This window comes from Natrix helvetica (assembly GCF_964273705.1).
Source record: "Natrix helvetica genome assembly, chromosome: 4".
NCBI lineage: Eukaryota > Metazoa > Chordata > Lepidosauria > Squamata > Natricidae > Natrix > Natrix helvetica.
In genome coordinates, this window is record NC_138550.1 from 141,353,112 (window position 1) to 141,497,290 (window position 144,179).

At 39.6% G+C, this 144,179-nt stretch overlaps 5 protein-coding genes across 9 annotated transcripts in view; 3 read left to right on the forward strand and 2 right to left on the reverse strand.

Moving 5' to 3' along the window:
* The first annotated feature begins 20,895 nt into the window (after nucleotides 1–20,895).
* Nucleotides 20,896–60,492, forward strand: NECAB1 (N-terminal EF-hand calcium binding protein 1). Of its 2 annotated transcripts, XM_081951176.1 has the most exons (13): nucleotides 20,896–21,111; nucleotides 23,512–23,536; nucleotides 27,419–27,527; nucleotides 32,986–33,011; nucleotides 34,029–34,126; nucleotides 46,367–46,503; nucleotides 48,537–48,649; nucleotides 49,685–49,761; nucleotides 51,056–51,109; nucleotides 52,426–52,538; nucleotides 57,010–57,084; nucleotides 57,724–57,815; nucleotides 60,370–60,492. In XM_081951176.1, exons 1-13 carry the CDS (start codon nucleotides 21,001–21,003, stop codon nucleotides 60,393–60,395), a joined length of 1,056 nt encoding a protein of 351 aa, XP_081807302.1. In that variant the 5' UTR covers nucleotides 20,896–21,000; the 3' UTR covers nucleotides 60,396–60,492. The 2 variants fall into 2 exon arrangements, with proteins under 2 accessions (XP_081807302.1, XP_081807303.1); XM_081951177.1 differs by lacking the exon at nucleotides 57,010–57,084.
* A 68-nt stretch (nucleotides 60,493–60,560) lies between these two features.
* LOC309391098 (uncharacterized protein C8orf88) lies at nucleotides 60,561–69,830 on the reverse strand. Of its 3 annotated transcripts, none has more exons than XM_081951181.1 (6): nucleotides 69,149–69,274; nucleotides 68,685–68,777; nucleotides 68,478–68,569; nucleotides 65,494–65,578; nucleotides 64,877–64,983; nucleotides 60,561–62,900 (listed from the first exon to the last, which is right to left on the reverse strand). In XM_081951181.1, the coding sequence occupies exons 2-6, from the start codon at nucleotides 68,749–68,751 to the stop codon at nucleotides 62,853–62,855; spliced, it is 399 nt and encodes a 132-aa protein (XP_081807307.1). In that variant the 5' UTR covers nucleotides 68,752–68,777; nucleotides 69,149–69,274; the 3' UTR covers nucleotides 60,561–62,852. The 3 variants fall into 3 exon arrangements, with proteins under 3 accessions (XP_081807307.1, XP_081807306.1, XP_081807305.1); XM_081951180.1 differs by lacking the exon at nucleotides 69,149–69,274 and adding an exon at nucleotides 69,676–69,830 and having other exon boundaries at nucleotides 60,562–62,900; XM_081951179.1 differs by lacking the exon at nucleotides 69,149–69,274 and adding an exon at nucleotides 69,382–69,621 and having other exon boundaries at nucleotides 60,564–62,900.
* A 9,373-nt stretch (nucleotides 69,831–79,203) lies between these two features.
* On the reverse strand, nucleotides 79,204–106,926 carry PIP4P2 (phosphatidylinositol-4,5-bisphosphate 4-phosphatase 2). 2 transcript variants are annotated; one of them, XM_081950835.1, is made up of 7 exons: nucleotides 106,767–106,926; nucleotides 95,033–95,178; nucleotides 91,470–91,576; nucleotides 87,146–87,269; nucleotides 85,628–85,680; nucleotides 84,406–84,496; nucleotides 79,204–80,723 (listed from the first exon to the last, which is right to left on the reverse strand). In XM_081950835.1, exons 1-7 carry the CDS (start codon nucleotides 106,870–106,872, stop codon nucleotides 80,580–80,582), a joined length of 771 nt encoding a protein of 256 aa, XP_081806961.1. In that variant the 5' UTR covers nucleotides 106,873–106,926; the 3' UTR covers nucleotides 79,204–80,579. The 2 variants fall into 2 exon arrangements, with proteins under 2 accessions (XP_081806961.1, XP_081806960.1); XM_081950834.1 differs by having other exon boundaries at nucleotides 95,033–95,181.
* A 12,998-nt stretch (nucleotides 106,927–119,924) lies between these two features.
* OTUD6B (OTU deubiquitinase 6B) lies at nucleotides 119,925–131,444 on the forward strand. Its single transcript, XM_081953071.1, has 7 exons — nucleotides 119,925–120,112; nucleotides 123,364–123,518; nucleotides 125,334–125,426; nucleotides 127,566–127,878; nucleotides 128,876–128,937; nucleotides 130,209–130,315; nucleotides 131,117–131,444. The coding sequence occupies exons 1-7, from the start codon at nucleotides 119,989–119,991 to the stop codon at nucleotides 131,199–131,201; spliced, it is 939 nt and encodes a 312-aa protein (XP_081809197.1). The 5' UTR covers nucleotides 119,925–119,988; the 3' UTR covers nucleotides 131,202–131,444.
* Nucleotides 131,445–135,501: 4,057 nt separating this feature from the next.
* The window catches only part of LRRC69 (leucine rich repeat containing 69), a gene marked incomplete at both ends in the record, with an annotated part of 19,571 nt that continues 10,893 nt past the window's right edge, over nucleotides 135,502–144,179 (forward strand). The window contains 4 exons of the mRNA XM_081953226.1: nucleotides 135,502–135,684; nucleotides 138,623–138,749; nucleotides 139,692–139,764; nucleotides 141,977–142,172. Of these exons, the coding sequence (XP_081809352.1) occupies nucleotides 135,502–135,684; nucleotides 138,623–138,749; nucleotides 139,692–139,764; nucleotides 141,977–142,172 (579 nt within the window). The remainder of the gene's footprint in view (nucleotides 135,685–138,622; nucleotides 138,750–139,691; nucleotides 139,765–141,976; nucleotides 142,173–144,179) is intronic.

A 144,179-nucleotide genomic window follows, 5' to 3' on the forward strand; every position in this document is an offset into this window, starting at 1 on the left:
TTATGGTTTTGCAAATATGGGAAAAAAACCACAGGTGATACAACTACAAAACTACATGTGCTTCATTGATTTTGAAAAAGCATTTGATAAAATAAGACACAGCAAACTATTACAAATCCTGAAACAAGTGGGACTAGATGACAAAGACATCCAAAACATAAAGAATCTATATTGGCACCAGGTAGCAAATATGAGACTAGGCCAAAAATACTCAGATGATGCAGAAATATGAAGAGAGGTCAGATAACGCTGTATTCTGTCTCCACTGTTGTTTAATATCTGAGTAAATTTTCAACGAAGCACTGGAAAACATTGATGCTGGCCTCAAAGTAAACGGTGTTCAGATCAACAATTTAAATTATGCTGATGATACAGTTCTGCTTGCCAGTAAGACCTTTAGCTCCTCATCAACAGAGTCTCAGAAATATCTGAAAAATACAGCTTGAAGCTTAACACCTCAAAAACCAAGATCATGGTTGTCAGCAAACAACCCATAAATTTACCACTGATAAATTCGGAAGGAATACCACTAGAAAAGAATCACATATGTCGGTTTTAATTTACATGAAAGCTGGGACATGATCAGTGAAGTAAAGACAAGGATAGAGAAAGCTCGAACAGCATTCTTCAAAATGAAAAAAGTCTTCTGCAGCCACGACATAAGCCTAAGACTGAAAATCAGATGTTAAATCTTTTCTATCCTGCTCTATGGAGTACAGAGTTGGTCTCTGACAGAAAACCACTTGAAGAAACTAGAAGCATTTGAAATGTGGATTTACAGACGGCTGTTACATATAAGCTGGGTTGACAAAATTACAAATGAGAACGAGATAAGCCACCTGGGAAAGCAAAGGGAAATCATCAAAGCCATTAAAAAGCAAAAGTTAGACTATTTTGGACATGTGATGTGACACCCAGAAAAATATGGCATACTACATGTAATCCTCCAGGGAAAAATGAAGGCAAATGAGATCCAGGCAGAAGAACATCATGGCTTCAATATCTAAGGGACTGGTTTGGACAAAACTCAGCAGCACTTTTTCATGTGGTGTTGATAAAAATAGGATTGCCAACATGATTGCCAGCATCTGATGGTGGATATGGCACAAGAAGAAGATAGCTACAAAAAGGATGTTCAGTTGTATGACGAATAGCAATAGCACTTAGACTTACATACTGCTTCACAGTGCTTGACAGCCCTCTTTAAGCAGTTTACAGAGTCAGCATATTGCTAGGTCCTCATTTTACCGACCTTGGAAAGATGGAAGGCTGAGTCAACCTTGAGCCTAGTGAGATTCGAATTGCCATATTGAAGGCAGCGGGCAGTCAGCAGAAGTAGCCTGCAGTACTGCACTCTAACCACTGTGCCACCTCGGCTCTATTAAAATACTGTTTTTTTCCTGAAATTTATATTGCTGCCCACTTTAAAAACAAACCTATATTTCTTTTTCACTTTGTATTATTTTAAAATTGTGTACTCCTGCTTCTGAAAAAAATATGCATGAATGGTCATTTTATGCCATCTGCTAATGCAGTTAAGCACTCCAGAATTAGTAACATAGTGAATCTGAAGTAAAGGAAGGCTACAAAACCCTAGATTTTCCTCATTGATTTCTATGGGATCTGACCAATCAAATTCTCTGCAGGATAGCAATCATAACAAGTAAAGATATTATTTAATTGCAGTATAAAGAAGTTCTATGATGTCTGCTGAAGTTTAAGTTCTACTTAGCCCAAGTCCACATGGCTTCTTTGTTCAAATGTGATGGTGGCCCACAGACCATTACTGCAGGACCTGTTCTCAAGCTATTGTCCCATCTCATCATCTTCTTGATTTTAATGAAAATTCCCATTAAATATCTGTAAGACATTTAACTGCTTTTTAAGCAACTGAGTGTTTCCTGTTTGGGAACATCTAAAATGAGCTTCTCTTTGCTCTTAATTACCTCTAAGGAATGGAAGAGGAGTAATTTCCAAGCATTTAGTTCAGAGAATTGAATGGATTAGGAAAAGAAGCTTAAGTTAAAATAACAATAACAATGGCAAAAGGAATGATGGCTTAGAAAATCAAATGTCATGGTGGAAATCAATTAGCAGAAGAAAACTCCTCCAAATATAAACAAAACAGGAAGTGAAGAAGCCAAATAGTTGTCCAGTGTGGAATTATAATAAAGAGCGAGCAAGTATTAGCAAAATTACACAGAAGATGAATATAGTCTGCAGATAAACAGGATTTTGAAGAGTTGCTTCAGAAAGGACTCTAGTTTTTTAATTAGGTGGTTAACAGCAATAAAAGGGCATGAAGGGTACTCATACTTGTAGAGGGAGAAGTCTGCCAAATGTTTATAGAAGAGGAAAACAAATCCCAGAATTCAGAGGTAAAGCAAATGCTGTATGTGTTACATCTTTGATTCCTGAAGCATCCTTCCCTCCCCCAATACAGGTAGTCCTCGGGTTATGACCACAATTAAGCCCAAAATTGATATTGCTAAGTGAAACATTTCTTAAGTGAGTTTGCCCCATTTTACAACTTTCCTTGCCACAATTGTTAGGTGAATCATTGCATTTGTTAAATTAGTAACATGGTTGTTAAGTGAACCTGGATTGCCCATTGAGTTTGCTTGTCAGAAGGTCACAAAAGCTGATCACGTGACCCCAGGACCCTGCAACCGTCATAAATATGAACCACTTGCCAAGCATCTGAATTTTGATCATGTGCGCATGGGGATGCTGCAACAGTCGTAAGTGTGAAAAATGGTCATAAGTAGCATATTAAATGTTGTATTTCTTTACAAAACTATTTTAAATATATGTTATTATTTGAAATCAAAGCCGAACCATGGCTGAACATAAATTCCCCTTTATATTCAATTTTGGATAATTCCATAACATCATATTGCTACAGCTTTCAAGGCTGGGGAAAAAATCAATGTTTATTTCTCCATTATCTTAATACTTGCCAAGATTTCAGACGGCCATGTACTTACTCTTTAATTGGGCCCAGAGGAGACTAATATTCAGAAAAGTTTCCATTCCACAGAAAACCTGTGCTGAAATAAAAGGCCAATTGTAAAGCTGAAAGTCTGATAAACTTACACCACCTTCCTCATAAAGCAACTTCAATTTGGCCAAATAGATTTGAGGGGCTCTATCTGGCTATACAAATGTTCTCAATAATACTGTTACCTATCTGTATAAAATATCTATCTCAGTGGCAATCTTAACTACCTACTGTTTCTATCTACTAAAATTGCAACTCTACATTTGGATATCTTTAATTCAACATACTGTCGTATATTTCAGAAAAAAATATAATTGCAAGTATTTTATAGAGTCTGTACCCAATGTAAAACTTAAATTTTGTCTATAATCTACCCAGTAATTGTGAATGTTCACATGAAGCATGTGGGACAATATTTTGTTTAATCGCAACACTCCAGTGATGCAAAATATGAGCACTATGAATATAGAACATAGAATATGTTCTATTGGAAGTGACCTCAGAGGTCTTCTAGTCCAACCCCCTGCTCAAGCAGGAGACCTTACATCATTTCAGACAAATGGTTGTCCAGTCTCTTTTTGAAAGCACCCACAACTTCTGAAGGCAGGCTATTCCATTGGTTAATTGCTCTCACAGTTAGGAAATTTCTCCCGAGTTCTAACTTGCTTCTCTCCTTGGTTAGTTTCCAACTTGTTGTGAAGGATATTTGGTATTTTATTTTCTTGACTGGAATGATAATCAATATTATTATGGTTTTGATTTATTTTTATGACCCTACTAATAATATTTTGTAATGTTTCATAAATGTTTCTCTTAATTACATTCTGCAATAATCTAGTGGTAATCCATGATTCTTAGAAAGAAATACCTTTAAAAAGAAACCCTCTTATAATAATTGAAAGCACCCTATGCTTATATTTCTGAATTTAATCTAATGGTTATATAAAGATTTTTAAACCCAAAATATGGAAATTATATATTATATTTCCTATGTACCTCAAAACTGTTGTAGACAATATTATTATTATTATTATTAGCCTGTTTTTGTGGTTCAAATTCTAGATTCCTCAGCTGATCCATATGTCACCCTAGGTTTGTATGTAACTTTGGAGGAGGGGTTTTCATAACTTTGAACAGCTGCTGTGACCAGTCATAACCCAAGGACTTCCTGTACAGTATCAATCTAGTGAGATACTACCCAACTGGATTAGAACAGGCTCCTACTGTATGCTGGGAAATTTGAAGGCAAAGGATATATTCTGATTTATTTAATCATATGCTAATAGTCCTCTATGGTTCCATAATTTCAGAATAGAGGTGCTGGCATTGCAATATATGTCTCTTTGACGACAGAAAAATGGCACACAAATAAAAAGATTAACAGAAGAGACTACAATCTGCTTTATTACCATGCTTTTTTTTTTACCTTTTGACCTTCCAATATGTATTTTCCAGCTACTTTTGGAGAAAGTCTATATTGGAATTCCCAACGCAAGCTCTATGGCAGAGTGAAAGCAGTGTTATGCTATAAATCAGGACCACGGACCTGCCTCTGGCCTGTTAGGAACCGGGCGTACAGCTGGAAGTGAGCAGCAGGTGAGCGACTGAAGCTTCATTTGTATTTGCAGCTGCTCCCCTGTGCTAGCATCATCACCTCAGCTCATCAGGGATTAGATTCTCATAGGAGCATGAACCTAATGTGCACACAAGGGATCTAGGTTGCATGCTCCTCCTCCCCTTCCATTTTTCCATGGAAAAAATGCCTTCAATGACACAGGTCCCTGGTGCCAAAAAAGTTGGGGACCATCAGTGTAAGCCTGCCCCTTTGAATACGATGTGATAAGGCATATTTAATCTCTCTTAATTTTTGATTCTTTTGTATTATATTGTTCTCTAAGATACCCAGATTTGCTGTAACAGTGGGTTGGGCAGTGTATCGATTTCATAAATAAATAAATACAAGGATTAAATATATTATTTATTTAATAAACAAATGAAAAATAGAGAAAAAGGTAGTGGTTAGATCACAATGCTGTGATACTGCTTATGCCATTCTGATTGCCCTTTTCTCCCTTTGCAGGTGTCACAGCCATAAAATTTCACAGCATCCAAATGGATCAATATCTTTTTTTAATTTTTTTAATATATATTTTTATTGTTTTTACATTTAAAACAATGCAATGCTGCGGAGTCAGGGTGATCATATATTCACATTATGTACAGCTAGTTTCAACCATTAACAGTTATTCTACTTAATACATTGTCTGTCCTTCTGTTCGATCACAATATATACATTTGTTCCAGTCTTGTCATCTTAACTTATACCAGTCATAAAATCTGTTCCATACCTCAAAATATTCTGATTCCCCTTTATTTTTAAGTTCCAAAGTGAGCCTATTTGCTTCTGCACAGGCCAACACTTTTCTGATTATATCTAGCTCTGATGGTGTATTTTCTTTTTTCCAATACTGTGCATAGGTTATGCGCGCTGCAGTCAGTATATGTATAATTAGATGTCGCTGCAAGGGTCGCGACACACTTGAGTCTGGATTCGCCTGTCTGGGCCTTCAGGGTTCTCCCTTGGGTGGGAGAACGAGCCCCGGTCCTCACCGGGAATTTGGAGGGTCCACACGTGGACGAAGGCCGCAAATTAAGACACCACACAAAGAGTTAGCTCGAGGTAGGCAAGCACAGAGTGCCTGGAGGATGTATGGCTACATTCCTCTTGACATGTTCTGCACAGACCCTTTTATTAAGCAGTTTCTTTAAGGTGGGGGAGTGGACACATACAAAGAAGTACATTCAGCAATTTTCCACAAGAAAACAATTAATAGGTATGTAGCAGTTAAGGGGTTTTCAAAAACATCCCTAATAATGCATCGTATACACAGTTAGATATTTGCAGTTAACCAACAACCTATACAAACGCTATGCTAAGCTAGATAAACGGTTAGTTAAATATTGTGGTCAGCAAACATCCTATACAAGCACTATGTATATTAAAGGTCACATTCTTATGCAGGCACTATGTTAAAGGTCACATTCTTATGGCCTACTTTCGTTTCAGCTTCAACAAGGCCTGAACCAAACTACTGTCATGCATTCACATCTCCTCTGTTTTTGTTTTAAAAGGAGGTCAATATCCCTCCAAGGCTATGCGTTCCTCTAACAGCCCACCCTCCGGCAGGCAGCGAGAAGAACCATTCACCTTATCCGGGAATTGAAGCTCACTTTCTGTATCGGAGTCTGAATCCGAAAATGTTAACAATGGTTGTTTGCAGGTGTCATACGAGGAGGGTAACAAGTGTTGCAGTAGGTTTAAATCTTTGCGAGTAGCATCAACTTCTTTATCTATGTCACCCAGGCGATTACGTAAAAACCTGAGCAGTTTTCCCATAACACAAGGACCAATGATACAAGCAATCAAAATCAAAATCAAAGGACCTATAAGGGCTGAAAGCAAAGTTGTAAGCCATGGAGAAAAGTTAAACATTCCTTGATACCATGTGTGAAACTTGGAGCGTTCTGACTCTCTATCTTTCAATCGGGTATTTAATTCTGCCATAGAATCAAGCACAATGCCTGAACTGTCAGTATAAAAACAGCATTCTTCTTTTAAAGCTACACATAAGCCGCCCTGTTTCAAAAATAACAAATCCAATCCTCTTCTATTCTGTAAAACAACTTCAGATAGTGAAGTAAGAGAATTCTGGAGAGCAACCATAGATTGTTCAGGTACGGCAGAACCTATGGCCTCATAAAATGGTGGTTGGAAAAAAAAAAAAGAAAGGCACATCCAACACTCCGGATCAGCATTAGGAAAGGCATGACTGTTATTAAGAGCAAAATAGGAGGAAGAAATAAGAGACAATAAGGCTTATTACTTAAAAATATACAGTTAACTACTTTAACACATGTTACATTTTTAGGAACTGCTACTATCAATATATACAAAGCAATTGCATCAGAGGGAGGATCATAAGCAATTAATCCTCAATGAAAGATAGTCTTATAATTCGAACCAATGAAGTGTTGAATTACTGCAGGCAAAATTCAAACAGGATCCAAGCATATAAAAAGCAAATGTTTCATGTACAGTTCAAGTCAGTGTGTGTAATGTTAGTTGCACCCATAGATTTTTATTGCAGTCACTGTTCAAATGAGTTTTTTGGTGAGATGACAAAACAAGTAAACATAAACAAATGATGACTAATGATGACTAAAAACTTGGCAAAAATGGCAGCACATAAGTTGTCGTGTCGTTGTTTCAGCACTGCTTTGGTGGTTTTTGGTTTTTCATATCACTGGACAGCTGTTTTGGCAAGATCGTATTGGCCACTGTGCTGTCTGTAAAGTCATCTTGGTCATCTCTGGAACTGGATTTGGGAACTGGTACGACAATATTCTTGTCTAGACAAACATCACGTACTAGAATCCATAAAAATCTGTAAAAACAAGCACAGCATATCCTCGTCCCCCTTGCGGGGGAGGCAAACAAACTTTTTAAATCTATTGTGTTACCTATGCCAAATTAGCCAAATTGGGGTACACCAAATTACTAGGTACCCAAAATCCCTCCTTTTTTATATGTGTGAAAAAACAGTCCCTGAAGGACCAATTAACACGTTCCACAATGGCTTAACCTGTGGAATTATAAGGAAAAACCCCAAAAATTAAAACTGGTGCAATTAGTACAAAATTACAAAAAGGCCAATGAAAAATAGGCCAGGCCATTGTCAGTTTTTTAAAAAAAAGTTTGCCCAAGGCAATAAAGGCTGGAAAAAAAAATAAAAAAATGTGGCCAAAAATTAAAAATAGATAATACAATAATAATACAATAGTAGAGTTGGAAAAAACCTTGGAGGTCTTCTAGTCCAACCCCCTAACTAACTAAATAAATATATTTCTAAGGAGCCAAAAAAAAGAAAACATAGGTGACATCCATTTGCCATAGTGATTAGAGGCCAAATCATAAAAATTAACTTCTTTGTCCCCAGAGGGGGATGCCCCAAAACACTGGGAACAAAATAAAACAATTTGCTTGGCCTGGTTGAGTGGCATATGGCAAAATTGTGCCAGTCCCCAGGCATTTTGATGAGAAAAAAAATAATCAAAAATAAATCTAAAGAAAAAAAAAAACATAGTTTCTAAAAAATTAAAAATAAATTGACACACATAATAAAAGTCAGAAATATAGTTAAAAAGCTTATTAAAAAAAGATGTGAAAAAATAAAATAGCAAAAAACAATTTGTAGTGTTACAAAAACAACAATATTGCAAGGTAGGAAACTTTCATAAGAGTCCTTATAAACAATTTCATCTTCCATCCAAAAAAAAAAACAGTCTTATGAAAGCAAAGAATTGAGAACAATAGGCAAGCAGAAAAGTCATACAGACCACATAGCCAATTAAAAGACACTGAAAAAAAAATTATTTTGAAAATAAAATAAAAAAATCAAATTTTGGAATAGAAAAAATAATGTTAATAAAATCAGTCCAATTTCTACAAAAAACCCAAGGTTATTAATTTAACTGCCTAAAAAATGGCAAAACATTTTAAAACGGAGTCTGTTGTCTTTAAAAAAAAAAAACATCAAAAGAATTAGCTGACAAGTTACGCAAACCACAAATGGAATGCTCAAAATCTCATTAATCTTTTGAACTGTGGCAAGGGCACAAAAAAAAGAAAAAATAAATCACATAAAAAACTTTAGATAGCGGCAGACAAAAACGGACAAATCCAAACAAAGATTCCCCAATAGCTGCCATAAATTAATTAGCAAAATAACTCCTTTCAAACAAAAAAGGTTGGAACAAAAAAGACTATAACATTTTATGCAGTCATGCTTTATTAAAACTATCTACAATTCATACAATACAATACAATACAATACAATATCAGAGTTGGAAGGGACCCTAGAGGTCCTTCAATCCAACCCCCTGTCTAGGCAGGAAACCTATACCATCTCAAACAAATAACCATTCAACATCCTCTCAAAGACCTCCAGTGTTGGGCCATTCACAACCCCTGGAGGCAAGCCGTTCCATTGACCAACTGCTCTTAGAGGCATTCACAGGTATCACTGGGGCGTTTCATACACACACTCATGGTAAAAATGAGCAAACACTCATTCTCCCCGCTCCTCCTGCTTCCCTCCAAAGAATGACCCAGAAGGAAGAGTGGGTGGGGGGAGAGGGAAATTCACACAGGCAATCACGTGGACCTCTGGAGCCATTCACTTATCACTCCCTGGGGCATGGGGGACACATATTCACATTCATACTGCAATCAAACCTTCATGCTTGCTCATGCCAAACAATTTGGAAATGATAACACACATGCATACACACACATACCATTCTTTATATAAAAGGGAATCAAACTACATTCATACCAACTTTTACCATCAACCTACTCACATTTGCACTACAATCATTAATTTCACATATAAAAATCCCATTTCATTCTTTCTTCATGCAAGGCAGTTATTACAATTACTTCAGGGAGCTGTACATAAGCCAATGAGCTCCATTTTCTATTATTAAAGGATCTCAACTTCCCTCCATGTCTGGAGATGATCACACACTAGATTGTTAATGCCTGTCTCTGCCCTGGGGTGTTCGTTTCTTAATTTGGATCTGCCAGCGGACGCTGGCTAAGTTTTAAAGATCCAAATTCTATCTTGATATCCCAGCACGCGCTGGCATTTTTAAATATCAAGATGTATAAAAACAATGTACAGAGATGTTTGTCCACACATTGTTTGCATTCAGCCAGGGTTCTAGGTTGGCTCATGCTGGCATATTTTTAAAGATCCAAGATGTATGGAGACTTTCATTAACACATCATTTGCATCTGGGTGGGGCCCTTGATTCATCTGATGGTGGCCAAAAAATCAGCAAATTTGTTGACAAAATCTAAATCAAAACTGCCTTCTGGAGGCCAGGTTTTTACTTTAGGACTAATAGAGTAGGTTGGTCAGAAAAATGTGCAGAGGGTTTTTACTCAGGTTGAAGGCAAACCTTTAGTAGGAACTTCCTTCATTTCATACATACATACAAGGCAACAAAGGCAGAAAAGGAGCCAGCCCGTGGATCTACGTCAGGAAAGTCAGTAGGAGTTTCAGTAGGAAAAGAAGCAAAAGTCTCCGCCGGGGGAGCGGAGGAAGCGACTGAGACTTTGGGGGCCTCATAAGGAGGTGGTGAAACCTTCGGGGTTTCGTCTGAAGGAGAAGGATTAGGAACAAAAGAAACGGAAGAATCGTCTGAAGGAGAATTAGGATAGAGAGTAAGCGATAGATTTTCGAGAAAGCGGATAGACAGTGATGCTGTTAATCTTTTGGAGAGAATTAGTACGCTTCACGAGAGCGAAAAGTTCCTCTCGGTGATGAGCAGAAACTTTTGAGCCCGAGGATCCCATGACTTACGTGTGCACAGTGGCGCGTCCGGCCGGGTAAGTTCACAGGAGTGAAGGAGAGCACACCGCTAGACAACAATCGTGCCCATGAAGACGCCAAGACAGGACTGGACGAGCCCCCAGATGTCGCTGCAAGGGTCGCGACACACTTGAGTCCGGATTCGCCTGTCTGGGCCTTCAGGGTTCTCCCTTGGGTGGGAGAACGAGCCCCGGTCCTCACCGGGAATTTGGAGGGTCCACACGTGGACGAAGGCCGCAAATTAAGACACCACACAAAGAGTTAGCTCGAGGTAGGCAAGCACAGAGTGCCTGGAGGATGTATGGCTACATTCCTCTTGACATGTTCTGCACAGACCCTTTTATTAAGCAGTTTCTTTAAGGTGGGAGAGTGGACACATACAAAGAAGTACATTCAGCAATTTTCCACAAGAAAACAATTAATAGGTATGTAGCAGTTAAGGGGTTTTCAAAAACATCCCTAATAATGCATCGTATACACAGTTAGATATTTGCAGTTAACCAACAACCTATACAAATGCTATGCTAAGCTAGATAAACGGTTAGTTAAATATTGTGGTCAGCAAACATCCTATACAAGCACTATGTATATTAAAGGTCACATTCTTATGCAGGCACTATGTTAAAGGTCACATTCTTATGGCCTACTTTCGTTTCAGCTTCAACAAGGCCTGAACCAAACTACTGTCATGCATTCACAATTAGATAGAGTGTATCTTTTTTAAACCCCTCCGGTATTATGCCTAGGAGAAAAGTTTCTGGTTTAAACATAATTTGTTCTCTCACCATTTGTTTTAACCATGATTGAATCATTTTCCAATATTTTTTTGCTTCATTGCACGTCCACCACATATGGTAGAAAGTGCCTGATGTTTTTTTACACTTCCAACAATTTGGGGCCAAATGGATCAATATCTTGCTGTCATAGTTGGCCTATGTCAGGACTGTCAAACTCCCGATGACACGGTATCGTCAAGTGACTTATCACAACTTTTTCCCCTTTTGCTAAAACAGAGGTGGGTGTAGCCAGCAGGCGGTGCATCTGGCCCTGGCCTATGTGAACAAAAGGAATTCTGTGCGAAAGAGAGATTGTGGGAAGCTGAGAAAGGAAGGAAAACAGGGGTGAAATGCTACCTGTTCAGACCGGTTCTCCCAAACCAGTAGTAAAAAATGCCACTGGTTCAGCCGAACCGGCAGTTTAAAAAATGCTACCGGTTCAGGGGCGAGCCGGTATTTCCGATAATCAGCTGTAACGCACAATTTATATATCTAAATCATGTGGCATAGTGGATTCCGCCCCTGCTGTTCTACTTACCTTTGCAGGTGCACTTCGTAGCAGGCTCCGCCCCCCCCAGACATCATCACATCAATTTTTGATGCTCTGCACATGTGCAGAAGAGCCTGCGCATGCGAGGAGGTGGCGCATGTGATCTAAGCATTTGCAAACCGGTAGCAAAGGTAAGTAGATTTCACCCCTGAAAGAAAGTGATAGCAAGTGGATTCATAGATGATCTTATAAAGGACAATTCAGCCCGTGAGGGAACAATCTGGAGAAAAGAATCTTGAAGTATTCAGTGAGCCTCTGCCTTAAAACTGTAAATGAGCCTGGGAATTTCTTGTTACAGTTGCCAAGATTCTGAATTTATTCCAGTTGGATTAAAGAGATCTAATTGAAATATGGAGTTGTTGCTTCATTGGGCTTGATTACTATGAGATGGCCTTAATTTTCTTGCATCTTTTATCTCATCTGTCAATCACTATTTGACACATTTTACCATTATATTTTAATTGCTTTGAAATCTAGTTAAAAGCAGTTAAGTAGATAATAATTAATTACAGTAGACGCTACCAAGCAACAGAATTTTATAATCTCCCACTAGGATCTAAAAGACTTAATGACCTTTTGGGAAAAAACATTATTAACTACTTTGAAAATTAACGAGGCTTTTAAAACAATGAATTGATTAAATATTTTATTTTGTTCATGTTTTATAGAGCCAAGGTGGCGCAGTGGTTAGAGTACAGTACTGCAGGCTACTGCTACTGACCAATAGCTGCAGTTCGGCAGTTCAAATCTCACCGGCTCAAGGTTGACTCAGCCTATCATCCTTCCGAGGTGGGTAAAATGAGGACCCAGATTGTTGAGCCAATATGCTGACTCTGTAAACTGCTTAGAAAAGGCTGTAAAAAGCACTATGAAGCTGTAGATAAGTCTAAGTGCTATTGCTATTGCTACTCAGATGAATTGATGCAAAAGTAGATTGATCTAGCATTTTGAACATTATAACTAAGAAAATGTCAGACTATTAGCATAGATAACATAGGCATGACAGTATGGGTTAGTCATGTTGCAATAAATTGCTCTCAAAATTTAGTTTATTATGTTATTGTATTGTATTGTATCTTTTAGGATGCTACAAGTAGTTTAGTGGAATGGTAAATTCACATGTAAAATTTGTTATTTCAAAACAATTCAAATAGTTCTCTCTTTAGACCAGGAGAGGGCATGTTTGTTGAAGAAATTATGAATTAAAGAACATTCTGTGAACTGAGACAGAAAGAGTGGAAATAATAATAATAAATAATTAATAATTTAAATTTATTAGCCGCTCCCTTTCCGAATAGGACTCGGGGCGGCGTACAATGGAGTAAAAAACATATAACATTTACATAAATCCATGACATACATAAGTACATAGACACACATGTTCGGAGGAGGTTAACAGATACAATACATAGACAATTAAAAACCATTAAAATACCCTAATTATAAAACCCCATGTACAATCCAAATTCAAAATGTTAAAAAACAGACAGTCAGGAGGGATACGAGAAAATTACGGTTGAGCCAGGCCAGATAGTTGGAAGAGGTGGGTCTTCAGTTGTACACGGAAGGAGCGGAGATCGGAAGTAATCCTGATGTCCCGGGGGAGGTCATTCCACAGGGCTGGGCCCATCACAGAGAAGGCTCTGCTCCTGGGTGTCGCCCCCCGACACTGTTTGGCGGTCGGCACCCGGAGAAGTCCCTCTCTGTGAGAGCGGATTGGTCGTAGGGATGTGTGGGGCAGGATGCGATCCTGCATGTAACTAGGCCCTGTGCCATGAAGCGCTTTAAAGATCATAATCAAGACCTTGAAACGCACTCGGTAGACCACAGGAAGCCAGTGCAGCTCGCGCAGGAGAGGTGTTACAGGGGAGAATCTAGTCCTCCCCATGATCACCCGCTCGGCCGCGTTCTGGACCAACTGTAGTCTCCGAGTGCATCTCAAAGGAAGCCCCATGTAGAGAGCATTGCAGTAGTCCAGGCGAGACGTCACCAGCGCATGGGTGACTGTGCGTAGGGCATCCCGGTCCAATAAGGGGCGCAATTGGCGCATCAGGCGAACCTGATGGAACGCCCCCCTTGCCACGGCTGTTACATGGTCATCCATGGACAGCCGGGCATCCAGGAGGACGCCCAAATTGCGCACCTGTTCCATAGGGGCTAATTGCACGCCCCCAATGGCCAGAGATGGAAACACCTGGTTGAACCGGGGCGCCGGAAGCCACAGCCACTCCGTCTTGGAAGGGTTGAGTTTCAGTCGGTTGCCATCCATCCAGATCCGTACGGCCTCCAAACACCGGGACATCACTTCGATGGCCTCATTGGGGTGGTTTGGGGTGGAGATGTATAGCTGAGTGTCATCAGCATACAGATGATATCCCACCCCAAAACCACGGATGATCTCGCCCAGCGGTTTCATGTATGTGTTGAACAGGAGAGGCGAGAGTACCGAACCCTGTGGCACTCCACATGTGAGAGGCCTCCGGGTCGATCTCTGCTCCCCTGCCAACACACGTTGCGTCCGGTCAGTGAGGTAGGAGCCAAACCACCGTAAAACGGTGCCCCTGACTCCCAGCCCCTCCAGCCGGTGCAACAGGATACCATGGTCGATGGTATCGAAAGCCGCCGAGAGGTCTAATAGGACCAGGATAGAGGAACAACCCCTATCTCTGGCCCGCCAGAGATCGTCCACCAATGCGACCAAGGCCGTCTCCGTGCTGTGCCCGGGTCGGAAGCCGGACTGGCGTGGGTCTAGATAATCATTTTCCTCCAGGTGGCGTGGGAACTGCTGTACCACCACACTCTCTACAACCTTCGCTAAAAAAGGAAGGTTGGAGACTGGACGGTAATTGACTAGGTCCGTCGGGTCCAGGGAAGACTTCTTGAGCAGGGGTCTCACCACCGCCTCTTTCAAGGCGGCTGGTAGAGACCCCTCACCCAACGAAGTGTTCACTAGGACCAGGAGCCAGTCACGTGTAACCTCCCAGGATGCCAGTACAAGCCAGGAGGGACACGGGTCCAATAAACATGTGGTGGGTCGCAGACGTCCACGCAACCTGTCCAAATCCTCGATGGCAACCGAATCAAACTCCTCCCAAAGCGGACCCTCAAGACTCGCCACGGGCGTCTCTACTGAACTACTGAAGGGGGTCCATCCCGTCCGGATTTGAGCGACTTTGTCATGTAGATATTTCCCAAACTCCTCTGCTCTACCCTGTAAAGGGGCTTCCCGCGGCCTCTCAAACAAGAGGGAGCGAGTCACCCGAAACAAGGCGGCAGGGCGGTTATCTGCAGACGCAATAAGGGCGGCGCAATGTTGACGTTTGGCCGCTCTTAATGCCACAAGGTACGTCCTCAAGTAGGCTCGTGCCTGTGCTCGGTCAGATTCGGAACGAGAGGATCTCCAACGACTCTCCAGGCGTCTCCTTTGGCGTTTCATCACCCTTAGCTCCTCGGTAAACCAGGGGGCCAGGGTGGTTCGTCGCCGCAGGAGAGGCCGCAAAGGCGCCACCCGGTCCAGGGCCCCGGTAGTCGCACTATTCCATGCGTCTACCAGGTCCTCCACTCGGGGGCGGGTCAAAACCACAGGAGGTGGCCCAAGCTCCGTCTGGAACCTATCTGGATCCAACAGGCGCTTGGGGCGGAACCATCTAATACCTTCCGGTTCCGCCTCCTCGCGGTGTGGGGTAGCACCAGGGAAGTCCAGCCGGAGAAGATAGTGATCCGACCATGACAGGGGAGTAATGGCTAAGTCCCCTATTCCCTGATCACTCATCCACCGGCCTGAGACAAAAACAAGGTCCAGCGTGTGACCTCCCTCGTGAGTAGGGCCCTGAATTAACTGGGTCAGGTCCATGGCTGTCATGGAAGCCATGAACTCCCGAACCCCCTCAGACGCTTCTCCCATCGACGGCAGATTGAAATCCCCCATCACTATAAGATTGGGGGTCTCAATCGCCACCGATGAGATCAGCTCAAGGAGTTCAGGCAGGGCCGCTGACGTATAGCGAGGAGCCAGGTATACTATCAGCAGGCCCAACTGCAAGGGCTTCTACAGAACAGGACATTAGAAATTCTCTGAAATATAAAATGTGTTTTTATTTATTCTGTCATTCAATTAATTCATTGGTTTCATTGTTATTGTTAACTGCATTTTAATCTTTAGATTTTACTGTTTAATTGCATAATTAACTGCATCTATAGAAAGGCACCAGCTTTAAAGAAAAGAAAAACCCCCAGTAACGCCCAAGGATGAAGCTGTCTTCTGCTAGGGGATTTCTACCACCACCTGGCTGTCCTGTCAAGCCAAAATAGTTGGGCAGGAAGGAATGCAGCAATAGGAAATGCCTTCATTGGTATTTGATATCAAGGATCGATAAATAACAAGGGTAAAATCAAAAAGACTGATGAATTTTCCTTAGATGAGCTTTGGCTTGTCATCAGGAAGAGAATAAGACAGCTAGTAATTTATTTGTTTACTTACTTACTTATTCTGCCTTTAATGTTTTGTTAATACAGACTTTGGAGGTCAGATTTGCCACAAAGCTACCTGACTATCAGTGATTGATCATTTCATTTTGTGCTCCTAAAGAATAAAAGAATCTGCATAAAACCAAAGTATAATTAGCTGCCAACTAATAAGAAATTTTAAACTTCTTTATCCAGAGCTAAGCTCACCCAGTTATATCAAGCTCATTTCTAAATTAATTTGTTTAAAATTATAATGCAAGTCCCAGTAATAGAACTATGCTTTATTTTTTATGAATTATGTCTAACTTTCCATCAAACATAGTACTGATATATAAATACTATGTGTTATGTACTATGTATGTATGTGTGTGTGTGTGTGTGTGTGTGTGTATATGTATATGTATATGTATATGTATATGTATATATATATATGTATATACATATATATATACACATATATATTCATACATACATAGTGCATATATATATATATATATATATATATATATATATATATATATATATATATATATAACATCTATACATCTATACATACATCTATACATACATACATACATACATACATACATACATACATACATACATACATATATATATATATATATATATATATATATATATATATATATAACATCTATAAAAATAATAAATGAATTCAATCTATATAAACAAAATATTATGAACTAAATATAATAAAGTATAAAATCCGGAACTCAGCAATATATTTTTTGTTTTTGCTTTGTATTAGCTTCAAATCCATCAAATAAATGCATGACAAAAAAATAAGTAAGGAAATAAATTAATAAAATAGTGTCCTTCTAATTCATATATATTCTTTTGTCTGTTTTAAACTTACAACAATGACAGCCATTAATCAAGGTACAAACAAAAGCAGTGAAGACTATAAAGAACTCACAATCTTGCATAAACTTTTGACCAGAACTTAATAAAGGCTTTGTTTTACAATGGAAATTGGATTCTTTTTTTTTTTACAGAGCTGTTATTATTTTTAACAGTATCTTACAAAATACTCATTTGGATACTGTTTTGGTTGAGAAGCTGTGCAATTTGCAGTGAATCTTAGGAAACATGTATGATGCAACAAACAATGTGGATCTGAAAATCAAATGTATTGATGATTATGACTGGCACCAATAGAGTAACAACTGAAAATTATATATGAACATCTATCTGAGGAATCATTTTTGTGACTCTGTGTGACACCCTTATGTCACAGTTATGTCACAGAGGAACAGGAGTGATGTGACATCAAGAAGTTTTGTGTCATTCACAGGTCTTGGCAGGGTTTTTCAACAGTAGTCTAGAAATGTCCAGAGTGTTTTCTGAGCACACACAGGAGCTATGCAAATGCTTATTTTGGTTTCCAAACAAGGTCTTACAGCAGTATACAACAACCACAAAAAATGCAGCCATTTCCCTTTGCTTTTAGAAGTGGGGTTTGAAGGTTATTTAATGAAGCAGCTTTGAAGGCTGCTGTGCTCAAAGCAACATGAAAGCAAAGCACTCCCTCCAAGTTTTGCACAACCACATTAAGTGTAGAATGTTGTCAACAAAACTTTGTTTTGAAACCTACTGAGAAGACTCCAGCAGAAGTCTCCTCCTGCTGAAGGGCATATTCTCTGTGTATGTGTGTGTCTCAGCTAGAGTGGAATGATGCAAATTATATCTCACTCAATTAGATCTGAAGAAATCAGCAGGTGGAGTATTTCACAGCATGGAGATAAACATTGCCCGGTTGTAATGCCTACACAGACAGCTACCACAGAAGATATTAGCTGCTCAGCCAATTAGAAAGTTGGCAAGCCTTTTGCATGGGCACCACACACACACACACAGACCAATACAACTGCTTGTAGAGCAATGTGTTGACTTAATCAAAACAATCCTGATAATTGTATGAATTGGCACACAATTAACAGGGCTGAAGGATGTCTTAGGAACAGGCCTTGAATTCAGAATGAGGTTGAAATCATCCCAAAAGGTCTAGCAAACAACCTGTTTCTTTCTGAGTCAGTGAGCAATCAAAAACCTCTTAGTATATGAGAAAGAATATATGAATCTGAACAAAATACTGCATTTTACCTGTGGATTTTACCTTCCACAGTAAGATTTTCTTTTCTACAAAATTGGCAGTCTTTAAGAGCAGAGTTGGAAATTGAAGGTGGCTGTGAGGAGGGAATCCATCTACAAATTATCTCTAGTAGAAAAGTCAGAGCTTAAAAAAAAATAAGACCACACCTGAATATTGCATCCAGTTTTGGTCACCCCATTATTTTAAAAAAGATGCTGGGAGTTTGGAAACAATGCAGAGAAGGCAACAAAGATGATTAGGAGCTTGGAAGCTAAAACATACAAAGAATGGACTAGGGGTGACTAGGGATGATAGCAGTGTTCCAATATTTGAGGGACTGCCACATTATGCTACAAAGAAGAGGGGATAAAGCTATTTTCCAAAGCACCAGAAGGCAAGACAAGAAAAATGGATGGAAACTAATCAAGGAAAGAAGCAACCTAGAACTAAGGAGAAATTTCCTAATAGTGAGGATAATTAACCAGTGGAATGATTTGCCTTCAGAAGTAGTGGATGCTCCATCATTGGACATTTTAAAGAAGAGACTGGACAGCCACTTCTCTGAAATGGTATAGAGCAGGGGTGTCCAAACTTGGGAACTTTAAGACTTGTGGACTTCAACTCCCAGAATTCCCCAGCCAGCCATGGGGAGTTGAAGTCCACAAGTCTTAAAGTTCCCAAGTTTGGACACCCCTGGTATAGAGTTTCCTGCTTGGGCATGGGATTGGATTAGAAAACCTTCAAGTCCTTTCCAATTCTGCTAAAGTACCTTGTTTTATTTTCTGAAAAGAACATTATAATATAGAAATATGCTAATAAAGAGCAGCCAAAGGGCCTTAGAATAAATAAAAATTACTAAGAAAGCATTCAAATTTCTCAAACTGTCCTCCAAGTGAGTGCTGGTTTGAAGGAATAAATAACAGAAGTTGTTGAGGGAAATGAGGAAAATGTGCTATTGTCAGAAACTAGTTGAATTCCCTGAATCACTTTTATTTGAAAGTAAAAACAGCACAGATGCAAAGGAAATAGAATTGATAGTTTTTCTGTGTGACTTCCATGCATGGAAGTTTTCTTGTTATTCTTCATCCACAGATGAAAATAGACAAGAAAAAAAAACTTGAATTTTTACAATATGGACAAATATTAGAATTGCAAATATATTTCAAATCAGCTGAGAGTGTACTTTGACAAGAAGCATTCTTTTAAAAGATCCCCACAAATCATCTTGAAGATCTACGAGTATGCCACCAACTTTCCCACAATCTCCTTACCATGATTCACATAAGCAGGTTGGCTTAATCAATCCAGTTTGACATGCACTGAGCCATAAACTGTATCGACTCAATTTGCATAAAATGCCAAACCAACACATAGGTTGCTGCTTTGTGCCATCTGTGAACCAAGCCAGTATTCCTTGTAAAACACAATTTGTAGTTTATATGTTTGAGTGGTTACATCAGTGCAGTTCGCTGAAAAAAAGAGTACAAAATAGGAGTTCAAAAACAATACTGGCTATTTTTTCAGTCTTTTATTTATTCAGAACAAATGTTTCCAACTTGACATCCTTCGGAGTGCAAATTTCTGAAGAAATTCTATTTCATTGGATTCTAAGACAAATGGAGAGCACCTCAACTTCCATGTTCAAAAGCAGAAAACATTGGAATGCCACTGGTGAAGAAAGTCCATTGACCATGGCCCTCTTCTAGGCCAGCGGTCCCCAACTTTTTGGGCACCAGGGGCCAGTTCTGTGGAGAGAGGTTTTTTTGTGGATTGCAGAGACAGTGGGTTTGCATGCTGTCTGCATCCCCTGGATGGGGCTTCCCTTGTTTTGTGTGGCTCAGTTTCTGGCATGACATGGCCAGTGGCCTGTCCATGGACTGGGGTTGGTGACCCCTGTTCTAGGCTGTCTAGAGCAGTGGTTCCCAACCTTTTTTTTTGGCTATGCCCCACCTAAGTATCTCTAAAATCCTGGCCCCAGCCCCCACCCCATGACATATAATTTTTATTTTACTCCAAGAGTGAACTCTACTCATGCGGAGGAAGCCTAAAAGGCCATTAACTTGGTTAAACAAGGTTCAAATTGCCCCCATTAAAAATCAAATCCCCCAGCCTGTGGGGCCTAGGCCCCACATTGGGAACAACGAGTCTAGAGATTTCTGAGAGGACTGTTTCATCTGACCTAGCAAGGAACTTTTTATACTTGTGGAAATTAACCATTTAGTATATGGGCAACAAATCGTTATAGTTTTCTCTGCCATATAGGGATGTTTCATTTATTTATTTTTAAATTTATTTTCTTGTTAATGCTAGTGTTCACATCTGTGCTAATAAGGGTTCCCTTGATGGATGCCCAAGGGATAAAAGTACTGCATGGCGCCAGTCTGCGTATGCTCTTCACTTCGGTTTCACCCAGTTGCAACGCCGCGCTCGGCGGCGAGCGGAGCAGAAAGGCCAGGTGAGGGCAGCGTCGAGGCTGGCGGCAACCGAGGGCTGAGCGCGCCTTCCCCTTCTTCGTTCGGACGCTGCGGCTGCTCCTGGTCGCCTTGCGAATCGAGAGCCCGGGAGGTTCGTTGGTAGCGGGAGGAACAGCCGCCAGCAGCTGCCGTCCTCCCTCCTCACATCCCGGCATAGCCCCAAAGGAAGGTCCGGAGCGAAGCATGGATGGCGTTGAGAGCCCGGACGCAGCTCCTGCCTCCTCCTCCTCCTCTTCCCCCGAGGAGCCCCGCTCTGCCCTGACCATGACCAAGGGGCTCTCCATCTTCCTGGATGTAAGCACGGCGGGTCCCTCGCCTCCCTTTCTCTGGCTTTGATCTGCTGGGTCCTTGGGCGTCACAGAAGTTCGACCCTTTTCTCTTGTGAACGGGATGGAGGTTGGCGGATGGGGAGTGGGGGGATGGGGGAGAGCATTCCTTCCTTTCTTCTTTTAAATTATTGCAAACGTGTAACAGGTTGAGCTTTTGCTCCTCTCTTTGTGCGGAAGCCTCAACCTGTTGAACGTTTGCCCACCCCCAAATCGGTGTGTAGCAACAGTTCCTTGATTTTAAGGAGATTATCCTATCAAATGATGCTAATACCAAGATCCTGGTTATTTGATACGGGCCCTATTAGAGTCCTCTAAATTAGATTCCTCTGGCTGAATGATAAAACAGCCTGAGGCACAAATCACAGGTGCTGGATGGTGGGTTGAAAATATATTAAGTTGATTTGCACTCTTCTCTGTAAGAAAAACAGATTTAGATTAACATTTTTTCCATGCGGTTTTATTAGAAGTTTAGAAGCACAACCAAGAAAAGGGAATGCATTTTCGGTACTAAAATGACAGTTGACTAGTTCTTCTATTCAGATTTTTTTTTAATGCCAGTTTTTTTAAAAATAATGTATTTAAAATTTGGTGTTTACAAAATTAGTCACAATGATTCTGTCTGACAGGGGTTTATTCAATTTGCTCTAATAACAGGTATATTTCCAAAGCAAAAGAGTTGGTTGTTCAGGTTGGGAAATTAAGAAAAGCTGTTGTGAATTTCAGTAATGCTAGATTACCTGATGCTTCCTTAGGATGGTCTCAAATGATAAAGATACATCTTTGGTACAACTTAGAAGAGCAGTGCATGATTGGTGGGTGTGGGCATTATGTACCCACCTTATTTTGTGTGCTAAACAATAATTAGGAAAAGTGGTTCTAGTCTTGGTTTGGGGCAGGAGAGGTGTGGTTTTTAAAATCAGCTGAGCCATAGAGTGATTTTAATTCCTTTACTATATCTGATTAATACATTTAATTAAATTTGTGTGATGAAAAATAAAAGGAGGGTATTCATGTACAATACTTGGAACTTATGGAGCAAAAGCAGAATATAATTGTCATAAATGATAGAACAGCAATTCGTTAGGACAATTTGTTTTGATTTAAAAATAAATCAAAGAAAAAATGCTAACCTTTCAATCTAATTAGTGAGTTATTAACTGTTGGATCTAATAGCTCCTATGGAAAACAGAAGACTATGCAGTATACATAGAATTTAGTATTTAAATAGATTGTTTTATTTCAATATATAGGTGATTTTTCAACTCCCAATGACTGTATACATACAAATATTAACACATCAGTAAAAACCACAAGAAGAGTATTGTTTAAAGCAGTTTTGTTATAATGTTATTATAAAAAGACAAAAGATAATCCTGGCACAGAAGTAGCAACAGAGTATATTTAAAAACCTCATGTATCAAATTAAACATTTTAATATTTATTTAAGAATTTCAATATGTATTTTCTCCTTCCAAATCGAAATGCTTTTAGATGAGAAGCTCATGATAGGGTTGGATTTGGAAGGTAGTGTAAAATCATTTGTTGACAAATATTGTCCAAATATGTTAAATCTTAAGCACTATTTTAATGTCTTCTATTAAATACTATTCTTTGTTAAATGCTACTATATATCAGTGGCCTTAATATTCTGAAATCACATATTAAAATATGTGATAACATGTGAAATGTGAATATCTGGTTAAAATCCATCAATTATATTCATTGTCACAGGTGATCCCAGTCCTCATATAGATAAATCCTCAAATACTGAATAGCTATACATTTTGACAATATTTCATGTAAACGGATCACCAGTGTATGGGGCTTTTACCTACCAGAAATCCATCCATGTGATTAAATGATGCAATTACAAATGTCTATTCCAGTTCGTTGCTGAGATGCTCAGTGGATCAACATTTCCAATGCCAGTCTTCTATTATAAAATATTCCCAGAATACCACAAAAAAGTAGAACATTGAATTAGAACACCTAATCAGTGATTACTTCCCTGTAATGTGTCTTCAGCGAGTCTGATACATCATCCCACAATTGATTAGAAAACCTGACAGAAGTGAACTGTTTTACCTGGCACCAAATACAAGTGCAATCTGGCATCTAATCAATTGCAAATGTTCACCACCTATTGGTCCAAAGAAAATACTAACACTAAATGCACCTTTCTTCAAAAGTATAGTCTGTACTGTCTATTGTAGTACTGTGCTATCTGTACCGGGATCATAATTAATAAGCCTTTTTAAAAAATCCTTTAAAACATTGCTAAGTTTACTAAGCTATTAATATGTCCTTGTAAGCATTACAGTATTTCTTTGTTGATGCTGATATATATTGGTGTATTCCCTCTTAGATTCTGAGAAGAGCAGATAAAAATGGTAAGTACAATCATTTGCTTTTCTTTCCCAGAACATAAGTAAAACAGTGAGGGATTTGGAGGAACATTTCATTCAATTGCTTTGTGTTTCCCTAGGGGAGACAGTGGCTGGTTGGTGAACCTGTCACTTCAAAATTACCCCGTTGAGGAGTTTGATCCATCATCACTGGCAACTTTAAGATGTGTGGACTTTGACTCCCATGCTCCCTGGGAAATACTGGGAGCTGAAATCCACCTGTTTAAAGTTGCAAGGTTGAGAAACTAGATGGCACTGGTCTAGATGGCACTGATTATGGGAATCCACAGGGGACTGTGGGCAAGGGATGCTATGCTTGCTATCATACAAATGATACAAGTTACATAATTCAGGTGTGCAATCATGTCATGCTGCATGCAACATCATTATAGCCTATGCTGGCATCTATGGTGCCATATCTATGGAGATCATCTGACTTGTTGGGATATTTGGTTGAATAGGGATTATAAATCTATCCAAAGCTCTTTACATATACAAGCTTGTTTACACATTATGTAAACAAGCTTTATTTGGCTCAATCTTTATTTGCTGAATAAATAACAATGCTGAGTCCAGACATCATGACAAGTTATAAAACATGTTTTATAGTCTGCATTTAAATCCTTGGCTTAAAAATATTGTTGCGTATCATTCTGGCAGTAATGTGCACTACTAGGTCACGGACCATAAATGGTCCAGTCATGGGCTGGACAGAGGAGTCATTCCCTTTGACACACTAGTGTTTCTTGGAGTCTTACACACAACATTTATACTTAGGCAGGACCCTCCCTAGGGATTTACATATCTTGTAGAGGTATTTAATCATTGTTGTGCCACTTAAACAGTAATGAGAGGTTTTATGTCACCACAGTGATGGCCAGAAGGGAAACAGGTTTAATATGAAAATGGGAAAAGCCCCGACTGTAATTTTCCCCCTCAGATATACTGGTAAGTATTACAAATTCCCCCGTGATGCCAGGAAAAGATACAGCTGCTCTGAAAAATTCCAGTCAGATGCTACGTGCTTTGAAGCCCCTTTTTCAAACTATTTCCAGTGTCTTCCCACTTCATTGCAACATATGAGCAAAGCTTTTGCCTTATAAAAGGCCCCACCAGAGAATATTTCATAGCTGGAGACGCAAATCGTGGAGCAACAGCTGTGCAGAGCTTCCAGCAGTGCTCTGAAAATACAAGGCACTAAAAATCCAATAATTAAGAACTGATGAAAAGCCGAGGAGGGATGGTTTAGAATACCTGATGTTAGTATCATTCATAATATGCCAGGAAGAACAGCTGTGAACCAAATAAACTAACAACAACAACAATAACAACAACAAAACAAAAGCCACATCTGAGGCAGAATGGATGAAACCCTAAATAAAAATAATATGAGATTCCTGTTCTTGAACAGATTTTTAGCTGTAGCAAAACAATTGGGACAACATAAACTGACCTGCTGTTTTAAATGTAGAATTGGCCCAGTTTCACAAAGATCTGTCCAAGGAGCTGATGGGAAGGATCTCATCTACATGACAAAAGCCAATTCTACTTTTTCACCCAAAGAGAAAAAATATACAACATATTCATCCTTTATTTCAAATTACTAGCATTGTGCTCTTTCTCTAATGTTTGCAATTTTCCCCCTTACATGGAATTGCATTCAGGGTATATTAAACTGCATTTAGATTTTACTGCTTTTGTTAAGTAAAAAATGGTAGTTTAATCCTAGGCCTTTTTCCAATTATTCTTTTTTACTATAATTCTTTTTTACCAATTATCATTTTACCACAAAAACAGCTGCAATGTTATTTGAAAACGGTTTCAAAACCAGTTACAAATTTGTTCAAGGAAATATTTCTTCATTTAAATCATAGACTTTACTATTGATTATCTGGTTGAAACGTCAGATGTTTAAAGTAAAATTAACAGCACAATTCTATACAGTCTGTTGAAAGTTATAGCCACCTGGATTCAGTAGAACATATTTCCAGATCAATGAGTAAAGGATTCTACTATATGCAGGCTTATTGGCAGAACGTATCCAGTCAAAATCTACAAGATAAGGCTACAATGTCATGATCCGTGTCCTTCCACTTCGGCACTCATGTGCAACATCAGGAAATGTATGAAAGGACTTTGGATTGTGAAAGTATGCCCCATCATTTTGTAAATTTTAATACTTATGCACACTGACATTATTTGACTGTAGCCATTTTTTGCACTCTGTATTCCCTCCAAATGTCTGGACTTGAATTATCTACAACAAGCTGGCTGGGAGATACATAACCAGTATGAAGGAGCAGAATACTACCTGGGCTTCAATTGGGCATTAATTTTGTATTAGCTTAATTCACAATTATGCTTTACAGCAACAGACTTATTAGATATTAAAAGCCTTTCTGATACAATGTACCTAAATGACATAAGATTCTACAGATAACCTTGTCTAGTGACCAAATTGGGACCAGCAACCTAGCCATTAAGAGGTTCATAAAGAACTGGTGATTGTGCTTAATATTTTTATTTCAGGTTTCCTTTGCTTTACAGACCTGTGAGGATCATAAATGCAAGGATTGGTATTTGTAAAAATATACATTTTTAAAAATAAAAATAATAAATAAAATTGCTTTTTTTTATCACCACCATAACTGTGGATGTAAATGAGTCAATCACTAGAAGAGGACTGCCTGTGTAAACATCAGTATAAAGAATTCTTCTTCCCTTTCAGAAATCTTCTTACTCTAGCTATACTTAACATTATACAGCTAAGATCCAGTTGCTGGATGACAGCCTGATGAAAAAGCTGAGAGAATCATTGATGCATAATTATCAGTTAAAACAAATATCATGTTGCTTGCTCAGAACAGGTTTCTATGGCTACTTGAGGAGATGCTAATGAAACACTTTAGAAAACAGATAGCTTAGACTACGAAAGCAGGTAAAAAGCACTGTTGCAAAGGAAATGGATGTACTATTGAGCTATCTTTCAGCGTACCTGAAGTAAATGCCATTTCAGAAAATACCTCTGTTCATGAATCATGTACAGCAAAGCCTGAATTTTTAGTCTTCACTGAAATTGGACTTTCCTTTCACTGTGGCACTCATTCAAGAATAAATGGGTCAAACATTTCTTAGTAGACAAATATTCAGCACTGATAGCTTCTGATGATGGAACAACTATTCACAATATAAGTGGAATTTATTCGTGTGTAATAGGGCTAGCAGATTGAGCCCTACTACACAGGAATCAAACTGTGGGTGCTCCGTCACTGGAGGTTTTCCAAAAGAGACTATGATTTGCCTGAATGGTCTAGTACCCTGCCTGAGCAGGAGTTTGGATTAGAAGACCTCCATTGTTAATGTAATGTTTCTGGGAGTTGTAATCTCAATAGGTTGGTAAGACACTATATGAAGATGTTGGATTTTGGATCATCTCATTGCACTCTTGAGCTAATTTGACCACTAAGAGAAATGGTTAAAAAAAATCCCTGCATAAAGGACAGGCTATCCTTATGGCTATTTCCCATGTGATCTACAGTAATATTTGTAATAATCAGGGATGGTGATCCCAAGGACAATGGGACGTGTGCTCCTGTAAAAAAAAAAAACTTCACCTCTACAGGACTGGTGAAAAGTCTGTAAGAACATGACAACCAAATTTTGCTGCACTACAAAAATGACCATCTGCAGTCATAAGAAACACATTTTTCTAATATAATAATGTACCTTATATCTGTGTATGAGGGAGGGGGGTTATTTTAACCAGAAATGTATAAACGCCTGTGGTGCTTCCTTTTAAAAAGTCATGACCTTCAAATTATTTAGAGTAAAATGTGTCTGGGTAAGGAAATCCTTCTCTGATTTCAGATGATGGCAAATTGTCCTTTGATGAATTTAAGGCTTATTTTGCGGATGGAATCCTGAGCATTGAGGAGCTTCACCAACTGTTTCAAAAGATTGACATACACAATACAGAGTAGGTAGCATTGCTTTTAAAATAATCAATTCGGAATCACAGGGGCGGGACTATTTTCTGGTATGGATTTGTCAGGTAAACTTGCTGCTTTATAAATAATGTATGAAATGTATGAATAGCCTTATCCATAATCTATAAACCTTAAATATTTCTAAGGATGCAGGCTACAGTAGTGAGTTGGGTGGAGTGGGGAAGTGATCCATACTCTTTGGGTAATAGTGGATTGTTTTATGCATATAAATGTTGAGAGAGTGCCTTTTTATTTTCATTTGTTATAATGCCATTCTGCCATTTTGAACTTTAGTTTGTTTGCATAGGGATGTGTCAGTGATTTATACCATTATTGGACCAATAGTAAAAAAAAAAAGATCCTGAAGATGAAACTCAAATACTTTGGCCACCAAATGAGAAGGAACTCCTCACTGGAAAAGAGCCTAATGCTGGGAAAGATAGAGGGCAAAAGAAGAATGGGATGACAGAGAATGAGGTGGCTGGATGGAATCATTGAAGCAGTAGGCATGAGCTTAAATGAACTTCAGATGATGGTAGAGGACAGGAATGCCTGGAGGAGCATTGTCCATGGGGTCGGACACAACTTCACAAATAACAACAACAAGTAAAAAAATGTTTTAAAAATACTATTGTGCAAAGGAAAAATAAATCTCTTCCAAAACTGCCTATGGAGATTCTCAATCATCCAGGTTATGGCTATCCTGAATGTGTTTTCAAAAGACAACTAGTTTCCATGTTTTTTTTTCCCTTGAAAACATTTTGCTTCTTATCTAAGGAGAACTAAAGAAGCTTCTTGGATGAGAAATGAAACGTTTTCAAGGAAAAAAATACAACTCCAGTTGCCTTTTGAAAAGCACCTTTGGGATCCTTCCAAAATTGTAAAGCTGCTCCCATATAAACATCTCTGACACTATTAATTCAAAAGATGAAGGAATAGCCCCACAAATTGTATTGGATTCCAAGAAGAATGTTATGCATACATAGACATGCTTTCCTTGTGTCTGTGTATTTAAATATAATTTAGAGATGCCCCTAAACAAAAACCTCTGCGCCTATTTGTATTGCATTCCATACAGGAGTCCTAATGCCTACAACTCTCATTTTATGCTATTGGATGGGAAACAATCATAGCCTTTTGTTGTCCTGCAGTTATATTAACAGTTGAGATGATGTTCTGGATTTGGATTTATCTTACAAATCTAACTAATACACCAGCCAAATAAGCATGTCTTCCAAGTTACCAGATTTTTGTAGGCCAGATCTGAAAGCCTTAAAGTTAAACTGTTTTTGTATTTGGACTTAACAGGTAGTTATACTATGAATATCTCGCTGGTGGCATTATTTCTCCTTCGGTGTTTACATTTGGTGCAGCTGCTATAAGCTCACAAGTCTCGTCAGATAGTAATAAAAAGCCATGGCAACCCATTTAAGGTCAAAGTCCAGGGGAGAACTCTGTCAATCATAAGTCTAACGTGATAATTGCATGTTTAACATTTAATATTTTCAAAAATGCAAATCAGAAAACTCATGTTGGATCCCTTTTTTGCTAGAACTGATCTCAACATCAGTCTCTTTGACAATCTGAAATTACGATTATAGACATGAAGCTCAGCTGGTATCTGCCATTACCTTCCCCATTTGTAGCAATTAATATATTAATAGCAGCTGTGCCTTCAAGCCTCTTTGCCATCGATTGTGGGCAGGCCCTGTGTCTCTTTCATACCAAACCAGGCTCGATTGCTTTGGGGGTAAAAGTGCTTGCTACCGTCCACTTTCTTGTGGTCCATTCCAGGAATCCTGAGCTTGCAAAGGCACAATTTGAGCAAGCTAAAGCAATGTTCTTCTTTTACCAGAAGGTTGAAAGTATTAATACCACTTTATAATATTGTAATATTGTATAATATTGGAACATTATATTCAGTTTTGGTGGCCACAATATAAAAAAGATCTTGAGACTCTACAAAGAATGCAGAGAAGAGCAACAAAGACGATTAGGGAACTGGACACTAAAACATATGAAGAACGGTTGCAGATTGGGTATGCGACTGAAGTGACATGATAGTGGTGTTTCAATATTTGAGGGGCTGCCACAAGGAAGAGGGGTTAATCTCCAAAGCATCTGCAAGCCGGACAAGAACCAATGGATGGAAGCTAATCAAAGAAAGAACCAACATAGAACTATGGAGAAATTTCATGACAATTAGAACAATTAATCAGTGGGATGAATTGCCTCCAGAAATTGTGGGTGCTCCAACACCAGAGATTTCTAAGAAGAGATTGAACAACCATCTGCCTGAAATGATACAGGGTTTCCTTCAAGGGCAGAAGATTAGAAGACCTCCCACGTCCTTCCCAACTCAGTTATTCTGTTATTTGTTAACACGAGGCAGATCCAGAAGAAGATGGAGAGAAATGTTCAATGCTCACTGCTGAAAGTTGCATAATGTTCTCCCTTTCCTACCAATAAATTTTGCTAAAAGTATTCTGAGGTAGAAAGAAGCACTTTCTGTTTTAAGCAACTGTCCAAAAAACTGATTTTGCCCTAGGCAAAAGGGAAATAGTTTCGTCAAGTGGCTAATCCTATGTTTTTCTTTTATCTATCAAAGGGAAGGTGGGTTTGGCCAACTGTCAAAACTTTGTTTTTCCTTTGCACAGACTTGTTGAATGTGCTTGTAAATATGAGAAGGCTGTTGTTGTTTTAATCATTCAATCATGTCCGATTCTTGGCAACTTTATAGGCGAGTGCTCTCCATGCTATTGAAGAATGAGAAGGCTTTTGTAGCATATTTTTGAAATTCCTCATTCATTCAAGAACATTGCACATGAGTAGCAATGTTGTTAGGATTATAGCATCATAATTGTAGACTGCATTTATTAGTTAGTTTGTTTGTTTTTCATTTTTCTAAATACCTCTCTCTCAAAGAGGGGTTTTAGTACCCATGCACATACATTGGGAAATTTCTAGAAGGCAGCCATGTACATAAGTTCTAGGCATGGAAAGTTCTCTTCAGTTGGCATGGCTACTTTATTGAGGTTTTCATGGTACCGTTGTATCGATATTCTAAATGTGTCATTTAGCAACTTTTTCAAGCATGTTAATCTGCCTTTAATCATGCAATGTCCATAGAATGTCTAATTTAGATTTTTATGAATTTGTATTACATGAATTTTTCTAAAGCAGAGCACATTATAATTAAAATTATGATTCGTCACACAGTCAGCCAGATGTTCAGACTGGAATGTTTGACACACTTATTATTAGTTTCAAGTGTCTTTCAAAATATGCATCTTTCCCTTTTGCAAATGGAGCCATTGAGAGAAAAAAATGTTTAGAAAGCAATTATTGTAATTATTAATTGGTAATCCTGCTTCTAGTTTCTCTATTCTGTCCCTTGAATGATAAAAAGGGGGCACAGGATCTGCCTCGAAGCCCCTTCAATGTCTGTGGTTTCAGTTTCCAAAATGCGATCGCCTTTCAGAAAATGAGATCAACTGCAGTGTGATGAGGGGTCCCCAACCTCTGGGCCACAGCCCACTAGTGGGCCATGAGGTGGTTGTAAGTGGGTGAGGAAATAGCAGTATCCCCACTTGCGTGAGCAGCAGGCAAACATATGCACATGCACTCCATTTGTGTGAGCATTGGGCACATATAGACACCGCTTGTGAAAATAGAGCTGCAGGAAATCATCCACTCTCTCCCCCATTCCAGTCCGCAAAGCCAGAAAGGTTGAAGAACTCTGTGATAGATACATCATTAGAACAGGAGCACAAGGGCCATGCTTCTCTGTCCCAGAGCCTGTTCTCTGGGACATCTTTCCCTCAGATGGCCTCCACCCTGTTAGCCTTTAGGAAGGCTTTAAAACCTGGTTCTTTTCCCAGGTGTGGGAGCAAGATATTAAGCAAGCTTGGCATATATAATTTGAGCAAGAAATTGTTTTTAGTGGGTTCTGGCCCATTTTACATGGTTCTCATGGTTTTGTTGTTACTATGGTTTTTGTTATTCAAGTCTGTTTTAGGGTGTTTTTTTTAGGTCTTGTTAGCTACCCAGAGTAAGAATAAAATAGGCTGCTGTATAAATTGTTTAAATAAATAAGCTGAAGGACAGGTTGCTTCCTGAATTTGCTTCTTTTTGGTCCTCCTTTCTGTCTGCAAATATGCATAGGTTTTTTTTATTTCTTTAACAATAATTTATTGAAAGTTTTTAAAAAGAAAATAATACAATATAATACAATCTAAAAAAGAAAAGAAAGAGTGAATAGGTGTAAGAAAAAGGAAAAAAGGAAGAAAAAAAGGAAAAAAATATTTAAAGAAATAACTTCCAATCTTCATTACAAAAAATACAAACAAACGTAGCAATTCCTCACCCCCTTATAAAGTTACATGAAAATATCTCTTCTTCCGATAATCCATCCCTTATCCATACACAAATCTATAAATCATTAACATTTCAGCCCTGGTGTCAGCAAAAGTCCATGAAGTGTTCCCAGATATTATACAAACATGTCTATTTTAAACTTGGTCAAACAAACCAACTTTGCACTTTTCTTTTGCTTCTAGACATATTAATCATTTCATTCAGATATTGTCATAGGATTTGATGCCTCTTCAGATTTCCTTATCCCATTGCAGAAGCTGCTTCATTAACAAACCTCTTTTGTAAATCCTGTAAAGAGTCATTGTCCAGGACATCTTGGTCCGTAAAGGGGGTGTGCATAAGCGCATCAGAGTGCCTACCGTCCCTGTCCTACTGTCCCCATTTATTTGTATTCATTTATTTCATTCATATCCATGTTTATATTTATACCTGCTATCTTGTACATATTTGACAAACTAATAAATACAAATACAAATTGCCATTTGTATTTTCATTTTAATTGTTATATCTGCTTATTATCCATATTTTTCATTTTCCAGTAGGTCAACAATTTCTTTATATTCTAAATTTTCTACATCAGATAAGGTTTATTCCAGCTCTCTATTCTGTAGGTCCTGTAAAAAAAAGACAGGTATTCTCTTTCAAATTTGCCATTTTGGTAGAGAAAAAATAAGTCTTTGAAGTACTCTTCATGCTGCAAGGCACAAAATTGAATTTATAGGTGCATCTTTTATTTGAGAAAGTTTCTTGTTATTCTCTTGCTACACCATTTTCAACTATTTCATTTTGCATTCGATGGTAAAGCATATTTCAACCTTGCTATTCAAGCTTGGGAAATTTGTTTGAGATGCAATTGAGCTGCATATTTAGTTTGAAATAAATAAATTGTATGCAAACTTTAATCCATGCAAATCAACATAATAGAAATTAAAAACTGGTCAAGCACATTTGATAATTACCTACAAACTCACACTTAAATTATTAGTTGGTGTACAAACCTAATTAAAAGAAATTGATTGCAGAATTCACAAAATAGCAATGCATTTTTTATATTATATCTTTTTCTTGCAGCAACTTGGAAACTGAAGAATTATTTGGTAAGTAATTCTTTTTTAATTAAAATAAAAGAATCAAATTCATTGCTTCCAGAAGGAGAGAGAAAACTAGTGAGTCTGAACAAGGACAGTTGAGTTTGTTTTATTGTTAATGCCTAAGAAGTAATTTGATTAAAAGCAAATTACTTCTTAGGTCATAAATGCAATGAGAATGTTGAAACATGGTAAGACTATAGGAGTAGATGTGTGCATAGTGATTTTATTTTAGCGGGTCTTCAGATCAATTTTTTGCTCTTTAGCAACTCTTTGAGCAACATACGACTGTGAGAAAGTTTATTGTGCAGTTCTTCATTAAGAGAAAACATATGATAAAGTGACTGGAATATTATGAAGTTGGGTGCAATAAAGATGAACTACAATGAAAGTAAAGCTTGCAGGAGAATAAATAGAATATTTCACAATGGCTCAATATTGAGTAAGGAGTTTAGTGTATGATGTTGCCTTAGCTTTTTAATGCATTAGTGGATAAATTTTCCTGGGGATGCATGTGATGACTTTAGAATTATGTTGCTTGGGGACAGGAATATGCCTGTATTTCTTTACATAGCATTGTTATATTAAATGTGTTGCTCATTGTGTTTTAATATAAAGATCTTTTTGGAAAGATATTTCAGCCTGATTTCCCTAACTAACCTTTATTATAACTTCTGAAGCAAGCATATAAACCCTCCATATACTTTGCATTTTCTTTCTTTGCTTGTTCCTTCTCTTCTTCCTTCTTTCTTTTGCTATTGTAAAATAAAACCAGAACAAAGAACATTCAGAAGGATTTACCACTTTTACCCAGCCTTAATAAACTACTATCCTAAAGGACCCAGCTTATACTTGCCTGCCTGCCTGCCTGCCTGCCTGCCTGCCTGCCTGCCTGCCTGTCTCCCTCCCTCCCTCCCTCCCTCCCTCCCTCCCTCCCTCCTTTCTTCTCTCTCTCCCTCCCTCCTCCTCTCCATTTTGGTTTTTCAGACTTTCCACTTTTTCATTCTATATTTCTATTTATTGTAGAATATTTTTCCCAGCATCTGGGAGCTTATGAAAGTGTCCTATCTGCTTTGGAAGATCTCAATGTAGCCATACTGAAGGCAATGGATACTACAAAGAAAGTAGGCTTCCTTGTGTTATTTTTGTATGATGTAATGGGGGCTTTTGTTGCATAAGTATATATGGATTTGCTCTGTGAGAAAAGAATTGCTATATTTGCTTAGATGAAGGACAAAGTAATCATCAATCCCAGTTCCATCAGCTCTTTCCAGCTTGTTTGAAATATTTCTTGGTACCGGGCATAGACGGGGCATCTTGGAGCTTATGAAAGTGTCCTACACATACACCCATCCTCTGCACTACATATTATACCAGTGTATTTCTCCACCACCACCAGTTTCTTCTTAACTGTAGCCACTGGTGCATAGAAACTCAAAATACTAAATAATGTTGAGATTAATATGTAAAGTGACACATTTTATTGCCTTGAATAAAATGAATTCACATTTTTGATCACTTCAAATACTAAACTCTAATTTGAATGGGACGCTCAGTACAGATGGAAAATGTTTGTCTATTCTACATGAACACTGCATACAGTCCTAGCCCTCACCAGTGTATCAAATTATCAGATAAGAATGTAAGGTGGTTCAACAATAGTAGAAGGGCGTACTAGATTTTCAAGTTTCATCTGACATGATATGGGGGAGGAACATGGAAGTTATTATTTATGAAATAAGATGAAATATGCTGCTTTCTGTATAACAACTTTAGGAAGTTATCCAACATCCCACTTATTTCTTTACTTTAATGAAAGAATACATGGTTTTCATGAAAAATGTCTCAGGCTCAGTTTCTAGTATACTCAAAGCAAAACTGAAGCAACAATTGTAGAGTCACAGCTAATCAATAAGTCTATAATGAGCTATATTGGGGTGGCCAATCTTTTTTAGCAAATGTAACATTTGTCTCCTTTGCTCATGTAATCACAGCTTCTTGCAAGGCCAGATAGAAGAAACACTTATCCAGACACTCTTATCTGAGACTGAACTCATTAATTCACATCTGTGCCTTGAAAGAAAGACCATGCTGTGCTGGGCTGTGTACAGTCAGATCAGGAAAAAATATCAATTCTCTTAGATGGGAATCTGAAGTCTATAAAACAATTTCATCCAACCTGGCATCGAGAGATGTTGGAGTATAATCCCAATGTGAAGGGGGCTCAATTAAGTCATGGAACAAAACTTTCGCTTTAATATCCACAGTAATTAGGTAGAGCAGGAGCAGAGACGAAAAGAGTCTAAAGCTGATCAATCTCATTATTTCAACAGGTTAATTATTTATTGATTAGATAATTGATTAGGTTCCTTCATGATCCCAAGTTACTACATATTTTGTATATGAACAATTGATCAGATTAAGAAACTGGGTTGTTAAATTAATTTTTCAGCACAAAAGAGGATAGAAATGAGCCAACCTAATTTAAAAACCCACAGAGCCATGACTAACATGACCGGACAATGAAAGAGTTGAACCTGGCTGACCAACCGCGCTCAACATGTAGTCCTCAATGGAACTGCATCTACATGGAGGGACGTATGTGGTACCCCAAGGCTCTGTTTTAGGCCCAGCACTCTTCAACATCTTCATCAATGATTTAGTCGAGGGGATAGATGGGGAAGTCATCAAATTTGCATACAACACCAAGCTTGCAGGAATAGCCAATACTCTGGAAGATAGGCTTAAGATACAGAAGGATCTTGACAGACTTCAACATTGGGTGCTATCTAATAAAATGTAATTTAATGGTGAAAAAAGTAAGATTCTACATTTAGGCAAGAAACAAAATGCACAGGTACAGTATAGTGGTACCTTGTCCAATAGTAGTAATTGTGAGGTATCTTGGAGTCCTAGTGGGCAACCATTTAAATATGAGTCAGCTGTGTGCAGCTGCCAAAAAAGCCAACACAGTTCTAGGCTACATAAACAGAGGGATAGAATCAAGATCACGTGAAGTGTTAATACCACTTTATAATGCCTTGGTAAGGCCACACTTGGACCAGTTTTGGTCGCCATAATGTAAAAAAGATGTGGAGACTCTAGAAAGAGTGCAGAGAAGAGCAACAAAGATGATTAGGGGACTGGAGACTAAAGCATATGAAGAACAGTTGCAGGAACTAGGTATGCAGTCGGGAACGGCAAAGGGAGATGGCTGCAGCGTCGGAGGTGTGGAAAGAGCTGCAGCCAGGGACTCCTCTATGATATTTGGCCGTAGCCTGGCTGCTCCCATGCTCCCGGAATCTGGAGAATGTTCCTATAATTTTTGAGAGCTTTACCCAAATTGCAATGATCACTGAGGCGCCGGATGGGGGACCAAGATGAATGTGTTGGGGAACCAGAAGTGAGGAGAAGAACTAAAACAACGGCTGGGGATGGCCTAGAACTTTAGAGGCCACTGGAGGCCCGTTTCAGGGCTATGGATGGGCCTGACTGACTGCCTTGATTAAAAACAGCTGGGCCCAGAATGCCCCACCCACCCACTAAGGATCCCACATCTGTAATTATATCTATCCTCAACCACCTTAGACTGTCTCCCATTTTTATGACATCTCTGCCTTCCTCCACTATTTGGGAATATTTGAACATTTCCCCCCGCCTTCTTTCCAAGTACTATCTGGATACTAAAGCCTCCAGCTCCCCCATTAAGACCTTAGCCCTCCGGCTATTGACTTTTACCACCAGCACCCTTACCCAATTGGGCTTTAATATTCTATCAATTTATTCAAGGTTAGACCTGCTCCGCCTGCGGGAGGCCCCTCTCTCGCAGGTATGGCCCTTGGCTCTTACAAGGGCCTGCCTTGATGACGGGTTTGTGAACCCCGAGAGGTGGAAGAAACGGAAGCTGAGGGGATTTTTAGTCAAATGTTTTACATTGTTTTTAGGGGGCTCCAGGGAGGGGGGGTGGGTTAACCAGGCCGGGAGGGAAGCCAGCGCCAGTCGAACAGGTGAGTCCAGGAGGGAAGTGAGCGGGGTGGGGGGGGAGAGGGAACAAATTATTCCGGTAGAGGGTTGTTTTATTACATCGGTCGCGGGGAGGGGGGGATGCGAGGACAAGAGAAGATCACAAGGTCGGTTGGGAGACCGTGGCTGTTGGCTACGCCCGGTCGTTTGTACCAACCCCCGCAGCCTAGGTGGTCAGGAACTACAGAGCCAGGGCCTGCGGCTGATGCTTTACAATGCAAGGTCCGTAACCAACAAGGCCCCCCTCATTAGCGAGTTGATCTCGGAGGGGGAGCTGGACCTTGCAGGGATAACGGAGACCTGGTTGGGCCACGAGGGTGGTTTACCCCTCGTGGAAATGTGCCCACCGGGTTTCCGTGCATTCCATCAGCCTCGGGCCCTGGGTAAGGGTGGTGGGGTGGCGGTAGTTATATGGGATGGTCTGGAACCGAGAGAGTTCACTGTTCCTCAGATACCCGGTTGTAAATCCCTAGGTGTGAAATGGGGACCAGGGAGGCAGTTGGGCCTGCTGATTGTATACTTGGCTCCTTGCTATACATCAGCGCCCCTGCCCGAGCTCCTCAAGCTGATCTCAGAGACGGCGGTTGAGATCCCCAGGCTCTTGGTCATGGGGGACTTCAACCTGCCGTCGACGGGAGCAACATCTGAGGTGGCTCGGGAGTTCATGGCTTCCATGACAGCCATGGGCCTGACCCAATTAATTCAGGGCCCCACACACGAGGGCGGTCACACACTGGACCTTATTTTTGTATCTGAACAGTGGACGAGTGATCTGGGAATAGGGGACTTAGTCATTACTCCCCTGTCATGGTCAGATCACTCATGTCTCCGGCTCGACTTCCCTGCCGCTACCCCCCACCGCGAGGAGGCGGAGCCAGCCTGTCCAAGGTGGTACCGCCCCAAGCACCTGATGGAACCGGATAGGTTCCAGACGGAACTTGGGCCACTACCTGTAGCCCTGACCCACGCTCGGTCGGAGGACCTAGTGGCCGTCTGGAATACGGCGGTGGCTGGGGCCTTGGATCGGGTTGTGCCTTTGCGACCTCTCCTGCGGCAGCGATCCACCCGAGCTCCTTGGTATACCGAGGAGCTAAGGGTGATGAAGCGCCATAGGAGACGTCTAGAGAGCAGGTGGAGATCCTCACGCTCCGAGTCTGATCGAACACAGGTAAGAGCCTATTTACGGACCTACCTTGTGGCATTGAGAGCGGTCAAACGTAGACATTGTGCCGCTCTTATTGCATCCGCGGATAACCGCCCTGCTGCCCTGTTTAGGGTGACCCGCTCTCTCCTGTCACAGGGGACGCGGGGGGCACCCTTGCAGGGTAGAGCAGAGGAGTTTGGGGAATATCTGCAGGACAAAGTCGCTCAGATCCGGAGCGGATGGGCTCCCTCCAGTGGGCCGGACGAGCCGTCAACAGTGAGTCTTGTGAGACCATTCTGGGAGGAGTTTGACTCTATTGCCCCCGAGGATTTGGACAGGTTGCGTGGACGGCTGCAACCCACCACATGTTCAATGGACCCGTGTCCCTCCTGGCTGGTACTGGCATCCTGGGAGGTGACACGAGGCTGGCTTCTGGGCCTGGTGAACGCCTCATAGGGTGAGGGCTTCCTACCAACTGCCTTGAAAGAGGCGGTGGTGAGGCCCTTGCTCAAGAGGCCTTCACTGGACCCAATGGAGCTGGCTAATTATCGTCCAGTCTCCAACCTTCGCTTTTTAGCGAAGGTTGTTGAGAATGTGGTGGCACAGCAATTTCCACGACACCTTGACGAATCCGAATATCTAGACCCACGCCAGTCCGGCTTCCGACCCGGGCACAGCACAGAGACAGCCTTGGTCGCGCTGGTTGATGATCTCTGGAGGGCCAGAGATAGAGGTTGTTCCTCTATCCTGGTCCTATTAGACCTCTCAGCGGCTTTTGATACCATCGACCATGGTATCCTATTGCGCCGGCTGGAGGGGATGGGAGTCGGGGGCACCGTTTTACGGTGGTTCGGCTCCTACCTCTCCGACCGGTCGCAATGTGTGTTGACAGGGGGGCAGAGGTCGACCCTGAGGTCACTCACTTGTGGGGTGCCACAGGGGTCGGTCCTCTCGCCCCTCCTGTTCAACACATATGTGAAGCCGCTGGGGGAGATCATCCGTGGTTTTGGGGTTGAATACCATCTGTACGCTGATGATACTCAGCTGTACGTTTCAACCCCAAATCACCCCAGCGAGGCTGTCGAAGTGATGTCCCGGTGTTTGGAAGCCGTCGGGGTCTGGATGGGGGACAACAGACTCAAACTCAACTTGTCCAAGACTGAGTGGCTGTGGCTACCGGCACCTCGGTTCAGTCAGCTGACTCCAACGCTGGCCATAGGGGGCGAACAACTGCCCCCTGTGGAACGGGCGCGCAATTTGGGCGTCCTCCTAGATGCCCGGCTGTCAATGGACGACCATGTGGCAGCCGTGGCTAGGGGGGCGTTCCACCAGGTTTGCCTGGTGCGCCAATTGCGCCCCCTTCTGGACCGGGATGCCCTACGCACGGTCACTCATGCACTGGTGACGTCTCGCCTGGACTACTGTAATGCTCTCTACATGGGGCTTCCCTTGGGATGCGCACGAAGACTGCAGCTAGTCCAGAACGCAGCCGCGCGGGCAGTCATGGGGAGTACTAGGTACTCCCACGTAACACCGCTCCTGCACGAGCTGCACTGGCTACCTGTGGTCTTTCGGGTGCGTTTCAAGGTTTTGACCACCATCTTTAAAGAGCTCCATGGCATAGGGCCTAGTTACCTGCGGGATCGCATCCTCCCACATACATCCCTGCGGCCAATTCGCTCTCACAGGGAGGGGCTTCTCCTGGTGCCGTCCACTAGGCAATGCCAACGGGCGACACCAAGGAGTAGGGCCTTCTCTGTGATGGGCCCAACCCTCTGGAATGACCTCCCCCCCGACATTAGAACCACCACTGACTTCCGCTCCTTCCGGCAGAAACTGAAGACACACCTATTCCGACTGGCTGGCCTGGCATAATTCTTAACGTTTACCTCCTGGCATATATATTTCCTACTGGTTTTTTAGGGGATTTAATTTTATAGGACACGGGTTTTAAATTTTGTATATTTTAAATTATTTATTTGGCAATTACAGTTCTGTCTATTTTATCCTCCTCTTATTTATTTATGTATTTATCCATCTAATAATTCTAATTGTTATTATGTATGATGTTTTTGATATGGACTGTACACCACCCCGAGTCCCTTTTGGGAGAGGGGGCGGTCTAGAAGTGCTAATTAAATTTTAAAAAAATTAAATTAAATGTCTAGTTCAATGAAAAGAAGTACCAGGGGTGACATGATAGCAGTGTTCCAATATCTCAGGGACTGCCACAAAGAAGAGGGAGTCAAGCTATTCTCCAAAGCACCTGAGGGCAGGACAAGAAGCAATGGGTGTAAACTATTCAAGGAGAGAAGAACCTAGAACTAAGGAGAAATTTCCTGACAGAACAATTAATCAGTGGAACAACTTGCCTCCAGAAGTTGTGAATGTTCCAACACTGGAAGTTTTAAAGAAGATATTGGATAACCATTTGTCTGAATGATGTAGGGTTTCCTGCCTAGGCAGGGGGTTGGACTAGAAGACCTCCAAGTTCCCTTCCAACTGTTATTCTGTTATATTCTGAACCTGCCTTACACTGGCCTGGATCACTGGGTCTAGGCTACTAGACACACTTGCTAAACTGTAACAGGGGAAATCATTTTGGCTAGTGTTTTTGTTTGAATCTAGAAACTGGGACTTCCTCAGCAAACTACATTTAAGTAGGTAAATTTTGGTTCGCTGAGAGTTATGCAGTATCAAACTAGGTATGTAGCTAAGTAACTCTATCAATTTTTCCAAATAAACCCTTATAATCTCTTGCTTCAAAGTATATCACAGCATCTTACCTCGAATTGGCTGAGTAACCATACTTCTTTACTCATCAACTAACCTTACAGAAAAAAATATATTTTTGGAGTCTAGCTTGATTTTAGCAATGAAGACTGCTAGCTCAAAGCTTTATTTTTTTTAATTTAAAAGTAAAAAGATTAAGAGATGATACTACTGAACTAACACAAAAAGAACACAATGGTTAACCTTAACCCTTTTAAAAATTTTGTCCAGTGTTTTTTAAACCTGACAACTTAAGATGGGTGGACCTCAACTCCCAAACTTTCTCAGCCAGCAATTTCTCAGCCATATTAACAGTGCCATGTTTGAAAGACATAGTATCCATGGAAATAAGGTATCCTTGAATCAAATTCCCTTTCTGATTTAATTATTTGGAAATTTTCTTTTTTTCTGAAAATAATCAGAGGCTGGAAGAGATTGTGACAGGATTTACTGTCCTCTTTCCAAGTATACTTTATTTCTCCTTTTCATCTGGAGTTCCACCTTCAGGCTCCCAAAACTACAGCAGCCATTTTGGAAGGAGAGGGTCTATATGACAGAAGAGGTAGAGCCAGAATATCTGCAGTTCGCTGGCCTGCAATTGACAGGTTGGACCAATGTGTTCATATGTTACTTCCCAGCACTTTTAAACCAATTAGTGTTTGGCATGATAAGTCAGTGGTTCCGAAGTAGAACAGTACAATATGGATATAGAATGCCTTCCTGAATATGAAAAATCTGCATTAGGAATTTTTGTTTCATTTTTTATTATTCTTTCAAAACAAAGACCTTGAAGATTTTGAAGTTTTCTGTTTTTCTTCAAATCCCTTCAAATGTTTTGTTTAAATAGAACATTTCAAAGTTGCCTCATATATGACTGAGTTTCATTAGCAACTTATGGATATCTAAAACTCTTACCAAGACAAGTTGAATTGTATTCTATTTTCTTCAGATGCTCTTTCTCGCAAGAACCCCGACATGAAAGATCCACAGACTTTTCAGTCTCATCTCCTTGGCACATTCAGCATTTGTTTTCATCTTGTCATTTTTTTGTGGCTAAAGTGTTGTTTTCACTTTCAAAGGAAGGAATCAGATAGCTAAAGATACCTGGCAAAATCATGTTTGACTAATGCTTTGCTATTGTGTTACGAAGCCAGCATGCAAGGGAAAGGAGACAAAGGCCCGTGAAAGTCTTTATACATGTAATGGAGTGTCTGAAGAAAGATAGATATTGGGAATAAGTGTATCATATAAATCTCATTACTTCTATCCTGGAGGGGAATTGCTATGAGTCACTTCTGTTGCAAAGTAGAACTGTGATTATATTAACAAAAGGTCTAAGACTTTTTCTGCATCTCTGTCAACTTAAAATTTGCCTGATCAAAGAAGAAGTGAGAAGATTTTACCACAGCAGCATCTTAAAATTGGAATGCTTTTTCCTTCAAAATAATTGAGGCATCTCATTATTTCTCTCCCTTTTGTTGTTTTGGTTATTTTATCTATTATCCCTTATAAACCTGCCAACAACATAAAGTTGTTTTCTCTATCTGGCAAAGTTCTTACATTGCCAATTGCAGTTCTATTTACTGAACTGGCTTTTTGTTATAATAAATACAGGAAAAATAAAGAGCAAAGAATGTGGTCTTCATATATTAGGAATTAACTGGGAAGCACTATCTTTTGCAGGTGTAGGCCAGAGCAAATGTCCCCAATATGCAGTTCCCCCTAATATGTCCAATTTATAAGGAATGCAGTATACCATTTTAGATAAAATGGAATGATGAACAGCATTGACACAGGATATTACACTACCTGAAATGGAGTCCCTTTCATCTTTGGATAGGACCAATGGTTTCAATCATCTTGCTACAATATTGAGACATGAATCCAGACCAACAGTATTCATATCCATTAGATGACAATGAAAGAAAGAAACTTGTATATTATATTAAATGTCATTTTAAAGGTCCTTTGCAGTACTACCATACTTAATTTTCTAAAATATGTGTTTTATAACCATGTTGTTGAAAGAGGCTATTTATAACAAGTTTCTTGTCTGAATAACAACAGCAAAAACCAAGATGCTTGGTATTTATTATTTGAATAAGGATGATGATACGTATATTAAAAGTGTATGCCAGCTCAATTCCAAGCAGCTCTATATTATTATTAAAGTGATGTATACTTAGTTCAAGGCAGATAACATTAACCAAAAGACAGGTCTACCAAGAAGAAATTAATTTAATGTCTATTTCAAGATATCCCACTCATCAATAGCCTCAAAATGTTCTACAGAGCATTTAGGATTTGAATAGCTTTCTAAAGACTAGGAAGTTTGGATGTTTTGGAAGACAAGATGTTTCAAAGTACAAGGGTAGCAAAAAGAAGATATATGATAGCCCCCCCCCCCCCCCCGCTCCCATCACTTCATTAGAAATGGATAATGTCCACAGGTTTTCTCTTAAAGATGCAAGAAGCTGACTAAACAGAGGATAAGAACTTTAAGGTCCCAGGTTCAGAAACTGTTAGAAAACAGAAATACCCGTCAAGTTCTGGGAAGGCAGAAGAGACTCATCCCTCACTCGCTGGAGTATAACAAGAAAGGGAAAAGAAGCACAATCAAATTTGCAAGATTCTGTAATTATACCCTACAAACACCTAAAAACTATTATCGTTATTAATTATTAAACACTTAAATCATAAAAGACTATAAAAACAAAGCAAGAACAAAGAATTACCAAACAAAGGAATAATAATGGAACCATCAAATTGTGACTAGGATAACCTTCGCACAGCTTTGGTTTGTGCACCAGCTGCAGTCTTTCCTGGATTTTTTGTTCTTTGAAGAAGAAAAAAATGAAAACAATTTCTTTCTAATAGAATCAGCATGATTAAAAACAATTTTGTACAGTAATTCCCAAAGCAAAATTCTTGGCCCAGGAGACAAATTGTGATGTTGGCAGATTTTGAAAGATCCTCTGATCATCTGTAAGTAAGGTATGTAAATACACCTTTTATATTATTGGACTTTATACAGGAAAGGTAGATCTCCTAATAATTCATCTATCTTTCTTCATTCATTTGCCACAAAAATATAATTATTCAGGTACAATTAGTTCAAATAGTTGTAGTCCACTGAAAAAAAAGTCTTATTGTCTGTTTCTGTTCTCCTTTATGGCTCTAGCCTCATGCCTAGAGAATGAAGGCCACTAGCAATTATATTATGTTTTCCAGGAAAATCATCCTTAATCTAATTAGAGGCAGCCTTGTCAAATAATGTAGAGGAAGACATAAATTAGCTTTACTTGTACAAATGAGTTCTGACACTTTCAAATATCAGCCACAAATGTTTTCATGCAGAGTTGCTATCAGGTTAAAAAGCGGGAGTGACATATAATTTCTCAGAATTTTTCTTCCCAATTAATGGTAGAAATAACAGCTACTGTGGCTGGTAGTATTACAGGCTTGATTAATGTTCATGAATGCTAAATAAATATTTTGAAAAATATAATGCCTTCTGCTATCCATTAATGTGGACAATTTCTAAGATGAGTGACAACTGGGCTTTCAATAACTGCTTTTACCACAAATAGAAAAGAAATGATATACAATACTTCTGGTCTATTTTTTTTTTTAAAAAAATATGTAATAACAAAAATGTTATACTCTTCTTTTCTTTCCGTATGAAACTTATATTTGATCCCTACTCACTGAACTGTATTATTGTATTGCTGATTCTGTAATTATACAACACATACTGAAACAAGCTGATATAAAAACCATTTGAAATAATAAAGAATATATTCAGATCATTGATTTAACAAATTTTTCTCCCATCTACAATCATGCCAGCATCATTTGCTCCATCCTCATAGCCGGTCCTTAGTCTGACTTGGCAGGTGTTACTATCTTAATAGTTCACAGTAGGGAAAATTAGGATGCAACTATTAATGATGTTTCTGCCAGTGAGACACCCATAAATCATTCTCCTTAATGTAGGCTGGGGATGGGTGTGGAAATAGTGGCAGGCTTCATCTGCAGCATGGGATCTTTCCATTTTTGTTTTACTGGAATGCTTAGTTCATCATGTGTGCGGTACATGTGTGGTACAAGATCTTCAGATGATCTATGTGCTGGGTAGGCAGTTGGATTGTTAGATCAAGGGTAGAGTGGTAAAGGCCTGCACTCTCCTGCTCCACAAAATGGCCTCCTTTCTAGGACATTTGTTTCTTCATGTGTTGGCCAACTGGCTTAAAAAAACAAAAATGCCATGGTTGATGGGTAAATTGCAGGGCAGAGGGAGCAGCAGTATGTAACCTATTAAAAGCAGCCAATAGGCTCCGGAAAGATCCCAACCCTGCTAACATCCTCCCCAAGGTCACAACTAAAAATACTGCACATAATATTTGCAGCAAGTCTTATATTGGAGAAGATGGCAAACTTCACTAATTTACCTAATCAGAAACTTCACAAATTGGGCAGAGCCACTTATCATTTGGATGGGTGGAAGGGGGGAAGGCTGAGCATCTTCAAGGGGAAGATAAGGGAACAGATGCTTTTCTCAAGAATCATTCATTGAAAATTCAGGTGAGGTTTTATAGTAGTAGACCTTTTAATCAATGTGCCAGAATCATTTTCAGTTTTAAATGAGGTATAGATTATTATTATTTTTTAAAGAAAATAGGATTAGCAATTACAAATCTGTATTTTACTGATTTTTAAATTGGCAGTTTGCTCATTTTTTACTATAAGTCTTCTAAAAGTCATTGGAATATAAGTATGTCCTAATGTTAATTTGCCCTTAACATTTTTTCAAGTTTCCTTGTGATGCTAAATATGTTATTTGATTGAGAAGAGATTTAACAGGGTGAAAATATAAATAACTAAAAAGTTTATCTTCCAATAATCTTAAAATAAAGCAATTCTTGAATACAAGATACAAGAATGCAAAGTAACACAGTCCAGCACCTATGTTTTTACTTATTGACTTGTTTTAATCATAGTTGAATGAGTCAAAGTATCTGCATTCATACTGTTGCTGTTTACCATGATTTGTTGAACAAACCTCAAGCATATGAGTTGGATAATATCCTAAAACATGGTTTATAATGTACAATGGGGGAATTCGGACAACACAATAAGCAAAATAAAACTAACTATATTATGATTTAACCTTCTTTTAATCTCCAAGGTCACACGGCTGACTCCCGATGATCAGTTTGCAACATTTGTTTTGAAAGAATGTAGATATGGTTTACCATTGTTAACTCCCCCCGCCCCCAATTTTCCATTTGGAATAACATTTGGAACATAACAAATCTGATTTTAGAATTATGACTGTAAGGAACTATTATTTGGGAGAATGTGCTTGTAGCTGACAAATGTTAAGCTTTTTCTTTTTACTAGCAGTTTTCCCTATTTGCTTTAGAATTATCAAGAGGCTTCTACGTTGGAACAATTTGCGACTCGCTTCTTGTTAAAAGAAACCCTGAATCAACTACAGTCTCTACATAATTCCCTGGAATGTGCCATGGAAACCACGGAAGAACAAACCCAACAACAGCAGTAGGATTCTTACTATTGTGTCTCAGTGGCAGCATGGTGGAAATTATTATAGGAAAGCTGCTATGGACCAATGTCTTGCTCAATTAATTTAGAAAATGACACTTTACTAGTACTTCTACAAAATAAAACCTGTCCTGAGATTTGTAGTTAGATTGCTTGAAAGTACCTGAGGCCCACAATTTATTCCCTAACTATTCCTTCTATTTCAAGACTCTTTCTTTTCAATGAATCCATATCCAGGTAGTGATTTCAAGGGAGCTCTTGTGTTGATGAGCTGTTCTTTTTTCTGGTTCCATTGTCTTTGAACTAAAAGTGAACTATTTTGGAGCTTTCTGTCTCATTGCCTGGTCCCAAAGTGATCCTTCATGATTCTCATTCTCACTAGAGGACTTTAGGCAGGCATTCTCAACCTTCCTCCCAGTGCTATTGTTACAGGAACATATAAAAGGAAAGAATCCTATCTTGACCTCCTTGCTCAAGATTAGATAAAAATAAAGATATAAATATAACTATATTGGGGTCTGTTACTTTTTATATAATCATGTTGTCTCAATACAGAAATAATGTTATCTAGTTCTGTATTCTTGTTGCTGGTTTTGTTTTCAACTTGCCTGGTTTTTATTTTGATACCCAGTGCATTTAGGATCAATTTTGTGACAGACATAAACAATAATGAGAAAGTTTAACAAGGTTTGTCTATGTAAAGCAGGGGTGGCGAACAAGTTCGACAAAAAGAGCCAAAATTTTAAACTGTGAGAATCAGAGAGCCACACCACGCAGTGACCTGCCAAAACAGACCCGGAAGCAATGTTCCCTCTATTTTTTTTTCCGATGTGAGCAGAAAAGTATAGTGTTTGAGCGGCACATTTTCATGCCTGAGCACCCGAATTTTTTTCACAGATGTCACCTAAGACAACAACGAAATCAGTATTATTTGAAACTCAAAGTTATGTTTCTTCAAGGTACCCGCTTAATTCAAAGTGTTATATAATATCAGTATCACTTAACAATGCTCCTGCTTAGCAACCAAAATGTTGGCTCAGAAACTCTGGCATTTGAAGCACGCAACTCTTAAAGCTGTCAAGTTACAAGACCCTTGCACCCCTAACCCTTTAGGGAAAAAAAACCCCAGGGGTCTTCAAACCTGACAGCTTTAACACTTGTGGACTTCAACTCCCAGAATTCCTCCTCCAGTCATGTTGCAGCGACGTCATCTGCGTGGATCTGCTCCATCTTTGCTTTCTTCATTGTGGGCAGGGCTTCTGCTGAAGATGCCGACGAGTACGAGTTGCCACCAGAATAACTGCTGCTACCTCCTCCTCCTCCTCCTCCTCCAACAGAATCACCAGATTTGCTCCTGAGCTCAGCGCTGGGTTACCTCTGCCCCCTCCCCCTCCTCCGTGCTTTTGAGGAGCCATGAGGCTTTTTTCCCCCTGCTCCCCCCCCCGCCTTCCTACTGGCTCCTGCAGCCTCATGGCTCCTCAAAAGCACGGCGGAGGAGGAGGAGGGGGCAGGGGTAACCCAGCGCTGACTGAGCTCAGCTGCTCCGAGTGGAGGGGAGGCACCGCTGCCACGCGCGGAGATTCCGGCTGGAGCTTTGGCGGCTTCATCTCAGCCACAGCGCCGGGCAGCAAATCCGGCAGTGCTGCCTGTTAGAGGAGGATGAGGAGGAGGTGGCAGCAGTTCTTCCGGTGGCGGTGGGGGCTTTGGGGCTTCACAACTAGCCTCAGTCGCCCCGTGCTCCTCAAAGCAAGTCTGGGGAAGTCCTTTGCAGGCGGCCCGTTCTAGCTGCCTGCAAAGGACCTCCCCAGCTTCCGAAAGGGAGCGCACGATCCGAGCCACAGTATACTAAATAATGATAAGAGGCAAAGAGCCTCATTTATTTTGGCCGGGAGCCGCATGCGGCTCGCGAGCCGCGTGTTCGCCACCCCTGATGTAAAGGGTTCTATGTAAAGGGTTTAATCTATGCAAATAGATTAAAAATACAAATAATTTAAATACTGAACAGCTTTATGTATTTTTTTTCCCTAAAGGAAAGTCCCAAAGAAGCCAGAGGTGCTAAAAATACAACACCCAGGAAGACGTTCAGGTCGAAGGCTCCAGAGAAATAATAGTTTTTCTCCAGTTAGTCCTCTTTTGAACCCAGGTAATATTGTTTAACATTTACCATTGTTTATTCATGCAAGTAAGACATCATATAAAATTAATGAAGAAATAAATTTCATTTTTTTTAAATGGATAAAATCAATCATTTCTTATATTCTGATCATTTTTAATATTTATATTGTTTGTGTACAGTACTGGCTTTACATCCGCCAGATACCTGCAACAAACGTTAAACATCTTGCAGGGTTTAAAATATTTCAATATATTTGAATTATAATATTGTTAGATATGCATCTTAATATATTCAGAAACAAATATATTGTATGCAAAATAATTTGAAGTAGCCACTTATATTCATCCTGATAACCCACTGTGATGAAAAGGCCATTTCCACCTTTGTGGTCTGTTTTTACTATAGTTGGATGTGGAGAACATATAAAGTATCTCCCCATTTCTGAACAATTGGCAAGGTGATGCAAGCCTCTTGTTGACTTTCTGAAGGAATTTTCTCTCTTCTTACTAATACTCACTTTAGCAGACACCTAGCCTTGGCTGCTTTCAAAAATTAAACAAAATTGACCCTGGGTAGAATTTAGATGAGAAACTATTTTTGAGTTTTAAACTGCTGTGAAGTCTTTTTAAATAAGAAGTGGCTTATGTGTGTGCATAAATAATAAATTCCAAGATTACTGGTGTCAAAGGGGAGTTTAAAAAACAGAATAAAACAGCAGACCACGAAATGGCTGCCCAATTTTTTTTTAGAGGGCTAGAATTAAACTTGCAGTCATATTTATCTTTATTAATATTTATTCGGGGAGGTGCAGCAAATTTGATGCAGTGCAAGCAATCTATGAAGAATGAGGTCAACATTTGCTTAAAGAAAGCAGCAGTAGAAAGATTTAAATCAAGACAGAATCAACATGGGATTTATACTTTACATGCACCACTTGTCCAGTGAAACAAAAACTCTCTTCCCTCGCCAAGAAACAATACATAGATATCATAAACGTTTGTCTTATTAAGCAAGTACAATCTTCAATCATGTTTTCAATTCAGGTATGTATGTTTTACAAAGGTTTGCACAAGAAGGACAATCAGTGGATGTCTCAAATAAACAGACTTCAGAAGCTGATTGATAAGCTAGAACAGAAGGTATGCATGGCTACTTCACTACATCCCTCTTTGCTACTGGAAGCTTCTGTAAGAAATGGGATTCGTTCAGTATTTAAGGTTTCTTTTTTAAGAATCGCTAAAGTTAATTTTGTTCTAGAAAGAGGACACATTGATTCCACTAATTGTTTTGTATATTTTCACTAAACCAAAAAGCAGCACAGTAATAGGGCATGTCCATTACCTCCAGCACTTAAGGAGTCTGTTCATCCACTTACTGATAGGGCAACTTTCCAACAACAGAATATAACAGAATCAAATTTTGTGTGGTGAGAGAAGCTGACAAAAGAAAGACCCAGTTTGACTATGATGTGCATAAGAACAGGGGTTCTGACTTAATTTTTTAAAAAAGGAAGAAGTGAAGTTTTATAAGTTCAAGAAAAGCCACAACTGTTATCAGGAAAAAAATTACAAATATAACTATCCTTTGCCATTGAGCAGGTACACAACAAAAACTAGCATATTACAAAAAGTACACAGTGAATTCACAGAGCAAATTAAGACATACTCTTGCTCTCTTAATATCTTTATTGCTTTTCATCATAGAGTAGGTAAAGTTTTATTGATAATTAAACAACATGCATAAAGGAAGTTCCAGGAGACATGATGTATTGCTTTTGAGAGAAAAGATCCATCTTGATTGTCCAGGATATACTTATTTTTAATCTGCATTTTTAAAAAGTGATATTTTACAAGTAGATTATCTTCTAATCTACCACCCATTGCAAATCCTATTTTACTGTAGATTTGACCAGCTGAAATTATTAATGTATCACCATCTGCCAACATGTTTCATCTACTATCTGCTGATTGCTTTATCATTGCAGCAACCATAGTTCTTAATGTTTGCCATGTGGACCATGTTCAACCAATTCCAGACAAAACTAGTTTTTAATTCTGAAACAGAGGAAATACACTGAGCATAAAAATGGGCTTTTATGGTCAGCCATAGATCAGAAGAGGGCTTTAGATGGCAGGATATGATGCTCTCTTGGCATAGTCGTGTGTTGAAATGATCTGATGGTAGAAATATTTGTAACTATTCTAGCAACCTTCATAGATGTATTTTTCCTAAAACGAATCAATGCTAGACTGTTTCCCCAAGAAGAGGAAATAATTTATTCAATACCCTTAAATTCCACTCCATTTTTATATATTTTCTATCAAAATAGATTAGGAATCACAGTATTAGTGATTTTTTAAATTATTATTGAAGAGTGTTAAAGCACTAGATAAACCTTAACTCTTTTGTATTGCCCTTTTATTGGTTGACAAGGACCTAAAACTCGAGCCACTAGAAGAGGAGGTTTCAGAAGATAATACTAAATCTGTAAGTAATATTTCCCAACTCCACTCCATGGAATCCATATGAATGGAAAAGCAGAAGAAAGAGTTCTAAATCTGTTCTGGGACTTGCTAAGGCTGGCGTCTTCTGTTCAATCCACAATCTTTTGTGGCACTTGTTTCTAATAAGGCTTTCTAGAAACATGATCCAAGAATCACACAAGTTTATTTATTTACATGTTGCTCTACTCCTGCACTCAAACATGAAAAACTTTGGTTTTGCTTTATCATTTGACCTTTGGAGCTGGGTTCAGACTTAGTCATTCATTGGCTGATCCATTTTAAAACCAACGAAAGGATTGAATATTTCCTATGATAGCTATTTACTTTGTCACTTTGTGTGCATTCTAGCTTAATAAACTGCTTTAAAACCCAGCCAAACATATATCAGAAGTAAACTTTAGAAGCATTTTTACATGTTGAATGCATAAAGCAATATAGCATGTGAAAAAGAAACCCAGAATTGTTAATATAAAAAAAATATTTAGGGGGGGAAAGGGCTATTGAGTGGAACCAGAATAATGTGGCTGTTCTGACCTAGGCTTCCTGATACAATAAAAACCACATGCTTAGTCCCGAAAACCCTCTTTTTATTTCAAAGGCTGTGAATTATGTTTATTCACAGCCTGTAATGAATCCCAAATAGTTGTAAAGAGTCCTACAGTAGGCTGCCAAAGTCTTTTGGGATAAGACTGATAAGCACCCACCTTTATCTTCCTCGAAATGCTGCCAAAGACTTAATTGGTAATTAGCTAGGCAAGGCCACACAGAGCAAAGAGTCAAAACGGAGCTTCAGAACATAAACTGACCAGCATGAACCAAGTTGCTTCCTGCAAAGGCTCACATGCCTTTGCTCCTCCTTTATGTCCTGTGGGAGGGGCAAATCACCTCCAAGCTTTACTTCCAAGTCGTCTCTTCTGTCTTAACTGTTCTTGCCTTCTGGCAGCTCTACGCATGCGCGCACTGGGAACGGGGAGTCTGTTCTTCTGTCTTGCTCTTGGTCTGGAGGTTCCAGAGGCAGCACATAACTCCCAGATGGCCCTGGCCCCTCTCTGCCTTCAAAGCAGAGCCCTCGTCTGAGCCTTACCCAGACTCCAGGACCGACTCATGTTCCTCCCCAACCTCCTCACTATCTGACTCTGCTGCCAGCTTCATAGGCCGGCAGTGGACCACAACAGTGGCTGGAGTTGCATGGAAGAACTGGAAAAACAATCTCAGAATAAACTTTAAAAATAAAAAAAAGATAATTTGATGACAGTATAGTTAATGTCAATTAATCGGATTGCACTACTGTTTTGCCAGCAAATAATGATTGTTCAGCGTAAGATGTCAGTAATCACAGAAGAACTAGAGCCGTTCCGCTTTGCTCTAAAGCAGTACGTAGATATGGCCTCTTCTCAGGATGGATGTCTGCAGTGAGTATATCATTCTCAAGGGATGGAAGAATGCATGTCATTATATTATAGAGAGACTGCACTTTGGGAGACACTGGAAATCATTATTAAAGAACATTTATAAACATCCTAGGCTGACTAATTCAGCAAATGCAGTATCACCATTATATTGTTCTCTTGGAATTATAAATGTCACAGTGGGCCATAGTAAATGTCAGGCCATAGTAACCTAGGACAGCAGCCATTAATAAGATAGAAGAGGCAATCTTTATTTTCCTGGAATAAATCTGGTTGAATAGAGCGGCCTTATTCTTCAGAAGATGTGTCAGCTACCACACTTTCACTAGAAACTATTATCCAAGGGAGAAAATAATTAACATCAATAATCTGATGAGGATACAGAAAAGTAAAAGAATTTCCATTTAATCTTATGTATTACTTTCCATGTATATGGTGCCATCTGCTGGCAATTCTAAAATTTGACATTCTCCTGTATGCTGCTTGGAGAGTCCAAGCATGGTTAACACAGCCTATCTGCCCTAGGACTGAGTAGATTTTTCTTTGCTCATGCCTCCTTTGCTTCCCTGAGGTCAGTTTAAAAACGCAGTCTACACGATAGGACTAGTTTTGGGGAGCTCTTCAGTCCTTTGACAGATAGATTGGACTCTCCAGGCAAATTATAGTAGATTTTAGAATTCGGATTTTTCTTCTATTTTTTTTCTAGTGTAGAGTTTTGGTGTAGAGATATGTACTGTTACAAAGAATTCTTATTTTTCGGATTGCTGAGGTGACTGTCGGGTTCTGACCTGCTGCTGGCCACACGCAGCAGTTGGGGTCGCAGAGACCACTTGTCCGGCGGCTGCTGGCGAGTGCGGGGATGGCAGCGGCGTTTCTGCGCGTCTCCGGCCGCTTGTCAGAGTTAGGGGCTTCAGAGAGTCCCGGTTTCCACAGCGGCGTTTCTGAAAGCTCGGCTAGCGCAGTGGCCACTTTGGAAGCGACATTTTCGCACACTTTCTAAGGGCCACTAATTCAGGCACCGGCAGGCATCGGAGAACTCTTTATAGATAGCGTGAAGCCGCGGCGGCCATTTTTGGCATCCAGATCAAAAGTTAGTCGCCAGAGCCATTGAGGATATCTACACCACGTGCTTAACCACCTCAGTGCAGATCACCGCTGGGGATTGCTTGGTCCTGTCCGGGGCGCCGGCAGGGCCTCCCTCCCCCTCCAGAAGAATTCCTGTCTCAGAAAGGCGGCATCGGAGTGCCCTGGTAATCCAACCAGCCTCCAGCTATTAAGCAGATCTGCAGACACTTCGGAGTCTACTGGCCAGCATCTGGTGCCGTTCCTTGCTGCAGCTTCACCCTCCACGCTGACAATCAACCGATCTCCATCATCAGAATGGCAGATAAAGATTTGGAGCCGTGAAAGGAGCTGGCAGGGCCCTCTGCGAAGCGCAGCAGGCCAGATCCCCCATACCAAGGAAGGAAGGGGAGTAAGGGCACTGGGGGCAAATCATCCCATAGTTCCTCTGGGAGCAAGGGTTCCAAAAGGCAGGGTGACAAGAGGCAGGAGGCCCCAAGGGAGAGATCTGGTAGGCCCCAGGCCCCAATTCTCCCTCAAGTTTGTGAGGCTGCTTCGGCCTCTCATCCACCCAGAACTGAGAGAGGGGATTCTCCCTCTAATCAAGGGGATCAGTCACCATCCCTAAGTGGTAGGGATTCTCAGTTTGGGTCCCCTGCAGCCTCCCTGGGATTCCCGGATTTCCCCAGCTCTTCTATAAGGGAGGAGTTGGAGCCTTTTCATGGTTGTTTTCATGTAGAGGACTCCTCAGCCCCAGTTAGAAGGGAACGAGGCCTGACTTCCTCCAGGTCCAGACCCGCAGAAGACAAAGGCCCTGCTCTCTCAGCACAGATGCGGGAAGTTATATCCCAGGCTATTTCTCAGGGCGTGGTTGAAGCTTTCTGCCAAAAGGAGGCCAGGGGTGGCAGGGGCCTTAAGAAGGGCCACCACCACAGTGAGAGCAGGAGCCGCAACCCCAAGTCTTTGGATACCTCTGTCACAACAGAGGTTTCTGTCTGGGAAGAGGAGGCTGCGGACAAGTTTGAATTATCGGAGGATGAGGATATGCCTCCCAATAAACCTGCCAGTTGGCCCCCATGTCTCCTGTATGCCTTCCTGCCCCTGCCACTCATCCCGCAGATAATCAACAAGCTCCTGGAGGAGGAGGCGGAACTCATACTGGTAGCTCCGCATTGGCCCAGGAGGTCCTGGTACGCAGATCTGGTCGATCTGTTCATAAGGAAGCCATGGAAAATTCCTCAGGAGCAGATCTCCCTCAGCCAGGGGGCCATCAGTCATCCAGAGCCCCAGTGGCTCCAACTAGCCGTATGGCACTTGACAGGGAGCTCCTGAGGAAACAAAACCTATCAGACAAGGTTATCCAAACCATTCAAGCATCCAGAAGACCATCTACAACACACATCTACGATGCAACCTGGACCACGTTCTCCACTTGGTGCAAGCGCCATGACATTGTAGATGTTGCAGCTTCCATACCTCAACTTCTGGACTTCCTTCTGGAGGGGTTGGACAAAGGCTTGGCTCCCAACACCCTCCGTCGCCAGGTTGCGGCCTTGTCAACTATTCTGGCTAGAGACTCTCATCAGTCCTTGAGCCAACACCCTCAGATCAAAAGTTTCTTGAAGGGAGCGACTAATCTTCGACCTCAGGCGATACACAGGTACCCGTCCTAGAACTTACCGTATCTTCTGCGAGCCCTAACCACCGCACCATTTGAACCGTTGAGAACTGCCAGTCTTCGCCACTTGACTCTTAAGACTGCCTTCTTAGTAGCAATTACTTCTGCTAGGAGGGTGTCGGAGATTGCGGCGTTCTCTGTCAGGGAGAAACTGAGTATCGTCCATCATGATCGGGTCACCCTGCATCTCAATCCTTCCTTCCTACCAAAGGTGAACTCTCACTTTGACAGATCTCAGGAGGTGATCCTCCCGAACTTTTGTGCCAGGCCTAAGCACCCCAAGGAACGCGCCTGGCACAAGCTGGACGTTCGATGAGCGGTCTGCGTATATATGAAAAGGACTAGACTTCAGACATTCAGAGTCATTTTTTGTGTCGTTTCAACCTGGGTCGTTGGGTAGTAAGGTCTCGTCTTCAACCATTGGACGTTGGCTGCGGGCCTGCATCAAAATGGTTTATGAACATCAGGGGAGGACCATGCCGGGTCGTGTGATGGCATACTCCACAAGGAGTGCCGCCACTACAGCGGCCTGGGCGACCCAAGCATCGATCATTGACATTTGCAGAGCTGCGACGTGGGCGTCCCCCACAGCTTTCATCAGAAATTATAAAATTGACACCTTTGCCTCAGCCGAAGCCTCCTTTGGAAGACGTGTTTTGCAGCAAGTTGCCTCGGCTCTGGAGAATCTGGACATGACTTCAGCCCTCCCTGGGAGAAAATAGCTTGGGTATGTCCCATGCTTGGACTCTCCAAGCAGAGCACAGGAGAATGACCGTTGGCTTACCTGAACGGTTGTTCTCTGAGCGCTGTGGGAGAGTCGAAACCCACCCAGGGTTTCTTGAAAGGTCCAGGGTTCTGCATTATGATTGATACCTGAAAGGCGTCCTGCAGCGGACAAGACTTCGTTTTTAAACTGACCTCAGGGAGGCAAAGGAGGCATGAGCAAAGAAAAATCTACTCAGTCCTAGGGCAGATAGGCTGTGTTAACCCATGCTTGGACTCTCCCGCAGCGCCCAGAGAACGACCGTTCAGGTAAGCCAAGGGTCTTGTTGTAATTAAATAGCTGAACATAAGACATGACTATTTCCATTTCATTCAGCCGAGGGCTAAATATCCAAGGAAATAGGTTTTCCTACAAATCTTACCAATTGAATAAGGAATCATGTCCTCCCAGAGATACATCTTGTGCAGTTTCTAGGTATCAGATTATGAATTCCCATTAATAAGATTTTGGCAGGTTAGATTCAATGCTTTTTCTTTTTCCAAAAACTAACAGTCTTTCACTTTTTAAAAGTGTCAATGGAAATAATTATGCATGTTTACATATTTCCTCATTGAAAAGTTTAACTTTGAATGTCAAGCTTTTATTACGTTATATACAAACCACATGACTGTTATGCTATGGCCAAGAAATTTCATTTATTTGTTTTGCTAAAATATACTCTGCTCAGCTTTTGGTTCAACATCCCTCTGAATACTATGCCATTTATTGCAAATATATGTTGGCTTTCAATCAGTTTTATATGAGGTTGTAGTGCTGGGAATGATTTATTTAAAATATCAATCTCATGGTAATAAAAATGGTGAGCTTTAACTTAGTTTAATATTACAGAAACTCGGCATTGTCACTAGGCCTATACCAATCCAAAGATGAAAAACAGACATACTTTTTTTGTAAATAAACATCAATATGGGCTGTTTTCTATCCAAATAAATTTTGTGCTTATATTTTAGTGTTTCTGTCCAGAAACTTTCAGGCAAATCCTGTTTCATTGTTTATGAATTTTGGAAAAATAATGCCTGGAACAGGTAAGTAGGTTTCTAAAACAGTTATTTATCAGCATCATCATGCTTAGGCAACATAAGCAGTACACTACATGTCAGTCTTCTGCATTAATTGGTTTAATCAGCAGCCAACATTGTTACTTTTATACCTTTCTGAAAAATATCAACTTCCTATTTCAGCAGTATTAACCTTAATATATAAAAAGTTTTTTGTGGCAGGAAAGCAATGTAAAACAATGTGATAAAAGCATCAGTTGATTCTAATAGATTTAGGGATGAAAATACTGATTCATCAAAATTCAGAAAATATTTTAATATGGCAATATTTTTACATGTGAAAACTCGTCTGGTATTCCAGAGCAAATACCTCAGAAGTCCATGGTGGCTCTATTTGTTTTTAGATCAAAAGCTCTGCGATAAAACAATTCATAATTGCACCCAGCCCCATTGACACTTTAATCACAGATCATGTTTCTGAATGAGTTCTGCCTGGTTATGAGCCTGTGCACATCTGAAGTATTCATTTGTGAATTGGAACAGCTAGGTTTAAATTGGGCTATTTTTAATATTCATGATTAATTTAATCATTGTAATTCTATAAAATGTAAACCAAAGAGTTTTAAGTATGGTTTTGGGTAAAATAAATATTATTTATTTCTCCAGCCATCTCCAGATGAATTATAGCAAGTCATTCCAAAGAAGTAATGTAGATTGTCTGGAGACTCCAGAACACATCACAACTATGCTTGTTCCTGGTAATGGTTTTTACTTTGAGTTTGTTATTTCTGTGTGTTCTTCTTTCCAATTGTTATTTAGTTCTACTCTAAGAAACAGTAACAAATAAATATCCATTTGGAAAATTTTATAAGAGTATAAATCTCATTGAATGCATGGGACTTGCTTCACAGAATGTCATTAGATTTGTCAATTCCAAAGTTAGTCATAACTTTATTTTGCTTTGCTTTGGTTTTGCAAACAGTAAACAAGACATAGTAGTCTAGCTTAGCTGCACACATAATGCCAAGTTGTAAATGTTGAAAAAAATGGCTGAAATTACCTACAGATAGTCCTGAACTAACAACAATTCATTCAGCAGTCATTCAAAGTTATGACAGCAATGAAAACAATAGTAACTAGTCCCTGAACTTGCAGCTACTGCAGCTTTCCTGCAGTGGTGTGATAAAAATTTGGGTCTGCCCAGATTTAGCTATAGGGACTCCCCCCCCCCCCCACACACACACACACTTATAGTCCCATTTCTGCTCTTTTGGGTGCCCTGCACTACATAACCTTGCCCCCTGCTGCCGCCACCTCCCTCAGCTGATGTTTGCTATTTTCTTCTGAATCCCCGGGCCAAGATTCAAGTATTGGATGAGGGTGTAGCCATGGGATGTACAGTGAGCACAGCAAAACCGCAAAGCCTTGTCTTCCCTAGGTGGTGGCTAGGCCTGGCTGCAAAGGAAGCAGTGAGACAGCGCAGTGCTCTCCATTACCAGGCAAGGCAAGAGAGCCAGAATCAGTTCCACAGCAAAAATGGAACCTGTGGGAGGTACTGTTCAAGGTGGTGGCAGAACTGGAGGATGCAGAAAACACAGGTGGTCCAGAGGTTCAATGCACACTCTGCAGCTGTTGTTGGCAGCACCTTCTGTAAAGCTCACCCCTGGAAGCACCTGCTGTAAAGGAAATACTCTTTGCAGGAGGCCCTTCCAGGGAGTTTTGCAAGTTCAGCTATACCCAGTGCCTAAATCCTCAGTCACCAGCAAGAGGAAAAAGATGGCAAAGGTCAGCTAGGGTAGCAAGTCCCAAGTCAGCAAGGGTCATGAAGATAGACTAAAGCTTTGTGGGCTGTAACAGCTTTGTGGAAGCCCCTTTCTGCTGCACTGGGCCAGGTTGCAGCTGGACTTCACAATGTAGGTCAGGGGCTTTTTGCAGCCCCAGAACCATGGAGTGCCAGGAAGTCGCTGAGCTGCAGCATATTCTTTTTCTAGCCTCCTTTTCTAGTTCACTGCATTCCCTTCAACTCATGCATGGCCAACATTTCCAGGCATCCATCTCCCAACAGCACTCTCATGCTCTGCACCTGGGATTCCTGCCTTTCTTCTTAATAACCCATGTATTTTGGGGCTACAATGGAAATGGGGAATACCAGATTGCAGTTGCTAAGTGATAGTCACATGACATCTCGCTTTATGTCTGCACAGCTTAACGGTGGAAATTCTAGTGCCAATAGTGGTCCTAAAAGGATTACATGTATGAGTTTTAGAACAAAAATATTAAGATTTCGTGGATTGCATAAACTTAGTTGATGCCAATCTCTATTTGACTTCCGAGATTTGTTCTGTACTATTGAATTATTGCTCTGATTCTATAAATCTCAAAGTTAGAACGGGCCACTGAGTCCAACCATCTTCATTTAGTAAAAATAATTCAAAAGCATTTATTGATAGGGAATAGAGTTGAACGAAATTGTAATTCATATGTGCTGATTCATTTAAGTTTTATTTGCTACATGGGTGCCTCCAGATCTACCGGTAATATAAGGGATTGATCATTTTCATGGGACAGATAGTGCTGATCCAGAAAAAACCAAAAGGTTTAAGAAATTCTTCTGTATCCAAACAAAATTTAAGATCTAGAAATATCCTCCTTCATTACTATCTCTTTCACCAGAAGTGGCAAAGTTAATCTATAAGGGTTCTTTCAGATATGGTACCTTTCTAATGAAATTAATCTAATTCCCAAATTAAAAATCGTTTAAATGTCAAGTACACATTTTATCTATACAGCATTTTACCAAACTGTTGAGTTAAATGATGAATTTTAATTAGCTCCTTCCCCGTATCAAATCATAATTTCAAAAAAAAAAATAAGGCTAAAACCATCTATATATCTATCCATCTATATATATAAACTTTTATGCAGATGACAAGTAATTTTACTCTAAAGCTATGCTGTTACTATAATCAGTCAGATAAAAAGACTGCCAAATCCCAACAATTTTTAATTGTCTTAGTCAAATTGGGATATGAATATTACACCGTTTAAAATATTTTAATCTTGTAGGAATTTTGCAAGGTTGATGTTTATTTGTTTATCTATTACATTTATATGCTGCCCATATCACTCTACAAAGCTACTCCACAAAGATTATTTATGTATGTCAGTATATTTTAATCTGTTCTGGTATAACAACTAAATAAAATGAAATATCTATTTACATATTGCAAAATTATTTTACAACTAAGCAGTCCTTTGAAATGTTGATGGAAATTACTGACATGATTTAAATCATTAATATTTCCTTTTCAGCTTCTTGGTGCATCCTGAACAACTAGAAGTACATACTTCTTAAAAGTAGGCGCTACATTAAACTGCACCTAGAGAACAATCATAGTCTCTGAAGTTACCAAATCATGACTATTCCTTCACGGATAATTCTTCCTTTTAAAACAAATTCACGTTGTAAAATTTATTGTGATTAATATTGTATGAAATGATACAAATTCATTTTAATTTCATGGTTATTTTTTAAATAAGGTATTGTGTTCCCTGTGTTTATTATGCGCATTTGTGTTTTGTAAAGTTCCCTGAAAATTTATTTCTACCATCGTTTGAAATTGTTCTGTCTATTAAATTAGTGTACAGTGATGTTAGTCAGAAAAAGACTTGTGACGAAACTAACATGTTTTACTGTTTTATATTTATAGAAATAGAAAAAGTTTCATTATATGATGTTTATAAATAAATCTGTAAGGAATAGCTATGTTAACATCAGACAGAATATGAATACAAATCTTTGTGTGGAGATGATGCCATGTTTTGGGCTGAAAACTTGAATAATTAGCAATGAACATTAAACTACAGAAATCATGGACCTGAAAAGTAATCTATTAAAAACTAAGATAGCTATGTTTCATAAAATGGATCTAAAGTCAGAATCTCAAAAGGAGACAGAAAGACACTGTATGGACGTTGCATAAAACAAGAACAGTTTGCAAAGACAAGCATGGAAACATATTGATATTGATGTCAACTAGAATTGGCAGTTTCTTTTTCTTATCACATGCCTTTAATTTCTTTGTCTTATTGTGTTTTTTTAGGCTTATTGTGTTTACTCAATTTTTACACTTTATTTTGAAAGTCTGATAAATATAGATGTATGTAAACTTTCAAATGCTGCTCTATGTGAAAGTATCTTTAGTTGCTCTATACAAGCAACTAAAAAAAAATCTTCACAAAAGCAAATACCATTCCACATTTACATTCATAACACAGATAACACAAGAAAAACATTACAATTGTAACATATTTGCAGAATTTGGAAAAGTTTGAAAGGAACAAAATACCACAGTAGTTGATTAGCGATATTAGATTAGGATGACCATTGTACTAGAGGACTAGATGTATCTTTGAATCCAAAATCTTAACTATTTAGATGCTATCATGTGGAAAAGAAAGTGAAACCCAATTTGATTTAGTAGTTCTAAAGCTTAAGCATCAGCTAGAAACGAGAAAACTGAGTTCTAATCCCGTCTCAATATAAAAGCTGTCTGGGTGACTTTGACCCAGTTATTCTCTCTCAGCCCATGACATCAGGCTCTGATGGCAAATCAATTGATCAATTCCTATCACAAAACAAATGGATCAATACTTAGTTGATCTGAAAAAAAAATGATTCTGCAGTTGTGGGAAAATGCTAGGGAAAAATATGGAAAAGAATGTACAGCAAAATCTGGGAAAGAGGGGAGGGGGAAATGACAGATGTAGAGATCAAATTATTAACACTTAACCAATACTTATATGTACAATATTTTTAAAAAACTTTCAAAAATGACATAGCATCTAAATCCTAAGAATTGAAAGTTTTAAACATTTAACAAAAAGACAAAAAGCAATAGCACTTAAACTTATAGACTGCTTCATAGTGCTTTACAGCCCACTCTAAATGGTTTACAGAATAAGCACAATTGCACCCCACCAATCTGGGTCCTCAGTTTACTGACTTCAAAAGAATGGAAGGTTGAGTCAACCTTGAGCCGCTCAGGATTAAACTCCTGGAATGAGCAGTGAGTTAGCCTGCAGTACTGCATTCTAACCACTGCCTCATCATGGCATTTGTAATAGCCCCATACAAGCATTGCTTGTATACAGCTAATTAAATCGGGACTAAGGATATGGGGCAATCTATATCTTTGATGGTCATGTTTTGCTATTTACTACTTAAATGTTTGGCATGAAAATCATCAAAGATTCCAGTGCTCATACCACTTTTTGTACATATTGACGTTAAAAGGTTCTACAATCTAGCAAGAAGATTGGTGCATGGAAGCAGAAGTTATGTGTGTGTCCATGTTCCCCAACTCAGTTTAGTTTATGATATGAGTTGGCATCTAGTCAAAATGCAAACAGCCACAAGATATGAGCAGTTTATAGCAGTGAGAGATATGGCATATTCCCAATATTTGGAATTTTGTTAGAATAAAAGGTGAGGAATGAGACTTGTTAGGATCTGCAACTTATTTTCATATGTAGCATTCCCAAAACTTGACAAGTGATAATGATCCTGCTTCACTTCAGCAGTTGTTTCCTTTATCTATCACTACAAAAATCTTAATATACTAGTTCAGAATCAGACAACAGTTTAAGTTGATTCACATACATTTTTGCTTGAATATAGCTTTACTGATGATTACACCAACTGTAAAAGATACATCTGAATTCAGTCTATTGATATTACAGATCACTTTTCCTTAATTTTTTTTAAATGGTGAAAAGAGACGCATTCTTTATCTTCAGAAAGATCTATCATTGCTTGTAGCGGGTAATAAACAATAATTTTTCTACAAAACAAAAGGCCCACACATTTGGTTAATAGAAAACATTACATATTTAAATAAGTTTTGAAACATGTTAGCATTTATTAGATTGAGACACAACTCAAGACAAAACTGCAAACTAAGAAACTCAATCCTCTGACATAATTAGAAGAGCTATGAAAAATATATAAACAATGAATTAAAGTATACTAGCAATATTTATGGGTAAAATAATGTGACAGGATATCCAGAAGAATACTATTCCATACTGGCAACTCTCTCAGCTTTAACCTCCCCTCCACAAAGTGCTTTTTATATCCAATGCAGTTAATGTTATTTCAGACATTCTCTTCTCAATTCTCAAAATATGCTAATATACTGATGCAGGCTCTCACAGCCAGTGTCAATCTAATAGTGATGACCTTCCAGAGTAATAGGTTAAGGTCTAATTAGGAGATCTGAGAAATGTGCTACAAAGCAGATCGCTGTCATCTCAGAAAATGCCAGCCACAACTGCTGATGAAATGTCAGGATACCAGATACTGTAATTAGATGACACCTATTAGCCCAGAAGCTCATCACTGGAAAGATATAGAGGCAATCTGCAACTTATGATCATTTGTTTAGTGACCATTTGAAGTTACAATGGTGCTAAAGGAATGGCTATGACCAGTCCTCAGAGTTCTGGCCACCCCAGCACCCTTACTGTCATGTGAGCATGAGCTAGGCATTTGGTTCACATTTATAACTGGTTGCAGCACCTGCCAATCACGTGATCACAATTTGCTACATTCTTTTGCTAGCATCCCCAAAAAGTCAATGGGGAAGGTCACAAGTCACTGTGGTAAGTCTCTCCCCCCACGCACTCTCCTCCAGCCCCATGCCCTCAATGCTATGCTGGCCACTTGTGCACCATCCCTCACCTGTACCCTTGTGTACCCTCTCTGACCCTCCCTCCCAAGCATCTTTCTGACCCTTGCTGCACCCCTGCACTCTCTCTATCTCTTAAAACTGCATCTCTTAGCAATAGGAATTTCAGACTCTATTGCTGTCATAAATCAAGATTACCTGTATTAGTAAAGTTCGGACAGGCATTTATAATCATATGTAGTTTTTGTATTTATAACCACTGTGTGAATGATTGCAGAGTTATGGAATTACAAGCAGTAACTTAATCTAAGTTCATATAACAAAAATATATGAAAAAATGTTCTTTAATTTACAGAAATCCATGTATAAATATGACAGGAAAAAATTACAGCTGCATTATTTATTTTGCAAATTGGAAACACAGCATCACTTTCCCCACTGTTAAAGAAGCATGCTTTTTACAAAGCTTGAGCAACTGCTACTGAAACTTTTCCTTGTCTGTCTCCCCACCAATATACATGCACAGGTACTATATACAGTTCTACTTTCACTATAAAACCCATCCCCAATATTTCAGTGGGAAAAAGTTTGGAAGGACCTAATGTCTCGAGTTTCATTTTGGTATATACTTTTGTTCAACATCACTTTAAATTTATAATAGGTTGGAAAATCATGAACATCTATTCATTACTTTATGTATTAATTCTAAAGCCTTCAGACATCCATGGCCTCATTCCATTCATTTCAATCATTTCCAGTTTATTTTTATATCTAAAGGATAATAGTTTTTTAATACCATGAAATATACAAAATGCACTTTGCTTAGATTTTGTATGCAGGTAATTCTGGGTTATGGAGAATATTTGCATAATATATACAGACCTTCCCATTTATTCATAAAATAATATAGTAAGTAGCAGCAATTACCATTTGTGAAAGAAATGTGGTTCTTCCCTAAACTACTAGAGATATCTAATCTGGTAAGAAATTACCTGTATCATCATTTTGTCATCATTGTGACTAAGAACGGATATCTATGCTGCAACTTCACTATACAATAAAACTGTACTACTAATTTAAATGTTAGTAAAATTATTTCTACAACCTCGGTTTTAAATTCATATACTTACTGGTTTTTCCAGTACAATAGGATGATCAGGAAGAAATTCTGGCTTCTTTTGGGCAAGTGAAACCTCTGAAAGTTTCAGAAGGAAATCTCTGCTATATGTTATTCTTTCTGCCAACACAAAAATTTATTAATGAAAAGTAATAGGAACACTGATATACAAATCAGGCATCTTCTAATGAAAATTAATGACTATATTTTTTTTGCAAACAATTTTACAGGAATTTAGTTAGCAAAACTGTATCCTTATTACTAAAAATAACGAAGTATGTTATTGGATGTTTATACACAGTAACTGTCATTTGAATTATGATTATCATTCTATACTAAATGTTATAGTAATTTATACAGAATTTTAAAGTTCAGAGTCTAGTGTTGTAAAGAGATTGGATTGACATGCAATCATTATGTGGCTTATCCCTTGAGCTTCTGAAATATAAATACCACCTTTGCTGTAAGCATGGTATGCTAAATGAATTCTTGAATAAAAATTCATTTAAGATGACAGATAAATTTCAAATATTGAATTGAAATTAAAAATTAATAGAAAAGTCTAAGCTCAAAACCTGAAATAAATTTTGTATATTTCTTCATGATAATTTAAAAAATTTTAATACTTACCTTTTGTGACTTCATTTTTATGCTGCACTGACAGACTAGGAATCAAATTGTCATTTAAAACCAGCATTCCATTAGATTTACATATCTAAAATAAAGTGTAATACATATTATATTCTAATATGCATATATATCTAATATACATATTTTGTACATTATTTTACAAGGTTCTAGGAACTTTTGATAATTCGTGCAGGAGATATTGTATACATATTTTATACAGATTCATACAATGTATACCACTTGTAATTTTAATAGTGAAGAACATCCCCATAACATTCTAATTGCAGTTCATAAGGTTAGAAGTCACAATATACAGTGTGGAAGGAAGAACTAGATTCATTCAAATTCTATCACATTTTCACAGGCATACATGAGAAAGTACTATATAAGACTGTCAGATCAGCCACCACAAAATTGTCAGTGCTTCTTCTATGCTGCTTTTATGTACCATTTACATTTTGAAAGAACAAGATACAGGTAGACCCTGACTTACGACTGCAATTGAGCCAAAATTTCCACTGCTAAATAAGACAGTTATTAAGTGAGTTTTCCCCCATTTAACCTTTTTGCCACAGTTAAGAGAATCACTGCAGTTGTTAAATGAGTCACACGGTTGTTAAGTGAATTTTTACAACAAATGCACTGTCCCGATGTTTTGTAACATTCCTAGCCAGCTTCTAACAAGCAAAGTCAATGAGGGAAGCTGGGTTCGCTTAAAACTGCAATGTTTTACTTAAACAACTGTGGCACAAAGGTTGTAAAATGGGGCAAAACTCATTTAACTACTGGTTAGCGATAGAAATTTTGGGCTCAATTATGACTGTAAGTTGTTAGATGTTTCAAATTATGTATTAATTTGGTATGCACACTGTAGGAAGAGAATCATATTAGTCTATGTTAGCTAAAAATGGGCAATTTGATACAAGATTTAAATTGGTATAAGAGAAGGAAGAAAGTTATGAAAGTACACCTTACATGTGAGACAGATTATACTTGGGATAAAACACATTCATTTTGAGGTAGCCTGAAACTTTTTGATGTATATAAATTGAACAATTTCTCATTCATTCTTGCTGCTACAATCTCATTTTTGCAAAATGATCATTTTGAGATTTGTAGTAGAGTGCCTGGAAGTTGAAATGCTCTATATAACTTAGTCCTTCTTTTGATTCCCGATATCAATTTGTATCCATTCATTAAGTCTGAACTATTAGAAGGTCAAGGCTGGCAAATGATGGCATATATCATATTAGAAGTCCTCTAAGTACTATATACCCTATTTTTCGGAGTATAAGACACATTGAAGTATAAGACGCACCAAGGTTTTGAAGAGGCAATTTTTTTAAAAAAATAGGTAGTTAGAGAGGGATAGAGAGGGAGAGAAAGAGAGAAGGGGGGGGCATTGCAGAGTGCTCCTGATGGGGTGGGGGGGGCAAAAACGAGCAAACAGCCCGTTTTTCGCAAAAGCATTTTTTTTGTCAAAAAAATTGCATGCATAGCCTTATGGAGGCTTATAGAGTGCTGCTGGGGGCTGGGTGGGGGCAAAAAACGGCCCATTTTTCGCTCATTTCTGCCTTCCCCAGCATCCAGGAGCTTTCTGAAAGCCTCCATAACGCTATGCATCGCCATTTTGGTGAAGGCGGGGCTTCAGGAGGCAAAAAAATGCTGTATTCGGTGTATAAGACGCACCAAGATTTTCAGCCTCTTTTTTGAGGGAAAAAGGTGCATCTTATACTCTGAAAAATACGGTAGCTGTTTCCATATGTCTCAAAAATATGTTTTGGAAGTGTTTAATACATTATAACTGTCAGCTGATAAGGTAGTCATAATCTGTGCAACATAGTTTAGTTTATTGATTAGTCTTCTGATCATATTTTTTAAAAAGTACCTGATCTAATTTCAGGTAAAATAGTTAAAAATACAATAATAAAATAAACATATGGTAAATACAGAGAATCATTCAGATAAGTATATGACATTTGCAGAACACCCCAATCTGCTTGATATAATGGGTTCTTAGCTTGACTGTCTTAACTATAGACTTGGCAGTTCTGCTCACAATATATTCATTAGAGCTGAGGAGAGAATAGGACAATCTAATTCAGATCCCAGTGGGCTGTTCTTTCAAGTAGGGATGTTAAATATCTAAGACTTAGGGTTCTATACTGTAGGTGAAAGTGGGGGGAAAAGCATGATCAATATCTTCAATGGCTGGGACACCATATTTACATATCCTCTCATATGGCATGTAATCTGTCCAACATATAGCCTGTATGTGCCTAACCAACTGACTTCTTTCATTTTCCCCTACCTCATCCCAATTTAAAGTGTATATCATTTAGCTCTAGCTCACAAAACTTATTCCTTTTAAAAAGTTTGTTAGTTCAAAAAGATTATACCATTTTTTTATTTGGGGTAGGTACAGTAAAGTACAGAGTATTCGCTGGCAGGGACCAGAGGACAAGCTTTTCCTGCAGAGTAGAATGTTCCATGTTCCACAGAACATAGCCAGGTTTTTAGGGCCTTATGAAAGACTAACGTGGTTAGGGCCAGTCTTGGGTCCTAAAAACCTGGCTATGTTCCCATGCCTTGGGTGCTGAATGTGATTAAAAACCCCATTTTCTGCCTGTATTGCTAACTGGCCAAGAATTTTGCTCCTGCGTATATTTAATTTGGATGTTTTTACTGTTTTTAATATTTTTAATTGTATTTTTTTCTGTTACAACCCAATCATGGGCTTATAGAAATTCAATGATTGATTGACTGACTGAATCAAAGTTCTCATCCTAGTAGTTTAAAATACAAGATAATCACAATTATTATTTTACAGTTATTTCAAAACAAGTTCAAGTAATGGGTTATGACGCTGGCATGTGAAACTAGCCAAATATTGTTACACATCACAGTATCTAAGGTATTTATAGCATGAGGTTCCAGTAAAAGAGGGATTTTTGTTGTTGCTCTTTTATTGAAATAATACTTACTGAACTAATTTCATTATGTAAAAAGACAGAAGCACTGCATGGAAAGTCAGCCTGAAAACTACCAGAGTCTGTTGATACCGTGGCTAAGGATGCTGCAAAAAAAAAGGAATAGCTTTAATTCTTCATTAATACGCTGAGTGCCCTTCTAAATCTCTGTATTAATGTGGTGTTCTCTGCACAAATACTTGAGGTGATCAAGACACTTACCACGAGAAGAGAGGCACAGAGATCTTGCTGGCTGAAGGTGCTTACCAATCAATCTCTTAGTTTCCATTTGTTAAAACACTTGGAGATGCCATGCTGGAAAATAAACAGCCCCATAATATACACAGATGGAAAACCGGGCAATTACTTAAAGTGTACTATTTCAGGACTTCCCAACACCATATCTAGTACTCAAGTCCTTGCCTAAACCCTCCCCCATCTTCCTACCCACCCATCCCGTCCACACACACACACATATATAGTTAGTGGCTGGCTAGGACGCGACTGCACGATAAAGGAAATCTGTAAAACTCCTCAAGGTGCCTCCACTCGAAAAACCCCACTGAGTTTGGAAGGTGTTAAAAAAAGAGCAATAAAGCAAACTCTTTGGGAACGATAAGAAACGGCGGACTCGCTCAGGGGCCTTCATAAAAGAGCGCTAAATTCATAAGGAAGAACTATCGTACTTCATAAGCACTTAAACAACAACAAAAAATATTTTCCTATTTTCGGGCAGCTCGGGCGGCAAAAGCGGCCACAGCCGCCCTTTAGGGCCATGCGCTTCATGCGCATGCGCGGTTCCCTTTCTGGCGCGGCCTCGCCGTTTCTCTGAGGCCATGGCGTTCGACCTTTTTGTTGGTCGACGACTCGACGGCCCCTTCTTCCTCCTCTCTCTTTTTTTAAAGCGAGGCCTGCTTACCAGCACTCTGCGCTCTCACCCCGGGAGCAAGAGCAGCGCCGGCCGTTCCCGCGAGCGCAAGGAGCGGTCTTCGAGAGGGAACCGGACGGGACAGCCCGGCTAAGTGACGGCCCGAATGTTTGTGGCGGAGAAGCAGCTAACCGCCGCGGCGGCAGAGCCGCCAGTATTCTAAAGGCGCGCGCAGGGAACCTGGCGGCAGCCGTTACTGTCCATCATCGTCGTTGTCGTCATCATTATCACCACAGACCCTCTTTTTTTTTTTTTAACCAAAGTTGGCTTTGGAGGCCTGCTTACCAGCACTCTGCGCTCTCACCCCTGACTCTTTGCCTTTGGCTTCTCGGCCTTCGTGTGCAGGCACACTTGTAGAGAACGGGAAGGCTCCTCCCGTTTCTTGCCTTCGCTCTTTTACATCCATTTATTTCGAAGAATCTTAGGTTTCTTACTGCTGTTTGAAAGCGCATAAAGGGGAATATAAAAATATTTAAAGGGTAACCGTTGAATAATTTGGCATACGTTTAGTAAAGCCTAAAAGTGTAAGAGACCTCTGGTTAGCTTGCATGTTTTTCAAGCAACTTAGATATAGATTAAGAGAGTTAGAAGGGACCTTGTAGGTCATCTAGTCCAACCCCCTGCCCAAGCAGCACACCCTACAGCATTTGACTTTTTTTTTTCATTGAGTTATAAGATAAGATACAAAATACAAAAATAAATAGGAAAACAGTTGGGAGGAAGGGGCAGGAAGAAAAGTGAGGAAAGATTAGGAAGAGGAAAAAGAAGCATTGACTTCCGACTCTGTTGCAGTAAAATAAGGCATTAATGTCAAATCACAACTTTTTGTTTTTTCATAATAATATAAACTATCCATTTCTATCGGTCAGTCTAATAGGTAAAACCCAAAATCAAAGTTTCATTCTTTGCCACTTCAAGCACAAAGTGCAGAAGCTGTCTCCATGTGGAAGCAAAAGCATTTATAGTCGTCTTTAATCAAAACGGTCAGTTTTGCCATTTCAGCCAACTCCCATCAGCTTCTGCAACCATTTGTCCATGGTAGAAATCGAAGTGTCCTTCCATTTTTGTGCATACAGTAGTCTTGCTATAAAATCTAAATGTATAAGAGACCTCTAGTTATCTTGCATGTTCTTCAAAGAAGTTGATTCTGTTGCCTCAGACTTTAGGTTTCATTATTAACTTTTAAAAAGATAATACTAGCACTTTCAACATGGCAATGAGGGCCACATTTTTATCAGGGAAAAATGTTTTTTTTTTCTTTTTAATCAAGACTTTTTTCTTTTGGTAAATAAAGACTTGTATTTTTAGCAGTAAACAACAACATATTCTTTTAAAAAATCCTTGAATACAGTGGCAAGTTCTAAGAAAGATACAAATCCAGCTGGAAAGGAGTAATGTAACTGATAAACTTGCCACTTGTGAAATATTTACTAAGTTTACTAACAAGAGAAACATACAACATAGACTCATTGAATACAAAAAGCAAGTTATTAGAATAATTGAATGTTTATGTTGTGTGTGTTATACTATACATATACTGTAGGAAATGAGTGGTATAATATTCAAATAAGGGCATAAACATTCAATTACTCTTCATATTTCTGTATTTAGAAAGCACAAAATGATTTAATATAAAAATGAACACATTTAAAAAATATTACATATCAATTTGTTCAGTTGCACAAATAAACTGAAAATTTGTAGTGATATGAGTCTTAAAATGATGACTTTTGGACTGCCCCATAAATAAAATTAATGTAGTCTTCTCCTCCATAGTAATGTTATCTGGAATTTTAGGTTTCATTCTTAGCTTTTTAATAAAGATGGTAGTAGCTTTAGCATGGCATCCATGTTTCCTTTTAAAGTTCAAGATACCCATTTTTGTTTTAGCCAAAGCCATTTCTTTATTTCTTTATTTTTAGCTGCAGGAAGTAACCTCTTTAGAAACTAAACAATAGGGAGTGTATTCTAGAGGTCCTTGAATACATTTGCAAGTATTATGAAAGAAACTCTTGGAAAAAGCTCTACTCATGTAGAGTAACCCATAAATTTGCCCTTTGGAATGATATCTTTAACCAATGGTTTCTACTGTTCAATTCTTACCTCTAATGTATTTTATTGTTCAATTACCGTAGTTGCTTTCTGACTCATTGCATATACCTAATGTACCATTTATTTCTGTACTATATATAAACATTGACCCTTAAACACTTTTTGCTTGTGATTCGGAAGGGGTGGCAGCGAAAGTACCGTATATGTGATTTAAAAGCTGCTTTGCAAAGTTAGTGACTCCCAAATTCTTAGATCAAGTTCCACTTCAATTGGTGGGTCTGCGTTTTAAAGGAAACTGTAGCCAGGAGGTACTGTTGGGAGAAATGTCCTTCTGGGTTCGGCTCCAAGTGGGGAAAAAAGACACTGGAGACATGGAGGCTGCTTGGAAAGATGGTTTAATGGTGGACAGGACCACATGGCCTGAGTCCTGAACAGAAAAGGTGATCACATGCTTCAATGTTGGTGGAGAAGAGAAGAGAAGGGAAGAGAAGACAAGAAGAAGGGCTTGCAGGGATTTTTATAATCTGTTCTGCCCCACCTATCTGTTTCCTGTTCCTGTGTAAGAAGTGTATTCTGATTGGTTGTCAGACTCCCATGGGCCCGTGCAAGGGCAACCCTCTAGGCTGTTTTGAATCCAGGTTTGAGTTCAGATGCCATGTGGTCAGTTGAGTAAAGGCTTATTATCCTGCCTTAATCCCATCACAGCTGAAGAGGAGAACTCTTTATTATGTAAAGTGGACTAGCTTGGCCTTCTTAATGGCCCATTGATAAAGTGGGGATGGGCAGGAAGCTGTAGGAATTTAGTGTTTAAAATGTGTTTCTCCCTTTTTCACATCCAGGAAAATATAATATTCTGCCTTATCAATATTTCCTAGGATATTTCATTTTTCTGGGAGAGGGCTAGGTGATAACTTCCTACAATCCCTCCTTTTTTTTTTCAAAAAAATGTGAGTGGAACGCACATGTTTTTGACAAAAGATAAAATTGGTCAGATCAGGGAAACTTAATTTTTCTGATGGAAAAGCATTGAAAGAGACAGCAGAAGGATCCCTTCAGTGGCTCCCAGAGAGCTTTCAACCATGAAGGTCTTAGCAACCAGGGCACAATTTCTGGAAAGAAATTTACAATATCCAATTTACCATGCCAATTATTTTCAGGTGTTTGATATCACTTTCTGTGAGCTTCCAGACTACAAGCAAGCAGAAGTCCCAAAAAAACTTCACAGCCATTGAAGGATTCTTCCTTTTAAAGAAGTACAGGCTGCCCATTTCCAAGGGATTTCTTTAACTTGCCCTGGCTCCTATTTTAGTGAGGCCAAATTGAGTTTAGCTAGTGTGCAATACAAGCTATTTAGTATTTTTTTTTAAGTTACACACAATGAGCCCAGGGACTCCTATCAGAGACCACCAGTGCAACATGTCCTGCTTTACTGGGCAATTGGGCAGCATCATTTATTTTTGAGTCACAGGGTTTGAGTTTTGAAGATCCTTTCTGCTACTCTTCAAGTGGGGGAATTGCCTGAGGGGAACTGACCCTCCCCTATGGGATTAAAAGGGAGATATCACTGCTTAGGCTTTTTTTTTCCCCAGGGGAAAAAAATCAACCTAAGAAAAGCTTTGTGGAGGAGATAGTTTCTGAATGGAGCCCCCCCCTCTCCCTCTCTCTCTCTTTTGTGTGTGTGTGTGTGTGTGTGTGTGTGTGTGTCTGCTTCAAAATACAGAAAATACAGATATTTTGGACAAAATTTCCCTCCCACCAGCCAGGAATCTAAGGTGTTCAGAACTTGCTGTGCTAGCCATTCTCAAATACAATTCTTACATGAATACATTAAACTGATTACAATATAAATGAGACAGGAAAGAAGAATTACAATTACAATTTCTGTGAAGGAGGCAAAGAAACAAAACTTTACAATCAGTTTCCACCCTCCCCCATAGTCTTTACAGCTGTCTTCTGGGGATAGAAGAGAGTCTTTTGGTCTTTACTTCTTCATCTCCTTTAGGGTTCTTTCATGTCTGCTAGGGTGGCATGCTTGGTTTGGTGGTAAGGCTGGTAAGAGTGGTCAGTCAGTCTTGGCAGTCTGTCCCAGGCTTGGCTAAGTTTTTTTTTTTTCTCCTCATGTCAGGTTTTATCAGGAGGCAATCACCAGCAGCAAATTGGAGAGTTATGGTTTGAGCTAGCAGTCCTGTGTTTCTGAGGTTAAAAAAAAAAGAGAGGCCAAGAATACAGTTCTTTACAGACATATCTTTAGTCTCATGTTGTGGAATATCATCCATTCTGTCCAAGTGTGGAAATCCAAACATTATTTCAGGAGGTAGACGATGTAAATTTCATGGAACATGACATTCCCACTGCCTGTATGATTGAAACACTTTTGCAGTAAGATGAGTAAATTTCCAAGATGGACAACAACTTGTGTTGCAAACAAACAAACAAACAAAATCTCATAGGGTAGAGCACCTTGACTCATAAGCGTTTAAAAATGCACTCAGGTGTAAAAGAGGGAGGTAAGAAGAACAGCTTTTAAAAAAAAATGCAATTTAAAAAAAAAAGGTACTTTGAGTCAACACTCCAAAATATCAAATTCCATTCAGATGGAAGCAAATTCTCATTAAGTATGTTAAAACATTTACAAATGTAAGCAAAATATCTCAAAATCATTCCTTTTTATAGGTTTAATTAAGCATTTTAAACCTCAAAAATTTCAAGAAAAAAAAATCAAAATTGTATTCAGAGCAAAGAAATGTAACTGCATAATTGTTATATGCAGATAAAAGATCACAATAGTGAAAGGTAAGCGGGAGCAGATCACCCATTTACTCCAAATTTCTCAGAAGAGAGGGGGGGGAAAAGTGGTTAAAGTGAGGAGAAAAAATTTCAGCCTTTAATGACCCAAAAGGAAGGAGGGAAAGAAGGAGGGGGGGGGGATGCCCAGAGGCATTCACAGGTATCACTGGGGCATTTCATACACACACTCATGGTAAAATGAGCAGACATTCATTCTCCCCGCTTTTCCTACTTCCCTCCAAAGAATGACCCAGAAGGAAGAGGGGGGGGGGGAATTCACACAGGCAATCACGTGGATCTCTGCATCCATTCACTTATCACTCCCTGGGGCATGAGGGACACATACTCACATTCATATTGCAATCAGACCTTCGTGCTTGCTCATGCCAAACAATCATAGGTATTTCAGGAAGCTTTTTTTTTTTTTCACAAGCCACCAAGCTTCATTTTCTTTTATTAGAGGATCTCACCCTCCCTTCAGGTTTGGAAATGATAACACACATGCATACACACACATACCATTAAACAACCTTGTAACTGACTGCTTCTTTATATGAAAGGGAATCAAACTACATTCATACCAACTTTACCATCAACATACTCACATTTGCACTGCAATCATTAATTTCACATACAAAAATCCCATTTCATTCGTTCTTCATGCAAGGCAGTTATTACAATTACTTCAGGGAGCTGTACATAAGCCAATGAGCTCCATTTTCTATTATTAAAGGATCTCAACTTCCCTCCAGGTCTGGAAATGATCACGCGCACACACACAGAATTTCTTAACAGACATTACATCAAATTAATCAAGTCCAATTACCTAGGTCTTCCATTCAGACAGGCTTTACCTTTTTGTTACCTGCTAAATTTCTTACTTTTGCTTGAAGTGACCCCGTTGTCCTATTTCCTTAAGCACTAGATTGTTAATACCTGTCTCTGCCCTGGGGTGTTCGTTTCTAATTTGGACCTGCCAGCGGATGCTGGCTAATTTTTAAAGATCCAAATTCTATCTTGATATCCCAGCACGCGCTGGCATTTTTAAATATCAAGATGTATGGAGACTTTCATTAACACATCATTTGCATCTGGGTGGGGCCCTTGATTCATCTGATGGTGGCCAGAAAATCAGCAAATTTGTTGACAAAATCTAAATCAAAACTGCCTTCTGGAGGCCAGGTTTTTACTTTAGGACTAATAAGAGTAGGTTGGTCAGAAAAATGTGCAGAGGGTTTTTACTCAGGTTGAAGGCAAACCTTTAGTAGGAATTTCCTTCATTTCATACATGCACACACAAGGCAACACTCTCCTCCTCCCCCCCAAAGGGAAAAAAAATCTATACTCACCTGAAGAGTACAATCTTCTAGGGCTGAAAGACATGAGAACAAGGTTCCCTCCCCCACAGAAAAGGCATTGTTGGAGGATTAGAGGTAAGGGAGGGGCGTGGGGGGGGTAGATAGCTTGCAGGCAGAGTTTGAAAAAAATAAAACCATTAGTTACTAAGCAGATAAACAGATAAACATTATGGGGATATCACAGATGAGAAATGGGGTCTGGATTCACATGCTCCAGGAAAGAAATGGACAGGTAAAATCATTTAGACACACAATAAATGCAAGGATGAAACTTTTCTTGCAAACATTTCCTGGGTTGTTACTTTAAGGTATAGGCAAGGAAGGAAGGAAGAAAAAAGTATCTTTACTCTGTCTCTGCTGGCCAAAACAGATGCAAAGCAAAGATTCCCTCCACCTTCACTCAGTTTTTGTGGGCCCAACAAACTGAGCGAAGGCAATTTCTGCCAGTTTACTCCTTTCTTTCTTTGAACACTTTAAAATTCTTGTCTTTTGGATTGGAGACATCTTAGTTACAATTACCTTGAGGGTGCACAAAGACTTAGACATACACACACACAGACAAAGAGGGAAAAACAAAATCATTCCCACCATGAATTTCAGTTAAATTGGGGAAGGCACAAATCTTAAGAAACAAAAACCACGTGGTTATATAGAAGACAGAGAAAGAGACAGACAAGAGGAAAAAAAAAGAAATCCCACCATTTCCTTTTAAGTACCTTTTCAGCCAAATTAGTTTTTCCTGTATCATCTTTCAGCAAAGCCCATTTTCTACAATCTGCTCTTTTTTTTCTTCATTCCGGCCAGGACGGGCATTTGCTTTTCGTCCCAGGCCCCCAACAACTCCCCTAGGGGGGTTTCCATGGCTACCCTCGAGCTACCGCTTCCCATGATCCCGTTTAGATGTGGGTTCACTTCGTCCTAGCCGGGTTTGCCACTTCGTATTTCCCCACTTTACTTTCGCGTCCTTAGAGGACCTTTCGCGCCCTTTTGAAGGGACTTTCTCTGTTTGCCCTTCGGAGGGTCTTATTGGTGCCCTTCGGAGGGACTTTTCTGGGGGTGCCCTTCGGAGGGACTTTTATCGCGTTCCTCACCGCGGGAACCTTCTCTCGATTCGCGCCCTTTCACGCAGGGACTTTCGATTCGCGCCCTTTCACGCAGGGACTTTTCTTACAGTTTCAAGTCTTGGGGAAAGAGACCCGGAGGACCAGCCGCACAGTGACCCAGGAGGGGTGCTGTCGGAGCGGGTATGCGTACCTCCCTTTTTCTCACTAACTTTCTTATGGGCTTTAGCTTTTTTTCTCTCACAGGACAAAAACAGCAGCAACAACAAAAAATAAAAAATCCATTCACTTTTCCATCCATTTTCACACACACTAGTCACACACAGGCAGGCATACACACATTTCCCATGCTTTAAAATTAAATTTTAGAGAATTAAAATTTAGAGGTACTCACCTTCTTTCCAGGCAGCCTTTGAGCTCAAACTCAAAACCCCTTTAAAGCCTAGATCCAAATGGCTAAGGCCAAGATAAAGTCCACCCACAGACTCAATGGGGTCTGTGCCGGCATGGGAGGCTTACCTGGGCCATATCCATTTGTTAGGCTAGCTTGGAGTCCCATCTGTGGTGTGCCAATTGTTGGGAGAAATGTCCTTCTGGGTTCGGCTCCAAGTGGGGAAAAAAGACACTGGAGACATGGAGGCTGCTTGGAAAGATGGTTTAATGGTGGACAGGACCACATGGCCTGAGTCCTGAACAGAAAAGGTGATCACATGCTTCAATGTTGGTGGAGAAGAGAAGAGAAGGGAAGAGAAGACAAGAAGAAGGGCTTGCAGGGATTTTTATAATCTGTTCTGCCCCACCTATCTGTTTCCTGTTCCTGTGTAAGAAGTGTATTCTGATTGGTTGTCAGACTCCCATGGGCCCGTGCAAGGGCAACCCTCTAGGCTGTTTTGAATCCAGGTTTGAGTTCAGATGCCATGTGGTCAGTTGAGTAAAGGCTTATTATCCTGCCTTAATCCCATCACAGCTGAAGAGGAGAACTCTTTATTATGTAAAGTGGACTAGCTTGGCCTTCTTAATGGCCCATTGATAAAGTGGGGATGGGCAGGAAGCTGTAGGAATTTAGTGTTTAAAATGTGTTTCTCCCTTTTTCACATCCAGGAAAATATAATATTCTGCCTTATCAATATTTCCTAGGATATTTCATTTTTCTGGGAGAGGGCTAGGTGATAACTTCCTACAGTACCATAAATTTATCCTCGGATAAAGTATCTCATCCTTTTTCTCAACCCCCCACATGTATGAGGACATTTTAAAACTTTTCCTGAAAATGTCCAACTGCCACTTTTGTAGGTGGTCAAGGCAAACTATACATTGATAGGGATTGTCTAGAAATGTTCTTTTGCTTTTGACGCCTGCGCAGACACTCCAAAATCAGACGGGGTTGACGCTGTTCTCTCTCAATAGACAGTTAAGACCTTGCCTGCGAAACAAGGTGTTGCTGGCTACCTCGGTGGGAGAAATTTACCTGCAGTCACTTTTAAGTATGGTTTTTTTTGGGGGGGGGATAGAAAAAGAATCCTGCATCGTGCCAATCTTGTCTGGTTTCTTGGTCTTCAAAATGCATTCCCGAAAGCACAAGGGATTTGCGTTTTGCGTGGCGGAGATCAAAACCCAGCAATTGAACCACACGATCAGCCTCGCATTTTCTGGTTTCCCCGAATGCTCACGCGCTCAGGTTTGCACGCATAAACACCCCCACACACACACACATTTATGCATCAATATTCTCCACATAAGTATCTTTGACTACGTATGTGGATCTGGGAAGCTTCTATTCGTCGATCGGCGCTTGGGAGACTCCCAGCTGCCTTCTTTCACCGATTCTGTTCCCTTTCCGGGCAGTTTCCGTTGCAGTCGGCTGGCCAAGATGTTAGCAGAAGGAGAAACCGGGGGTCCTTTTTCTATCCCTTAGGACCAGATTGTGTGGGATATAAAGAAAACTCACAAGCGGAATTGAGGATTATGTTACGGGAAAAAGGTCACTGGTAGCTGCGGGGCGTGGGAAGAGAGATTTCCCAGACCGAGGCGGCGAAGAGGGCTTTCCCCGATTGCTCTTTGCCGGTGGGAGAAAAGGCCCTCGCCGGGGAAGGAATTTGCACGCGATCCGAGTTTCTGATAAGGGAGGGGGGAGAGGGAGGGGCACGTTTACTCGCCGGCTCAAAAAAAGGGGCGCCGAGAAGAAATGGACCCTCTGGTTCGGAGAATTCCTGAGCTAAAGAGAGCAATGGCTACCTCTGTTCCAAAGAGCAGGGTTAGCCTAACGAAAAATTATCACCAGACTAGCCGATTTTGAGAATTTCCTTGCATCCAAATAGAGACCAGAGGAAGACACATTTCAGAAATCTGAGCAGAAATCTTCCAAATATCTATTTTACAAAAACAATTTCTGTAAATTAAATCATTTTTAAAAATCGAGATAAAAATGAAATACATACACAAGTACACACACACACACAAACACACACTTAAATGTTCCTTGTTGATTTGAGTACTTGCTGGCAAGCACCATGAGCAATAAGAATTTCAGACACTAACTGATGAGAGAAGAAACATTCATTTTCAATAATCATCTTTATTAGTATATTTTAAAAGGTACATGATAAACCTGAGCTACTGCTTTTGTACATTTAACATTATACAAAGACAATTTCCATGTACATTTAGGATTTTTTTTTGTGCTCCAAATCCTCAGCCAAGCATCACTTTGTCCTTTATCAGGGTTATTATATATATATAATCCTAGAAAATCCATTTTAATCTACTTTCTTTATTTCCATTGTCTAAGGACTACTATAATCTAAAACTCAGGGTATTCCCTCCAATTTTTTTTAAAAAAACCCATATTCTGTAAAACTTCAAACTTGGTCAGTGCAGTAACTGGTCCCAATATTCTATTTGTGAACAAGTCATGAAAAAAAAATATTTTTAATCTATCATTTAGCACGATTAGTTTTTTAATACTGTACCAACCAGCTACACATGGATGGAATGATCAGGATAACTTGTTTGCTCTATTTAATTTTCTATTAGCTGAATTAAGCTATAAATATGTCCCTTTATAATGACTGGAGAGTTATTCTCCCATTATGGAAAATAAATGACCAATCTAAACAAACTAAGAGATAGCCCAACATCACTCTAAAATCATCCAAATGTATAAAACAAGTCATATCAAATGCTTCCCTTATTTAGACCCTGTAAAGGAACTCATACAAATAACCAGAGAAAAGTTCCAGAAATCCAATCATGGCTTTGGATGTTTAAAAAAAATACAAGAATAAAAAAAAGAATATTCAAGTTAAATTGAAATTCAACTTGAAGAGGGTAAATGATTTTTTTTTTCTTTAGCTAGCCTACTAAAATACCATATTTCTCAAACTGGAAATCTGAAAGGATAGTATATCCCTAAGAAAAACTCTACTTCTTTGAAAATGATGCACACTTTTTAAGGTCACGCTGATCTTAGGTGAAAGTTAAAGCTAAGCATTTCAAGCAAAATGTTTATTGCTTAACATTCTAGAGCAAGTTGCTTTGACAGTTTTAAAAGTGTACATACAAATGTGAAGCACTTGTAGAAACACCTATAAATATTTCTTGCTTTTACATATTCATCCCCAAATGGCACAAGCACATTTAATACTGAAAAAAAAATACTATAAATTGAAATTGAATTCAGCAGTTCTTTTAAGACAGATGTACAATTGTGTAAACAAAGCTTTAGTATTCAGAGTTTGGGAATCTAGCAGCAAAACAAACTATTTGCATATAATGTAGTGCAATGAACATTTGTTCTTAAAAGGATCCCCAGTCTTGAAACTTTAGTAACAAAACAGAAACATTTAATAGGAAAACTGTTTAAATTACTTGGCTCCTATAACCATCAGATTCTCTAGAAAGCTCCATTTTCCAATAAGATACTGTTAGAAGTCTATGCAAAACTGTGTTCTGGATAACTGACTTTTACAGCTCCCCAATAGCAGGCTCGGACCAAGCAGACTAAGCCAAAGAGGTAAGCGACAGCCCATGAAACGTAAGTGGCATGAAATGTTCTAGCAAAATCCTGGGTACCAACCTTTAAAAAAGAAACATGGGGAAAAATATAGTTAATGTACAGTACTAAATCTTGGAATAGTTTTTTATTTAACTGACAAATTATCAAAATTTGAGATTAAAACTGCCTGACTTCTAACAGATAACTTATTTCTGATAACAATTATATAGATAGTCTTTGACTTATATCCATTTGTTTACTGACCCTTCAAAGTTACAGTGGTCCTCACACTTACAATCGTTGCAGTGTCCCCATGACCCTGTGATCAAAATTCTGGTACTCGGCAACCAGCATGTATGTATGGCGGTTGCAATATCCCTGGGTCATGTGATTACCATTTGTACCTTCCCAGCCAGTGTTTGACAAGCAGGGTCAATGGGGGAAGCCAGATGCACTTAACCATGTGATTCACTTAATGACCCTCATGATTCACTTAACAGCATGGCAAAAAGATCATAAAATTGGGCATAATTCACTTAACAACTGCTTCGCTTAGCAATAGAAATACTGTTCCCACTTGTGGTCATAAGCCAGGGATCTGCTTACTATCTGCTGCTTTGCTTGAACTGATTTGAAAGACGGAATAATTTAATGTTTTAAACAATCTGTATAAAACATGTAGTTCTATTACAAATACTGTGCCGAATACTGAAGAATTTCAGAAAGGCCACCTCCATAGGATCAGCCAGTCTTACTAAGGTATTCTTAATCGCTGGATATAAACATATGATAAGAATCTAAGAAATTTTCTGTTAAATGCGTCAAGGAAATTCTTTCTTTCTTTTTTTTAATTTAGAGTTTTCTAACAGGAAATTGTCACTCTTATCATCACACTTTTCTCCCCTTCTTCATTTTTTTTCCAAAGAAACTTTGCTGATCTTCTTGTATCTTTCCAGATACTATATGAAGCAGTGATGTGCAGTCAGGGGAGGCAGGGGAGGCGGAGCCTCACCACTCTCGTCATGAAAATAAAAAAGAATTACTCCAGGAAGCCGTGAAAGTGGCTGGGAGAGGCGCGCGGCTTGGTTTAGCCTCCCTGGACATCTCAGCAGCAGCCCCAAGTGTGCCGATCTCGCCATTTTTTACATCGGGCGAGCCCAGGATCCTTGCAAGGGGAATGGGACCACGTGTGCAGGAGGCTCCTCAGCTCCAGCCTCAATCAGCGCAGCCGCGGTCCCCTTCATCTTGCCTCAGGAAGGAGGGGAATGGGACCACGTGTGCAGGGGAAGGGGATCGCGGCTCTGCTAATCTGAGGCTGTGTGCTGAGGAGCCTCCTGCACACGTGGTCCCATTTCCCTTGCAAGGATCACAGGCTCGCCCAATGCAAAAAATGCCTAGGTACCATGTTTCCCCGAAAATACAACCTGTCCTGCGCTCACTGACCTAGCGTTATCCCGAAAGCACCAAGTTACAGGAGCCGGGGGTGGGGGGAGGGCTCACGTTGCTTGCCGCCTTCAATATACCGCTAGGTTGGGGAGTGGCGTTCTGTCCGGCCAGAGGGGAGAGTTGCCGGGCGGCTGCTCTCTTGTGAACTGGCTCCCGAAGAGCCGGGCACAGCCTCAGGGGCGAAGTAGCCATGAGGTAACTATGCTCACGAGCAGCCGCCCGGAAAATCCCCTCTCTAGCCGGGAAAAGCGCCATTCACTGACCTGAGCAGCCGCCCGGCAAATCCCCTCTCCAGCTGGGAAAAGCGCCATTCACCAAGCCCTTGCGCAGCTCTCCCAGGCGACCGCCGCTGGCTGCTGCTGCCCGCCGCTGCCCGCCGCTCCGCTCCGTGCATAACTTCCAAACTCCAAAACTTCCAGCATCGCCCGCTCTAGGAGTGCTCTCTATGGTGGGCCGGCTGCTGGAAGACTGTCCGGAAAACTCTCTGTCCAGCAGCCGGCCCACCATAGAGAGCACTCCTAGAGCGGCCGATGCTGGAAGTTTTGGAGTTTGGAAGTTATGCACGGAGCGGAGCGGGGTGGCGGCGGGCAGCAGCAGCCAGCAGCGGTCGCCTGGGACAGCTGCGCAAGGGCTTGGTGAATGGCGCTTTTCCCGGCTGGAGAGGGGATTTGCGGGGCGGCTGCTGAGGTCAGTGAATGGCGCTTTTCCCGGCTGGAGAGGGGATTTGTGGGGCGGCTGCTGAGGTCAGTGAATGGCGCTTTTCCCGGCTGGAGAGGGGATTTGCGGGGTGGCTGCTGAGGTCAGTGAATGGCGCTTTTCCCGGCTGGAGAGTTTCCCGGCAACTCTCCCCTCTGGCCGGACAGAACGCCACTCCCCAACCTAGCGGTATACCGAAGGCGGCAAGCAACGTGAGCGCTCCCCCCACCCCCGGCTCCTGTAACTTGGCGCTTTCGGGATAACGCTAGGTCAGTGAGCGCAGGACAGGTTGTATTTTCGGGAAAACACGGTACCCAGGCATTTTTTGCATTGGGCGAGCCCGGGATCCTTGCAAGGGGAATGGGACCACGTGTGCAGGCGGCTCCTCAGCGCACAGCCTCAGATTAGCAGAGCCGCAATCCCCTTCCCCTGCACACGTGGTCCCATTCCCCTCCTTCCTGAGGCAAGATGAAGGGGACCGCGGCTGCGCTGATTGAGGCTGGAGCTGAAGAAATTTCTCCGTTTGGGCTGCGCCCCTGCGATCGGAGCAACCACGTGGTTTGATGACGTCACCAGCCTCACCAGTCATAAACGTCACCGCACGTCACTGATATGAAGACATTGAGTATTAATTTAGAATATGACTTTACCATTAGTATGCTTCACCATTTATAATAACATACATTTTTTCTTAATAGCTTTTTTAACCTTATACTAATATATACTACATAGTATAACAGTATGATTTAGTCTCCTATAATTGTATATCATGGGTGCTAATTCAGGGGATTTATTCCCAAATAAGTGTGCACAGTATTGTAAACAAAGAGTTACATACATACATATTTGAGAATGGCTAATAGAAGCCAGGAACCATATTCTTCTTTACAACACTTTTTTCTAGCAGAAATTAGTAAGGAAAATAGCCTTTGTACATGCAAAATACAGAATAAATTTTCTAAATTAACAAAAGTGTTTTGTAAGCATGTCTTTCCTCATAAATTGCAATGTAATATCTATATTAAAACTTCTTCCCTGCGAAAAAAGAAAAGCAAAGCCCTTCTGGACAATATGGAAGGTATTGCATGTAATTTCTGATGGGTGATTGTTTTGTGAAAATTTGTCTTGTGGTGTGGGGAACATAAGCCAGCCTAGTATGAAGGCCGCATGCTTCCATATTTGGCAGTTGAAAACACCATCAGGCCCATTAAAGATCTAGTTGGAGCACAGCCAAGAAGACACAGGGCAATTTCTATTTCATGTACAAGTAATCTTCAAATTTATGATCCTTATGGAACCATTGACCAACTTGATTTTACAACTTTTTTGTGGCTGTCGTTTAAGAAATCATCACAGTCATTAAGAAAAATGCCACCGGCCTAAAGAAAACCAGTGGTTCACTCAGACATGGTTTTGCCAAAAAGCGACTGGTCATAAATTGAGGACTACTTGTCATCTGGGCCATAAATTCTAATTAATAATTTGCAGGCAAAATCTTGTATTTTGACATTTTCTAGATGTTTAAAGGGCAGAACTGATTTGCAAACTTTTGATAAGACACTAGTTGAAGACATACCATGTGTCTGAGTCAATATTAAAAACCAACACTGATGTTACTTACAGTTAATCCAACGCCAATGAAGATAAATATCATTCCAATTGTAATATATACACAGCACCGTCTTCGTGGGAGTGCACATCCAACAGAAGAACTGAAAACACAGTATTCCATAGCCAGAATTAAACAATGATTGATACAATGATTTTGAAGGTTCACTGAAGAACATACAAGATAAAACTATAATTTAAACTCTTTGGGGTTCAAAATCACATCATGTTCTAGTGTAAAAAATATTTCATTTCATAATTCTAATTGTTTGTTTAATTACAGACATTCCAACATATTTGCAGGAACAGTAAGCTAGCATGTGATTATCCAAAAGCTCTACGACTGATTTCAACAAAAAAGACCCATGTGCCCAACTTGTGATTAGAATTCTCCCCTTAAATCTTGATGGAATGTCTTTAAACTGATTGACTTAGGCAGTTTTACTTCAATAACAAATGTTCTACTTTAAAACAGAAGAGAAAGCATGACTTGATCACTGTTAATTGGCCTTTAATCTGTTCCCTAAGGGTTCCCACTGTGGAAAAGAAAGAATAAATGCTATGTCTATCACAGGGTAGTTTTAACGTCTTTAGAACTACTATATTTCACACTTTCAGTTTTTATAGGCAAATTTGGCTTTGTTACCATTAAAATCTGGATAATGAATATGATTCAAGCAATTTTATTGGGTGGTAAAACCTGTTTTTTTCTCAACTTTATATTCTGATTCTAAATATAACAAAGACAGTGAGATTTTCATTCTAAAATGTATATGGCAGCAAGTATTTATTAACCCAGATTTGAAATATCTAATTCAAAGCTCATATGAAGGGTAGCCTCAACCAGATCTATTAGCTAGAGTGCAATTCTACATAGTAATTCATGGGCTTTTAACTTTTAAAAAAAGTGAAAATCAAGCCTACTAAAAATTGTACATGCATCACTCACTTAATTTTACCATAAAATGGATGTCTGAATAGACAATTAAGTAGATAAGCTAACAGGAGAAAAACTAAATTATTTTTACCATTTTATTTGCAAATAATTATTGTATACAAAGCATTTACAATCAAGAAAGTTTACAAGATTTTGACTTGAAAATGTTAGAAATAAAAACATCAGTTGACAATGTAAACACTGTAAATGTTATTCTTTTTAAAAAGAATATTGAGAACTAATATTTGGAATAAAATTGCAATCACTAGGATTTGTAAATGTATTTGTAGTAACTTACATTTTTTTGCAATGTGGGCACTTTGCCAATGTGTTGAATCTCAGTTCCATCCACTGCAATAAAAAAAAACCTAGGTTGAAAAAAATGCCAGCATACTTATTTTGCTTCACATTAAATGTCATGGGTATCAAAGCAAAAGAGTTTGCTTCTCATGACTTTTATTCCTTATTTTCTTTCGTCACTGCAATGCTCTATTGCAGGCAATAGCCCCATACTTTGTGGTTTGGGATTTCTATGTAAAATAATTTCCTGTGGCTTGCTAGTTACAGACCTCTGTATATTATTCAAAAATTGTAATATTTTTCAGTACTAATAATTGTAATATCATAAGTGTTCCATGATTACGATTTAACCTACATATAATCATAATGATAGATGATACTGATAGATAGATAGATAGGTAGGTAGGTAGTAGGTAGGTAGGTAGGTAGGTAGATAATGAGACAGAGATAGAGATTATTGATGTCCATAGAAAATAGTCTTTAAATATATATATTTCTAACTATAAATAGACATCCACAAAATCATGGCATGATTAAGAAAATTGTTATTTCATTCAAATGGTCAGCTAACAGCACTGTGTCATCCAGTTGTCATATATTACAGGTAGTCCTTGATTTACAACTGTAAGGGAACCTGCCTTATACGGTCGTAAGTTGTGACAGTCAGATCCCCATATGACTATGATTTTACAATCTTTTTTGTGGTAGTCATTAAGTAAACCCTTTGTTCGCTATGGGCCAGTTTTACCAAAAACCCTGAAGCAAATGCAGTCATGTGACCACATGATATGCAGTCATGTGACCATGGGTTGCTGAGCACCCAAAGTGAAGTCACATGACTGCAGGGGGTGGGCATCGGAGCTTTGAATCCACATTGGAAGTATCCCTCACAACTTTGAACAGTTGCTAAGCGACCGGTTGTAAGCCGAGGACTACCTGTTCATCATCTTGTAATTGGAGTGTCAGGTTTTAGGTTTAGTCCCAGGTGTCAGCGCAAAGTACATATTTTCTAGTTAGCAGTAATTATTTCATATCACAAAATCATTAATTACTTAGAACAGAAAAACTCTTAATGGTTTGCCCTAAAGCAGGGGTGTCAAACTTGATTTCATTGAGGGCTGCATCAGGGCTGTTTGACTGGGGGGCTGGAGTGGGCGTGGCCAGGTGGGCATGGCCAGCTCGACGTCACTCGTGTTGGGGGCACCTGTGGCGGCCCAAGCACTTTGCCAGAGAAAATGGGCTCTTGAGCTCCATTTTCATTGGCAGAAGCACTGTGGACCAGTCCTTCGCTATGTTCAGGGCAGCCCCACAGGCAAGATTTAAGCATCCCGTGTGCTGGATGCTGCCCTCGGGCTTTGACTTTGACACCACTGCCCTACATCTTACATTTTATGCTTGTGAATGAGCTTGCTATGATAAATTAACTATGACAAAAGATTTAAAAACCTCAGATTAGTTTGAATATTCTATCTAATGAATTAATGTGACTCTCTTGTTTCATTATGATTGCACTTACTAGAAATGTATTTCCACAGTGTCCACACACTACTCTGGTGCCTTCTGGCTGAGCAGGTATTGCAGGCTGCGCTGGCTGCTCCTCTGGAATTAGCATTACTGGACCGAGATTAATGATGCGTCTACTGTCAGAAGTAAAGATGTCATACCATATCAGAAAAAAAAAGAGAGAAAAAGACTCTTTCATCATCTAGTATCCTTTCTACAAAGAAAACTCATTGGCTCAATTGCACCAAACACAAAGACAATTGGATAAACTGGTATCAATCTCTGTAAAATAATCAAAGTTTAGAAATATAAGCTTATCTTCAAATGAATACAAAATGCCATAAAATTAAAAATTTTGCACGTGTTGAAACCAAGGTAAATTAGGAACAGACCAGTCTGAAACATTTGGTGCAATTCAGGAATCCTAAATAAACCATCTCAGACAGTTGCTACTTCGCCTCGGCTTGAACACATCTGGGAAGCTCTCATAGTAATTATTTCCACCGTCAAACTGTCTGAGTTACTAAGAGCTGAAACTTTATTTATGTAACCTGGCTGCACTGCCTTGAAGTCTTAACCATCCCTGTAAACTATCATCCTTATAATTCAAGCAGTCAAAACGCTGAAGGTAACTACGGAGAATTCATTACTCTGATCCATGGTTAAAGTAGTAATTGTATACTCTTTCTAGTAACTAGGCCAGATGATAGCCAACTTCAAATCCAATTCCTTGAGAACTGATTAATAGAGAAGTCTAGTTTCAGAAGTTAAACGATTGATCAGAAGAACTTAAAAGTACCATCTAAAAGAGTGGTAGCATTCAGCTGGTTCAGACTGGTTCAGGTGAATTGGTAGAGGCCCACCTGCCCAGCACAATCCCATCCTATATCGCTGTATTTTTGACATTGCACGCATGTATGGACGATGTGCATGAGCGAGTTGCACACATGCAGATGGCATGTGCATGTGAGCGAAGCATTCATTTGCGCATGCACACTCACATTTCCAGTGCTGGGCAAACCGGTAGTAACAGTAAATGAATCCCATCTCTGATCGAGAAGATTTCAGTTTGGAGCTGAATACTATTCAAAAACCAAGGATACTATATTCAGGTCCAAACTACTCCCAGCCCAAGACCAAACTCATGGTGATCTTAGTATACATCATAAAAGTTACTCTAAATTCTGAACTGATTGCAAGTACTGCATTTTCTGAAATGGAGATAGGAAGGTCAATATCCTGACTGTATTTATAATTATTCAGAGGAAAGTAAACAATGCTTCAGTAATATCTTTCTCAAAAGTTATAGATTGCTTTAGTTAAGATTGAGAGGAAAAACTCTGCATGATATCCTGTCCAGTTTTCTAAAACATCTAATTTCATAACTGTTATTCATAGGATTCTTGATTGATTAGTTTTGCTGCAAACAATGTATCGGACCATTAGAAACTGATAAGGAAACAATGAAAAGAAGAGTGATATCTATTGGTTTGGTATCAATGATAAGAAAGCATTTTATTAATTAAATGTGGGTTTGACTTTAATGCAATAAATAATGCTGGTACCATGTTTGTCCATATCTATGTGCGTGCTTGTGCATTACACATATTCCACTTTACAATCCTCTTCTACAGATTAAAGATATTTAAATTGAATTTAGTGATCAATCTCCTTGATTAATCCACCTATCTCTGGATCAGTGAAACTGAAGGTGGATTAAACTCTTGGGCAAAGGGGATTAAAGCAAATATAAAGGGTTTCATCATTTAGACCTAATCTAGCATTAAAAAAATACAGCATTATTAATATCATATCTGGTATGTAGTTCTCAAGCTCATCCCATGTATACATTAACAATACAGGTAGTCCTCGACTTACAACAGTTCATTTAAAGACCATTCAAAGTTACAACAGCACTGAAAAAAATGACTCATGACCATTTTTCAGTTACAATTTTTTGCAGCACCTCCAGGGTCATGTGATCAAAATTCAGGTGCTTGGCAACTGGTTCATATTTATGATGGTTGCAGTGTGCCAAGGTCACATGATCACCTTTTGCAACCTTCTGACAAGCAAAGTCAATGGGAAAACCAGATTCACTTAACAAGAAGTTTACTAACTTACCAACTGCAGTGACTCACTTAATAACTATGGCAAGAAAGGTCATAAAATGAGCAAAACTCAATAAATGTCTCACTTAACAGTATAAATGTTGGTCATAAATCAAGGACTATGTGTAATTGCTGTTGAGGTAATAAATATCAATTACCAGATATAACCAACTTTCCTCCTGTTTTCATACCCTTCGGTTGATGGAGTTGATTAGTTATCATACCAAAGTAAAAGAAAGGAAATGAAAGTAATCCCTCAGACTTTTTTTTAGTTTAGTTCTCTGGTTTAACCATACACCTTTTCCTGAAAATTAGTCAGTTTAGTACTCAGTTAGTCATACTCTTCTGCAGATAGAGGATAATGTATAATATAAAATGTGTTTGTGTGTATGTGCATGCTTGTGTGTGTTTGTATGAGTGTGTATTTTGTGTAAAATCCCAAACATACTTTAGAATCAGACCTGGATAGCTTTTATTCTGATGGCATTTAGGAAGGACTTACAAACTTGACTTTTCCAGGCCTTGGGGCAGGTTAGAAGGGGAGTGATTGTTTTAAAGTTGTTGTTTTTGTATTGATTTGTATTGATGCACATATTTCCAATGTGTTGAGTTTTTTAATTTACATTTTAAAATTCAATTCAAATTAATTAAAAATTGAATTTTAAAATTTAAGTTATTTTATCTCAATTTTGTTTTAGAATTTGAGTTGCCTGCTCAAAATCGTACAAATGTTGGGAAGCGCCAAACAAAAATTAAATAAAAAATTAAACACACATAAACAGTACAATATGACTGAAACTTCTAGTAAATTACTTAAAAAAGGTAAATCAACCCCATCTACAAGGCTCAATAGACATCTGGCCCAACATCAAATCTCCAAGGCCTTCAAGGATATATGTATGTATGTATGTATGTATGTATGTATGTATGTATGTATGTATATGAAGGTCTTGGCGTATTCAGGTCTTTTCCCGTGTAAGATTGAGAATATCTTGGAGACATTTCGACAAGGTCCCACTCGCCATCTTCAGGAATGGGTTTGGGTTTGAGTGTGGTGAGCGTGATTGATGGTGACATCTTGTGTTGTTCTGGGTCCGGTGTTGGTTTTCGTGGCTGGGACTCGTTTGTTGACTAGGGCTAGTTTCCAGATGTCTGGTAGGCGGGAGGTATCGTCACGTTTATTCATGTTGTGAGGGTGTTTCTCTATTTCGATAGCTTCCATAATTATTCTCTTGTTGAAGTGTTCAGTTTTGGAGATTAATTTGGTTCCTTCAAAATCAATTTCATGTCCTGTTGCTTTAAGGTGCTGAATAAGAGAGGAATGTTTTTCTTCTTTTCTGACTGCGTTCTTGTGTTCTGTGATGTGTGCATTTAGTTTGTCCAATGTATGTGGCTGGGCAGATTTTGCATGGTATTTCATAGACTCCTTGGTTTTCTAGCTGGCTCTTGTCTTTGGGGTTTCTTAAGATGTTGGCTATTTTTTGGTCAGTGCCGAAGACTGTCTTGATATTGTGTTTGTGGAGAATTTTGTTGATTTTATCTATAAGGGAGGAGGGCGATGCCGTTGTCCTGTTCTATGTCTCGGTTCTTGGGGGGTGTCTCCTTTTGGATTAGGTTGGTAATTGTGTTTCTTTGGAATACATTGGAAATTAATACGTTTGTGAGAGTGTGTAATTCAGTTTTCAGGTGGACTTTGTCGGCTAGGCGTTTGGTTCTGGAGATGAGGGTCTTGGCTACGGAGTTGATCTGTGCAGGGTGCTGATGGGATTGTGCGTTTAAGTAGCAGTTTGTGTGTTTTTTTTCTGGTAGATGGTGTGTCCTAGGGAGCCATTGGGTTTTTTGTAGATTAGGACGTTCAGAAAAGGAAGTTGGTTGTTAGCTTCTATTTCCATAGTAAATTGTATTTTGGGGTGTAGGCTGTTGAGATCTGTGAGGAAGTTGTCCAGTTTTTCCTTCCCGTGTGGCCAAATTACAAAAGTGTAATCTACATATCTAAGCCCTTAGAGAAAGTAGATGTGCACAAAAATTAGTAATCTTCCTTTGTTCCTGAGTCATTATTATTGATCTCCTATTGCTCTTATTAATCTATATGTGATAATGGCGTGAATAAATATTTATCTTTACATCTGTTGCATAGGGCTAATGTCACAGTTTATATGAAATAAAATGATGAAAACAACCAAAATCATATTAAGGACACAGATTGAAAAAATTTATGGCTCTTACCAATTGGGTCTTGGACATCCTATTCTCCGTGATGTATCCTTACAGATAAGCAGACAGTTACATGGACATCTAACATACTTTTTCCCTGAAGGAGGGTTTTTGATTGGCTACACAACAAGAAAAAGAAATCACATATATGTTGATTCTCAAAAAAAAAAAAGAACTTACAATGATTAAAACAGAGCAACGGAAACGATTCAACTTGAGTTAAAAGTGTTATAGCACAACATATTTTTTTCTTTTAATTTAATACCAATTACTGGTATTGTGTTTAAAATTCAAAGTTACATATAGAAGTGTCAGTGGCTATTACTGTATGTCTTCATTAATAAAATGTCTTTCATAGTACTATATTCTCCTCTATCATCCCTAGGGAGTATACAAGACTTTCTTTAACTATATCCAAACATGGTTATCATACAATTAAACAACACAATATATAACATAAACATAGACAATGCCATAAATTGCAGTTACTACAAACAAGAATCCTATTGTTGTTTACTTATTTAATTTTATAGATGAAGGTCTCAAGAACCAGAATACCATAAAATAATTATTTTCTTAGGTATTAAAGATTCCCGAGAATCAAATTACATAAATATTTTATTTAATTTATTTGGTCAAGCATGTATTTGATAATATATATAAGTATAAACATGATTTGAATACATGAAAGGGATATGAATAAAGAGAAACATTAGGAGAGGGACAGTAGGTACTTTGGTGCATGCCCCTTACAGACCTCTTAGGAAAGGAGTGAGGTTGACAGTAGACAATCAAAGGTTAAAGTTTTGGGGGTTTCGGGAAGAAACCAAACCAAACCAAATCAAACTCTTCCAAGAAAAGAAGTTCATAAGTTGACTTAATTTGGAGAAATGCCCAAGCAGAATTCGAAGAATTGGTGAATTGGCTTTTTCTTTTAAAAAAGCAGAATCGGATGGCCAGACAAATACTGGGAAAACTTTGATCAGAAGTGGGGTGAATATAAAATGGGTAAACTGGTGGCTATGTCAACAATCAGATATAAACTCTTTCGAAATTCTAAACTATATTTTAAAGAAGGAGTTTTATGCAAAAGAGTTAAGAAACAATAGTTTGACTTGTTTTTGGCTGTTAACATCCAAAAAATTATTGTGTGTTTCTATCTGGTTTCCATCAATCCTATCTGTTTATAATCTGTATCTTTTTTCTTGCTAAAGAGATTCATGTGCAATGTAATAATATCTTAGAACAATGTAATATAGTATAATAAACAAAATATTTTTGCAACCAAAAATCAAGAAAGATTCAAATGACATGTTTGATGTTGACTTTCTAACGATTTCAATTATTTTCTAATCCAATAATATAAGTCTTATTTTATAATTAACAGAATGGTATAAATGTTTTTAATGCAATTATGATAAGAAAAAGAAAACATTTGCAACAGAGGAAAAATAATTATTCTGCTAAAAGAAGTTTGAACAAACTATTTATGTGGATATGTGTGTATGTACACACACATGTAGACATACACACACAGAGAGAGACTCAAAGATTAACCAGTTATTTAGGCTAGCCAGCTTAGACCATAACCATAACAAATAAACACTGAATTACAACAGGGCTTTTTGCATTATTATTGGTCATACTATTTGCCATTTCTGAAATGACTGTCTGACTCACAGAACTTAAATTCTCATGCAGGAACTGAAGCTAATTATTACTCCCCTTCCTGAATCATACTGAAAACATTCTCTCTTAGGAACAATCTGCTCCCCAACTACTTTTTTTGATTTCTTCCATGTTCCCCCAAATTCATGTAACACTCTCCCAAATGAAGAAAATTCCCATTTTCCCTCAGCTAAATTCATCTATACAATGTAGAAGAAGACTGATAAAAGCAACACATCTTGTAAGGACCTGGTGAGCCCATTGTTCCTGCAATCTGGGGAGCCTCCTATCATAAGAGTTACATCTCTTTTTCTGTTCCATCTTCTCAGAGAACAAGGAGTTTTAATTATGGTAGGTGTGTTCTCTGGTAGTTATACAACACAATAGCAGAATTGGAAGGGACCTTGGAGGTCTTCTAGTCCAATCCCAGGGGGGTTGTTGTAATATTCCACATACATAGGAAAGTGGCAGAGCTTCTTGTACTATTATGGTGCAACAAAAATGCTAGATCTTTCAAACTAATCTTACAAACATAGTTCCTATGAAATCAACGGAAAATCAAACTTCGATTTGATTTACATCCCTCGACAGAACTCTCTCTCACACACATCACTAATCGCTGAAATATACCTTACATGAGCTGTTGTCACAAAGAAGAGTAAGATCAAAAGCCAATCCTACTATTCCAAGCCCAAACAATACTGAAGCTACTGTTTCCTACTAAAAATATAACTATGGCTGTCCTCACACAAGTGATTCTTGTAATGGCATGTACAGATAAAACTCGAAAAATTAGAGTATCATTCAAAAGTTCATTTATTTCAGGAAGTCCTCTTTTCTGATGAGAGCAACTTTTGCATCTCATTTGGAAACCAAGGACCCAGAGTATGGAGAAAGAATGGAGAGGCACATGCTGCAAGATGCTTGAAGTCCAGTGTGAAGTTTCCACAGTCTGTGTTAATTTGGGGAGACGTATCATCTGCTGGTGTTGGTCCACTTCATTAAGTCCAGGGTCAACACAGCCATCTACCAGGAAATTTTGGAGCACTTCATGCTTCCTTCCACAGACGAGCTTTATGAGGATGCTGACTTCATTTTCCAGCAGGACTTGGCACTTGCCCACACTGCCAAAAGCACTAAAATCTGGTTCAATGACCATGTGATTACTGTGCTTGATTGGCCAGCAAACTCGCCTGACCTGAACCCCATAATCTATGGGACATCGCCAAGAGAAAGATGAGAGATATGAGACTGAACAATGTAGAAGAGCTGAAGGCCGCTATTGAAGCATCCTAGTCTTCCATAACACCTCAGCAGTGCCACAGGCTGCTAGCTTCCATGCCACACCGCACTGAGGCAGTAATTGCTGCGAAAGGGGCCCAAACCAAGTACTGAGTACATATGCATGCTTATACTTTTCAGAGGTCCGATATTGTTCTATGTTCAATCCTTGTTTTATTGATTGCATGTAATATTCTAATTTTCTGGGATTGTGGATTTGGGATTTTCATGAGCTGTAAACCATAATCATCACAATTATAACAAATCACGGCTTGAACTATCTTGCTTTGCATGTAATAAGTCTATCTCATATATTAGTTTCACCTTTAAGTTGCATTACTGAAATAAATGAACTGTTGCACGATATTCTAATTTTTTGAGTTTCACCTGTAAATGAAACAAACAAAATGTTAAAAAGTTATGATATTTATGTAGTTACTTACCAAGCACATCTAAATTATATTAAAGTAACCAAAATATCTTTACAATCCCCAAGGCAAGTCATAACTTTTGAGCACCTGTAATATTTGGAAATTGAAAGTTGAAAAATTTGACACGCCCCAAATTGCATTCTTGGCTACCGTAAACTGCATGTTATAGAATGCGAAACTTGTAAATCCATTTACCGTAGCTTCATTGCAGTCTGTGCACTTGACCACATGTTGGTGAAGCTTCCCTTCCAAATGAATTGCTGACTGGCACACACGGCAATTAATTATAGGAATAGCAGCGGCATCCGGGCTAGCAATGGCAGTGTAAGGTGGCGGGAGTTCTGCTATAGAAAGAAAAGACATGTTTGTGACAAAGCATCTAAAAGTCATTCACACAATGAATACAGAACTAATAGCTCATGTGCCCTTGCAGTTAATTCAACTGTCCTTTCATTCAGAGAATCATCCACCTTAATACTCAAATGCCATTGTTCCAGGATACATTATCTGTAAAAAAAAAAAAAGTCAGAAATTTCCAAGTTGAAATACATATGAATATACAAATAATTTTAAAGAGGAACATTTGATTGAAATCAAAACTTTTCCTGTTGCCATTAATGAATAGTCAATTAGGAAAGAGCCATGGAAGAATGTTTTTATATATGAGGCCAGACTATCACATGTGTAAAAATGGAAAGATTTTGAAATACTCAGAATGGAGGAAAGATTGGTGAAGATGACAGAACTAGGATAGATGCCAAAATTAACTTGATTAGAGAAGGATTTACATTTATCAGTGCCTGGACATCCCTTATGATTTTTTTGCAGAAAAAAAGAGAAAAATGAACTTGTGATTGGGTTTGAAGATTAGAAAAGGTAGCTTATGGAAAGAAGGAACATCCTGATATAGCTTTAGAAAGAAAAGGCAAAATATAAATATAACTGCTGCCCAGAAGTCAACAGCCACTTCTTTATAAACTTTTCTGAAAAGCTACCATTTGTCAAAAAACATTCAGTACCTGATACCTCTAATAAAATAAACTCCAGGCAATTCTAGCCCTTATTAACAGATATCAAAATTAGAAAAACAGCTGTATCATACCAGTTTTGCAAATCTGAAGTATGTCTAAATCTGGGTTTAGATCTGAAATTAATATTCTGCATCAATATCACTTGTAGCCCTAGTTTGTATCCAGGACAAAATGATTGCAATGAAAAATGTATTATTTCATCTATTAGTAGAGACAATGCTCAACAAGTACACTAATTAGCTGGTGGTATATAGAAAAGGACTAACTTGGCTTGCTTCCTTTTAGCCTTGGATTTCAGAAGGTGACATATGCCCAAAGAATCCCTTTGAGCTAAATTTGCAAAATACTTTAAAATTACATATGCCTTTGCACTTTTAAATATGCAAAGAAAGGATTTGGACCGAGAAGGATGTGTTCCTCATACACACATTCTCCTCTCCAACAGATGGCAGACGAATTTAAACCCAGGCCGTCATCCCAATTCTTAGCTTTACAGACTTTCTGAGTTCATTGGATTACTGTATGCTTTCCTGAGCTGGACTCAAATGTTTGCTGGCTTTTGAAGTGTCTATTGATTAAAATTCAAGAAAATCAATTGGAGAGCTTTAATTTCAATCAAATCTTTCCTGGTTTGTACATATGACAACTGTGTCCAACAGTTCCATCAAGGAAAATTTGAGGAGATCCGTTAAGGTCCCTTTCTTTCTTTGACTCAGATAGGAAATAATAGTTTCATTTTGGGAAAAGAGTGTAAAGAAACAAAAATGTTCTCTTAGCATATTGCCCTGCCATTTCCCTCACTGTGCTTTGTTTTTAGCAATTTCCCCCCCAACTGTAGATACATCTAGAATTTAAGAAAGCATTCTGAACTGCAATAAAGATTTGCCATCATGGAAGTGAGGACTTGGTCAAACATGAAATGTTACATGAGATTTTTTCCTCTTCTCTGTTCACTTGCGTGTGTACACATGGATGAACTTCATATAGTCTCGCTCTCTCACATACACACAGACACATATCTTCCATTACAAGCACCGTCGGTGTTGAAATATCAGACTTTTTGAGTAAAGGGCAAAGCTATCAGCATCTGAGCTCTGGTGCTTGTAAACTGAGCCAGTTTGAAATAATTAAAAATGGTTAATTTTAAAAATGACAAGTTGGAAGGCCTTAGCTCAGACAGAATGCTGCCAGCTCCACCTCATCTACTGCTACAAGATATAAAGAATGCCATTGAAAACAACAGTTTCACTTGGTTTTATGACTCCAAGGCAGATTATAAACCCAAGCATAGGATTAGTTGAAAAGTAAGGAATCTTGTGACAATCATTTAAAGAGGAAATAAACTTTTGAGAGGCTCCTAAATTAGTAGCATTTCAAAGGAATTCCCTGGGATAAACCAATAAACGTTAAGTTACTCCGTTTCCAGTATGTATACATTAAGATTTATTCCTACATTGCAAAATATTTACACTGTCAGACAACACATAGTACTAGCAGCTGTGGAAATGTTTATTCCTATTTCCCAGGCATTTCCAAAAGGCCTCATTTCCGCAAGTCTCTTGTGTCCTTAGAGCAATAAGCTTCAAGCCATCTTGCTAGTACTGGGATATACACAGATTTATAGCCCCTTCTTGACGTCAGTCACATCTCCAGAAATAAATGGAGAAGTCAGGGAAGGAAAAGAAAAACAGAATTTCTTCTAGCCTTTAGACCTTAGATCCAAGAAAGTGTGTGGAACACTTTCATGATCACAAGTCAAGGAGAGTAGATATTTATTTAGCACTTCAAGACATATGGAAGATTTGCTGTTATAAAACTTATATTCTCTTTGGCTTCACACTCACAAAAGCCAACATTGATCCATAGAGCATCACACCTATTTCCACTTAAAATTTCCTTTCCCATGAAGATTTGCTCTAGTCAGACACAATACAGGTAATCATGAACTTATGACCACAATTGTTAAGTGTATATTGCTTTAAGTCAGTGTTTCTCAACCTTGGCAACTTGAAGATGTCCAGACTTCAACAGCATCCGCTGGCTGGGGAATTCTGGGAGTTGAAGTCTGGACATCTTCAAGTTGCCAAGGTTGAGAAACACTGCTTTAAGTGGAAATCCTACATGACTACCAGTAGCAAAGAAAAAGCAATATTAGTATATTGCCAAGTGAGAAATTTGTTAAGTGAGTTTTGCCCCATTTTATGACTTTTCTTTCCCCATTTGTTACGTGAAACACTGCAGTTGTTAAATTTTATGACTTTTCTTGCCACATTTGTTAAGTGACTCACAGCAGTTGTTAAATGAGTAAAATGGTTGTGAAGTGAATCTGGTTTCCCCATTGACTTTGCTTGTTTGAAGGTTGCAAAAGGTGATTGCGTGACCCCGGGAAACTGCAATCATCACAACTGAGTCAGTTGTTCAAGCATCCAAATGTCAATCATCTGACCACGGGGATGCTGCAATTGTCAGAAGTGAGGAAAATGGTCATAGGTCACTTTTTTCACTGCTGTTGCAACTTCAAATGGTTACTAAGTGAATTGTGGTAAGTTGAGGACTAACTGTATATTCAACACAATCCATGCTCTGCAACTGGGAAAGACAAAGGCAGATTTGGTTTTGCTCCTTTGCTCCGTTGTTGTTAATGCAGCTGAAGAGAAACCTGCCCCCCTTGCCTAGACCTTGAATCCTAATCATCAAGAGGAAAATGGAAATAAAGTAGGGGGGAAATGGACAGGAAAAACCACAGCTGCTATACTTCCAATTTTAGTTGGAGAGTTCCATCCATCAGGTGTATCAAGACAGAATATAAAAAAATGACAGGATTTGTGACTCCACTAGGCAAATGACACAATTATGTACTTGGATCATAGCATATGTTGCAAAAATATAAGTTCTATTATTTGAATGACAGTCATGATGCTCATGTCAACATCACACCCCCACCCACCCACACATGTAGGCTTTCCCCATATGGATACCCTTTGTGTCCGATTCTCAAATGTGCCAAATCCATATCAAGGGTTACTTCTCTGCCAACAACCTAATCGGTTTGAATAAGTAAGTGGGAATCCTACATGACTACCAGTAGCAAAGAAACCGTATTTTCCCCTCAACTAGCATAGCCCCTGCAATCATTCTTTTAAACCTCTTAATGTCTTGGGGGTCTCTTAACAGCAAGGCTTCAATTAACCCTTAAATGCATTATGAGAAAATTGAAGGGGACTTAAGTGCAGGGAGGAGCAGTCAAATCAGTGAGCAGGTGCTTTGGGCAGCTGCAGATGGCATCCCCTTCAGCAAAATGAGAAGAGGAGAGGAAATTGGAGCTGCCTGGTTTCCATCTGGAAGGATGGCGGAATGACTACATTGCTCTTGCCCCTCCTGGGATGCATGAGGGAGGATCCTGCTCTTTCTGCCTCCATTGCCTTTGCCTTAAACACACTATGAGATAATGTTATCAAGAGCCTACAGCAGGGATGACCATGTCTATGACACGGGTGTCAACAGTGTCACCTACAATGTTTTGGGTGACCTACCAGCATTCACCAACACCCAACAACACTTATTCCCGAAAGCACAACCCATTTTTGCACAATTTGAGGAGGGTGCATGAGAATGTGCTGTGTATTCTCATGCAACCTCCAGACAACCCCCCCCCCCCTCCGAAGTCATGTGAAATGGCTGTGCTCTCACATGACAGCTGGAGTTTAGGAGGCTCCAGAGGCCATGGAAGAGCATTCTACAAAGATGCTTCAAGAAACAAGGCCTCATAAGGCCCAGAGCTTTCTTGGGTAGGTCCCAGGGACCTATCATTAGAAGGAGATCAAAACTTGAACACATGGTTGGATTGTACATTTTATAAAATAAAATAATATGTACGGTAAACAATTGTTTCTCTCTTGTTTTGGAGAGGGTATTGTGATATGCCAGCAAAATCAGCATAGGCATTTTCTGAATCTTTGGCATGCTAAGCGCAAAAGGTTTGCTATCACAGACCGACAATCATTGCTTAAAGCTGCTATATTTCACCTCATCCATCAAAAATGTAAAATAAATGGCCTAGGAAATAGCTTAATCTGCCTCCCATAATCTTCCTCTTTGAGATTTCTGGAACTCGACAAATGGCAAAAATGGATACTGTTTTCTATTATTCTAGGGGAACATATGCATGAAATGTAATTTATTCCTAAATTAGATTTATTCATTACGTTTAAGAAACCCAAGAATATTTGATCCTGCTCACACACATATCCTGTCATGTCTACTTTGCATCATTATTCCAGTCATTATGAGCTTTATACCGCCACCCTAAATCAGCAGTAGCAACCACCAAAAGTGGTCCAAAATAATGAATCCATCTCTGAAAAGCAAAGGGATATTTTCATATTGAAATATTGAGCTTTGTTTACAGTATCTAAGCATTCTAAGTACATGAATGTAAAAGCAAATAAAATAAAAAGTGTGGTTTTACAGGAAAAAAATGACAATGACACACGTATTGAAGAGCCTGGAATTATGAAGTGAAAATATTTTAAAATATTTATCTCTAGATAACTCCCCCCAACAAAGACACCATCTGATATACAACAGGCTCTGTTTGCCCTTAAAACCTGCCTTTTTCTCCAGGGATTTGGCTTCAGTGGAGTGAGGGGTGTCCCTTTTTGGTTGTTTTTACTGTTGTGTTCCATCACCATTTTGTATTTGGAATTTATATTATATATAGCATGTATGTTGAATATTACGTGAATCTTTTGTTTTTCTGATGTACACCATCTAATCACATTGTTTGCCTTATAAATCCAGTACAGTAAATCGATCCATAAAATGAATATATGATATATCTATACAATGTCCATACTTGGGAATAAATCCAAGAACTACAATGCCTTTCCAGGGATATTTTGACCAAAGGAAATTAACCCAGTAAACACAGCCTTTTGCACTTTCAATTGTTCTCAAATTTCAGGCTAGACACAGCAATAAATCTCAGTGCTCCAAAAACTTAACCCCTGAAAGTGCAGGAACTAAGTAACAGAAGAAGCTTCTTCACAGATTTGACCCTGCTAGATATATTGCTTTACGAGGGTGAACATTCATTCTCCAAGCTTGTGGGTTGATTTACGCATGTTTTGTTTACCAGGTTAAGTAACATCTTCAGTGGGGTTTTTCCAAGATGTTATTGGTGATGAAACGTTTGGAAACCAACCCACAAGGTCGGAGAATGAACCTTCCTACATCTGAGCTACAGATATTTGCCATTGTTGCATATTGTTTTATTGCAGATAAGAAAGTAGTGGTATCTACCCAGGAAATCGGCTTACCTCAGAAGATAGGAATCAAGGTATTTTCCTCCTACTTTTCAAATCTAGAGACTATCTCAGTACTTCTTAACTTCAGTGCCTTTAAGATTGTGGATTTCAACTTCCAGAATCCCCCTGCTTGTGTAGACTGTCTGCGCAATTCTAGGAGTTGAAGTCCACACATATCTTAAAGGTGCCAAGGATGAGAAACAATGGACTGTCTGACTGTTTCCTGGTCTGCCTCACCAGGGTCAGCACTTACATAGATTCAATGATGCACCAGCTATATGATACCACTACAAGCTGTGGCTATTGTGCATAATAAATACAAATACTACATAGTGAGATCTGTAGATCATTGAATGTGTACGAAAACTATAGTTTTTCTACTAAGAAATTCATTTGTTATCTGCATAGCCATGGTGATGAGTAATAATATTATTACCGAATTTAAACTGATCCATCTTTCATTTGCATGATGTTTATAAATGTAACTCTGTGTAACTAATTAAGATGATTATTTTCCAGGTTTGGGAAAGAGCATCTTGCTGCAGGAGATAGGCTTCGTGTTACTCATAGCTTATGTAGGAGTGCATCTATGGAAAAATATTTGGCAATTTTCACCTACCTCGACATTTAAAATTTAAGAGTAGATTACTGTTTCTTTATATCTTTACTCAAGCCTGATGAATTGAGCTACACTTACAATTAGAGCAGTGATCACAGAATTCCATAGCATCTGTTAACACATAGGTAACAAAACTGAAGTAGCCAGCCTTAAAAAAAAAGAAAACAATACATAGCTAAAGTACAAGCTGGCCCTCAGCTATGCAAGAGGTAGGGTTATTTCAAAGAATAAGCCACCAATGTGCCTGCATATAGGATCAGTACAGAAACTAAAGAGACAGCAGCCATATCACCCAGTGACCTGATAAATGTTGTTGTATCCTTGCCAAGAATATCTTCTCAGTGATTTTGATCACTGGCTTCAATCTCTACTGCCCAGAAAATGATTTAAAGACTGCTTCGTGCTCATTACCGTGGGGAACAAAAAAATCACCTGGACAGCCATCAACCATATCTTTTTTTTAGCTCTTTTAAGTAAGCCAACAGTGTCTTGATTCACAAAAAGCATTAAGCCAACAAGTGTGTTTAGCAGGATGCAGTGGCTAGATGTGCTCAACATATTAAGCCAGGGGTGTCAAATTCAAGGCCCACGGCCAGATCTGGCCAGTGGTGTGCTTAGATCTGGCCTACAGAGCTGCCCTGGAAACAGTGAAGGACCGACCTGCAGAGTGTCTGCCCACAAAATGGAGCTTGGGGGGGGGAGGCTCCCAGGTTCCATTTTCGGTTGTGACAGCCTCCTGCAACCCTCTTCCAGTGAAACAGCGCCTGAGGAGGCTGTTGCGGCTGAAAACGGAATCTTGGTGAGTGACATCAAACTGGCCACACCCATCCTGGCTGGCCATGCCCATCCTCACACTTGGCCCCCTGAGGTCAAACACAATTCTGATGTGGCCCTCAATGAAATCGACTTTGGCACCCCCATATTAAGCCATACCCAAACACATTACAGTAATGATCTCATTGGCAGCCCTTCATGGTAGACCAGGCCAACAAACAGACCCTGTTGGGATTTCAGGAAAGCTCTTTATTGTACTTAGATAAAATAGCGCAGTCTTGAAAGCCTGTCTAAGATCCCTCTCTATCCAGCTTATACTAAACAAAATAAAGGGGGAATTATTTAGAGTTTCTTTTTCATTCTTTCTTTTTCTGGACTATGTAATCTTTTCTGCAAATCCCCTTTAACAACTGGCTCATTCCTGAAGGTCAACCCTACATTCCTTCATACTTAGCCACCAAATCTACTCAGTGCTAAGGCTGTATGAAGTTTCAAATGTTAACTTGTGTTTTGACTGGATAATTTCTTCAAATTAAAATGACTCAAATATAGTATGACTCAAATAACCTGAAGGATTTCTGCACGTGCATTGTTTCACTGAACTGAATTTTATCAAACTAGTTTGATGATTTCAACCAACTTCATTCTTCAAATAAAATCCCTCATTCAAGCTGGGCCAATGATTCACACTGTAATTTGCTCAATCCACAAAACTCTACTAGTAGGCCCCATTCTCATGGTACCATATCTGTAGCTATCAGCAGGATCTCTATTTGAACAAAAGAAAGCCTTGAACCCTATTACAAGGCAGAACTAATTATAGCTACATCATATGAAAAGAGACAATGGGTTGACATTTATTTGTCCATTTCCACACACTTTCACTACAATATTAGCAATCCATTAGAGCACACCAAGATAATGCTGCTACAATCAAAGCAAGTTCCAAATAACTAAAAATAATTACAGAAAAAGCATGGCATCAGCCAAGATGTTGTCGAGCAAATGAAGAATTCTTCGGTACTAGAACTTCCTGCAAGAATTCCTACATTTTATTTTAGCAGATTTCAATTATTGCTTTTAATGAATTGTGTTGGTCTTAAAAAAATATCATCTATCCAGGTCCAAGAAATATGCTTCCTCTGAAGCTGTGCCTGCCTTTTGGAATGGGGTTTCCAACATACGCACACATCCAGATCTTTAACAATCTTTATTGTTCATCTTTTATTGATTTTATTATAACTTCTTTGATGATGTGAACTGTTCATAGTTGAGAGTTGGGTAGCCTGCAAGATGATGATGATTATCTGAGCCTGAAACTGAGAACTATGCATTACAGGCCTTGTAAACCAGTTCCAGAAGATATGGGTCCGAGTTTTATTAGAAAGAACATTTTCTGTGCTACCAGGGAAGGTTTTACCTTCCTGTTTGCATTTTCCTAGTTCTTCAAGTTCTACCCTCTGCTCGGTTTCTCAAATAATGAACTTTTGCTCTGTAAATATTTCCCAATGTGGATTCATCTTTGTGCTATGACAATAAATAAAAAGCTCTGACCAATAATTAATCATTATCAGCCTTTGCTTCTAGAGAGGTCAGGACATTTTGATTTTTCTTGCCAGGGGAAACACATGAGCAGAATCACATGGATTGCAATAAGCAAAGGCTTTTTGTAGCTTTCTACTGTCTTTCTGGGCTGTGGAATATATTAAGGCAAGGCAAAAAAAAGTTGAAGCAAAACTGGTTACGAAAACCAAAAATGGAGCAACATCAAAGAAGAAGAAAAAGAAATAATCCTCTTAGAGCATTCCAAGATTATGTAGGCTTTCCTCAAAAGGCTCATGCGGTTTTATATTCCTGGTCTCAGTACCCAATTCCAAGAAGAGAAGCATGAAAGCTTCTGGGAGTAAGATATGGCTTCTATCTATTCTTTTTTCTTCTTTCCTTCCTTCCTTCCTTCTCCTTTTTATTCTGATCATTCCTGACACGATCAACTCTTTTACAACATGCTCTGCTAAAATGTATTTTTCTGATTTGTTGTGTTGTAGAACCCCAGAGCATGTGATAAATTTATGATTTGTTGCATGCAGGTAGTCCTTGACTTACAACTATTTGTTCAGTGACCATTCAAAGTTACAGCACTGAAAAAACTTACAACCATTGCAGTATCCTTACAGTCAGCTGATCAAAATTTGGTCGCTTGGCAACTGGGACGTGTTTATAATAGTTGTAGCATCCTGGGGTCATGTGATCATCATTCACAACCTTCCCAGAGTGCTTCTGGAAAGCACAGTCAATGGGAGAAGCCGGATTCCCTTAACAACTGCCTGATTGACTTAACAACCATCTTGCTTAACAATGGAAATTCTGATTCCAACTGTTGTTGTAAGTCAAGGACAACAATGAACCCTGGTCATTGGGCTCATGGGTAAATTCAACTACTTGTAGTTTACAACTAACTAATATGAGGAACAAGGGAAGCGGTGACTCAGTGGCTAAGATGTTGACCTTGTCAATCAGACAGGTTGGTATTTCGGTGGTTCGAATCCCTAGCGCCGCGTTACGGACTGAGCTCCCGTTACTTGTCCCAGCTTCTGCCAATCTAGCAGTTCGAAAACATGTAAAAATGCAAGTAGAAAAATAGGAACCACCTTTGGTGGGAAGGTAACAGCTTTCCGTGCGCCTCTGGCATTTAGTCATGCCGGCCACATGACCACGGAGACTTTTTCGGACAGCGCTGGCTCTTCGGCTTTGAAACTGAGATGAGCACCGCCCCCTAGAGTTGTGAACATCTAGCACATATGTGCGAGGGGAACCTTTACCGTTACCTTAATATGGAAGAACCCACTTAAGAGCAAGACACCAAATTCATATCTGTGAACCAGTCTCACCTTCTTTATAAAGGGGCACTGCCTAGAGAAGGGAATAGGTGTGAGTGTACTATACTAGCCCTTATACCCTTCTATTCCCTATCACTTTTACATACGATCACCAAGTATGATCAATTACTACAGTATCAGCAGCAGAGGACAATCTTTGAAGAAAGAAAACAGACTCCTTTGTACTCTAAGGCAGGGGTCACCAATCTTTCGGGCCACAGGGGCCACTACATTCATAATTCTAAATCCCACGGACTACAAATATCTTTTTAAAAAAGATAAACAGCGTTTAGTGCAATATAAAAAATGCAAATAATTTTTCTGCAGAACACCAAAATTTTCCCACGGACCACCTGTTGGTGACCACTGCTCGAAGGAGCTTTAGGGGCCTATGTGGAGTTTTGCCTTGGGGACCCCAGATCCCAGGAACCCCCACCTAACTGAGAATTGCAATAACACTGGTTTAGAAAGCCGCTAACTACAACTACGTTAAAAGGCACGCCCCCAACCGTGTGGAGGCTTTCAAACACCCTCTTAATCTTCTCCAGCTCCCGGGATTCAGTTTTTCTGCTTTTTACCGCGCGGGTCGCAAAGCAAATAAACCCCCTCCCCACACAAACACACACCCTCCACCCGCTCTCTTCTGTGGTATCTCGCCAGAAGCCGGGTGGGGGGGGGGGAAAGGGGGGAACGTATTATTTACGCACACAGACGCCAATTCTTGGCCACTGCGTACCTGTCCTTCTTTTCTCAAGAGAAGCCCCTGATTCAGCAGAATTGGGGAGGGGGGGGAGGAGGGAAGCCAGGCAAATGGGAAGAGGCTCGGGCGCTTCAGCCTTGCTTCAAGGACACCGGAGTTCTGTCCGCAGCAAAGGCGTCCCCGCCCCCTTTCAAGCCAATGCCTTCCCCAACTCCGATCCCCAATTCTTCCCCCGCCATCAACAAAGCAGGCAGGGATGCTGGGGAGAGGGCGGGGAGGGCGAAGAGGGACGCACGTGCACCCCTCTTGCCCCCCAAAAATTCACTACCCAGCCGTCCTAAGCCGGGAAGTAACACGAACCCCCCCCTGAAGACGGTTCGTTCCTCCCCCCCATCCCCGAAACAGACCCACCGAATTATTCACCCCACCCCACTCCAAGCGCGTCCACTAATTCCCCCGCCAGCCCGTCCACCCCTCCGGTCTTATTCCTCACCCCCCTCGAACTTGGCACCGATGCCGGGAAAGGGAGTTTGTGGCCAACGTGCCGGGCAAGGCAGGGAAAAAAAACCCGCGGCGAGGATGGGGTTGGGGGGGGGGAGGAGAGAAGCAAGGCTTCGCTTTACCTCTCGGGCTGCTGTCCGGGAAATACGGCGGGGCCGTCGGAGTCACATTGCCCGAGCCGGGCGCTGACAGCAGCGGGGACCGTTCGTCCATCCCGTCAGCAGCCATGAAGCCTCGCACTGAACGGGGGGAGCCAAGGGAAGAAGAGGCCGGACTGCCTTTCAGCCCCGCTGCGCCAGTGTGCGCGTCGGCAGGCGGCGGAGAGCGGGGGAGGGAAGGCGCCGGGCGGAGCGCTGTCCAAAGGGGAGGGCTGGGAAAAGGCCTGCTCGCCCGCCTGCCTGCCTGCTTGGAAGGTATAAGTTAATCAATGAAAAGGGGGGCGGACTCCGAGGAGGACTCGCTCCCGCCGCGCTTCAATGGCTCGAAGTTGGGAGGGAGCGAGGAGGAGGATGCTGTACACACTTTAGAGAAATATGGCCATGGCCCAGTGCCTGCCCGGATCTCCAGCACGCATTTGCTGGATTGGTTTTACTCAGGAAGCACATTATTATGCTTGGTCGCCTAGTCAGCCAGATGTTTAGGCAGGGATTTTAATTCACCTATCCAGCTCTCCTCAAGGACCTGGGATAGGCAGATGTTGCTGCTTGGTGGTGTTAAAAATGTGGTCGCTGTTCCAAGTAGAGGATAGTCCTCTATTTAATAGCAGGACTGAGCCCATAATGTATGTTGCTAAGTGAGAAATTTGTTGAGTTTTGCCCCATTTTACGACTTTTCTTTCCACAGTTGTTAAATGAATCACTGCAGTTGTTAAAATAGAATAGAATATAGAATAGAACATAGAACAGAATATAGAATAGAAAAGAATAACAGAGTTGGAAGGGACCTTGGAGGTCTTCTAGTCCAACTCCCTGCTCAGGCAGGATACCCTACACCACTTCCCACAAATGGTTATCCAATCTCTTCTTTAAAAAATTCAGTGTTGGAGCATTTACAACTTCTGGAGGAAAGTTGTTCCACTGATTAATTGTTCTAACTGTCAGGAAATTTCTCCTTAGTTTTAACTTGCTTCTCTCCTTGATTAGTTTCCACCCATTGCTTCTTGTACTTCCCTCAGGTGCTTTGAAGAATAGCCCGACTCCCTCTTCTTTGTGGCAACCCCTGATTAGTAACACAGTTATTAGATAAAACCTGGCCTTCCCCATTGACTTTGCTTGTCAGAAGGTCACAAAAAGAGATCACATGACCCCAGGACATTGCAATGATAGTATCAAACAGTTGCCAAGCTTCAGAATTTTGATCACATGTTCATGGGGATGTTGCAAAAATCATAACTCTGAAAAACAGTCGTCACATTTTTCAGTGCAGTTCAGTGCACTATTCAAGTTGTGCTCCAGTTATTTTGTGATTGCACCCAAGGCATCTATTAGTATTGCTATCTTTTCTTTTGCCACAAGTTGTTCTAGTTGGGAGTCTTTATGCAGTAAATTTTCTCCAGTTCATTCTCTTCTCTTCTCCTATCTCCATATACAGTACTAAAGTACTAATATTCACACTTTTTGTCTTGCTTAATAATAGTTGTCAAGACTGGATGTTGTGTGGCAGGTATTTGCTTGGGTTTGACTTTTAAAAAAAATAAATTTTAAAGTCCCAGAACACTTTAGCTACTTCATTTTTTAATTACTTTGTCTATTCTGTGGTTCCACCAGTACTTGCTTGAAGACAAATGGCATTTCATGTAAATCTCCCAATGAGCCAATGTTGCTACTTTATCATGTAGTTGTTTATCGTCACTCTGTGCAATCTTGCAGCAGCTAATTAGATGGTCCACTATTTCTTCAACTTCTTTGCAGAAGCAACATTTGCTGTCTTCTCTGTTCTGGTTTTGTATGCAATTGTTCTTAAGGCTTCGTCTTGTGCAGCCACAATTAACCCCTCTGCTTATTTTTGCAACTTTCCTACTCCTAGCCATTGTCAGGTCTTGTTATTATCTGCTTAGCCTGCTATTTTTTATGCATATAATAATATAGCTTACAATGGCTTTTTTCTTCTTTAACTGTCTGTTGTAGTTGCTACATTGCACACCCACCTGTTTTGAATAAGTGAATAATCTTAATGTTAACCTCTCCCAATCTATCACTATTGACCAACAACTGTGTCACTGACCTTTGCACAAAGGTGTCATTGATCTTTGCACAAAGCTTCAGATATTTCTACTGACTTCTATTATTTCTAGGCACTTGATTATCCAATCATGTAGTAGAGAGTCAAATGCCTTCTGGTAATCCATTCAAACTACAGTATATTGAAGTTGATCTTCCTTCTCCTGCAGTTTTCCAAAGTGATCTTTTGTTCCTCTGCTATTTGGGATATCTCCTTTCTGTTCAGGTGGGCAGAGTTTGTTTTCAACTAGATGCTGTGGGACTGCATCAGATACACACTAATTGGCAATTTGAAAATCGTTGGTAAGAAGATTATTATTATGGGTTGGTTACACAGTCAGCCAGATGTGTAGAGAGGATTTGGCATTTTTATTCATCTTTCTTTTCTATTGTCCTTCCTCCAAGTTACGACCACATCCACCATCCAGACTATCCAGTCCACTATAAACCAACCACGGAAGTTGAGAGGGCACCTAGTGCTAAGCTAAATATATGGACCATTATTATGGGGTTCAACGGGTTGTACAATCAAGGCCATTGTTTTTAATTCCATTTGAATGAAACTGATGGGCTGTCTGAAAAAAGAAAGCAAGGTCATGGCACACACTTGAAAGTAAATCGTAATTGTGGGGGTCTCTCTGGCAAGAACAAATGATGCTTATCAACAGGAAATATGCATATGTAGCAATTATGGGTAGTTAGACAACTTGCAGACCTCAGCTAAAAGTTAGGGATGGCCTGCAGCAAATGAAATGTGTATTAGATAACTCCTGGGGCATTCATTATCCAAGGCTTAGGAATAGGGACAGCTAGAGACCAATAGAACAAATGGTAGAATTATTACTAAAATGTTTATTAGATGATATTTCTTGTTATCTCACCTTGTCCTGCCTTCTCCTTTAGTGAAAATGTATAAAGCTCACTTAATCCTTTGTTCTTGGCCTTTTGACCAGGAACCCTTTTCCTTGGATTACTCAAATAAAAAACAATTAGAAAACCTGCACCATGGTCTGGCGTCCATCATTGGCTTTGGCACCAGGCTCTGACCCGAATTGGGGACAACAAAACTGCTCATGTAATTAATTAATTTAACAACATCTGCAAATTAAATGCAATCAGGTCAGGATTTGGTGGGGGGAACGGACATAATCCATATACGCCCCACCTAATGTATAGAACCTTTCTCAATAGCTCTACTTTGGGAACAAATAAAAACCCATTCTCGTGTCCGTTCCCCCCTCCTCCATGGCTTTCAGTATGGCTTGCAGCTGGGATAGTATCCCCATTTCCTATACAGAGATGGCTTCCCTGTCCCACCTTCTCAACATCACCAGCAAGAAGACCATCCTCAATCCCAGCACTGGGGTGGTTTATACAAATTGATAGGCTGAACATGTTAGAATTCTCCCCACTTTGGTCTTCCACCTTTCCCAATCTGTGGAGCAACCCCTTGGACAGTTAGAGTTGGTGGGTGAAGGGGGAAAGGAGGAATTTGAAAGGTCCCTGAACTACTCCCCAGTTTAGAGACCTGGATCCGCCTGAATAACTGATAGTCCTGGCCACAAGTATTAGAGATTTTGTAAGATGATTTTCTCCCTGCTGCTAAACAGTGCAACCCCATAGGGTTCATTTTTTGTTCCAGCAATTTTGGGGAATGATTTTAGTGCTGTTATTAGGAAACGTTTAACCCATTTTCAGAAGCGGCTTGTACAATACCTGGCAAGTGTGATAGAGGAATTGCATCTTGGAGTGGTAGAGCTATTTTTCTCTCTCCCACTTCACACTACACAGCTGCTCAATGACTGCTTCGGATCAACTAGGGTACTTTCTGATCCAAGTCTTCAAGCTAGTGGTGAACTGGAGATTTGCCTTGTACAGAAAGAGCCTGTTTTGGAAGAACAGGTTGTCCTGCTGCCCAAAGCAGAATAGATTGAAGGGAGCAACTGCTAAAAGAACTGAACAGTCATAGTATATAACAAACATGCAAATATTGATCAAAATAATCTTTTCTCTTAGTGGTAACCAGGATGTGCAAAGTTGATTAAAAAAAACTTGGCATGCAAGCATCTGAGTTTTTTTTCTCCCAAGTCCACACGAATCTTTGCAGCAAGCAGAAATTTCAACCTACTTCATGATGGCACGATGCAAGCACCATCCCTTATGTTCTTGTACATCATGATACAACATATATATAAAAATGTGGCATTTATGTCATGACATTGCAGTGCATATTTTGCCATTTCCCTTGCACCTCTTTCTATCAATGTCAGTCCATTGAAATTATGAATACGTAGGTTGCAGAGTTTTACTATCTCTATTGGTTGTAAAGAAGCCCAGATCAAGTAATGTTAAAAGCAGTGGTCAGATTCCAATGATTTAACAACTGGTTCTCTGCCCTAATGATTTCTTCCAACAACCAGTTCACCAAACTGCTCAGAAAGTTAACAACCGGTTGTCCCGAAGTGGTGCGAACTGGCTGAATCTCACCACTGGTTAAAAGGGTATGTGTTCTGTCAAAACAATAAACCAGTCAGAGTTTGGCCATGTGACCAGTTTGGAAGGAGTGAAAACTTTTGCAGTAGATTTCTGCATAAAGGATTGGACTCCTTAGAGCAGTGTTTCTCAACCTTGGCGACTTTAAGTCCTGTGGACTTCAACTCCCAGAATTCCCCAGCCAGCTGGCTGGGGGATTCTGGGAGTTGAAGTCCACAGGACTTAAAGTCGCCAAGGTTGAGAAACACTGTCTTAGAGACTAGGTGAGGGATGAGGAACTTAGTTTCTTTGGAATACCACTGACCTACAACTGCCCATTATCATCACCGTTGGCTATGCTGGATAGAACATCAGCCAGCAAAAAACAAAACAAAAAACAGCCTTTTAAAACCTCATGGAATTGTCTAGTACTTTAAGTCAACTAGAATACAAGTAACCCTCAATGTATGACAACTGGGAGTGGAATTTTGGTTGCTAACTGATGCGGTAGTTAATCAAGTCATATCACCATACCAATTGTATGACTATTTTTACTGAAGTGGTTGAGCAAATCACTGCACTTGTTAAGTGGATCACACAGTGAAGTGAATCTGGGGTCCCGAATTGAATTTGCTTGTTGGAAGCCAGTTGGGAAGGTCACATATTTTTCTTTTTTTTAAAAAAAACAAAAACACCTTTATTGAAAATTTAAAACACTAAAATACAAATATCTTTAAAAATAGTTTTATATAAGCTACAATCCTTTTTGACACTACTAACATAACCTCTTGTTATTCAAATACATTTTATATAACCCTAATTTTTCCTACATCTATACATTTATGTTTCTAAGTTGTAAATTTCATGTTCCTGTTATTTATTCATTGATACCAGTTTTCCCAAACTGTATAATATTCTGAGTCTCCCTTGTCCCTTAACTCCAATGTGAGTTTATCCATCTCTGCGCAATCAAGAATCTTTTGGATTATCAAACAAGTCTGTCGGCATGCCATCACTTTTCCAACATTGTGCGAGCGCTAGTCTCGCTGCTGTAATTATGTGCAAAATTAAATATTTTATCTCTTTTGTATACTTTCCCTTAATAATCCCCAGAAGGAACAATTCTGCTTTGAGCTCTATTTGTGTGTTTGTAATTTCCTGTTACAGATTTTGATCATGTAAGTAACCATAAGATGCTGCAACCTTTGTAAATGCAAGCTGATTGCCAAGTGCCCATATTGTGATTATGTGACCACAGATATAGTGTGAGAGTCATAATTTCAAGGATGGCTTGGGGCATGTTACTTTTCCTGAGTTCATGGAACTGCTGTTAAATGAATGGTTATAATTTGAAGGTTACCGTTATCTTGAAAAGTTATTGGGCCATTTTTCTTATGCAAAATTTCTTTATTGGAGTCCCTGGCACTCTTCCGTAGGCAACCTTAGCCAAGGCTGTATGATGGCGAGGAACTGAAAATGCAAAGGGCAACAGAGCTCCCCTGTCCAGGATGCAAATGGAAAGAGGTGGCCTTGAACTGCTAAAATGAATGGGACATATACACATATAGAAAAGCAGGGTGAATGTGAAGTGGAAGAAGAGTTTGTGTGAATAATTCATTCCACTCTAATAGTCTGTGGATGAATAACCTAAACAACAAAGGAACTGCAAGAAACCTGGGTGGAGAGGCTGTTGAAAAATGCTGCTGATTGCATTTTGCAATTAATGGATAAGTGACAACCTTACCTTTAGGAAAGGGTCAGAATTTATGATGGGAATTCTGGCTCTTTGTGAACAGGCTTAAAATGATTGGCAGACTAATGGTTTATTGTTATCTCGTTTTCTAAGCAAAAACAATAGAAGATTGGGAAACGATCAGTAAGCAGACAGTGGAGAAAGAATCCATGGATGATTCACGATTTCTATACAAGGGCTAAAAAAGAAGTAGGTCAATCCACTTAAGTGTTGAAAGTTAAAATGGAATGAAAAATGTTACTGATTTGCCTAGCATTTTCATCAAATAGAGCAGTTCAGGGATACATATTTAGCCTAAAATACTAAATTGCTATACTTCATGAGAAGAGTACTCCATTCCTCTACTCACAATAGAATTTCCCTATGCCACAAGACTTGAAATTTTGGGCTAGGACAATCTGGAACTGCTCTGCCTGCGGTATAATCTAAGCACAGCACACAAAATTGTCTGTTACCACAACTTACCTGTCAATGACTACTTCAGCTACAACCTCAATAATACACGGGCAAACAATGGATACAAACTCAAGGTAAACCGTTCCAAACTCGATTGCAGAAAATATGACTTCAGCAATAGAGTGGTCAATGCTGGAATACTCTACCTTACTCAGTTGTTACATCCTCAAACCTCACAGCTCCAACCTTAAACTGTCTACACTGGACCCCACCCCATTCCTAAGAGGTCCGTAAAGGGGATGTGCATAAGCGCACCAGCGTGCCTACTGTCTCTGTTCTACTATCCCCATTTATTTGTAGCTTCCCACCAAGGTTCCTATTTTTCTACTTGCATTTTTACATGCTTTCGAACTGCTAGGTTGGCAGAAGCTGGGACAAGTAATGGGAGCTCACTCCATTACGTGGCACTAGGGATTCGAACCGCCGACCTTTCTGATCGACAAGCTCAGCATCTAAGCCACTGAGACACCGCGTCCCTTAGCCACTGAGCCACTTAACATTAGGTAGGTTAATTAGAGATTTTTTAAAAAATTATGACCCATCAAGTAATATTAAAATGGAAGAATCTATATTGCTTTCCATTAGACCAGTGGCCCCCAAACTTTTGGGTATCAAGGACCGGTTATGTGGAGAGAGCTTTTTCTATGACTTGGAGGGGATGTGGTTTTGCCTGCTGCCTGTATCCCGTGTATGGAGTTTTGTTTGTTTGTGTGGCCCAGTTTTTGGCATGCTGTGACCTATGCCAATCCAAGGGGACCCTTCATTTAGTGGTTAGACCTTAGTAGTCTAAGGACCAGCTCAGTTATACTAAAAATATCAGGCCCTTTAGCACATACCGATTTCAGGAGTTTTAGCTGATACATTCAGATCAAAGGCAAAAATCATTTACCGTACACAGCTGCTCCTGAGTTTCCTTCCAAGAATGCTTTCTCAGAGTGGTTGAAAAGGCTGCAGTTGTTACTATTATTAGATTACTGGTAATTAGAAACCCTTATTGATTAGCTGAATTCATGTAGGTAGTGGTACTCCAGGAGGTCCAAGTTCACACAGCCAGGAGAAGCTTCCAAATAAGGTACTATTGGATTAGTGATTTTTAACCTTGGCAACTTTAAAATATATGGTTTTCAACTGCCAGGATTCTCCAGCCAGCTTGCTGGCTAAGGAGTTCTGGGAGTTGAAGTATCTTAAAGTGGTTGATCTAAGGTTGAGAAATGTTGGATTAGATGTCCAATCCTGCCCCCTTCTCCTCTCTTCACCACAATCTTCTAGTATTTTTTCTTCTTCACTCTCTTATAATGCAAGGGCGTGGGGGACAAGAACATCCATTCTTGACAACAGTTAGTTTATTTTATTGTCATTGCACATGGTACAACAAAATTAAATGTCGTCTTCAGTGTACATTATAACTATAAAAATAAAAACACAAAGATACATCCTTTACATTCTATGTAATTGAAATTGAAAACCCGATATTGCACTACTATAACATCGAATTCAATATGGTTACTGCCCTGGGGTAGAAGCTGTTTTTCAGCTTATTTGTCCTTGTTTTTATTATCCTGTACCGTCTGCCAAATGATAATAGTTCAAAAAATGGGTGCCCAGGATGAGATGTTAAGAATGTTTTGAATTTTCTTAAGGCAGCGGGAGCTATAAAACTCTCCAATCTTGGCAGTGCCACTATACCCCAAACCCCATGAAGTAGAAGAGTATTTAAAAAAAAACAATAATATCTATTAATCTAAAAGGAGAATGCTGTCTGACATTGAAGGAACACAAAGAAATTAGATGTTTCAGAACTGTGTGGGCCCATCTTATAGTTTTTGTGAAAAATAAATAAACCAAATAGATATTTGATCAGAGAAGAAAATTTGAATATCCATTCTCTCAAAGAGGTAGTAATTTCTTGTGTAATACAGGAGTGGTCATATCAGTGAATGGTATATATTTATGTATGTATATAGCATGTATATGTGTTATGTACTGGTGTGTGTTTCGGTAGGTATATACTTTCTCTTGAGATCAAGCAACAGAATTTCATTTTTAATGTGGGGCAGTATGCTCACAAAAAATGACCATAAAAGTTATCTTGTCTCTTATCTTTTAATTTATCATTGTTTTAACCCAAGCTTGTTAGATTTTCTTTATTTCTGCACTAATATAGATTTTAATGCATCTTTCTCCTAATGTATACAATTCTGTATCTACTCTGATTTTATACTTTTGCAAGCAATTTTATCAAACTAATAATGCATGTCTATGGTTTATTTTCAACAAATTACAGCTTTTCAGTATTTCCTCAAATATATTCATTTTTGCCCATATTCTATGTTGGTGAAACTGTAGTGCAGAATTTGGATGTATTCAAATTTCAATGTAATGCTTATTGCACACATATCAGTTTGAAAGCACAAAAGCAATTAAGCTTATATTAAAAACTAGTGTTTTGCCCACCTTTGCAAAGCAAGCACAATTATTTTGTTGTGACTAGGTTGACATAGACTAAGTGATGACTTGTTAAATTAACCACAATTGTCAAGTTCACACAACACATTAAGCCATAAATCATGGTTTCCAACGCTATTGCATATCACCATAATGGCTTGCATCAGATGTCATGCTAAACCATAAAGAGCCTACAAATTCAACTTGTTAGTTTCATGCACATATAGTCCATGTCTTTTTGATGGCAATGTTTTCAGGAATCCTTGCTGATGAATTTTAACTGATTCACAGTCTTTGTTGCCAAGCAGATCCCCTACTAGATGTTCCTCTCTGATGAACATTTTTAATCGTGGCTGTGAAAATTTGTACAGCAAATAAATCAGTGAAACCTTCAGGGGTACATTTATAAAAAGCTTCCCCGAGTAAGCCATGCTGTGCCATCCACAATTACATCTTGCAGACTTTTTATTTCATGTACTATCCTGAATGTATGGAAGAAAACAGATAAAGCAATCCTTGCAGAATTTTTAAAAAGGACAAAACCTACAAAGAAACAGAAATAGACAGAAATATATGGAGTGCAAGGAAAATATAATGAACTGGCAAATTCTATTGCCTGGAAAGACCCATATTCTTGTAACTTTTACTCATATGATCAATATTATGTCTGGCACTCTAGATGCAGTATTGTCTTTTGAGTCGCTGTCCAACCATCCCAGTTAATTTATATTCTCTTCTTTATTAAATAAATATCCTATGTACACCACTAATACGTAGCCCAGTGAACATGTTTTTTTTCCAAAATGTCAGATCAAAGTCTCACTGTACTAAAGACTTACGTTAAATATATTTCTTGTCTCAATCTTTTTCCAAGGTACTGTACAACATACTGTCAAAAATAGAGAACTTGTCACAAGAAAACACATATCGAGTTAAACTCAAGATTCTGGATAATTAGTCATTAGTAATTGTAATCTTTAGCTGTTAAATACTGTATATGCACATCAGGCTTTGCATGTGGTTAACTGTACACTGCAGTACTGCTTGATAAAGAATATTAGTAATATCAGACGAATGAAAAGGAATACATGAGGAAAGGAAAGCCAGAAATGCTGTGAGGATGTTGAAAAATTGAAAGGTTGCCTATGTAGATGATGCAATTGTTGGGTTACGGAGTGCAATTTGATTAATTTAGATGGGCTTGGCAAATGGATAAAGGTCATTATTGTCCTATATAAATAATAAGATAGCATGCATAAATGTTGGAGAGGCAGGGGAATTGTTTATATTTATAGGGAAGGGAATCAAAGAAAAACACAAATAGATAAAATAAGAGGGAATGAATGAAGAGGAAGATGATAGATAGATAGATAGATAGATAGATAGATAGATAGATAGATAGATGATAGGCAGGCAGGCAGGCAGGCTATAGACTAGATATGATAGATCAGGGTCACCAACCCCCAGGCTGCAGCCAGCTACCAGACCTTGAGCCATTCAGAACCAGGTCATGGATGTGGTAGGCAAGCATGTGCATCAGCCTGCACATCTCCAGCACGGGTGAGCAGTGGATGAGAGCATGTATGCACGCTCCATTTATGCAAGCGGTGGGTGGAACCATTCACTCCCTCCCCCGGCTGGAAACCATCTGTATGGAACCATCTCTTCTCCTCCAGCCAGGCTGCAAAGCCAGAAAGGTTGAGGAACTCTGTGTTAGATGATCATGAGCTGTGGTCATGAAGCGGTCAGGATGCAGTATTGCAGGCTAATTCTGCTGACTGCCAGCAGTTCGATCCTGACTGGTTCAAGATTGATTCAGCTTCCATCCTTCCAAGATCACTAAAATGAGGACCCAGACTGTTGGGGAAATATGCTGACTCTGTGAACCACTTACGGCTGTAAAGCACTGTGGAGCAGTATATAAGTCTAAGTGCTCTTGCTCTTGCTATTGATAGGTGGATAATCGTTATTACAGCTACTAACCAAGATATAAAGAAGAGTTGCTGGAATTGGGTATGTGTAGTTTAATGAAAAGAAAGACTAGGGGTGACATGATAGCAGAGTTCCAGTATCTCAGGGGCTGCCAAAGCATCTCAGGCAGGAGAAGAAGCAATGGATGGAAACTAATCAAGGAGAGAAGCAACCTAGAACTAAGAAGAAATTTCCTGACAGAACAATTAATCAGTTGAACAACTTATCTCCAGAAGTTGTGAATGGTCCAACACTGGAGGTTTTAAAGAAGAGATTGTCTGAAACGGTAGGGTTTCCTGCTTGAGCAAGTGGTTGGACTAGAAGACCTCCAAAGTCCCTTCCAATTCTGTTATTCTATTATTTGTTAACTAAAATGCTTTCTCTCCAGGTCCTTAGTGCCCTATATCAAGACTACATCATCGCATGCTGACAACAACGTATAGGATAAGCAGGATGTTATGACATAGTCCTGCTATATTTTGGTAGCATTTCCATTATTTATTCTGTATGGCATTTCTGTCATGGCTTTTAATCCTTCTGCTATTCTTCCTAACTTATTTTTAGCTACATGTGAGAACATTCAGTCCTGAGGCTTAAATGTGTTCTCATTGGAAATGTGAACTGGATCTAACACTGCAAATAGTTACTATAATCTAAAAATATTTCTGGGGCTGCTTCTACGTTCTTCCTCTTGAAAGTGATCCCCTATTTGAGTCAACCTATTCACCCAATTGCCCCCCCCATCCCATTAAAGCTTGCTTTATCCACTCTTATTTCTAATTATTTTAATATGTTTCTTGCTATTCATACAATAGGGTTGGGTAACTGTACTGTCTTTAATTTTTAACACATCTGAAGGGCCACAGACTAGTAATGTCTTAATTTTTCTTTAGAGTGTGGATTTGTATTCCTGTTATGAATTTGTATACATACGAAATCACAGTAAGAATTCTATTCCTGTTGAGCTCACTAGAATTTTCTTAGATCCATCTAGGATTGTAATGCTAATCATTGAAGTCCTGTTTATCCTTTTTAAATGCCCATGTTTTAGTTTTCTTCACCTGTCTCGCCTTCTAGTTTGGTTCGGAGAAGAAGTATTTTTAAACCCAAATTCAGTAAATCTCCATTGCCACGTTTACATCTTCGTTAAGGAATCTTCATTTGAAGCTGTAGAGCAGAAGCTGCGGAAAAACCACTTGAAGGTGCAATATCTCAAACAGCCATACGGTGGCGCGCCGTCTTAGTCCGAGCGTTTTTTTTCCCTAGCCGCATACCCTCTTCCTTCCTTTCTCGTCATAGATATATAAACTCATATAAGAGTAGACCAGTGTTTTTTTTAAAGTTGTCAATTTAATCCGTGTGGACTTTAACTACCAGCATGCTTGGCTGAGGAACTTGGGGAGTTGAAGTCCACACATTTTAAATTGCCAATGTTGAAAAACATTGATTTAGACCAGGAGTTCCCAAACTTGGCAACTTTAAGACTTGCGGACTTCAACTCCCAGAATTCTCCAGCCAATTCTCTAGTTTTTCTAATTCTCTAGTTTTTCACTTCAAGTAACAACAAAGTTTGAGGGAGGAGAATTTTTCACAATTTATCATTGTGCCACCATCACAATTTATTCTGCCATAGCTCCACAGCAGCGCAACCATATTAATTATTTGCAGAAAAACATGCCACCTTCAAGAGGAAAGCCTCAATTGAATAGAATAAAATAACTTTATTATCACTTAGGTCCCCGTTCAGCCCCCCCCTCCCCAGCACCCACCCAGTTTTATGGAGTTTGGGATTTCTTGGTAGACAACTTTCTCTGAAGTGTACCCGTTTTTCCCAAACTTGCGCTGAAGTTTACCCTCTCTATAACAGCTAGCTCTATCAATCCCCAGCCTGGCTCCTCCCACGTTCTTATCTCTTTGCACTGCGGCTGGGCTAGGACGATGCGTAGAGGGGCGTGTCTTCGCCAGACTCCACCCCCTTTATCCGCACGTGGATAGCAGAGCCAGCCGGGCGGTGGTGCTGAATCCGCCATGGAGGGGCGCGGGCCAGGCGGCTCAGCCGCGGTGGCGGAGGACGAGGAGGAGGAAGAGGAGGAGGGCGGCGCGCTGGAGCTGCTGGCCAGGCGGCAGCGGAAGGAGAAGCGGGACCTTCAGGGTGAGGGCGGCGGCGGCGTAGGCGGCGCAAACCCGGGCAGCGGGAGGAGAATTGCAGAAATGGTCTTTAAAGCTTGCAGGGGAAACCTGCATCCCGAAGCGAGCAGCTGCGCTATGTTGGCAAGACACGCTGACCCAGGATTTGCTCCACCCAGTTTTATCAGATTGTTAGCCTGCTATATTTTACAGGGCAGGGTGGCAACTTCTAGAATGACCGTGGCTGGTTTCCCCCCAAAAACTGAATAGGTTGAAATCAGGTTAGTATTTGGGATGAGAGACCACAAGGAAACATCGGGGTTAGATAGGAAACCGCCTCCAAGATGAAGGCGGGGACACAAACCAGGTATTGTTGGCAAGGGGATGACACGAGACTGTCAAACCTGGGCTCAACTTGAAGGAGATCTTATCTTGCTTGGTCTGGGAGCTCAACATATAGCAGTCCCTCTTCAATGTAGGAACAGGTAGATAGGTAGGTTGGTCGGGGAGAACAAACAGCCCTGGCATCCTGTGGGCTTCCAGGTTTTTTTTGGGGGGGGGAGCACCTGGTTTGGAGTGTCTCCAGATCTGCTTGACCACATTAAATCATAGTATCGCTCTGGCTAAATTCATAATGTAACACGCTAAGGCACCTGAGGGTAGAACAAGAAGCAATGAGTGGAAACTAATCAAGGAGAGATCAGTGGAACAGCTTGCCTCCAGAAGGTGTGAATGCCCCAACACTGGAAGTCTTTAAGAAGATGTTGGATAGCCATTTGTCTGGAATGGTATAGGGTTTCCTGCCTAGGCAGGAGGTTGGACTAGAAGACCTCCAAGGTCCCTTCCAACTCTGCTATTGTATTGTATTGTAATGTAGGAACAAGTAGATAAGATAGGTTGGTCGGGGAGAACAAACAGCCCTGGCATCCTGTGGGCTTCCAGGTTTTTTTTGGGGGGGGGACCTGGTTTGGAGTCTCTCCAGATGTGCTTGACCACATTAAATCATAGTATTGCTCTGGCTAAATTCATGTGGCTAAGCTATAAACTAACTAAGGGTTGGTTGGTTGGTTGGATGCATAGTATGGAAACCTCAGTTGTAATTGGCTTATTTGTGGCACGTTTGTCATATAAGCAGAGGGACAGAGCTCTGTGTACCAAGGCTAATGAGCTTTTGTGGGTTTCAGGCTCTGCATGAGATGCCTGTTCTTATGAGTGAGAGCGTGCAAGTATATACTGTAAATGAAGTCTCTGCATTGGGGTTTGAGATGCCACAATGAGATGCTTTATATCATCTCATCACTTTTGACATAGTTTGACAGGGCACTTGCAAAAGCTGGAAGTCTGGATGCTTCAGCATGTAGACATCTCGTACGGCACCTCTACAGCCGCACCCACACCTTCCAACAATTGCAAGTGTGAATTGAACCAGCAAGTGACATGGCTGCTTCACTTTTATAACCCAAAAGCGTGTTGCTTTGCAAAAAAGGTTCCTGGGAGAGTGTTTCTCCAGAGCATTTGTGAACATACAATGAGTGTACAACATATGTGTTGTACATGTATAAACAGATTTCCACACAAGGTCCAGGCTCAAAAAGAAATGATATAGAAGTTCTCAAGTGAGGCCGTGCAAAAAACAGCAGAAATGCATTGATTATAATACTAGCCTCATACTAATATTTAATACTGGCAATGGATAAAGGTAACAGAAACAAATGTCTTGATAAAAATCTTAACATAAGAAAGGACAATATTCAAAACCCAGTAGAGCCTTTCAGATGTTCCTGGTACCAATGGAAATAGCCCCCTTTGGCTCTAGGACTCCAAATCTAAATTGCAGTGTGAAATAATTAAACTCTATTTTAATGTAGAAAATATTTAAATCATGAAATATTACTAGTTGCTTTGAATGTATTTTGAGTGCTTTTAAAAATAGCACCCCTAAACTGAACCTGTCAGAACTGCAATTACAGGCATTTTCTTGACTTATTGCACCAATATGACAGGACTGGAACCATAGAAACTCATGTTGTTGCATCGTCACTTATTCTGCCTTGTCCCATATAGCTTGCATCCATGCATGGAAGGGGAGAGAAGGATGGCAGTGCTGCTTTCCTGCTGTCGCATAACATGAGAAGCTGTCCTAAGATGCAGGCCTTGCTACATTGCAGTACTTGGGGCAAAAGTGACACCTTTATTTTAGTTTTGATTAATCAGATCTTCCATATAATATTTTTAAAGCCAATCTTTTGAATAGAATATGGTTTTGAAAATTCTTATTTTTATATGCATACCACTTTTTGCAGTAGCCACGAATCAAGAATTTTGCAATATTCAAAAGCACATCATTTGTATTTTATTCTGTGGATGTATGTTACTTAGAATCTGTATGAACTAGGAGGCCGCTTTGCTCAATAAATAAATAACCAGTTCTGTATACACATATACCTCTCAAACTCATTTTTTAAAATATGTAGGGGAATTACAAAAACTAGAAATAATACAAATCGTTGAAAAAATGTAATATTTTATTTAGAACAAGATGTTATTTCTAATAGCAGCCCCTTCAATTCTACAATTTTCTGTTGATTATGCACCATTAAGTCATGTCAAGTCTTAGCAACCACATAGATATATTTCATTATCAATGAACTGACAGACACCAGCCTGGTCCTTCATGACTTCCAATGTTGCTATAATTGAACCTATCTAACATGCTACTATTTTTTCTCTTTCTTTTCACTTTAATTGCAAGTTTAGCAAAAGCAACTATTGTAATCAAAGTTAGCATTTTGTCTTCATAGGACAGACGGAAAGAATTCAGATCAGGTCTTGCATGACCCACAACTACATGTACTTACAATATCATGTGCCACATATTTATTTACAAAAAGGGAAACTATTTCCCATCAAAACACAGGCACCTCAAACTAATGAGCTAAATTGTATCCTGACTATAAAATGTAGAGCTACATAATACAGTCTAGTTTTAATTATGCATGTCAATTGCCCTTGATTTTTTAAAATTAAGAGTTTTGGATCAGCATGAATTAAATTTCATTTTATGTTTTGAATTGTGTTAGTAGGAAGTAATATAGTAGCCTGAGATAATTTTTCGTTCTTTTGAGAAGGATGTTTTCTGAAATTCAATTACTGCAGTTTTATTTGATTTAATATGCATGCGTAAGATAGTTTTTTTTGGTTAGACTCAAATCATGTATAATGGCAAGAATAATTTAAGATGCTTTTCATTGATCTCACCTGTTTTTGCTTCTGTAGCCAAAATCCAGGGAATGAAAAATACTGTTCCAAAGAATGATAAAAAGAGAAGAAAACAGCTGCTGGATGATGTTGGCAAGCTGGAGTCTGAGTTGGAAGAGAAGCACAGAGAGGAATTAAAGAAGTTAAAAGAAACATTACCTGAACAGAATAAAGTATGCAGCTTTTGTTTTTGAGATACCTTGAGTTTGTTGTATTTCTAGTTACTAAAAATGTCTCATGTTTTTAAAGTAAATATTGCTAAGGACTTTTTTCATTCTGAAAATTGTTGTGTTTTGAACTTGTTTGTGGGCAACTTGTTATAAGTAAAACAAATGAGCAATCACTGGGAAATACAGTTGGACACTTCGCAGTGATTTTGTATAAAATTTACACGTGTTTGGGGCAATAAGGTAATTTTTGTGGAAGAGTGGGCGTCCAGCTGGTAGAGCTCACAAGATGGAACCTTAAGGTTAGATGGAAGCAACTGTTCTTAGTAAAACATTCTTTCTCTCTAACTGAAAGAGAATGAGAGAATCAGCCATTGCAAGAAGGCAGAAAAAGATTTGGAGAAGGGTGCACACGGACTCAGGAAGAAGGCCTAGCACTGCCGTCAGTTAGGGGACTGGAGGCTAAAACATATGAAGAACGGTTGCTACAACTGGGTATGTCTAGTCTGATGAAAAGAAGGACTAGAGGTGACATGATAGCAGTGTTCCAATATCTCAGGAGTTGCCACAAAGAAGAGGGAGTCAAGCTATTCTCCACAGCGCCTGAGGGAAGTACAAGAAGCAGTGGGTAGAAACTAATCAAGGAGAGAAGCACCTTAGAACTGAGGAGAAATTTCCTGACAGTTAGAACAATTAATCAATAGAAAAACTTGCCTCCAGAAGTTGTAAATGCTCCAACACTGGAAGTTTTAAAGAAGAGATTTGGATAACCATTTGTCTGAAATGGCGTAGGGTTTCCTGCCTAAGCAGGGGGTTGGACTAGAAGACCTCCAAGGTCCCTTCCAACTCTGTTATCCTATTCTATTCCTATCCTATTCCGTCACTACCTTACATAAGGCCAGGCTGTGCACTTTGTCAGCTTTAGAAGGAAGGAAACTGAAGGATATCTGGGGCAGCAGGGCCTGCTGAGTCCAGAGCAATGGGGCCTTTGTTGCTGTGGCACTGGGATGGCTGACTGTGGCATGGGGTTTGAGGTGGCACTCAACAATGGTGGCAGTGCTGGTGATACTGAGATTGAAGCATGAGAGCACTGGCAGCTGGTTTAGAGTTGAAGGACATGAGTCTATCACCACCACTGCCTAGAAGTGCTACTGTTCAGGGCAGCTAAAAGGGCATAGATGGATGGGAGATAGGGGGTGGGGGATTGAAGAGGAGGCAGTCCGTTACCTTATTGAGTCTCAGAGCTGGTCGGGCTCAAGGCAAGAATGGTTTGGATCAGGGTGGATCCTTTACTAACCCCTGGTGGGATTCAGTTAAGGATGGCAACAGGGGCTGCTGGGATATCTGTTGCTAAATGATGCAGTCATGTGACATCGTATTTTATGATTGCATCGTTTAATAACAGAAGTTGCAATCCCAATTACTGTTGTAACCTGAGGACAACCTATATTTATTAGCCCTGGGATTATAGTTTTCTGATTTTAGTAGGAATTTAGTGCTGCATGTTGGGATCAGGTGCCTCAGAAATGTAAAACTTGTCTATTTCATTCTTATCCCAAATATAATGGGATTTAATAGAATTTCTGATAGTTAGGGTTCTCTGGTTGGCCACTTGCCAGAAGAAAAAAAGTCTCTCAAACTAACTGGGAGGTAGAATTAGCACAGAATCATGTAAAAGAGAATGATGGCTATAGTAGAAATGGTGTAAAATATCAGGAGACAGTGAAGATTATGAAACTTTAAACGTAGCTTCTGTTAAAATTGAAGGGCTGTAAAAAATTCTTTGTGAAATATCTTAAGTAATTTTTATTTATTATTTAGGAATGTCTGGCAAGTCTAAATATTGCAAAACTGGAAATTGAGAGCAGAGAACAGACCCAGCCTGCTAGAATATCAAAAGCACAGAAGAGACGGGTAAGATTATTTCAGTGTTAATTCATTAGATTGTGAGTAGGTTTTACAATGAAGTGCAAGGTGTAATCTTCAATGTGGTATCTATGGGATGATTCTAGAACCTGATTCCAGTCCCAAATCCCAAGGATTATTCTACAAGACACTGAATTAACGCAGAGACAAACATGTAATGGTTTCCCCAGATCGGGTGCATTGTTTCACAATTAAAGGGAAAAATAATATGCACAGAAATAATTAGGTGAAATTATGTGTGGATTTGCCTGTATTTGTCCATCTGAAATTCAGATACTCCTTGATTACAATCATTTGTTTAGCAACCCTTCAAAGTTGCAATGGACTGGAAAAAAAAAACAATGTACAACCAGTCCTCCCACTTAATGACTATTGTAGCATCCCCATAATCACGGGAACAAAATTTGGGTGCTTGGCAACCAGCATGCATTTATGGCAGTTGCGGTGTTCTGGAGTCATGTGAATGCCATTTGCAATTGCAATAGCACTTAGACTTACATATCACTTTACAGTGCTTTACAGCCCTCTCTAAGCGGATTACAGAGTCAGCATATTGCCCCCAACACTCTGGGCCCCCATTGTACCGACCTTGGAAGGATGGAAGGCTCAGTCAACCTTGAGCCGGGTGAGAATCGAACTACCAACTGCTGGCACCGGTAGATAGCAGAAGTAGCCTGCTGTACTGCATTCTAGCCACTGCGTCACCACAGCTTTGCAACTTTCAAAGCCAAGCAAAGTCAATAGGGCAAGACAGATTTGCTTAATGATCACACGATTCACTCAACTGCAGTGATTCACTTAGTAATTATGGCAAAAACTCCTAAAATGAGGTGCAGCTCAATTAACAGCCACTTTGTTTAGCAATGGAAATTCTGGTCCTAATTGTGGTCAAAAGTCGAGGACTAATTGTAAAATAGATACTTTCCAATCTACGACTGCCATATTTGAGGGTTTAGAGCAGTGGTTCTCAACCTGTGGGTCGCGACCTCTTTGGGGGTCGAACGACCTTTTCACAGGGGTCGCTAAGACCATCGGAACTCTAAACTTTAAACTCCACTTCATGTTCCTCGAAACACATGCGGATGGGCTCCGGAGTCATCGCCAGCTGCGCAGAGAGTCGCCGCGGCTCCACGCTGTAGAAAACAGGTGCGCACGTGCACCCCGTACAATTACAGCTTTGGACACTTCATAATGGCGGGAAAATGTTCTCACTCTGACAAAGCGCTGCCTTGTCTTTCACAGCCACCTCGTTTCCAATTGGGGGGGGGGGAGAAATCCTCTGCATGGATTCCCCCAATTGGAAATGAGACGGCTGTGAAAGATGTGTGGGGTCCGGACCCCATCCGTGCTGCCAAGGACGGGCACCAGACCGGATGCCGGCCGTGCTGGGAGCTGTGCTGAGCACGGAGGAGCCAGTGGCTGGGGCGCCCTGAAGCAGCGCCAGCCAGCATGTCCCGCAAGAAGAGCCCCAGAGGTAAGGACGCACCCTCCTCCACCCTGCCCACCGCTCAGCAACGCACTGCCGGCGCTGCTTCATTGGGTGGGGCAGGCAGGAGGTGGGCGTGGCCTTGTTTCCAATGGGGGGGGAGAAATCCTCTGCATGGATTCCCCCAATTGGAAACGAGATGGCTGTGAAAGATGTATGGGGTCCAGAGCCCATCCACGGGGGGGGGGGGAGAGGTCGCCCTCGCATTCCTCGTCTTCCCGGATGGGCTCCGGAGTCATCCCCAGCTGCGCAGAGCCTCACCGTGGTTCCACGCTGTTGAAAGCATAGGTTCGTGGCGTGCGCACACCCCGTAAATTACAGCCTCGGAGACTTTCCCCCAGGGAAAAACGCCGCTGCCAGGTACTTTTAACCTGTGATTAAAGGTGACCACAGTATGTGTGTCTGTGTGTGTGAGTGAAAGAGACAGACAGACAGACACACACACACAGTGACAGAGATGGGGGAGAGAGGGGAGAGACAGAGAGACACACAGATAGACAGACAGACAGACAGAGGCACACAGGTTACAAGTTGTCTAATATAATATCATAAATACCCGAGAAGGTTAAACTCCATAGACTGTATTAAAATATAGCATGGACTAATGTAAATCTGCAGTGTTTTGCTGTGTTTCATCGCAGGATAAAAAAGCAGCTCTGGAAAAGGAAAGAGAAGAAAGAATAGCAGAAGCTGAGATAGAAAATTTAACAGGTGCTAGGCACCTTGAAAGCCAGAAACTTGCAAACATTTTAGCCTTAAGGCAATTGGAAATTAAGCAAATCCCATCTGATGGTCATTGCCTATATAGAGCTATTGAAGATCAGCTCAAAGAGCAACAAAACCTGTGGACAGTTTCAACACTCAGAAGTCAGACTGCAGAGTATATGAGAAGTCACGTGGATGACTTCCTTCCATTTCTGACAAACCCAAATACAGGAGATTTGTACAGCCAAGGTAAGTAAAGGTCTCCTAATTTAAAAAACAAAACAAAAGCTAAAAACATGTCATTACAGAGAACATTAGTTTCAGTATGCTTCAGATACTTAGTTGAAAAACACAACAGTGTTTTTCAAACTTGGCAACTTTAAGATGTGTAGACATCAACTGCCAGAATTCCCCATCCTGCATACAACTACCTATTATAAATGCACAGCCCACTTTTCTGTCTTAATATGTTTATTGATGTTCTTTGTCTCTCTCTGCCACATTCATACAAATATGTATGTATATGTACACCCAACATCTTTAGGGTAGAGGTAAATGAATCAATCTGTATAAAGCAGGGGTGTCCAAACTTGGGAACTTTAAGACTTGTGGACTTCAACTCCCAGAATTCCCCAGCCAGCCATGCTGGCTGGGGAATTCTGGGAGTTGAAGTCCACAAGTCTTAAAAGTTCTCAAGTTTGGACACCCCTGGTATAAAGCATAAAAAAACCCATTATTTACAGTCTTAAGTAAAAACAAATCTCAGCCTGTATTATCTTTGTTTATAACTAAAATGATGGTAAAAATGATCTCTGTAGTACTTTTTCTGAACCATATTTATGAAGTAGGGATACACCTCAGAACATGAAAACTTACTAATTAGGCACCATAAAATTTTGCTATTAAACCTTATCAAATTAAACCTTTCATTTTTTTTTCATTTGTGGTCTGTACACCGCCCCGAGTCCTTTTGGGGAGAGGCTGCGGTCTATAAATTTAATAAAATTAAAATTAATTAAATTAAAATTTCCTGTTTCGTACCTTTGTCATCAATATCTTTTGTCTTTTTGAGAGTGGTAGTGTATGTAAATCTTTGATTTTTCTTTTGCTTTGTGTGTTATTCCACAAGTGTTTATATTCTACAAGCTTCCTTTTGCCATTCTATTTTTTAAATTTTTTAGATTATTCCCCCCCCCCCCCCCCAATTTTTATGTTTTTTAAAATGTGATGCTTTCTTTTCCTGCAGAGGAATTTGAAAAATACTGTTCCGATATAGCAAACACCGCTTCATGGGGTGGTCAGTTAGAAGTAAGTATGACATGCTATACTTTCTTATTAAATATTTATGATATTATAGGAGAGATATGAATTACAGAAAGCACTAGTGAGCTGAGTTTCTTCTCCAGGAGAGAAATACCTACAGTTATTAGGATTTTCCAAGGTCTTTAAAAGAACTAGGGAAAATTCTTAGGCAGTGAGGATTGTGGTGAAAATAAAGAGCATTTTTTCATATTGTTTCACAGAGAAATTTGGGAAACATACAGTATATCACAGAAGTGAGTACACCCCTCACATTTTGAAAATATTTAAGTACATCTTTTCATGCGACAACACCGAAGAAATGACACTTGGCTACAATGTAAAGTAGTGAGTATACAGCTTATATAACAATGTAAATGTGCTGTCCCCTCAAAATAACGCAACACACAGCCATTAATGTCTAACTTTCTGGCAACAAAAGTGAGTACACCCCTGTGATAATGTCCAAATGGGCCCCAGGTAGCCCCATTTTCCTTCCCTGGTGTCATGTGACTCATTAGTGTTACAAGGTCTCAGGTGTGAAGGGGGACAAGGTGTGTTAAATTTGGTGTTATTGCTGTCACTCTCTCATATTGGTTACTGGAAGTTCAACATGGCACCTCATGGAAATGAACTCGCTGAGGATCTGAAAAAACGAATTGCTGCTTTACATAAAGATGACCTAGGCTATAAGAAGATTGCCAAGATCCTGAAACTGAGCTGCAGCACGGTGGCCAAGGCCATACAACAGTTTAACAAGACAGGTTCCACTCAGAACAGACCTCACCGTGGTCAACCAAAGTTAAGTGCCCGTGTTCAGTGTCATATCCAGAGATTGGCTTTGGGAAATAGATGTATGAGTTCTGCCAGCATAGCTGCAGAGGTTGAAGGGGGGGGGGGAGCCTGTTAGTGCTGAGACCATACCCCGCATGCTGCATCAAATTGGTCTGCAGGGCTGTCGTCCCAGAAGGAAGCCTCTTCTAAAGATGATGCATAAGAAAGCCCGCAAACTGTTTGCTGCAGACAAGCAGCAAGACTTCTGTGATATACTGTATGTCATGTTTAGATGCTTAGTTTTCTCATGTTTGCTGAGGCTCTTACTTGGCCTATAGAAATAATACAGGTAGTCTTTACTTAAAGATGTAATTTGGATGTTTAATTATCTGGAGCTAGTACAATTATGCATTGTGTAAGTTTTTGTTAGAAACATATTTTGTAGCGATACAGAAGTGAAGAAGATAAGATTAAAATGTAAATTAAAATGTAATTTTGCTTTACAGCTAAGAGCTTTATCACATATCTTGCAAACACCAATTGAAGTAATTCAGATGGATTCCCCTCCTATTATTGTTGGTGAAGAATACAGTAGGAAACCACTAGTACTTGTGTGAGTAAATATGTTAAATGTTGAACTTCAAAACAATTTTTTGTTGGGTTGCTTTATACTTGCAATGCAATTAAGAAATGAACTACAAATTATAAAACCACAGAGCTCTAATTTGGCACCATTTTCATAGTTTAGAACAGTGGTTCTCAACCTGTGGGTCGGGACCCCTTTGGGGGTCGAACGACCCTTTCACAGGGGTCGCCTAAGACTATTGGAAAACACATATTTTCAATGGTCTTAGGAACCGAGACGCCAATTTTATGGTTGGGGGTCACCACAACTGTATTAAAGGGTCATGGCATTGGGAAGGTTGAGAACCACTGGTTTAGAAATGCATGCAGAAGTTTAATATTGGCCTTCAAACTTGTAGGATGCTTGCGATCACTGTGATCACCACCTTCATTACATTTTTGATAATATTATAAAGTAACAGAAATCAGTAGGTTGCTACCTGTTTTCTTAAAATAAAATAAAAAACCACCCCAAGAATAAAAGTGTTGACTTTCTTATAGAAAATGAGCTCAGTTTAAGAAAAGAGAATATTGATTTAAGCAATGTCTTTCTGTTTTGTAGTAAATAACTCAGTGACAAAAGCTGCATTTTCTCATTATATTTATTAACTTACTCTTAAAGTGAAGTTTTTTATTTAAGATATTTGTTTGACCACCCATATCTTAGAATACAACTTTGGGCAGCCATGCAATCTTTTAATTAAATAATGTGGTAACTTATATCAAGTGTTCATGTGCTTTTTTAGCTTGGTGGAAGTCCTTGTGTTTTTCACATATGTTTTTCTTTTAGGTACATGAGACATGCGTATGGATTAGGTGAACATTATAATTCTGTAAAAACTCTCTTGGAGAACACAGCAGAAAATGAAAGCTAATACACAGATCACCAGACGACATGAATGATGGCTACAATTTTACTAAGTGTCTCTATATAGGTCTTAAAATGAATTCTCAATTCTTTAATAAGGCATACAGGGTCATACAAACACACACATATAAGGTATGTGGGTCTGTATATATGAGATCTGTTATCAGCACTACTCAGTTTAAATCATGTTTTTTTAAAAAAAAAATTCTGATGTGTTTCTAATGTATCTCATAATAAATTGTGGGTTATATTTCCTTCGTTTGCTTGACTTCTTTTATTTTAATAGGAAAGCCAGTATACACAATACATACATGCACAGACAGACAATATTGCATTGTGGTTAAGTTGTTATGGACACCAATCATAAAATAATTATAAAAGCCACTCACATTTGGATCATCAGAAATTGCTGAGCTCTTATAATAATTTTCAAGGTGATTTGTTCTGAGTATTGAATCCATTTATTGAAACACTCATATTGTTTTTATTTTGGATTGTGGCAGAAGAGTACCTGATTCTGAAAAGCAAAAACCTCCTCTCTGATTATTAAAGTATAGGAAGTAGTCTTACCATATTGATTCCTCTAGCTCAGTTTACAGTAATAGTAATCAGTATAAAGAGATACTTTGCTAACCAACCTTGGAATTGCCAGGAACCTTTTGCAAGCAAAGCACATGTTTTTCCAATAAATTAGAATGTTTCCTTTTCAAAGGAGAACTTCTACTTTTCAAGGCTGTTGAATTGATCTTGCTTAGTTAACAGGAGAAACCTTTCCTTATGGAACATGTAAGTAGAATATCTGCAGAAGTCTCACCATGATAGTATCTATTTTAGATAGGTATTTAAAAGCTCTGGTATAATGAATGCTGTCCATTTTAAAACGAAATAGTGCCTCCACCTACGTATTTTACTTATCACATTATTTTGAAACTGGAAGAGTGGATTATAATATTGCTATAAGATACGTATCGCCACATACATCCCACAATGACAATATATTTCAAGAAATGAAACAATTTCCCTTGTAAAGCATGATTTATGAATATACTATGATCCTGCAGGCCATTTCATATTTGAGGTAATAATGACAGTATATAAAACTTCAATTAAATTATTTTCATCCCTTGCATTGTGATGTGCTGCTTTATATATCATTTAAAACATTCTTATAATTAAAATGGTTCATAATAAGTCTGACTTCCACAATGAATGAATGAAGATCCAGGAAACTACAGACCTATCAGCCTGACCTCAATACCAGGAAAGATTCTGGGAAATATAATCAAGCAACGAATTAGTGAACACCTAGAAGTAAACAAAGTAATAGCCAAAAGCCAACACGGGTTTGTCAAAAACAGATCATGCCAGACTAATCTTATTGCATTCTTTGACAAAGTGACAAAATTAATGGACCAGAGGAATGCCGTCGATATAGTTTACTTAGACTTCAGTAAGGCATTTGATAAGGTAGACCATAACCTACTACTAGACAAAGTAGAAGAATGTGGGTTAGACAGCATCACCACCAGATGGATTCGTAACTGGCTGACCAACCGCACTCAACGTGTAGTCTCAATGGAACTGCATCTACATGGAGGGAAGTATGCAGTGGAGTACCCCAAGGCTCTGTTTTAGGCCCAGTACTCTTCAACATCTTCTTCATCAATGATTTGGATGAGGGAATAAATGGGGAACTCATCAAATTTGCAGATGACACCAAGCTGGCAGGAATAGCCAACACTCCAGAAGATAGGCTAAAGATACAGAAGGATCTTGACAAACTTGAACATTGGGCACTATCTAATAAAATGAAATTCAATGGTGAAAAGAGTAAAGTTCTGCATTTAGGCAAGAAAAACGAAATGAACAGGTACAGTATAGGTGGTACCTTGCTCAATAGTAGTAACTGTGACAGGGATCTTGGAGTCCTAGTGGACAACCATTTAAATATGAGCCAGCAGTGTGCAGCAGCTGCCAAAAAAAGCCAACACAGTTCTAGGCTGCATCAACAGAGGGATAGAATCAAGATCACGTGAAGTGTTAATACCACTTTATAATGCCTTGGTAAGGTCACGCTTGGAATACTGCATTCAGTTTTGGTCGCCATGATGTAGAAAAGATGTGGAGACTCTAGAAAGTGCAGAGAAGAGCAACAAAGATGATTAGGTGACACGAGACTAAAACATGAAGAACTGTTGCAGGAACTAGGTATGTCTAGTTTAATGAAAAGAAGGACTAGGGGGGACATGATAGCATTGTTCCAATATCTCAGGGGTTGCCACAAAGAAGAGGGAGTCAAATTATTGTCCAAGGCACCTGAGTGTAGAACAAGAAGCAATGGGTGGAAACTAATCAAGGAGAGAAGGAACTTAGAACTGAGGAGAAATTTCTGACAGAACAATTAGTGGAACAGCTTGCCTCCAGAAGTTGTGAATGCCCCAACACTGGAAGTCTTTAAGAAGATGTTGGATAACCATTTGTCTGAAACAGTATAGGGTTTCCTGCCAAGGCAGGGGGGGGGGGTTGGACTAGAAGACCTCCAAGGTCCCTTCCAACTCTGGTATTGTATTGAATACTTTTTTGATCACTCATATATTGTACGTAATACATGCATTTAAAACTCAAGGGATAGATAGATTTTTATTTGTGGTCTACTGGGAGTTTATATAGGTACACTGTTTGCTGATAAAAAAAAACCTCCTTAATTTTTGAAAGAGGTTTCGGTCTGAATTTCTTGAGAAAAAAGAAAGAATTGCTATGATAAATAGTACTGGCATTTGAAAAGTGAAACCTTATAACTGAAAACATAAGTACTGTGGTGGTGATTTTACCTTGAACCTTATTTCCATTTGCCTCTATTTGACCAGTGTAAACTGTGCTTCTTGCTGTTTTTAATGAAAGTTCAAGTGGTCTTCAGAACTGATCAATATTTAGAAACAGGCATTTTTTTGCTATGAGTATTATTTGTTAAATGCTATATGTCCTTTCCTCTTGACCTCTGAATTGTCCATTTGGGAATGGCCTCCTTCAATCTATTTTTTCAGGGTACAACATGCGGTGGTCACTGTTTGTGTGAATGCATTTAATGCTGCAGTGAAGTATTTTGTAAAGGCCCAAAGTTCATTAATTCACTTTAGTATTACAAAGTACAAATCACTAAAGGCTAGGGAGGATTAGATTTTTATTCCACCTTTATATTTGGTTAAATCAAGATGGGGAACATAACCTAATACCTCTGCACTTCCTATTTTCCCACAACAGCCACCTTGTGAGGTGGTTCAGACTGAAGGAGTGTGACTGGGCCAAAGTCACCCTTCCAGTTTTCATGCCTGGGTGGTCTAGAATTAACAGTTTCCAAGCCAGCATTTTAAACACCACACTAAATTGAGATGCTGAAATGACGCTGATATTTATAAAGCAATGTCTCCTTTAAGAACAGTTATTCATTCAAAGAAATGAGTGGTATAATGAAATTTGGAGTATGGCAACAAATGATAAATTAACAACAGAAATTAAATTTAAAAAAGGGATGATCAAAGCAAATAATTATAATGAAATATGAGGGGATTTTATAAAATCAGTGTTGATGGAAAGCAAAGGGTATAATAAACCTACTGAAGAATATAAGTTGTTTTGGAGGGGATAAGGACACAATTGGAATATATTGTATATCTTTTTGTTATAGATGAAGAAATGTAAGGGGCGAAGGTCTAGGTGGGTGCACTGTAATTCTTTTCCCTTTTTTCCTTTTTTTATTTACTATGTTTGTATTATTTGTATTTTTTAAAAAAAATAAAACAAAAGAACAACTCTTCCTAGATCTAACCAGCAACACTCCACTTGACTTTCTAAATTAGCCAAGGTCACACTTGAATTTATTTGCACCTGGATGCTGATCTAAATTAACTGTTATTTTGCAGATCTATTGTTTAGAAAATAATCTGATACGTTTTAACGTCATTATTTATCGTATTTATCTCTCCGGATTCTGATCAGACCTTTCAACGTTATCAAGCGACGGCAATTACATTCATACATCCCATGTTTCTATTCCCAATAAGTGTGTTCCCCACTCCCCAACACTTCGTAGCGCGCATTTTTTTTTAAAAAAATACTTTATTCGTCATCAATGAACACTGATGAATGATTGTGACAGATGACCGCCGAGCTGTAACAATCGCCGCAATTCTGTCCCCGCCCGTAGAACCCGCTGAGGCTTCGGCGTTGCCACGACAACGGGAGGAAAGAACTTTTTAAAGTTCTGCCGTTTCCACAGCGACGTGATCGGGCCGGAGGACAGTCCGCAGATGGCGGAAGGGAAGCTGCTTCGCGTGCTGCGGGGCGGCTCCGGGACTCGCTCGCTCTCCCTGGCACGTCGGGGTCTGCAGCACCCGCCCCGGGGCTTGGCCAGCTTGAGCAACCTGGAGCGCCTCAGCCTGCGAGACAACCGACTGTTCAGTCTCTCTCACGAAATGGAGGCTCTGAGCCGGGTGAGGGGAGGCGGAGGGCGAGATCCTGGCTTGGAACCGCATTTGTGAAGCAGGGTTATCATTCGCTTACCCCGATTGTAAGCTTTGTTACCCAGAATGCTGGTTTAAAGAGGTCTGTGACTGGTCCAGCCAGGCTCTTCTTGCATTGCTATGGAATGATCTCCTGCAACAATCACCATTCTTCCATACTAGAGAACCTCTGATATTTACAAGGAAAGAACAAGGGGGAAACATTCATTCCGTTCTTAATTTTTTTTGTTAAAAAAGATCTGTATTAATTATTACACTGAAGCTATCCTTAAACTGATGTTGTAACAAATTTGTTTAATAATCTCGATCTCGGTAATCTCAGCTGTAAACAAGATACTGCTGAATTTTGAATGAATACTTTTTCAATCCAGAATAATTTTGTAAACCTTTGTAAACTTTGTAAGCCTTTGTAAGCCTTTGTAAACTGTGTAAGCCTTTGTAAACTTTGTTGGAAAATCTTCATTGGAAAAAAAATAGTATACTTTGTAATATTTCCCCCACCTTCCCAAAAAAAGAAAATTTGTTTCATGGTATAGTGGTTTCTTAAAGTGGGAGAATGTGACTCTGGCTAGGGCAGGAATAGTTATCGGCTGACATAGAATGAAGAAGCATTTTAAAATGAATTTTTCTCCTTTTGAAAAAAAATAGATTTGTATTTTAGGTCTTTTGATCAACATCTTTGAAACAATTGAGAACTACATAGTACTTTTTTAACAATTTTGCTGCATGGCATTTTTTTGGGTGGTGGTGGTGATAAAATGTATGTTATTTTGTGAACAAATAAATATGCTGCAATTGTAATAGTATAAATCCATGGCAGAATCAACATTTGATCATTATTAAAGTTTCAGTTTAAACATATCCTCTAAATAAAGGCTACTTACTGGGCTTGCAAAAATCTAAATATCGGGAACTGGAGAAGCAAAATATTTTCAAAGAACTAAAAAAGTTCAGTTGTCATTTGGAAAAAATACTTTGGGGACAACAATGACCTGGATGAGTGAAAGTCTCTACAGACATTCAGCAAAGTCATATTATTGCATCTTAAGACAGATACCTTCATTCATTGCATTAATATGACTCCGTTGCTATTATGGTTTGTAATTCATAGTTTATAGATCATTTTGTTGTGTTAGCCAGCTAATTTATTAACGAACTTGGACTTGGAGCAACATGTCAACCCAGTATTACTTGATATAAAATTTCATTGTACCAAACTTAATACTTAAGTATACTTAGCCTTTAGCCATGAAAACCAGCTGGATAACTTTGGACTAGCCATTCTCGTTCAGCCTAACCAGTGGTGGGTTGCAGGCGGTACGCCCTGGTACACGCGTACCAGAGCCAGCCGGAGCACCGGATACCGTTCCAGTACAGTGCTCCGGAGGGCCCACCCGCCCGAGCTCCCTACCTGTGTTTAAAGGCTTCTGCGCAGGCGCATAGCATGTACAGTGCCTGCGTGATGCTCTCCGGAGCAGCTGGAGCATCACGGAGCATCATGGAGGCGCTAAGATAAGTGCGCGCGTGGCGCACATCCATGACGCCACTGGTGAGCCTAACCCACCTCACAGGGGGGTTCTTGTGGGAAAATAGTATTTATTTTATTTATTTTTATTTATTTATTTGGTTTGTCAATGTATGAGAAAGGAATATTTCTCAATTTCAATCTAACTGACAATACTGCCCAGTTTTGTTTTAAGAGATAGAATTTCTGTTAGTATACTTGAATCACGGGATAGTTTCAGCTTTTAACATGATAGTTCAAAATTAGGTAGTACTAGATGTTCACAAGTGTCTTTTTTCAACCTTAGAGGAGAACTGATTAACATGATTTAATCAAATATCTGATTGTAGTTGAAGGTACTAAATATAACATATAAACATATAGGTATAAGCAGGTATATGTATATACATAAGAAATGAGTACAAATAGATGGGAACAGTAGGACAGGGACAATAGGCACACTGGTGCGCTTATGCAGACCTCTTAAGAAGGGGTGAGGTCCACAGTAGATAGTTTAAGGTTAAAGTTTTGGGGGTTTGTGGATGTAATAAGAGAGAGTGGTAGTGCATTCCAGGCATTGATCACTCAGCCATATTTCCTGCAACAGAGTTTGGAACGGTTTACTTTGAGTTTGTATCTATTGTTTGCCCGTGCATTATTGCAGTTGAAGCTAAAGTAGTCTTTGACAGCTAGGACGTTGTAGCAGACAATTTTGTGTACTACGCTTAGGTCAGATCCGTAGGTGGCATAGTCTAGGTTGTGTCCAGGTCCAAAATTTCAAGCCTAGTGGCATAAGGTATTCTATTGCGAGCAGAGGAGTGGAGTACTCTTCTCGTATAATACCTCTGGACTCACTCAATTATATTAATGTCCGTTATACAGTGTGGATTCCAGGCAGACGAGCTGTATAATTGGTCTGGCAAAGGTTTTAAATCCCGCAAAGGTTTTGTATAGGAGGAAAATGTTTCACACTTTTGAGTTATTTGTAAAAATAATAAAGATGGGATATAAATAAAAACATAAATACTGTATTCATCTATACTTTGAGCTCCTGAATGAAAGCTTTTATTTCTTTAATAAAATCATAAGGACCATTCCAAGGAATTTGCCTGCCATTCCATTCCATACAAAATATTTTTCTGATAATTCCATGCCATTTGGGGTATCCTGCTATAATAATGTAGGATTTTACTCGTAGCCCATTTCTCAATTTCAATCTAACTGACAATACTGCCCAGTTTTGTTTTAAGAGATAGAATTTCTGTTAGTATACTTGAATCACGGGATAGTTTCAGCTCTTAACATGATAGTTCAAAATTAGGTAGTACTAAATGTTCATGAGTGTCTTTTTTCAACCTTAGAGGAGAACTGATTAACATGATTTAATCAAATATCTGATTGTAGTTGAAGGTACTAAATTTGGGAAATAATAATTTTGAGGAAGTTCCAGAGCAATTGAAATATCTCATATCTCTGCAAAAGCTTTATTTGTTTGGAAACAAGATCACCAAAATGTCACCTTTAATATTTGGTAAGAGCATATCATGTTGTGTTCAAAATCAGATACTTTACTACCGCATTTACTATACAGTAGATATATAGCCACATATGTGCTATGCTATTTACTCAGCAGCAAATTATGCTATGTGATAAAATCGCTACCCTCATCCCACTGTACTGAAATCACTTTTAATTTACATGTCCATTCAAGTGTATTATAATAACTTCTGTTGTATAAGCGTATGAAGGAAATGAATAGTTTTTTAAAAAATATTTTATTGTCAATGTTTTAACTGATACAATCTCAGAAAAAAAAATCTGTCATGAGAAAAGAGGAATATGTTTTCTAAAATACCTACTTTGGGGGATTTTAAAGAATCTTTTATGAGAAAGAAAAAGAAAGAAAACGAAGTCATCATCTCAAAAATCTACTCCAAATCCACTTCTGGAGGAAATTGCAATGCTCTGCAGACGATACAGCGAATAACGTTGGCGTGACAGACGAAGATTCATGTCTATGCTCTTTGAAAAGGATTCTGTTCCTTTTTTTAAACCAAAATGTTTATTATGGTTTTATTAACAGTTGTTACTTATAAACTGCTTTATCCGTCTTCAATCACTGGCGACTTGGTCCTCTAAGCATTCGTTGTTGCCAGTAGTTAAACTGAAACTGGTCCTAACAAAGCTAATGCAGAGATGCAGAGATTAGGTGTGATCCTTAAAAACTCCAAGTGCAGCCCTCAGAATTCTGTGAATGCTCTTACAAAACATTTTTTTTAGTAGAAATGAAGGTTAAAAAAATAAATGCATAGCGGAATGGTACTTACATGTACTTAAATGTACTCTTGGTTACTTAAAATAGCATTATGACCCCTAGGGATATATAAATAAAATGGAACATTAGGAGAATAGGCATAATATAAGACTTCATATTTCTGCAAAAGCTTTATTTGAAGGCCATGTTTGTTTATAGATGAATTGAAGAATTTAGAACTTCTCAATCTGAACAAGAACCAACTAAATGATCTTCCGCCAGAGATTTGCAGGTATATTTGATAAATATCAGGATGAGGTTTTGCCTGAATTGTCTGCAATGGATAAGTTAGTTTTAATAACCCGTCACTATTTTTGTGAGCATCAGCGGCTTTTGAATGATGAAAGCAGTGTTGCAATGTGATGCTGCAAGATCCATCTTTTGGTTGCTATTCCTCTCTCTGTGTGAGACATCCTAAGGCAGGTACAACATGGACTGGGCTTGTGGGATGGTCTCTTGGCCTTTAAAACAGTTCGACCCTCATTGCTGCCATCTATGGATGCCATTGTGTTGAGATAGATCCATATCTTTCTCATAGTATTTCACCATAACAATGTATTTTGCAATCTTTGCTTAATTTTAAATATAGCTATTTGAAGACTTGACTGTGCGTGTGTGGTTGAGGGGAATATATGTTTATCTTACAAAAAAAGCTACTTAACAAAGAATATAAATACTTTTCCTAAGTCAATAGAAAGGACACGAACTCTCAGATTAGCATTAAAGGAGAGCCATTATTACAAGAGTCAGTGCAATGTAATGGCTAAAGTGTTGGATATAGAATATGAAGATCCTGGTTTGGATCTTCTAAACAATCTGGATTAGCCAGTCAGTCAGTCATTCTCACTTAGCTTGCCTCAAAGGGTGGTTGTGGGGGAAAATAAGTCCCTTTGATTTTGAATGAAATGTGAGATAAGTTTATATTTGATGTTATGTTTAACAATAGAATATAGTTAATTATTTATATCCACAGTTGGGGTCGTAGCTGAAAAAAGATATTTATATATCATTCCATTTATCAACAGTAGATCAGTGTTTCTCAACCTTGCAGCTTTATGACTCTATGCTGGCTGGGGAATTCTAAAAGTTGAAGTCAACACAACTCAAAGTTGCCAAAATTGAAAAACACTGATCCAGATCACTTTTCTCTTTGTTTAAACACTATAAACCAAGGTGAACCCATAATATATTATAATTTCTATAAACTGTAAAATTTGCCAAATTTTAATTCCATGGGAGCTCTGTGTTGCACATCTGGACATATTCTGTAAGGTAGCCTATATGATATACTTTGGTTGAAAAAAGATTGCCCTATGATGCATTGTTTCAATCCAGTTAAATGTTACAGGAACAAGAGTTGTCTTGAAAATAGCCCACGTTGAACTGTATAGAACAGTCATAAACATAGATATAGGAAATATTTTATGACCATTTTATATCATAAAATATTGTTAAAAATTTGTCAAATTTCAATTCCACAGGAGTCTTGAGTTCTAGATTTTGGACCAGTGGTGGGATTCAAAAAAATTTATTACCGGTTTTGTGGGCGTGCCTTGGTGGGCATGGCAGGGGAAGGATACTGTAAAATCTCCATTCTTTCCCCACTCCAGGGGAAGAATACAGTAAAATTCGCATTAGCTCCCAATCAGCTGGGACTCAGAAGGCAGAGAATAGATGGGGGCGAGGCCAGTCAGAGGTGGTATTTACTGGTTCTCTGAACTACTCAAAGTTTCTGCTACCAGTTCTCCTGAACTGGTCAGAACCAGGGACGTGCGGTCAGGGGAGGCAGGGGAGGCAGAGCCTCACCGCTCTCATCATGACAAGAAAAAAAAGGGAAAAGGGAAAAGACACACGTGGTCTGATACCTGCCTTCCTGAGTCAACATGAAGGGGACCGCAGAGCGTGCTCCGCTGGCTTGCGCTCCGCGGTCCCCTTCATGTTGACTCAGGAAGGCGGGGAATGGGACCATGTGTGCAGTAGGCTAGGGCAGCCTCAGCCTCCTGCACACATGGTCCCATTCCCCGCCTTCCTGATGATGTCACCAGCCTCACCAGCCATAAACCTCACCGCATGTCACTGGTCAGAACCTGCTGAATACCATCACTGTTTTGGACCCATTCTGTAAGTGAGCCCATTCGAGATACCTTGGTTCAAAAATTGTCTATGATGTAACATTTTGTCTAGTTTTAGATTACAGGAACAAAACAAGTACAACATAGATATGTTGTTCAATAGTGATAAATATCAGTTCCCATAATATCCAGCCAACGTGGTGCAGTTGAATTATTGGACTTGATATCTGCTGAAGGCTAGAAAGGCTGATTTGAGAATATGCTATAAGTAATTTCATTAAAATTGATTTATATGCAACATTAGAGGCCATCATTTATAAATAGCTGTTAAATATTTAAAAGCAAATATCCTCAAATGCTTTCTTCCAATAGGCTTGAAAATCTTGAATGTGTGAGTTTAGAGAATAACAAATTGGAAAAGATTCCCAGGGAATTTTGTTACCTTCAGAATTTGCATGAACTTCACTTATCCCACAATTTCATCACCTCATTACCTGAAGACATCCAACATCTGGAAAATCTCAAGATCTTGATTTTGTCAAGAAATAAAATAGAATCGCTCCCTGATGTGAGTAGCTATGTTTGGAAAACAATGTATTATATTGTGATCATTAAAAAAGCTATGCCTTTAGAACAGAGTTACTCAAACTTTTTAAACGGGCCAATTCACAGTCCCTCAGACTGTTGGGGGCCTGGACCAGCTGGATGGTCATAGCTAGGTGGACGTGTGACTGAGTGGACATGGCCAATTTAGCAGTCCAAACAATACAAATAAATTAAACTTTAATTTGTTATGCTCCTGGGGGTGGAAAGCAGGTTAGTGAAGGGATGTGGCTGCCTTGGGGTATATATGAGGGACTTGTGTGTGTGTGTTGCTTCTTCCCTCCCTCTTTCTCTCTGGAGGCTGGGAAGGCCAAAAACACGCCGAGGCCTCCACACGTCCCATTTTGGCCTCCCCAGTGTCCAGAGGTCAGGTGGGGGGCAGGGGGTAGGTGGGGCAGTGTGGGTGGGGCAGCCTCACGGTCCCGAATGGGCCGGATTAATGGCTTTGGTGGGCCGTATATCTGGCCCGGGGGCCATAGTTTGAGGGCCCCTGCTTTAGGAGTTGGATAGGGAAATGAAACAGGCTTTCAGACGCTCAATCAAAAGAGCTAATGATGATGGAGCTTGGAGAGTCTTCTTCAGCAACAACATTTGGAGGGCTGAAGTTTTTCACTCTACTGCAAGGTGATCTTTTGTGTATTCTTATAGTTAACTCATCTTAAAAGTTGCATTGATCAGTTCTGTTACTTAGTATGCAGCAGGTATATCCTAAACCAGGAGTCCACAATAGCAGTCCATGGACCAGCACCAAGCCACAGCATGACAGAATCTGGACCGTGAAAACAAGCAAAAGCCCATTCGCAGGATGCAGGCAGTATGCAAAACCACACCCGCTCCAGTCCATGGAAAAACCTATCTCCATGGAACTGGTCCCTAGTGCCCAGAAGGTTGGGGGCCATTGCCCTAAAGTTTAGGGAAACAATAGTCAAATGTTTTGTTTATGCAATAGTCAAAGCTTTTGTTTATGCAAAGTACAGGTAGTTCTTGACTTATGTACACAATTAGGATCAGAATTTTCATTGTTAAGTAAAGCGGTTATTAACTGAGTGGTGCCCAATAATTGTACAACTTTTTTGCCATGTTTCTTAAGCGAATCACTGCAGTTAAGTGAAACCTGTGGTGGTTTAGCATATTCAGCTTCTCCCATTGACTTTGCTTGTTGGAATCTGATTGGAAAGTTGTTGAATGGAGATCACATGACTCCGGGATGCTGCAACAGTTGTAAATACATTGCAATTCCAAGGCCCCTGTTTTTTGATCACGTAACTGAGAGGACGCTGTGATCAAATCCTTTTCCCTCTGTTGAGTGAGGGCTGTTCAATTTTGACATAGATGGCCTCATAGGTGATAGAACAAACCTCAGCCCAGACCAGATATGACATCATCTATTTCCAGTTTATAACACAGTCCTTTCAACAATTCCAAGAAGGCTTCACACCCATTTGCCTTACTCAGGTGACCCTAATAACTCTCAGGGAACCCTCCAGGTGGCCTCAGCGACTCTCTAAAACAGCGGCGTCAAACTCACATTGTCACATAGTTGTCACGTGATGTGTCATGACTTTCCCCCCCTCCGCTAAACTGGGTGTTGGTGTGGTCTGCGCATGATGCAACTGGCCCACGGGCCACGAGTTTGACACCCCTGCTTGCTCTAAAAGAATGCAAATGAACAGCTGTTTGCAAGGAGTATAAATTGTTCATTAACCACCATCCGGTCAGAGCTGAAAAAGTTTCTTGGATGAGAAGCAAAATGTCTCCCCCCAAAAACCCCCAGAAAGTCCAGTTGGCTCTTGAAAAAACACCTTTGGGACAACTATGGCCTGGATGGCTGAGAATCTCCATAGGCAAAGACTGGAACAAAATAATGATACCGTAGAGAAAAAACCCTAAATTTAATATACTTTGGTTTACATTTAAACATGATTGAATTGTATTAATTATTCTCCATGTTATGCTTTAATTATTTAATGAT

Excerpts from the sequence above, each read along its gene's own strand:
- LOC309391098 (XM_081951181.1), bottom strand. The coding sequence starts at position 68,751 with ATGGAAACTAAGAGATTGATTGGTAAGCACCTTCAGCCAGCAAGATCT. Across the intron at positions 65,579-68,477 it reads TACATAATGAAATTAGTTCA|ATATGTAAATCTAATGGAAT; the intron begins GTAAGTATTATT and ends ACTTTATTTTAG. Across the intron at positions 62,901-64,876 it reads CTATTGTACTGGAAAAACCA|AAAAATTATTGTTTATTACC; the intron begins GTAAGTATATGA and ends TTTGTTTTGTAG.
- NECAB1 (XM_081951176.1), top strand. The coding sequence starts at position 21,001 with ATGGATGGCGTTGAGAGCCCGGACGCAGCTCCTGCCTCCTCCTCCTCC. Across the intron at positions 33,012-34,028 it reads GGAAACTGAAGAATTATTTG|AATATTTTTCCCAGCATCTG; the intron begins GTAAGTAATTCT and ends TATTTATTGTAG. Across the intron at positions 48,650-49,684 it reads TAGTCCTCTTTTGAACCCAG|GTTTGCACAAGAAGGACAAT; the intron begins GTAATATTGTTT and ends TGTTTTACAAAG.
- OTUD6B (XM_081953071.1), top strand. The coding sequence starts at position 119,989 with ATGGAGGGGCGCGGGCCAGGCGGCTCAGCCGCGGTGGCGGAGGACGAG. Across the intron at positions 125,427-127,565 it reads CAAAAGCACAGAAGAGACGG|GATAAAAAAGCAGCTCTGGA; the intron begins GTAAGATTATTT and ends GTTTCATCGCAG. Across the intron at positions 127,879-128,875 it reads AGGAGATTTGTACAGCCAAG|AGGAATTTGAAAAATACTGT; the intron begins GTAAGTAAAGGT and ends CTTTTCCTGCAG.
- PIP4P2 (XM_081950834.1), bottom strand. The coding sequence starts at position 106,872 with ATGGCTGCTGACGGGATGGACGAACGGTCCCCGCTGCTGTCAGCGCCC. Across the intron at positions 95,182-106,766 it reads CCCGGACAGCAGCCCGAGAG|CAGAACTCCCGCCACCTTAC; the intron begins GTAAAGCGAAGC and ends TTCTTTCTATAG. Across the intron at positions 91,577-95,032 it reads CAGACTGCAATGAAGCTACG|CCAATCAAAAACCCTCCTTC; the intron begins GTAAATGGATTT and ends CTTGTTGTGTAG.